Genomic DNA, 130,616 nt, shown 5'->3' with positions numbered 1-130,616 from the left:
CTCAGAAAGAAGCCCTCAGTTTTTCCATCACTGCTGTCGCCGCCACCATGGTGGTGGTGTTGTCTCCGAGCTGAGCCGGGGGGACCAGTGTGAGGCAGATGCAAAGTGTGTGTTTGTGGGGAGAGGAGGAGAAAGCGAGGCCGGGACAAAGCGACTGTGTGGGGAGCTGTCAGTCTAGCCGATGACTTATGAAGCTGAAGGTTAGGTCTGGCAATCATGGAGCTGCTGGCGGGGGTGGGGGAGAGGGGCGTTGAAAAGAGTCTTGGTCCAAACCTGCGGTCGACTCCCCCACCACCAGCAGCAGCAGCACCACAGCCCAGCTCCCTGCCTGTATGCCTGTGGTGTTTATTTACGAGCCCGTTTAACCACGGCGCGGTCCCTGTGGTGGACTGACACAAGATGACAGCAGCCTAAATGTCTTGCCCTTTAAATCCAGCCTAATGGTCGCTTAGTGCTGTGGAGACAGGCACTGGGATAGGCGCCTGGGGTCTTTTCATAGGGCCCCTCTGAGTAACACATCAGCTAACACATCTATGGGCCACCATCCAGAGCCTTATTACTACCTGCTTCTGCGGCTATGGCGCCACTGATTTAGCCATGACTGTGTGTGGAGGGACAATGCGAGCATGGGAATAGACACTATCCCCCTATTACTACTGCTCTAACAATGATGTTGGATGTGAATATCTTTTTAATATCTGTATCTGTGGCCAACGGCCGGGTGGTTATATATAAAGTTAAAAAAGCAGCGGTTTAATATAATGTTTTGCATGTCTGCACTCTGCAGGAGCTGAAGTCTTAATTCTAAAGTTAGAGCAGAGAAATCTGCAGACTTTTGTTGTTGTTGTTTGTTTCATTGCTGTCCAGACTAGAACACGAAGAGTTAATTTCTTGTGTTTTTGCCTGAAGTAACTCTGTGGTAAGTTAATAGCAGATGTGAGTGTTATTGGGCAAATTATATGCAATATGAGAGCAAACATACACTTCACATGAAAACGACCTGCGTAAACACACCATTCATAACTGCATACCATTCTGTGTGGGCTTACCAGCCAAAGCAATTAGATGCTTTCTGAGAGGAAGAAAAGATTATCATCCAAAACCTAGTGCCTTGCTCAATTCATGTGAAAAAAGAGATGTTTATTGTGAGTCAGATTCAGCCTGTCAATAATCCACAACAGATCTTAGTTAAAGTCATTCTGATCACACCTCTGGGATCTATGAGAGGAAACAGGCAGAGGGGGGAAAAAGGTGCCTACAAATCCCATGGGAATCCATTTCTGCAGAAGTGTCTCCTGAATCACCTGTTGCCCTCGCTCGCTGTTGGCACACCAACCTCAACTTGTTGCTCAATACGCACACACACACAGACACACACACACACACACACACACACACACACACACACTCACACACACAAACCCTTTGAGTTTCAAGCTGCATGCTTCGGTCCTGTGCAAACACAGATCAGACCATACTCATTGGGCCGTGTCTCTGGCACTCATCAGGCTGTTTGTACTGCAATTTCCTCCCCGCTCTTATCCATGTTTTGTCCACTGTCATTCCAGCGGGATTATGGGATGCTTTCATCATGCAGGAACATCAACTGAGGCAGTGAGGGAAATGCAAAGGAGGCATGTTGTTTTGCTCCTCTCATCAAACCTAGTGTTATCATCACATGCCATAATGAATGCTGTAGTCTGGAGTTATCCCTGCAGCTAATTATTATTTTGTAGCTGCTCTCCTGTCCATCTAAACAAATGCAGGTTTTAAAGTAAACTCACCCATTCCACTTCTTCCAACCACTGGAAAATGCTGCATGTATTTGTAAATGATTCATAGGCCCACGTGTGTCAACAAAAGCAGGTTATGTTTTGGTATTATTAGGATTACAGTATACTGTATGTGCACATTTTCTGTTGCATTCACTCACACTGTAGGCAGCAAATGAAAAAAAACAGGTATGAAAGAAAGAAATAAAGTTGCTTCTGATGTGGTAAACTACTTTTGCCATGTTGGTGTGGCACCAGTGAAGTGAAGCTCCACTTAATGTAGAGTATCTGCTAGCTTACATCACTCCACTTTCCAAATAACTTGCCAAACACTGGAATTACATCTATAACTTCTGTGGGATTCACTACAAACCTACAAACTTTGTAAGGTTCTTTAAATTATTATTTGTGATTATTCTTTCCTGTTGTATTTTTGCATTTCTCACATTCCACTAATCAGACTGAATATCTTCCTACATTCATCTGGTGAAGTATTTTTATGAATAAATGTATTGGAAATAAGAGAGTAGTAAGTTATTATGACAAGATTTGCCATTTTGGCCAACAATATCTGTTGTCAGCTGTTAAATTGAACTGTTCTTATGTTGTATATCTCAGTCTGTGTTGCTTTGCTTCACTGACTGCGTATAAAAAGAAAACACATAATGCAGCCACTTTCATTACATTAATTATCCAGCCTCATGTAGATAAATCAGTACAGTTCGAAACCATTTGACCTTGGTTGTTTGGCTCAGTTTAGAATTGATTTTACTGATCACCTTTGAGGCAAAGATTGTTCTGACACTAAACTATAATTCAGAGGTTTTGGCTCCTGAGGCATCTCTTTAATAGCTTCTCTGAAATCTGGAATAAAAACAACGCATTGTTTCTTTTTGCAATCACGGTTACAAGTCTTCGAAATTAACTGCTTGTGGAGCTCAGAACTGATTTATGCTGGTCACCATAAAACTCTGTGTGCAGTCTTACATCTGTTTTTTTCTCGGCATACTTTTGTGCAGCAATCTGAATCTTAATTGTATGGCAAACATTAGTTTTTGCTGTGAGACGTCTTTTTACTTCTATGCTCTGTATAATTTTTCTTAATCATTCAGCATGCATAAGTTGATCTTTGTATAAGCGTGTATATTTTTGTGAGCCTGTGTGCCTTTGTGTGTAACATTCTTCCTAAATTAGACCAGTGATGTCAATATACTCATCTGCAAGTTCTTAGAATAAGTCATCAGGATAGATTAAGGCTCTGTCTAGACACAATCTGTGGTTAGTTTTGTGTTTTCTCTTCATATTAGTTAAGGCTTTGGTGAGGTTAAGATTATCCTAAGTCATTGCTCCGAGGCTTCGGCCACTCGTGGTTCTAATCTGTGGGGGGACAGTTTAGTTGATTTAGTCTTTGATGAGGTGCCTTTCGTCTCCAATACTGATGAGCTGTTAGTCGTTACCACTGCCCAGCCTTTGCTGATGTGGTCTAGAACTGCCGCCTCCCTTCTATCCAAGAGCCTCATTCATCCCAAGACAAACAGACACGGTCATTACAATTAAGCGGTGCTATTAAAGGGACAGGCTACTGGCAGATTAAGAGAGGAGAAATGAAGTGGCTCTTTGTGTCACTGCAAGCAGTCGACTCAGGTTGAGCATTTGTGAAGTTTTGTTTATTGTCCATGAGTTTTTAATATACTTACTGGCTCGCATGTGGAAATTTATGCATGAAGTTACACTCCGTGAAAAACAGCTCTGTGACTGAAGAAGTTTTCTCAAGTTAAAATTGTGCCGCTTTTTTATTTTTTGCCACTCGGGCTCTCGAGAGCAAATGAAAACAGGCCAGAGGAGACACTGAGGGCTCAGACTCCGTTCTTAAGGGGCCTTGAGACTTGAAGGATTAAGATTATGGGGGAGGTTCTTTTAAATGACTGATAGTACAAAGTAAGAGAGGGAGCAAGGCAGGGCAGGGCAGGAGTCTGTGTGGCGGACCAGCACCAGCTTTACTCTTCAATCAGTGAGATGAAAATTGCCACTCGTGTCAAAGTAGAGGTGTTTACTGAAAGGAGGACAAGGGAGAAAAAGAATTAAAGAGAGACCTCTTGAGAGGGAGAGTTATGCAACCTGTATGGTCCAGGTTCCCATGGAGGCAAGATAGCCAATTTTGACCAATCAGGGCTAGAGTTTATTACCTCTCCAAGAGCATCAGCTATAAGGTTTATGCTGAATCCTAACTCCTTTAAGATATCAGTGAAAGTGAAACAGAAATCAACTCCAGAAAACTGTTAAAGGCCAGGCTGCCGACATGTAAAATGTCACTCATGACCTCAACTTTTAAACAGTTGCAGGGATTTGAGCATAAGTGATTCCCTATATGAACAGCTTGGTGTGGTTTGGTAGCATGGTGGTCTCAGTATTGATTTATGATACAGTAGGGCCTTGTGGCAGTGCTGTCCACAGTGTATTTTGTGTCTGTCTAGATTTCATCGATTGTTGTTGTGATGGAGAGCTGCAATCAGGCCCGTTTATCAAAGCAGGATGTCATTGTTAGGGCACTTCAGCAGTGATGAGGATTCCCAAAGTTTTATCACCTCTGCACCTTTTGCGATTTGTTATTTGTAAAATACATTTTTCAATGAGTTTCTCTTAGATTCAAGCTTTCTTTCAAACTGTGCCATCACGTTAAAGAACTCTGTGGCCCCCATAATTCAGAGCAATTTGATGTCACCAACAAAGGCTGCTAGATTAAATGCTTGTCCATTTAGCTTTTTAGCGAGAGCGGATCATATTTTTGTGGAGTGCATTCTGACATCTTCATAAATCAGCCTAATCATAGGGTTGTGGTACACCCGTGCCTTGTTTGTGTCTTTGTTAATGCCATGCACATGTGATCAATGATATGCCTGCATAGATGAGCGAGGGCAAGCGTGCTGTCTGAGCCGTAGAGGCGGTTAGATGTCTGTCTACCTTCAAGAGCATATTATGCGGCGAACATGCCAGACGTTGTTTGGATGTGTGGCTGTGGGCTTTGGCATAAAGCAATATCTGACATCTTGAAGCTAAGCCTCTAAAGGAGTAAATGTCTTCTTTAAATATGAAAAATGCAAGCAAATATTTTAACTCCAGCTGATCACATAACATTGCTCATTTTATTTTTCTTTGCATATAGTCTCACTACATTAATCCTGATGATCTTTTGTATGGATTTTGCCCTGTCACTTCATACAGAAAAATATATGAATCTATCCTCATAGACGCACTTTAGGAACACCTTTATTGCAGTAATATATCTTACCAGAAAAATCTTGACTTGCTTTAGGCTAAAAGCAGCTGGGCACCACATGGTTCATATCTGCGTTCCCTGAACCATTCAGAGACAAGATATTGCTCCCATCTTTGTTTCACTTCACTGACTTCTTATCTACAGTCCAGGCTGCAGGTATTTGGACATTCACACATATTTGTTTTGTTTGTTTCTTTTTCAGGCTATGTGCAATTACAATAAGGGCAACTGCATTAAAGTACTAAGAATCAGCTTTGATTAGGTTGGTTTATGTCATGTGCCCAAATTACAATTCAAAAGTTATTTAGATGCTAATTGTTTGTTGTGCAGCAATATGTAGTGTCAATGTTAGTTTGTGCACAAAAATCCTCATGTGGCTCAGAGCTGATTAAGAATTGCTATGTAGATCAAGGTGCAATTGACAGTCAGTGTGAGGAGGTGAACGTGCAAGTAAAGTAGATAATAATGAAGCTTAAAACAAAGCCAAGTCTTGTGGATGACCAAAACATTAATGAATTTGTATTGTGGAGAAAAACATCCTTATGACTTCACAGCATGAACAGAACCTCATAGGATTCACCACAAGGTACAAATCTTTGGTGGGCATAACAGTTTGCAGAAACATACAGAAGAAGAAACCAGTAGCAGAATCCTTTAAACTAATGAAATAAAAATCAGCTTCTATCAAAATGATGGGAAGAGGAAAGTGAGGAGGGAAAAAAAGGAACAGCTCATAACCCCAAGGCATCACCTCATCTGTCAAACATGGTGGCGGTTCTGTTATAACCCGGACATGTATGGCTGTCAGTGGAAGTGGCATGCTGGCATTTAGTGAAGATTTCACTGCTGATAGAAGAATGAATGCAAAGAAACATGGAAGGATTCTGTGCTCAGATTCAGCCAAATTTGTCAAATCTAATTGGATGACATTTCACCATTCAGTAGGACAATAATAACAAATGAACAGCAACCCAAGAGCTTTTCACAGTGAAGAGATGAAATGTCCTTGAGCTGCTGGGTGGGTCAGTCTTTTCACATTAGTATGTTTGAACTATATTTTACTTGCTGAAGACCAGTCGAAAGCCTTGGGCACCACTTAGTATCTTTTTCTCTGCTAGTTTAAAGATGATATGTCCAATCTCCATAAAACCTTAAACATCTAGGACTCTTTATATCCCTTTGTGGATTAGTTATATCCATCCACTGTACCAGCTTAACCCCCATACTGGCTTCAGCCCATTCCAGCTGATGTAGGGGGAAAGCCACGTACAAACACATGCTTTCACTCTCACACCTACAGCCAGTTTAGTATCACTAATTAAGGTCTGCACTTATGGGGATGAAGGCAGCAGAAATTATAGCAAACTCTAAGGTATTTAATTGATGGCACAGTCAGAGACAGGGTTAGGGTTAGATTCAAACCCAGAAGGCGATAGTGTTAACTACTGTACTGCTATGCTGCCCTTTATCCTCATTTACCCATTCACACTCTTACTCATGCAGCAGTAGCAAAAAATTTACCATGCAAAGGGTTAGCCTGCCATTGGGAGTCAAGTTGGGGTTGCCCAGGGACACTTTAGCATGTAGAACCACCAACCATACCAAATTAAATATGAGTTGGCATCCGTTATTTCATTCCAAAATGAATGTGCTGAAGAGTCGACAGAACTAAAATGTATAAATGTCCAAATACTTGCGGTCTAGACTGTATTTGTGTCTCTTATCCAAAGATTTATCTCACTCACTGTATCTACATGCTGTACCCATCATCAGACACTGCATTTAAGTTCAAGTCCTCTTTAAAGAGATCCATGCTGTCTAAAACGGAGGCAGACCTCGTTCAGATAGCAGCTGATGAAGTCTGGAATGCTTTTGGTCTTATCATGTTGTCATCAAGAGCTAGCCACAGCAGACCGAGCTCAGGATGCACGAGTGAGACACGATGTCTTCTTGAAGACTTTGCAGTATGCTGAATCAGGCTATATATCAACAAGACACTCGTGTGAGAACAGGGATGCCATATTTCATGTTTAGATTCCTGCTGTAGTATTTGATTTGCTTTTGGGGTCTGGATATTGGCTCTGTTTTGGTTTACAGTTCACCATGCACAGATAATTGAAATGTATATCTGTCATTTAAGTGCTGAAAATGTGCTGCGCTTACTGGATTTAGTCATTGCGAGGCAGTATCATTCCAATGATGTCTATTTAGGTGGTTTTTATTGTTATTTTTTCAGACTTTTTTGACCATTTTTTTGGACCGTTCTGTTGTACAAAGCCCTCTTCATTATCTCCTGGCTTGTGCTTTTTACATACCTCAGTGTTTTCCAATGGTATTTTTCATTTCAGTAGAAGCATCCAATATTTCTGATTTTATGATCATGTGCATGCATACTGTCTTTTATAAGGATTATTATTGTAATTGCTAATTCCGTAGTCGACTACGTAAAAAAAGAACACAACATTAAATCCAGTGGGTGAATACATCTGAACACTGTGGTAACCATCAGCTCAGTCGATGAAATATGGGTAGTGTTTCTTGCACACTCAGAGCTCTGGTGGCTCAGGTGACAACAGTGCGACTGGCTGTCTGTCAAAGTTTCCAGCAGTTGTTCGAAGTCTACGGTGAGCACAGATCTGGTTGTGATTACTATAACGGAGACAGTAAATCATGACGCAGCATGAGACTAATTTGTGGTGGGAAAAAAAGCCCTGGCCCTTTCTTTATGGAGTCGCAGTTAACTACAGAAGACGCATTAACATGTGCAAAAGAACATTTCAGTGGCAGCAAGACAGGGTGGAGCAGCCACGAAAGTGGGACGAGAAATATACAGCCCTGTTGGGCTCATGAAGTAGAGTATGGATGGGTGACAAATTGAGGGAACCAGCCGCATTAGCTGCCTTAGTAGAGTGTAGCTGCAAGATTAGCTTTAGTTTGCATAGATCCCACAAGTCTTTGAGCTGTGGATGAACATCACTCCTCAAAGAGATATTTTCTCATTAGGAGAGTGCTGTTTAAAGCTGGACTAATAATCACTTCAAGAGGTTAGGTCTGAGTGTCTTATTAAGCAAATGTTTAGTGCCCAATCTGGAGCAATCTTGTTACATGTCATACCCTCCTCCCTCTCACCTTTTTTTCCTGTCTTCCTCTTCATTATCAAGTGCCCAATAAAGGCAAAAGTAAGCACAAAAGAAATAGAACATACAGTATAAATATATGTTGGGACTTTAATGGCTACAGAGATTGGTTCTGCAAGTATTGTGAATAGTCAGCTTGAATTTCTTGTGTTTTCAACCTCAATCCCATGATGCTGCAAGAGATTGATGGTAGTGAAGACAACATAAGAAAGCTGAAAGTCTTTAGGGAGCTGCTTGTTTTCAGTAGTACTAGTATACTCATCTAACAAAGGCCGTTTGTGTCTTGTATGGAAACATCTGCATTTGTTATGTTTCTGCACTCGTTTATGGAGGAACGTAACACACCAGAGGTTTTTCCTTTAATTTGTGTGTCATTACAAAAAGCCCTGACTCATTATTTGACTCAATCTCCTTAACTGCATTGCAACCAACGAGAAAAATTGGAAAAATGCAGGATGAGTCATTTTTGTTGGTTAGCTCACCTGTGTTGATGTTCTGCAATTAAACAAGAGTCCTTCTGTCTCCAAATCAGATCTACCGGCATTAAAGCTAGAATTTTCCACTCTGGATGGAGACCAAGTGAGTCAGCATCAGTAAAAATTTTTAGGGTCATGATCCCCTTGGTGAGGTGAATTTTGGCTCTGCAAACAGCGGGCTGACAAACTAGGAGTGCATTGCATATTATCTTTCTAGTACAGCCTGCATGGCCTATCAGTGCACTTACTCCTGGTTTGTTTGTTTAAGAGATAAATATGTCTTTTTTTTTCTGTAAAACCACAAAATGTCAGGCCAAAAGAGCATCCTTCCAGAGAGGCTACGGGGCATGGGATAACTAATAGGTATTGTAAAGACTCCTTAATTTTTCAGGTCTCCCATACAACACAAACAATGTTTAGAGAAGTCCTCAGTCTGCCCCTTAATCTTTGCTGTTGAGATGTTTTTGTCTCTACTAGCCTACTTTTCAGTTTAACTCCTTTGAATCTACCTCTCAGGGTCAAATGATTCCCTGGCTTCACAGTAGTTCTGTGGTGGCTCCACTAATGGCGCTGTAATTTTGCATCTCTTTGAAGTTCTCCCCGACCGTTGTGTTACCTGAAGTCTGCACTTCTCTGAGGTTTTGGGATGGGGCAGGCTAGCTACCCTCTGCAGCCTAATTAAATGTAATTGCTCCATTTTGTAGTGGTGCCCGTGTGGAGAGGGGAAGCCTTGTAATAAGGGAGATTGCGTGAAGGGTCCGAGGATCACAGACGCCAAAGAGGAGCCACGAGGAGACGATCGGAGACGCTTCCCCCTCTGTCGCCTCCTCTGTCCTGAGCAGACCTAGTCATTACCCCGCACTCTTCTTGCTCTGGCTCTGTCTCTCCTTTCCTCTGTTGCTCTCTCTCTGCCTCTATTGCTCCTTCATCCTCTCTGTCATCATCACTCTTCCTTCACTCTTCCTTCCATTCACAGTCATGTATGTGCACAGCAAGAATGTTTTTGTACGATACTCCCCTCAGCTCCGTGTGCAATTACTTTGTTTTGCACCCTCATCTTAAATTCTGTCATCCAGACATGAAACAGCGGGAAGACGAATCCTGAGTGTGTACAGGAAGTGTCTGGTATGATCTCTATGGCATTCCCTCAGGTGGCGTCACAGTTGTGGGTGCAAATGCTGGAATTCTTGGAATCCTTCAGGCACCTCTGAGACTCCGTAACTGAGTCAGACACCGAAATGGGCTGTTTTGCCCCCTGACACTGACTGGTGGAGCGACAGGAGACACATTCTTTCCGGGAAAGAGGAGAGGAAAAAAAGGAAATTACAGAGCAGGAGAGAGACAACATGACACACAGAGAGAGGCAGCGCCAGCTTGACCGTGACCCTGTGGGATGACAGGCTGACAAGGGATGTGTGATGATGTGTGTGCTGTGGGTACAAAGGTGACTTAGATCCAGGGATAAGCATCGTTCTCCCTCTGTTGTCCTTTTTTGGGGAGGTGCCAGAAAACCTTCCAGTCGGGATGATGACATTCCTTCCTGCTGCATAAGCTCCACATACTCCTCCTGCGTCGGGGCGTCCGGCGATTTGCCTCCCTCATCTTCCTCCTAGTCCGCCTCCTCCACCCGTCTTCTCCACTCTGTGGTGCCAGTGCGTCTGCCACACGGCCCGTTAAGGCTAATGCGACACAGGCTCCATATCGCATTTCAGCCTCACATGAGCACCCCCACCTACTTCATCTCCTCCATCCCCGTCTTCCACCCCCCATCCCCCCATTTCCTCTTTTCGACGCTGACTGGGCTTGGCCCAGGACGTATACATTTGATCAGAGAACACAGATCAATAAAAGCTCAGCATCCCAAAGCCATCATTTGGTGTTTTATGATCCAGGAAAGTGTCCGCTAAATGATTTCTGTGCTTGTTAAAATAGTTGTGTGAAGCTGGAAATGGGTGGCAGTAGCCAAGCTTCTGCTTAGATGGAGAGGGAGTAGCGGGAATGTGTGTGTGTGTGTGTGTGTGTGTGTGTGTGTGTGTGTGTGTGTGTGTGTGTGTGTGTGTGTGTGTGTGTGTGTGTGTGTGTGTGTGTGTGTGTGTGTGTGTGTGTGTGCGCGCGCGTGTGCGTGTGCGCGTGCTTGTGCGTGTGCGTGTGCGCGTCTCTTTGTGTGTCTGCTTTCCTGACAGTGAGAGTAGGGGTCTCTCAAGGAGCAATGATAAAAGTTGAGGAGGGAAACATCAAAAGTGTGGTGGAGAATGAGTGTGGTGAGATCGCACACAGCGCCGGGCCTGCTGTCTTTCTCATGACCTCCCTGTCATGTGGCTTCCATGAGAACCGAACATCCAGCCACAGTTGTTTCCATACAAAACCAAGCTGCTTTGGTGATCCAAACGCTTTTTTCCCCCTCTTTTACTACCACAAAGCTAATCGTTTGGATGTTTCTGCACGGCTGCTTTTTTCATCTCATCATGTGTGAAAGTCTCACATGGTGGCAAACTGTGTCATACGCTGCAAAAAGCAATATGTCACAACTATTTCTTCAATGTAAACAAAATTCCTTGTTCCATGTGAGACATATTTGTCATACCTTTTCTGATAAACAGGGGTGGAAGATCCGAGGAAAAAAAATCTCCTGCAAAACATCCACATTATGTATGTGTGCTGCTGCTCCATAAATCTGCCAACCTGATCACGCTCCCGCTCTAAACAGGGGGCATAACCAATTAACGAGGCCTACACAGTAATTAGCTGTCTGCATGTTGAATAACTCCACACTCCCAGTTCCCATTAGTGGCTTAAAGGTGCAGAGGTTCATAATTATACCATGAATTGTATATGTGCTTGATTCATAATTATACCATCTATATAATTATAGATTCATGCTTCCTCTGCAACCTGTTTTGACACATATTGCATGAACTCTTGTGATCAGAGCTATTGGTGTGTAAATGTTATTGAGTCAGGGATTGCAGAAGATCTTTTGGCAAATGTGTTTGTTGTTTCCAAACACTGGGTAAAAACTGTTTTGGTATTAGAAACTGGAAACCCTTCAATCCCTCATCTCAGAAGATAGGGACTCCTGCGTCCTTGTCAGAAAAATCAAACCACTCATAAAAAGGCAAATTTCATACATTTGTATTCTATTCTTAGCAAAGATATCATGTTTTTTTCTGGGGGTTGATGGAACTAGAACTATGAAGTATTCACAACGTGAAACTGCATATTTTCTAACCACGTGTCTGCTCTGTGATTAGTGCCTTTTCACTCCACAAAGTATAGTAGGTGCCCTGGAATTAATGTAATTGTTTGAAGTGTAAAGCATCAGATGGCATTCATTTATGGGCTTATCAAATCCAGATGGAGCCATATTTTACTCAGCATGATTCAAATATCCATCTCTTTGAGTCTGCTTGCAATTAAACCATTCAGTGAACGTTCAACAGCCTGAGAAAAATCTGGTCTTTTGGAATCAGTGGGACAAAAAGCAGAGTGAGCTGTTAACACCGGGAAAGACCACCCCTGTTTTTGACTGTAAATGATATTATACGTCCGTCAGGGCTCAAGTCCTACATCAAAGCAAAGGAAACAATGCAACTGTGACTGGCTTTTGCCCTGTGTGAGAAAATCAGGAGTGTTTTGAGTGCTGAAGAGTTAATCTCCTCTTTGGATACACAACAGCGGTGACATTCCTCGGTAGGTACACTGTAAGAAACATAGTCAATCAGGTGAAAAATGGAGGTTGAGCCAGAGAAGCCAATAAAAAATGCATTATGGGAAACTCCAGATGTTTGGTTAGATCGAGAATAACAAGTCCCTGTCAGAAATTGCCCTCTGGCAACATGGGGTTGTAATTTCAACCCCATTAAGATGTATTAGTGTTAATTTGTTTAAAGACAAGGAGCTGTTGTTTTGTGAGAAGAAGGCCTATTGTGTTAAGACCGGGGTGTGGACAGCACCAATTAGATTTATCTGCAAATGTTGGCAGATGAGAACGTCACTTCTTAATGAATAGAAACTATCTCTGTGCTGGTGGTTAAAAAAGAGTAAACACACAGATACAATTAATTAAAAAATGTTTGTTTTGTGGCTATAAATACACATGAACATTTTGATATTAAACTGTAAGTGGCTGACAGAATGGGGCCTGCTTACGATACAAGTCATGTTCTATCCACATAATGAGATGGTATAAATGTGTTTGTTTGAGATGACATGGCTAATCCCAGTGACTGCAAATCTGTTGTGTATCTTTCTCATGAAGTTCAAAAGGTAAAGTTGATCAGGTGACAAGTACTTCAAAAAACCAGCATTAAAGTCTCTCCTCCTTTTTTCTCTCCACAAATACTTTATTTACTGTCCCAAAAGTAGAAATAACGTGCGGAAAATGATAAATGCATGGGAAAAGGAAGCTTGCAGTGCAGTTTAATTTTCATGGTTTTATTCATTTGATCATAATCAAAAGGAATAGGGGACCGAGGTGGACCACTGAGCACTGGATAAGCTCCACATGGGGTCAAAAGGGCGACATCTAAATGAAAATAATAAATAAATAAAACACATTTCGGCCTCTCATTAGAGTGCAGTGCACCGTGGGGACTTCCTGGGTTAATAACTGGGATGAGGTTAGCATTACTTTGTGTCTCAGCAGCAGGAGAGGAACACAACCCTTTAATACAGCAGCTTCAATTACACCACATCAGGAAAACGATGTCCCCTTAGATCCCATTAACAAAAATAATACTCAAACTCGTGTGTGTGTGTGTGTGTGTGTGTGTGTGTGTGTGTGTGTGTCTGTCTGTCTGTCTGTCTGTCTGTCTGTCTGTCTGTCTGTCTGGTGCCGTGTGTGTGTTTGTGCATGTCGGAGGAACTTTGACTATCCTTTGGCGGACTAAGTTTGGTTCCTGGACCTTAAAATCCCCCAGGATTCAGAGATTTGTCAGAATTGTCCTTTAGTCAGTGCTGGAAAAACTGATGTTTTTAAAAGCTCTAACAGTGCACCAACATCTGTTAAATTGCTGCCATTGATAATCATCACAACTACTGGCAAATTGCTGCATCTTATCATGGGCAATTAACAAAATACGGAACTTCTAAAACACCCTACGGCTGTCTTTTCTCTTCCTGAAATGCTCTCTTGCTGTCAGCTGCTCAGACATATGTGGCCTCATGTCAGGGGATGCCTCCTCTCGTGAATGGCCATTGAAGGAAGCTATTTTGCCAAATGCCAAAGCCATTGAGTTGCTTCATATCCTGTCAGATAAGCGGCCACAAAGAGCTCTCTTTTTTTTCCCACTCCCAAGCTGCTCCTAACATCTCAACATCCTCCTCTCTTCCTCCCTGCTCCCCTCCTTCTCTTCTTGTTAGTTGATAAAGAGTGTTGTAATGCCAGGAAGGACACACATTCCTCGCAACGTACTCACAGATTACTGAGGAGCAGAGGTTAGCTTCCTTCTTATGTGTGTGATGGATCAGAGAGAAGCAGCAGAAGAAGAAGAGAAGGAAATAAGAGACAGAGATGAGAGGAACAGTGATGCACAACATTTAGAAAACGGCTTAACTGAGGAATACATGTGATAAAATGAGGGGGACAGAAACTTAAACAGCAAGAGACTGTCCTCATAAAAAAACAGCGCTATATATCACATCCCAGCAACTTATAACAACCCATTAGTTTTATTGTGACAGCCCCCTCTATTGGCTGCAGTACGTATGACAGAGCAGAGGAGGAAGGTTAGGTCAGCATAGGGTGGAGGCCGGGGTGGATGGATGGGTCGACAGAGCATTGGGCCATAATGTAGGAAACAGACCACAGTTCATTTCAAACTGATTTCTTTTACTCTTCAGTGTTCCATAACTTTACAGCAAGATGAAAGTATTACAGAAGATGTTTTGTTATATTCTGTGAAAGTGCATCTTGACAGCAATCAAAAGGGAGAAATAAAAAGCATAATACCCAAGCTCTGGTTTTGCTCTTGTAAAATAATATGGTTTCCTCTTAAAATACTGAATGGGGAAATTGTTTTTGATGGAAGATTTGCACACAGAAAAAGAACATTGTCATTTAAATGGCCCAAATTCTCACAAAATTTTAAATTTTCTGTGTAATACATTGTTAAGAGGTTGTTGTTTCTCATTGTGCAGGCAATTTTGGAAATAGTAACGCACTGATAGCATAAGGGGAGGAGAAAGCCATGTGAAATGCAAGGCCAATGGCAGGCTTATACCCACGATCTACATCCAGTAAGTCAGATGAGTCCTCCAGCTATACTCAGGCAATGTTGGAGGAGTATCTTTGAAGGGAGTTGTATGTTTTTAAGATCTAGACCTAACCCTAACCCTTACTTTGGTGTTTCTTCAATCCAACATACCCTAGCTTTAAAAGCCTGCTTATCATTCCATCACAGTGAAGATCATTCAACTCAAACCCTGATCTTTCCTAAAAGCATACCAAGTTTTATCTGTAAATGTAACCGAATTGAGACAAAAATATCTGTACTATGTGTGTCCTACTACAAATAACATTACTATAGGCTGTTTTCAGAATGTAGGAGCAAATTACCTTTAAGGTTGTTCAGGTTAGAGGACTTGTTGCAAAGCAAAATTACAAATGTTATTTTCAACAGTCCTAAGAATTCTAATCTTGATAGCACTTGTCATAAAACTGCAACTCAAACTCCTTGAAACAAAAAAGAAAATAAGTCTAATTTAGCTTCATCATAAATAAGCCTCTAATTAGTTGTTTTTTTTTTTTTTTTAAATGAATCAGCTATTCTCTTATGTGGAAACCAGCAGCTCTGAGGCCTGAACTTGGCACCATTCTGACTGTAATGTCTCACAGCTTCTGCACAACATCCAAAGTGCACCAAGTGAAAAAAAAACTCAACTTTATGTGATTGCATTGCGGGAGTCAACAGTAGCAAGTTTTTGTAAGCCTGTCAACTTGATTGTAAAATACTTACCCAGCACAACAAAAACGCCTCCATATCTCAAACAAGCCAAAGTTTCAAAACCTTCCCTGAGGCAACATTTGGACGTCTTGCTAGCAGAACACTCAATAAAAAGCAGGCTTGGTTCTCGGCCTCAAACCATTAGTAGTGAGCTGAGGCACTGTACACGGTACACAGGCGTTAATTGCCTCGTTGCTTGTAACTTGGAATTCTTTTTTTTATGTTGTTTTTGTAAACAAGGTTGTTTGAAAAGGATTGTAAACACCTGTGTGCTGGGAAATATCGTCCCCGATCAGGACACTTCGATGAGTCTGTCCCGGGCTGATAACTGTAATGCTGTCCGTATGTTTGCTCACAGACTGGTGATCTGTGTTATCTCACAGAAGCTTGCGGTTCTTGATGTCCACTCGAAGATCTTTTATCACTTTATTCCCTTTAATCTTTGAGCCACGCTTTGGTTTCTTACTCATCCTGTATTCTGAACGTGAAAGTGGTCTGGAAACTCTCTCCAGATGCCCCAGTTGTTGTCACTGACAACATGAAAACAGGAGGAAACTATCCAATAAAAGTGGCAACTTTATGATGTAGTAGACTGTAAGTATCACCAATCTTGAGCTCATAGGATAATATTTAATATTTTTATTTCAAGTGGATAAAAAATAAATGAGCTTTTAAAAAAATATCTTTCCATTCCCTCACAAGAAAACTTCAGCCCTTGCTTTGAAGATGTCATAATATTTTATGGTCCATAACTGCCCTGAGAATATTTTCGTTGCATTTGCACATATTCAGTTTGTCAACATGAACTATTTCAATTTAGTTGCCCTGCTGACTCTGCAGAAAAGGCTGCTATATGTAGGACTAGCAAAAACAATGTTACAGATGAAGCCTTCCCATTTTGGCTCCTATCAAAATGGTTGAGATGCCTGTGGCTTTGTGATTAAGCTGCTGCAAACCACACAGCCCAGGGAGAGTAAACCCAACATTTAAACCAAAACCCAGATACAGGCAGCCTGGGCAACAACAGTGGCATATTAGTAATTACCCCAAGACAAAATGTCCATCATTTGTGTGTAACCCACATTCAGGCAATTCGACTTCTCAGCACATGGAATTAAGTCTGGGAGGCTTGAGGGGGTTTGGGGTAGTATTATGCAGCCATTTGACAGCCCTGAATTGTCTGGAAGAATTAAGATGACTTGTTGTAAAACTGGCTCATGTGATTAATGTTCAGATTTTCAGCTTCTCTCCGTTGCTGCAATGACTTTTTCAAGTTATTTTTTCAGTTGTTTCTCTCTCTGTCTCTCATTAATGATCAAATACAGATCACCAGGTGGTTGGACTTCAAAGCAAGCAACAATTGGATATCAACAGAACCATTACTTACCAAGTCCCTGTGAATCCCTCTTTGACCAGTGAGACCTTGTCTAGAGGGGAAAAGAACCCATCTGTCCAACAAATGCTTCCATATGGACACAAAGAGTGGGGCACATTCTTGTGGAAATGAAAGCAGGTCCTTTAATCTAAGAGACATAATCAATAAATGATAAGGCCTGTGGCCGCAGGGCAAAGCGGTAGTTTGAAGATAACTTAAGACAAGATTAGTGATGGGACAAAATGGGGTGGTGGGGTTGATGTTGAATTAAAACATTATGCATGGAGCACTGGAGTTAGTTGCTTGGTAATCATGGGTTCCTATCAGCTCTTTAGATCACTTCCTGCAAGCTTAGCTCAGTAGTATTCAAGTGATTATTGTTTTATCTGGAAGGAATGCTAATTAGAGTTGTGGAAAAGCCAGCCCTTGCCGACAGCACCAAAATACACTATGTGGTCAGTTGAAATGAGACAATAGATGCCTTTGCAACAACTATTATGCAAAGGAAGACCAATTCAAAAATGCAGTCTCCGTCTAGCAAATATTTACCAACAGCCAAAGACAAGCAAAAAAGCCTAACAGACAGCAGGCATTGGTTAATGACTGAGAAAGGCTGAAATGTACATTTCAGAAATAGGGGGTTGGACTGAGGCTTCTGCACCATTCAAGCTCTTTGGGAATGTGCTGAGTTGGACCTTTGATGCGCAAGATAACCAAAAAAGTGGGCATTTTCAATCAACATGTCAACCCGAATTTCAGTAGAGACTCAAAAATAACACCAAGGATGGAGGGAGGTTTTTAGGCTTGGCTTTGATTTCATGCTGCTATAGACTTAAGGACCAGTATTATATTTGAGTGCCAGGAGAATTTGTTCATCTCTGAAAATGTTTCTAATGATATGGAATGACCCAGACGGGTGCTATTGGTCTTAAAGTCCCCAAAAATAGAGATGCTTATTTGCAATCCCACATTTAGGCCATGCACACAGAGAGTGGCAAACTGTGACACCAGACAAGGAGTCTAATTTTCCCTCTTTTATGGTTATTGCTGAGAATTCGCTTTAACAAGCCTGGAAAAGCTTTGACATAAAAAAAATATGGAAATACATCATTTGACTTATGTGTTGCTGAAGTCAAATGATATACAACAACAGCAACAATAAGGGTTCAGAGTTTCACAGCAACCTGAAGAAACTTTCAGTTGTCCCTTTTTATGAGTATCCTTTCTCTTTCCTTCAATCCAAAAACACCCACCTATTCTTTTCTCTAACGTCAGACCTGCGGCTTCAGGAAAATGTTAAATGCAACAGTGGCTCTCGCTGACAGATGCATATGTAGTTTGTGGTTTGTAACAGTGGGGGCGTTAGTGAACAGATCCTTTCGATGTCCACAGTTTATCAAATTACGGGAAAAGATGTCATGCATGATAAACTAACTTCTTCGTCCCCGGCTGAGGCCGACAGTGGATGCTGGGGTGTGTGAATATGTGTGATTTATACCTTTCTCTTAAAGTCAGCTGTGAGAGTGACAGTAATATGATGTTTCCCACCCACAACGGAGGAACACACACACAGTCAGCAACCTCAACATGGCTGTTTGCTGTGGCTATAGGGTGTTCCCAATCATTTCCTTACCCACAACATAGACAATGAGCATGCTGTACTATTAAAGTTTGGTTCTCTGAGTGGAAGGACCAAGCAGTACATGAGGAAATAAAGCAGATTTGAGCCACGGCGTAATTAGTGGAAATTTTGATGCTTGGAATTAAGATTAAAACTTCCCAGCTTTGGACAGGTTTAAGAATAAAAACTAGGAATGAGAAATGCTGTGCTCACATCTGCAAAGAAGTGAACTTGACTACCTTAGTAATTTACATTCACTCCGTGTTTCCTTTTGTCAGCTCATTTAGGAATCCTTAGATGTTGGTGTAAGCAAATCAACATTTAGATAGCGTACTAATGTGCTGCTGAGAAGGCCCTCTGAAGATAACTACCTTTGATATGACCCCCTGCGACTCACACTGTCCTGAGCTTAGCCCCACCAGCAGGGGCAAGACAATCCAATCCATTTGCCCCCTAAAGAGATCAAAGCCCCAGCCTCCTCTCCATTCTATTACCATGGACTCCACCTTTGAAAAGTCCCTACACAAATGAGATTGTGCATCGGCCATTGTCTTTGGTGGGGTTAAAGACAGTGTTCTTGAAAAGGATGGAGAACAAGCAGGGGACATTAAAGAGTTTGGGTGTTGAAGATTGACTGGCAGAGGCATGGTGGCATGAAAGGAGGTGATGAGCGGTGAAAAGCTCTGATTAAGACCTGATGACTCTTAATGGGACAATGGATGAACCGCTGGGGCCATTACTGTGCCTTTGTCTGATAGGATGCTTCCCTGTCGGGCAAAGGTATGCCATTATGCAACAACTGTAGCTTTTGATGCTCCTACTTAAGCACAGAGATATTTGCTCATGTCTCACAGAGATACACTCATCTCCTGTTGAGGATGTTTCATGGAATGAACAGAGGGTTCGGAGACATCTATTTCCTGCCCCCCATGAGAGTAGTAGTCTGCTGTGAGCATACTGGATTAGGCATGGTCACCAGCAATACCTACTGATGGCACACACTCATACTGGGATTTGCCAATCATTGGTTAAACTGTCTCTCCTCAGTACTTTAAGTTTTTTTTCAAAGTGTAAGGTTTCTGCAGTCACCTCTATTCAATCAGCTGTGCTTATTGACTGTGACTCCATAAGCCTGCCATCCATTCAAAGTTATATAACTGCATATAACTTTATTCTATACTGAATAGCAACTCAGTCTGCGTTAGTTTTCCACCAGCTCTCTCACTGTGCAATATTTTTTTTGACTTCTTCGAAAACTTTGTAAATAATGAGTAAATTATATGTGTGAAGCAGCTTTGCGCAATGTGGTTGTGGCTGAGGCAGACTTTACATAGCAGCCAGGAGCTGAGCCAGCTCTGGCCCTGGCCCTTGTCCTAGCCCCGGGCCGCCAGCAGCAAGCTTCTGGACCAACCATAATGAAGAGTAGGCATTTTTTTTATTCCCAGCTGCAACTCTGCCCGCTTTCTTGGTGCATCTGTTCGCTCCCGACTCGTCTGTCAGGGCTGGCAGACGTTGCATATTGGGATAATATTTGTAAAAACAATGGGAAGATTATTTGTTTGCGCTGAAGTGGTCGCAGCTGTGTAAGCACTGGACATGTTGGACAAGGAGGGACTTGAGAGAGTGAGGGAATCCACCTGAAGGATACAGGTGGTGGAGGACATGAACTGCGCTCCAAAGTGGTCTTTGAGTCCTGCCGCCACTGGGTTTCCTGCATAAACCAGTTGCAAGGAGAAAATAAACATGAGTCCAGAAGGCAACAGAGCATAACGAAACACTGGGTATTGTGGTCAAGTATCTGTTTGCTTGCTTTCATGTAGTGTTACTGTAACAGGCGACTTACGCAATGTCACACAACCACTTGTTTCTGTTTTAGTCCAACACGCTTACAAATTTTAGGTCTTGAAGTCATAGCAGCCAAGTTTCCTTCATGTGGTAGTGGCCGAAAAAAATAGTATGACTTCATCAGAGAGGGACCTGAGACCACAGCAGAGATATCAGCAGCAGATGGAAGGAACACCAGGATGGATCAAACCAGTCATCTGTTTGCCTCCCCTGGTGAGTAAACCCGCTGTCACAAGCTCTGTTCGTGCGACAGCAGCAAGAAACAGGCCACATGGACGTCCCCACAGGTTTCTGATTCAGTGACAATGTTTAATAAGCCACATATTGATATGCTAAAAGAATAGTTCAAAACATGAAGGAGTACTCCCTCATTCTTGGGAAGAAGTCATTTTCCCAAACTATGCTTCTTACTGATTTTCTTTCTGTTTAGCCTAGCTGAGCATAAAGATCAGTGTCATGAATGTGCTACTGAAAAAGGACAATCAGAGATTTTAAAGGAAATTAGGTGTTGCTTTTTCTTGGCGAACAAGTGCTGCATCGCATTTGCTGTGCAGAGCATTTTGAAATCTTGTCACCACACCCAGGTTGCCAGATTTGGCCCCAAAGTGCTTTTACAAAGGCCAAAACAAACATATTACAAGCAAATTATGCTTTAGTCAGTTACACTGCACAGAAACGCATGGCAGAGGATTAACTGTTGAAATTTGTACACGTAATGCTTCATTAAATGGCACAAATTCACGTTTGGATGTGTGTCATGTAGCCAGAGCCAGACTAGTTGTCTCCTCTGCATCCATCCAGCTCACTAATACACTAAAACTGAGTGATTGAGTGTCGAGTCTCACAATCAGAACAAAGCTTATGTTCGAATTGATGCAAAGACAGACAGAGAATGGCAAAGAGGAGTGAAATACACTTAAGTGAGAGGGAACAATTGTCCCTGCTGTATTACCTGAAAAGTAATATGAAACCCAATCAAACCAACACGTCATCATCCCACTCTGTGAAAAGCCTTGTTTCCCGTGTTTTGTTGACATCACTTAGCAGTTGAATGAGTGGAGCAAACCTGTTCTCCACCTGCATAAGCACACTTGACATATTGTGTTCAGTGAGTTGTCCTTTGTTTAATTATTATTTCCCAAGGACAGGGAGATTTCCCCTTATTGCACAACGCAGGCAGATTGTCATCCCACAAAGATGAATAGTGTACATTGTGTTTCTTTTCCAAGGAGTGATCAGTGCCAGCACCCAAAAGTTTGACACCTCCCTGTGAAATTTTGTTTACATAAGTGCTCGGTTTTGATCCGAATGCTCATTCCAGAAGTATGCCATCCCTTTCATCTGACAAAATAACATGCGCTGCCTCTGTGTATTCTGCCTCGATTCTTTACCCTTTCATCTCTGACGGTTCACTCATGACTGTTAACTCAGAGATGTCTGTCAAGGATGTTTGGCAGCAGTGTAAGAATAACAATGGCAGATAGAGCAGGTACTCATGCGGATAAAAGCTTTATTGTAACTCTGAGATTATGAGGGGAGATAGCACGTTTTAACACAGTGGTAAAAACAAATAAGTTCTGGGTTTTATTGCCCATTAAGTGTTATCATAATAAAGTTCACTTCATTAGATCAGTATGTGGTTTTATGTTTGCGATATACAAATAAACTGCACATCCCAGCGAAATGAAAACTCACCGACTGTGTTTGTAAGCGTTTGCATGAGCTGCAGCCTGCATGTGTGTTGTTACGCTAAATGTTTGCTGTAGTTACACGTCTCCAGTTTTTTTTTTGAAGTGTACGGTAGCATGAAAACGCATGCCAGTAGAAGCGCTGATTCACTCTTGTGGTATGACAACACCAAAATGTTGTTGGTTAGGATGCCACTGCGTGGGCGAGTGTGCAAAACCTCTCACACCCCACGGTTCACCCTCCTGTGAGGCCGTGTGGTGTGAATGCGAGCGCGCCCACGTGTAGATGTGTTTGTGAATGCGTAAAGGCCGTTGGGTGGCATGCGGGGACACGACTGTGCGTGTCGCCTTGCCGTGCACAACGCTGTTGTCACTGCTGTTGTTTCTTTGGAGTCCACTAAATGTGCCATAGCTGCATGTGTAAAGCACATGCACACACAAAAACACACAACCTGGCCTTCCTCGAGTTAGGGCACATGCCTGTGGCCTGTGTTAGTCTGTGGTCGGTGTAATGATGACAGACTCGCACACACACACACACACACATGCAGATTCCAGGACCCCCACAAACATGACTTGGCTGAGGCTGCGTGGTATATTGTGCTGCTGACAATGCTCCCATTACTCTTAATTACTATGAAGAATGGACACTAAATTGCTTAAATGGAGTGTGTCTCTGCAAATGTCTGCCTGCCTCTTGGTCAATGCGCCTGTCCTCAGCAGCGGTGGGGCAAATATTCACATCATTTACTTCAGTAAAAATAGCAGTACCACAATGTAAAAATACTCTATCAACAGTGAAATGGAAGTGTCGTTAATGATAGTTTGAGGGATAATCAGCTAAATTTGAAAATATTATAATTTTACATAAGTAGGGTACTCATTGTTCAGGCAGAATGGCTCCTGGCAGTGTTATATTCTCATTTATTATACTGTTTCTCAAGCACCAACATGTAAATGGATGCATTTTTGGGTGGTGTAATATGTATTTTAGAGGCTGTTTAACAATCTTTTTGGAAAAGTAGAAAGTAAAGCAGCATAAAATGGCAATACATAGCAGAAGTGTCCCAGGACAGTTCTTGAGCTGTTTTCTTCACTGCTGCTCTTCTATGACGGAGTAAAAACCTCCCCATGTCTTTCTTAGACAAACTTCAAATTAATGTCTATGGATGTAAACAGATGAAGAGGTTATCTGGCTCGGTCAGATATCAAGAGTGTCTTGTGTTCCTTTTGATCTGACAAGAGAATCAGGCAAAAAGTACAGTAATTTCCTCACCATCTTCTAATCTAAACAGGTCTAATTACAGGCACCAAGGTGTATTTGACTGGATTCATAGCCTACATATTAGAGCACATCCATTGCACAACAGCCAGGAAATGGGGTGTGCTGTGCAATTGGAGAGATTGAGAACCGAGATCCTTTTTTTTTTTTGGTTGCGTCACACACAAAAAAAAGCTCTGCGGTGCACCTCATTTCATGAATCCTTGTGTAGATTGAGTAAGATGAAGTAATTAGAGGCTTTAGCTTGGATAGCTAGCTATCTGCTCTGCTGCACATGAAGGCAGGGAAGTTATAATTAGAAACTAGCCAACACCAAAGGTTTAGGTGGCAAACACTCGCCAGGACACACATGCTTTGTTATTACCTCTTTGCAGTTATCATTTGATACGGCCGCATCCTGCCCTGTTTTTAATGTTCATCTGATGACACGGCCTTGATTGACCATCCTTTGCTTCCACAGCAGGATGTGGCCTGTTGAGGCTCCCAGTAATGACTCATTAAAGATCTATGTTTGTTGTTAAGTGTGTCTGCCTGCACAAATTTCTACAGTTGTGTGTGTCGTGAGCCTGGGAAGCATATCTGGGCCAAACATTTAAACCATCCACTCATCCCCACCCACTGATTTGTGTAGACTGGGCTATGAGTTAAACACCGCAGAGTGATTGTTCAAACAACTCTTGCTTTCCAGAAGGGGACAGTTGTGACTTTGCCAGAAACATTTCTCGCCTGCACCAACCATCAAGTATTTGGACTGACTGGTTTAGATTCTATCTGCGGCAGGAAAATTCATATTCGACACATCTTGAGTGAAACCTTTTGTTTTTTGGGATTTTTTTGCAATACAGTAGATTAAAGATGAAAAATGAGGGGCAGAAAGAAGGAGTAAGGTTATCACATGTCATTTAATAAAACAAATATATTCATTTTTTTCTATAGATAACATTTTCTTTATAAAACAATATATATAACACATTTACAAAGCATGCAGCACCAAGTCTTTATAATACTGGTGTTGACAGAATTCAATAGCTCAATTAAGTGCCACCTCCAGGATAATATTTACAATACAGTAATTTACTGCAATAACCATGGCTTGAAGTTCCATAAAAAGAGAAACAAAACAGTTCTGCCATTACCGACGACATGAATCGATTTTCCCAATACTTCTGAAATGTCACTTCCTAACTTCCTCATCTGTTAATGGGGAATTGGATCAGTCCATCTTGCATTGTTGCATCCCTCTGGGTGTATCACTTTTCCAGGAATCATGTCTATCCTTCCGGGTGATGTGTTTGTGTCAGCAACTTCGGCAGGAAAGAATGTCTTAGGTGTTGGATGTCAGTGTGTGTGTGTGTGTGTGTGTCAGCATCTCTGGTGAATGCAAGGCTGAGAAGTGTTTGTCAGTGTCTGTGACTGATTGGTGGGCTTGCTAGGTGTGTGTGTGTCTGTGTCCGAGTGTGTATTTCTGTCTCTGTGTGCGTCCATGCGTTTGTGTCAGCGTCTTTGACAGGTGTGTAGGTTCCGGGCTGCAGTCCTGCTGACACTGTGATCTCGCTCTCCTTTCTCTGGTCGGCAGGCCAGGCCCTCACCACAGTCACAGCGCTGGAACAGCTCCAAGCCGTGGTTGCCTTTCCTGCGGTGGCGCGTACACACCTGGCCCTCTGTCAGCACAGGCTTACAGATGCGAGACCAGAAGTGTCTGGCGCAGCACAAACCCTCTGAGCAGTCTGCAGATCTCAGGCACGTATCCCCCTCTTGGCCTGAGGATAGAGGAAAAAGAAGAGTATGAAAAAAATGCTACATGAAACAGGGCTTACTGAAAAGTACTTATGTTGTGAGGTGAACCCAACAGATAAGACTGATGGTTCTAAACAGGATAGTCACCTTTGACAGCTTGAGGCTGATAGCCATGGGCAGTGGGAGGCTTCTTAGCTTGATGCTCCATGGTGTTGTTGTGTTTGTGCCAGCCAGTGGTTATTGTTGCATCTGTACCATCTATGTCACTTGGATGACAAACACCTGGAAAGGGCAAAAAGGCAAAAGAGAAATTCAGTCAGGGTCTGTAAGCCATTCATCAGTTAAGAATCAATACAATAGAATGTAGATAATTTGATTACAAAGCTATTCTCAGCTACTACAACATCCGCAACGACTTGGTAATCATGTGTCAGTGTTTGTTTTAAATTGAGATTTCTCTGCTCACCGTTGCTGCAGCGGTTCCCTGCACAACACATGGAGTCCCTTGCGCAACGCTTCCGGCTCTTACGGCAGGGCAGGCAGGCGCCCCGAGCGTCGTTGCAGAATTCATCACCTCCGCAGTCTTCATCATCCGTGCAAACACCTGACTGCTATAGTGTCATAAAAAAGAAAAACAGCGTGTCACAACATATATTGCTATTCGGAGAAAAAAAAAACTTACATGAACGCAACTTTTGTCGTTACGCACAGACTCGACTTTTACGCACGGGAAAAGTTAATTACCTGCACGGTGTCTACGGGTAATTTGTGCCCCACGCTGCCAGAGGGTGAAGTGCGCGGACTTGGACTGACAGTGTCGGCCACTTTACCAGGCGCAGCACCGGGCAAGTTTTTGATTGCGTTGGAGTTCATCAGAACAGCCCCCGCGTAAACGTCCCCAAGGTATCCAAACAGCGTGAGATACACAGCCAAGAAGCGGCGCGCCGAAGGCATCTGCATGACTCTCCCTTTAAATTCTGCTGCAAGCACACTGACAAAAAGAAAGAAAAAAATCCCTTCTGCTTTGCTGAAGAAAAAAAAACAAGACTGAGTGACAAAGTCCAAAAGCGGCCTTGAATCCTGAATCCCCAAAGTTTCCAGAGAGTTTCTTCACGATGCTTGGAAGTCTCCTGACTTGCAGTCCTGGGATGATCTCTTTATACATGTGGACCTGTTTGTCTTCCCGCCCCTCGCTGTGCACAACAAAGGCGGAGGGGTGGAATTTCAAACAGAGCCCCACTGTACGGAAATAGCCATCTATTCTCCGTGCACAGGACTGCGTTTCACAGTGTTTGTGTAATGATAATGACCTGCAAAGTCTGTCTGAATGCCCATCACTTAGTGACGCACAGGAGAAATAAAATGTACTCAGTCAATCCTCTAAGAATCCAACTTTCAATAAAAAATAATGATGAAATTAATGTTGCTTGTCTTTTTTCCCCTTACAAGTGACATTTTTGTCAAATTGTGTGCCTTATTTTTCCATGTTTTAACACTAACTTAGGCTCTTAGTGGGGAAAAAAGTATTTTTATGGTATGATTTAATGATTCTTTCTTACAAACCGAAACAGATAATGAGACGAGATTTTCTTGTTTTATAGATCACTTAGTTAAATGATAAGAATTAGTGACTTACCATTTGTTGATATATTTAATTACTGTCAGACAGTTATATGTGTAAGTTAAAGAAGAAATGTGGCCACAGCAGCGCATTTTATTCTTTAAATGTTTTTTTCTTTTCTTTATAGTGGCAGCAGTACTTCAACAATATTCCTCACGATGCGTTTCTTTCTTCATAACTGCTCGTCTTTGTAAAAGCTGCTCGGTTATTCCAGTTTTCTTTGACATTTAAGTAGTCTAACTGCCCTTTGGCTGTGTGAGGACTGATTGAAGTCACTTGCGTCGATTAACTACTTAATTTGATCCCTCTGATTGCAAAGGGGGCAATTATCCTCCAAAGTGCGCTTGATTACACCAGTGGCGGATATCAATGTGTAGGATATCCAGACCATTAAGGGGTGTGAAAAGTTTACCGAATTAATGGACTTCCGTGGAGAGGCCTTTTAGGATTGACTGGCACTTTTGAGATTAAAGGCGACTCTGATCTGCCCTGCTCTCTGACCCTTTGGGCTCCACCAAGAAATATCCACACTGAGGGGTTATTTATTTAGGAATTGAGTCTCAAAAATGTGGATTTGACCCAAATTTGCAAACCAAGGCCCGTTATTTCACCTTTTCCTCCCAAAAAATGTAGTTTGTTATAACATTTTCTTCAAATCTGATTACTTAAAATGCAGTGAAACAGTAATCTTATTCCTGTTTTGTTTTTTACTCCAAACCTTTTAAGTTAACTTTCTGACTCTCTAACTTAACTCTGTGTTTTTTGTTGTTGTTTTTGCAGCGTTTGCCAAAGCCAGTGCGCACCGAACAGCGCACTGAAGAGCTCACAGGTGCCGAAGTCCGTGATGGAAACGGGCCCTTTTCGTCTCTCCGTGAAAGTAACTTGGCACTTGGACGTCATCTGCTGGTCAGGTATAGTCCAGTGTGAGGATGTGTGTGTGTGTGCATGTGTGTATGAGTGTGTTTGTGTTGGAGATGCGCCATAGACACCTGACAAACACACTAGCACTTTGCGCGTTTGAATTGCTGCATATCTTTTGAAGTAGAGCTTTTATCTCCACTTTACTAAATGTCAGTGCTGGTAAGGTGAGCCCCTTTGATGCACTTTGATCGTCTTTGATCTAGCAGAAGTGTCACCCTGTTGTTATAGCTGAAGCCATTTCCCTGTCCCCCCACCTTCACCTCCACCCCACCACTGCCGCCACCAAACAAATTTGTTGTGCGAATAACACGGAGACCAGAGAAGCTGAATCATCTCCACTTACCACTAAGTGGATGACATTAACTCTTGGGCTGATTATTAGATCTCAGGGAACCTTCACCAGCAGTTCTCCGGCACTGGAGTCATGGGAGATGATTGGTTTTTTTTCTTTCTTACCAGCAGCTCCCTCGTGTGGCAGCTATAGCAAACTGTAAAACATCTCCACAGCACCAGCTCTCAATCAAATAACTGAGAGACAAACACGACTCAAAAGTATTGTTTTTTACTCTATAATTTTAAAAATCTTACACGTGGCACTCTGCAAAATGAATTTACAGCAGATTCAACAACATAACACAAGGCGAATATCAGGTAACTTTGCAGAAGGCAGTTGATTAGAAAAACTCAAAACCAGTGGTTTGGAAAGTGATGACATCCCGTAAGGCTTTGTGATAAACACAACCTTCCATTAACACAGAAAAATACTTATGGAGTATGTACAGAATAAAGATTTGTCCTAATTTTTTTTAGCTTTCCATCAAGAGATTTCTGTAATTTCGATGTATCAGTCTGCTTGACTTCATGGGGTGAAATATGACTTCAGCTTTATTTAAATCAAACCAAAAATGAGAATGTGACTCATTATGCATTGTGATTAATGCATCATACCATTTAAGATTGTCAACAGTGGTAAACAAGAGTACTGTTTTTGTGAGGTGCTCAAAACTGCAAATCATTCTTGCCGTCTCTAAATGCTCAGATTTCATGACTAGCGGTTGATGGATGGTCTAACTGAGCTGTGATTAATACTCACTGGTGTTTTATATCAGGCCAGTAGTGGTCAACTTCATCAGATCACATTAGATATGTAGAGAAAAGCTTGTCACTGCAGCCATTTCAGGTATGAGAGATCATTTTTACTCTTAATAAATGTTCCCGTGAGATAAATCAAAGGCGTAAGCAGGAAATTTATTTCATATACACTTTTGTCAGCCATCAAATGACTAGAAATTCTCTTTCTATGGTGATTAATGTATTTATTGGGTATAACAAAGGATGAAAAGCAGCCATCTAAGAGGACACATAAGTTTTTGAGGTGTATAAGTGTTCATGCAGCATTGAAAAGGTCTTGTGATGTTAATTTTGTATGCCATTGACTTAAGGCACTTACTTTCCTTTTGATTTCATGTTCTGATTTTTTTTGGATGCCAGAGGTGATGAGTTGGGTGATGGTTGAGAGATCGTGGTGCTAGTGGTCAAAGTTATGAGTTTTCACAAAATATAATCTGTTTTTCGTCCACTGTTTGCCTTTAGGAGACATTTTAACATTTCCATAAGATGTTAAGTCAGGATAGTCTTGAGATAACGTGATTGTGGTTAAATTTAACTCCAAGGAAAGCAGAATAGTGAATTTATATGAATCAACGTAACATGGCTAAACCTGTTTAAAAACCTTGAGAATACCACTTAGCACAATGTAACATGGCATCAAGTGATATCAAACAAATTGTCACTCAAGTCTACAAACTTACACAAGTCTCCCATTTTTCTAAAGAATGACGTCAAATACATTACAAAGTAATCAAGCACAAAATAAAATCACAATACAAAAACAATAACCAGTACTGTCATCTCAACATCGCTTATTATAATTTATCAACAGCACCAAAGACATTAAAACCATGTTCACAGTTATGTCAGCACTATACAAGAGCGAACAGAGGACGCCTGGTTCGGGTGAACAAGAAGAGGCATTTGGGTGATTTCAAAAACAAACTAAGGAAGAATGTAGGCAGAGAGGCATTCATGAGTGACTAAAAGCATTTTAAAGAACAAAAAAAACAGTGTGACGTCTACTGAAGCTTAAAATGAGCTATAACTGCTGATTTTCTCAGTTAATGGTCTTAAGTGCATAATGACACATTGCTTCATGGAAATACTAGCTGACATTTCATGTGTGCCGGTATGTGATTCATTAAATTTTAAGCAGGGCACTTTGAGAGTCACGTCTCTTTCCACTGAACGCACAGTGTTTGTGCTTGTCAAGGTAGATTAATCTTACATAAAGCGTACTAAGTATTTGACTTTAGCCCAGTTGTGTTCATGTGTGACGATGTAACTTGTAAATTCAAATACTATGTACCGTACATACTGTATGCCGTTTGTATGTTAAATAAGAGGAAAAACTGTGACATTCAGGTTAGTCTTGAGCACTTGATACCAGTTTACCTTGCAAACTGTAGTGTGGAGATCTCTGGAAAGGATCGCAGGCTGCAGCAAGCAGTTGCATGTTGAAAACCAGGGAGCAACTGCAGTAACATCTTACCTCCTCCCATCAAAGTCCACCAAATGTTTCACCAAATATTGTAGAGAAACAACCCTAAAAAGAAATCAATCATCAGCCTCCTCCCTTTTGCAGTAGTCCTCCACAGTTTCACACTCTTATTTATCCTGGAACCACATCTTAGACAAACTATCAAGCATCCATCCATCCATCCATCCATCCACAAAGCATCTTTCCCTGTAGCATGGGAAAACCTGGCTCCATTATCAGCCTCCGTTGTATTGTGTATGTGTGTGTGTGTGTGTGTGTATGTAGGTGTATCCCTGCACTTTCTTTGCTTTTGCCTTTAGACCTTAGCGTAAGACAACACTGAAGAAGTGCTACAGCAGTCCCATTGTAAATGCTTGATCCAGAGCCACAGTGAAATAAAGGCATATCGGTGACCCAGAGGGTTTGCCATCCATCTGCTTATCTTCTTTTCCATATCTTCTCTTTCATTTTTATCGCAGTTTTTTTTTTTTTTTTTTTTTAACAACATAGCCATGTCCTCCAAGATGGCCTCCAAGCCATCAAAAAAGCCAAAGAAAAGAAAAGTTTCTTTTGGTTTTTAGGTGAGAGGAGGACTTCAAAAATCAACATCCCAGCCAGAGTTGTCATCAGGAGGCGGGTCTTCGTTGTCCTCTGGGAAGCTGTCGAAGTTACTGGTGTCGACTGCTGATGTGACCTGTTAGAAAGACAAAAGAATAAATCAAACAGCCACAACATCGAATGGATTTTGAGGGTGTGACTGACTAAAAAAGAATAGTTGGGGGGGGAATATGTACTGACTGAAGCTGTCACCAGTGTGCACTTACATTAGGGATAATAGGAGGTGTCAGTGTCCCCTTCTTCAAACCCTCCCAGTTAAAGCCCTCAAACCATCTAAAGCAAGAACAGCATCATATTACACAATGAAGAGAAACAAATGAACTATTACATTCACTCATAAATGTCCTTACTTGTGCTTTTGAATGTCTTTGACACCGTTTTTCAAGTTTCCCAGTCTTTCAGAAGGATTATCCCTGATGCAGAAGAAGAACTCAACAAATGATTCAACACACAGAGCACTTAACTGAAATACCTTCAGCTGAACTGCTACAGGCACTTACCTGCATAGCTTTTTGATTAGGTTGGCAGCATTTTTGGTAATTTTCTTTGGAAATTCAATCATGTCGATGCCTCTCAGGATGATATTGTAGGTTTTCATGGGATCAGGGCCAGAAAATGGAGGACTAATAACAGAGGACAGGCTGTTAGTTTAGTGTGTAACTATGGACAATTTTCCTCTAACAAGAACTTAATCATGTATGATTAAAGTGTTTGCTTGTGCACAAAACAGTTACACTAGAATTTATCACCTGTTTTGGAAAGAGTTTTGTAAGGTAACATACATGCCATCACCAGGAATACCTTATAAACAAGTTCTTATGGACATGCCCAGGCTTGCGTGTACCTGCCAGTTAAGAGCTCAAACATGAGGATTCCTAGAGACCAGTAGTCGGCTGAGATGTCGTGACCCTTGTTCAGAATGATCTCTGGTGCTACATACTCCGGTGTTCCACAGAAAGTCCACGTTTTCTTCCCAAACCCGATCTTCTTGGCAAAGCCAAAGTCCACCTGAAGAGAAGGAAGGTTGTATTGGCAGATTTTTCTCAGTTGTGCAAAGTCAATTTAGAATTTTGATCCACTTCATATCAATCTGGTTCTTATTTGTATCCTATCATGTTTATTCTTATGTGTTATACTGCTGAAGACTGAAACAGTAGTATTAGTGGCTTTGGCATAATGGATAGAAAGAGCTGCCCTGCTAAAAGAGACAAACTGGCCTCTACATGAGGAGACAAGTAAATGGCAGTACGCCTCAAACTTTTATTTACAGTCCAAAATGCCAGGTTTAAAATTTGTTTGACATTTCATTTCAACATCAGAAACAGATGGCATTTCTTCTGTTTCTTGTATGTCGGTCTTTTCAAAGTCGACACAAACAGTCCAATTAAGATATTTTTGCGGCGATGGTTCCATCTTGGTTTCTTACCAGTTTGGCATAACCCCTGTGGTCCAATATAAGGTTCTCTGGTTTAAGGTCTCTGTAGATGATACCTTTGGAATGCAGATAAGCAAAAGCCTCCACCACACAGGCTGTATAAAACCTGGTGGTTGAGTCCTCAAATGACCCCCTGGAAACACAGGAGAAAAATAGAGCTGAGCTGAATAAAATGAGTAAAGATGCAGATAAGTACTGGTAGCAGACAAGCATAATAGTCCAATTATTAAACTTTTCTTAGGCCAACAATGAGGTTCAACCTGCCTAGAGCGAATGTGACAGACTTCCATTTTGTTTTTTGTTCAAATTCACCACATGATTTAATATTCTAGACACGCATGCCAGTAATATGACTAGAAAGCTATTGTTGTACTGCTTCAAACGTCTTTGTTAAGATACAAATCTTTAAATTGTGTAAAAGAATAAAATGTGTAATGACAATCCGGATACATTTTTACTTGTGTGGATACAAAGACACTAGAAAACTTAGACAAGAGCATGGCTCAAAGACCGTTTGACTACTGTTACCTGTATGACACAAATCACTGAAATCTGATCTGAAAAAATAGAGCTCACCGGTCTCGAAGAATGGTCCACAGTTCTCCTCCTAAACACGCTTCCATCAACATGTAGAGGTACTTGCTGTCCTTGAAGGTTCTATAGAGTCTGAAAACACACAGAAGTTTTTCTTTATCTTAGACAGCTGCCTTCAAGTTCTTAAATATCTAACTGTGCTGGAGACGAAACAATTCATTGATGTGGGGAGAAACAAACTTAAAAGAAACGCTGTTACATACTCTCACCCATTTGTGCACAGTACATCTAAATTCAAAATTGCAAAAGCATTATACTGTACATATTGAACTGAATGTAAGATTAAAACACTTCGGTTATCGACATCTAATACTATATAGAGATAAAGAGTAGAAATAAAGCTATTTGTTATTACTACAACTTAATACTACTTAATCTGGAAAGAGATTCTAAGAAACGTGTCTGCATCACATGTAGCCACATACTCATACTGACTAATACATTAATTTTGCACCTCATGCAGACTGTTTCCACACAGTACACAACAAAACAAAGTACAACCTCTGTGCAATGTTATAAAATGTTTTAAATACTCCAAAGGTCTTAATTGGATCATAGTCCAGGCCAAATTTTTCAAAATTTTCTTATTTTAAAACCAGTTATGTTAGAAAATATCTCCACTGCAAAGCATCTTCACACTGAGAATCATCTTTTCTTGTAGTATTTTAGAAAGCAAACTTGCATTCACAGCGCCATCTATAAATGGCAGCTTCCCCTATACCTTCTGCAGTCCCATATCAGCACATCCTCCTCCTCATGTTTCTCAGTCAGCATTATGCAGTCACTGTGGTGGTCCAGGCCAGGCCCATTCCAAGCAAGCTGGACCCAGTGTGATCCAAACAAATTTATTTTGGTTTTCGTCTCACCAAAGAATGTGCTGCCAACATTCATCCTCCTTCTTTTCCTGTTTTTTTGGCAAATTTTGATCTTGCAGTGTTGTGCCATTTTGTTAGCAATGGTTTTCTTTTTGGACACCATCCTTGGAGACTGACTTCATGCAATGTCCCTCACAGTGTCTGAGTGGTCACTGAAGCATCATTTTCCACAGGCAATCCTCGTGCCAAGTCAGAAGCACTTAATAAATAGCAAATGGAGCGTGGCGTCATTATTCGAGGATGACTAGTGAACCATCTGTTATTGGTAGCATGGCTCTACCTAAACCTTCTTAGCACTGCTGAAACTGTGATTTGGCTTATGCTCAGGAGCCTGCTGATCCTCGTGTATTTTCTCTCATCGTTATGAAGCGTCACAATCTGGTTTCCTAATTGTTCAGGCAGCTTTTTTTTTTTTTTTTTTTTTTTTTTTTTTACCACATCAAGCCATGTTACATTAGACACAAGCCGGGCTATAATTAAGAAATTTGTGGTCTTCTCATAACCATGTTCTTGCAATTAGCCTTGATTGGAAATTACATGAGTTCTGACTTTTTGTTGCAGTGGTCACAGGTAATCTGACTTTGGTTGCACTTTTTCAGTGGAGTCTAGCTAGCCTGTCTGTTTTTGCAAGATGCTGTTAACATGTTTGCTGTCTATGGAAGAAAACCTTTGTTAACAAGAGCAAATACCCACAAAGAAAAACCTAATATTTAAATCCAGATCCTTGTGGCTCTGAGGTAATAAAGTACTGGTCCTCAGGATATCCGTGGCATATTCAGTGTAATTATTTGCATGGCTTTTGAAGGAGGCTGTAAGGGGGTTGTACCTAACAATGAAGTCAGAGTGGGCTTCTTGCATGATGAGTTTCTCTGAACGAATGTGCTCCTGCTGTCTCGTGTCGACAATGTGCCGCTTTTTCAGGATCTTCATGGCAAAAGTTTTGTTCTCATCGCTCTTGAGCTGAACCTGCGGCAAGAACGACAGAAGGAAATTAAAATTCAAAAGTCAGGTTGCACATGAACTGCAAAGATGAATAAGTACGTATGTAATTTATGTTAGCGTTACAGTGCAGTGCCACATACCAGCTCAACACGTCCAAAGCCACCAACACCCAGAGTGTCGATGATGTTGAAGTCAGCTAGATTGAGATTGAAGAAAAACGCATTCTCTGCTTCATACCTGTGGTGGCAGGGGAAAAAATGAGGGGGAAAGAAAAAATCGGAAAAGGATTAGAGATGAGATGAAGGATGAAAGAACATATAATCCACTTTCAACAACCTGAGACAAAATATCCGTCTCTCCTTGAGCTCATTTGTTTGCAAATCTTAGAGGATTTAACTCATAGTAATCTATCAAGGATGTTATTGAGGATGTGGAGTGTATAAATATGAACACATGAACAGGATGTGTTGGAGTTTAGTGCTCTGGCAAACGACTCTGACCTCTCTTTGAACACAGACTAACTGTCCCCAGCCTGTCCCCATTCTTGATAGGAAAGAATAAAGATGGGATATCCATCACACAGGCCGCTCGCTGCTCAGCTGGCTCTGAAGACATGCCTTGGCTCGGCCACTGAACACCACAACATGCCATTGCTGACCTGCACATGCTGGCAGCAGAGATTGTTTCCACGTGTCCATCCCTTATCCCTAGATGCCCCGTGTCTTCTCTAGTTATTGTTTGATCCAGACAGAGTTTCATCAGCTCAGTCTCTGGATCAGTGGGCTTAGGACAGATCTGAGTGTGGACTGGCCTTTCTGGGTCACTCAGAATCGAGTATCGCTTCTACGTCAGCCCTTTTTTTTTTCTCGCAAAAATGGTGCTGCTGTATGCCAGTAGACAGGGATTTATCTAGAAGTACTTACAAGGAAGTCTTGTTTAGGTAAGTCAGCAGTTTTCCTTTATTGAGCAGCAGGGACTAAGTTTATTTACACAAAAGTAAGTTAAGGAATTGCTCACATTTGTGACCATAGTGCCATAGGAATGTGTTACTTATGCCTCACTTGATCCTTGGTTATGTGGCAGTCTCAGACATTAAAAGAGAAATTCACCTCTTTCAGATGCACCAGAGACATCAGTTAAACTGCAAGCCAGAACAATTAAACCTTTTTCCCTGAGCTACATGCCAGTAGACATTGTGGTGGCACGTGTTGGCTGGTTACCGAGCACAGTGTTTCTCAGAAACACATCAGGTTACTAGGACACTCACGGTTTATTTGTGTGTATATAGGAACTACTACTATCATGTGAGATTTACAGGTGATCCTTTCATCTTTCACTCCCCTCCCCTCCTCTGGAACCTGGCCCAGAAAACACTCTAAATCCCAAAGTGATCTCTACTTAAGAAAAGGACGGTGAGAAGTAACCAAGAGTGCATGAATTACTGTGTGTGAGGCTGGATTATTGATAAGGTCAAGGTGACCAACACTGAAGACACACACGATGAGTACTGAACATGATACGCTCTGGTCCTGTTAATCAAGGAGGTTTTGCAAATTCTGTCAAGATATAAAGGGATCAAAACTCGGGGGATAATTTTACATTGTGAAGGGCTTAGGAAGATTTATTAGTAATAGCATTATTTAGCCAGCAGATGGCAGCATAAGGAGAACTATCAGAAACAGAAGACCTGAAACTCTGTGCCACTCAAAGCTGAACCACAAAGTTATCTTTTATGTTCAGAAAAATGCACAGGCAATAGAGAAAAAACAACATGTATTCTTCTGTATACAAAAGATGAATGCCTTCTTTAAGTGAGTACAACAGGACAACCTTGAAACCAGTCATTTCACTGCAATGAAATGCACCGAGTCTATTTCAACCAAGGACACATTGGTTCTGTGGGAATCGATGAATAGTGGAGATATTTACTGAAGCAGAAAAACCAATACAGATAGAGATTTCTCAGCAGAAGACAATACTCGTCTATGTCCATAACCGAGGCGTGAGATGTCGGAAACTGGAACATGATACTGGTAGAGCAGATCCAGTGGGACTCAAACCACCTTAAATAGATGTCTAAACCATGACCTTGAATAAACACAGAGCTCAGCTGCATCCAACACTGTAATGTAATCCTGGTTAGTTACACGGTATATGCATTTCAAGGCCTCCTACATGGCACTGAAATAACACGTTACTTGTTCCTGATATCTGGCGAGCCCATTACCGGCACTGCAATACAAAGTGTTCCTATGCAGGTCAAGCAGCACCCCGGTGGGTGATAATCTGTATCACTGAACGGATGAGGTCATAAAAATGATGCAATCCCCATGTGTGTAACTGTTTGCGTGTGTGTGTGTGTGTGTGTGTGTGCACACTATTATCCTCATTTACTTTGCTCTAGTTCTTCTTGGTCTAGCCTGACTCCAGGGAGCAGTGAGAAGAGAGGAAAGCACTTCTGACCTTAAAACTGGCTCTCCTTAAATGCCACTTTTATTTACGAGCAATTTCTGCCTATTGAACTTCTACACTTGTTCAAGAGACATTTGACATGCTGAGTCATACCGGGTCATATTTTCTCATCAATCTTCAGTCATAAAAGGCTTTTTGTCATGCCGGATGGGCCTGAATTACTGCTTTACAGTAAGTGGAAGTCTAATGTGGAGATGGCAGTTTGAAAGGACAGACCAATTTCAGCACAAAAAAAGTCGAGAATGAAAGCAGGTGTTAACCGATCCGAGCACAGTGTGAATGGCTTTTTTAATTTCAGCAACGAGGAAAAATGGGTGCCTTAGGGCATTTATCCCTTAATAAGACAATCAGTGGTTGAGACGACATGCACATGCAGACCTCCAGGAAATTTAATTTGACATAATTACACCCTCGAAATATTTTTCTCTCACCTACAGGTTCGAATAAACAAAATAGCAGTTATTATGCATGTAGAAAGCGAAGTGAGATGGATGTATTTGTGCTCCTCCTGCAGAGAGAGGCACCAGGTTGATCAAAAACAGTGTGTAAAGCAGGTAGGTAGTCATTAGAGAAAAGACCTGTCAACCTCAAAGAACAGCTGTAGTTTGCCATGTAGTTACAGTACTGTTGAAATCTGCTCATCCGCTGTGACCAATTAGAGATAGTTTCCATCATCGGGGATCCTGACTGAGGCGTTTCCTCACAAAGAAACAAATGTGCCCTGCTGGGTGGGGAGCGCACACGACAGGGAAAGCTACCTTAATCAGGGTGAAAACAGCTTTGATGAGACAGGTTTGAGGGAGCAGAGGGAATGAATGTTGCTATTTCGGGGTGAAGCTCTAAAGGAGACAATAGAGTTGATGATGAGATAACAAATGATAGCCACACAGAAGTATGACTTCTTCCTCATTTACATGAAATCAAAATGCAGGTTTCTTTAGTGAGCCATAACGGGGGTGGGGAACTGGCCAGGGATGAATGCCTGAGGTAAGCCACTGCACCCCCATTAAACCCATCTTCTCTCTCTTTTCTCTCGACGCCTCTTTTCAGCTGAGTAACTGGTGTTATGTTCTGCTCTTTGCTGACTAAATGCCACTGACTTGCAAACGATGACTGGCACTCTCAGCAGTCAGCTGGAAACCCAAAGCATCGGACAGAAGTCTTGTCTGCTTTGTCACCCGTCTTGTTCTCTCACTGTCTGTCTTCACTCCGGCTATTTATCTCCATATCAGACAAGCTCTTTCGGCTCTCTCACTCCATGTAATCTGTCCAGACTGGGCTCTGGTTTCTCCTCACCTTGAATCACACCATGGCATAGAGTGAACGAGGTATCAGATTATGCTAGTAGACGACTGAATGAACCCCAAGATGCCCTGCGCCTTCTATAATGCTATTCTCTTGTTTCCATAGTTACGATAAATAGAGTACGTATTAATTCCTCCAGAAATAGAAGCGGAGGTCATGGCCTCTGCTTCCTGGGTTGCCACCCGGGTATTGTCTTGTTATGTAACACGCCTAAAGGCACTGAGAATTAACAGCTGGCCCAGAGCATGTTTCTTTATAAAACATAGCAGCGGCTGGGCAGTCACGATAAGTTTGAGGGGAGTGAAAATTGAAAGCGAAATGAACGAATTAAAATAAAAAGAACAAAACAAAAAATCAACCCGAAGCACAAAGCAATAAGAGACATTTGCATAGTGGAAATTTTAATTAACTCTGGCATAACAATAATTGGTATTTGTCTTACTTGGCTTTGGCGTCAGCATCCTCGTGACCTTTACTGGACACATCCTCCAAACCTCCAATCAGGTGTTTGAATGAACTGAAACACAGACAGCAAATGTTAAAAGCCATTTTATTCGAAAATCCGCATTCTAATCAATGTAATACACATGTACAAGTACCATATGTAATGAATGAACAGCTTATGGTTATAAGGACTAAAGCATGTTTGTACACTGCAAGTTATCCGTATAAGAAGCTGGTGCAATGTATGACCAGACTGTCATAAAAAACACTGCCAGTTACTATTAAATATTCATCAGTCTGCTTTTAGAGACAAGCCTCAAAAACTCACAGATGAGAAGATAGAGCTACCCCGAAGAGGTGTAAAACAGTGTGACAGCAGATGGTGGGCGAGACTGTGCATAATTTTTCTTACTGAATGAATTATAGAATAAAAACATACTGTGCTAAGTGATAAAGAAGTCGCTGAATATCATAAAAGTCATCATTAGAGATACAATTCCCATGACAATATCTTTTTCAGTAGTTAGCAAAGTCGTTGATTTAACTGAAACAGAACAGTGTGACAATGTTCTTTTCACGCCTTAATAGCTAAAACTGCGACAAACAATCAGAATTAATCTCTGAATTCTCATTAGTTTGACAACAGAGGGTAAGAAAGTTAAAGAAAGACTATGACGAGATGTTAACTGAGGAATAATAAGCTACATAATACACTAAATGAAATGAAATCCTCCATGCTTGCACCCGCGGGGAGATCTGCAACATGAAAAATAACACCCTTGCTGCGGCTCATTTCCGTCTGAAGTACGACTGCCTATGCAAAAGACTCCAAACATCCTGGAAAAACAACTAGCCGAGACAGTTTTCAGGCAAGGCTCATCAAGCTGTCACCCAGAAGATGCAATGCATCCGCTGTTTTCTCCTGTTGAGACCATAATGCCTCTAAGCCAGGCCTGTTTCTGAGCCGAGCATTTCTTTAAATGTTTGCCTGTATATTGGGAAGACTCCCTGCTGCTTGCTTTTTTGTATTTCCTGTCTCTTTCCCACGGCTCCTACAATTATACTCATCTTCCCTCTTAAAAGCTGCGCTGTTTCATTGCAAAGCATGCATGGGATGGACGGAAAATGAATGTATGCGCACAGAATAGCAAAGTTTTAACCAAATATCCTGCACCGAAACTAGCCTGGCCGGATGACACACACAGAGACGCATTGAAGCAGCTTCGTGGGCTGCGACAGCATTTAGCTGCTTGTATGAAAGGCAGCAATAATCACCTGTGCTGAATGACTCACTCACTATCCCCACTGCTAGCTGTGAGGATGGCCCATTTGTGCCTGCCGTGTTCCCTGAGGCCAAAGGGAGGCCCTGGGTAAGCTGATACCGTCTCCTCCCCGCGCCCAACCCGTCTGTTCTCTCTATTTTCACCACAGGACTTAATGCTAGACACAGAGATGCTCAGAGACTAACCGTTTCCTTAGATAGTAACCTGTTATGAACTTTTCTTGGAGCCACATTATTTCTTTTAAGCGGAACTTTTTGAAAAATTGGAATAACATGTCAAAACACATTACTGTAATAAAAGGGAAACGGAGAATATTTAAACAGAGATTACTGTGTAGCTGAACATTGCGCTTATGCTCTCTGATAATATCCTGATAAAGTGAAACAGCAGCCTTTCTTTAAACATTCCTGCATAAAATCTAGCATGCATTTGAATTATTTGCTAAAGCTGGATTTACAAAAAATTTTACACCTGGTTGCCTGACATCATTTAACAAAGAGGTCCAAATCTCATGAGTTTTTTTTTTTCTGCATCTGTGTATAGAAAGCATTTACATGAAAATTAGGTGAGGCCGGAGCATAGAAGAGGGATCAATCAGCAGACTCAAGGTAATGATTAAAACTCTAACTTTGTGAGCAGCTAATTAAAGCTTACAGACTATCTAACTTTGGCTGACAGATGATCAGTGTAGCCGTAAGGGACAATTTCACTTCATTAAAAATGCAACGTAACATCAGAAAAAAAGAGAAGAGTCCTAAAGTTATCAAATGTACTAAATAACATCTGATATACATTATTATCTTTCTGAAGTTACATTAGAAACCATAAACTGGTCGTACTACACTAAGAACGATTGTAGCAAGCCCACTGGTTATATACAAGCGAAGGTCATTTTGGATAAATTAGAATTTCCCACGATAACAATGATTTTTTTACTTTTTTGTCGAATTTATAAATTAAAAGCAGTGATGTATAAATGTGTTGTGTTCACCCATAAAGGTGTAAAAGTGAGTTCATGCTGTTGTCTCAATAACAGTAACACTCGCATGACACTGTCCTTGTCTGAGCATCATGAGCAAAGCAGAATTTATGGGCTAGTTTTGTCTTCATTGATCTATTCATCGACTTCTTTAACCACTGGTGACATTAATTTTTTAAAGCTAAAAAAAGAGGAAAAGATTGCCTGCCTAGAACAGTCTTTAAGTTCTTTGGGGATTCATTTTATTGATACTCACTCTCGATCGATGACTAGACAAGTAACTGCCTCTGCTGCAATGACGCTGGCTGTCCTGATGTCCTCCCTGGAAAAAACGGAAACAACATAATTAGGCGCAGCAGCAAAACTAAAACACTTCATCCAATGATCACACACTGCATGACCATTATTAAATTGCATTATTATTCATTTTAAATGCTTCATCAGAGCTGTGAGGATGGACACAGTTAAAACGTAACACTTAATCATGTCTAATTCAACTCCATCCACTCCATAAATGACAACAACACACAACAGAAACATCACTCTCCACAGGCAACACACATCATTGCAGCATTGGCATTACTCTTTATTGAATTTGACATCGAATTCATCTTCCTCTGATGATGATGCTTCTTCAGAGGAGTCGCCCCAGTCGCATGAATCCTCGGAGTCAGTATCCCAAGATTCCATCCTTCACTGTGAAAGACTTCCTGCACACAGAGTCCCACTGGAGTAAGCTTTAACTCCGAGCCAGCGCAATGCCCAGGGCAGCCCTCCAACAAAAGACACCTTGTGTAGCACTTGTATATAAATGTCCAATCCAAGTGTAGCGTCATCCGCTGGAACGCAAACTAAAATTTTACAAAAAGACAGGAAATTCTTCGGCGGGCGTCCCATAAGCTGATTATTTCATGCACTATCATTTTTAAAAAGGAGTAAAAAGCTTCAGTTTATTGAATGAGCTTAATATCCTGATGAGGCGCAAATCCAAAGCTAAAACGGGCCTTTCTGTTCTGGATTTTAAAAGAGCTGATTCAATTCAGCCGAAGCGCAGCAGTAACTGACAATCACTGCCTGTGTCTGATCTGAATAGACATATGCCAACCTATTTCAATGAACTGAGGTGACAAGTCCTCCTCATGCCGTTTCAACTGACGTGTGCCAACCCCCTCCTCATGCACGGCCTCGTGCGCACACGCAGACACACACTGCCTCACTCTTTCTGCTGACCCCTTTGAATAAAGGTCACAGCTGGTGGGGGAACAACAAATTTTGAAGGGCGAGGACCACAGAGGAGAGGATGCAGTGTTTGACAGCCACACAGGATATATTAACAGATGACTATTGTGGCCCTCTATTTAGTGTAGCACATACAGTATTTCATTCATTTCAAATAAGCTCCTCTGACCTGCATCTATGCTCTTAGCACAATACTCTGGCAAACCCCTTGTTCCAGCTGTGCCTCTGTTTGCCCACAACACTATCCAAAACCATTTACTCCGGCGTACTTAAAGTATCGTTGACCAGTTTCATGTGTGACCAAACAGTAACTGAGAATTCACGGCTTCCAAGCATCTAAACTACTTTAAATAATGTTGCTGCTAACTTTATTATCAGATTTTACATCACATTTTCTAATAGTAGATGTTTACAAGTCAACTCATGAGGCACACATATTTCACACTCGTTGATGGGCAACAACGGCAATCTGTTACATGAGTTAATTTGCCTCGTGACAGAAAGTGTGCAGTGTTTGTGGCATTCACTCGCCATGGAGATACAACAAAACAGCGTAACACTTGGGGTTATATTGAAAAAGTGGTTATGTAAGCATGAATCATCCTTAAGAGCCTTCAAGAGTTTCATATTAGAGAGAAGCTTGTTACACCTGTCCCCGACTGTAGCAGAGGAAAACAACTTAGTGTGCCATGGCAGTGATACTAGCGATGCTCTGCGTGAAACACAATCCTTAAACAATATCTGTCAGTGTGATTCATTCGCCGAGCTGAAGTCATCCGCTGAGCCAAAGATGGCTCTGCACTTGTTAATTGCTGCACAACAAGACGAAATGCATCGGAAAAGGGAACGTGCACACACACATGCACAAGCACAGACGCACTAAAAGCAGCTGCATGCTGTGTCTGGAATGCCCTTTGGATTTACACAGGAACCTGTGGTGTTGATTTCCAGTAGATGGTTGAAATGAACATGGTAATTGGACAGTGATCTGGTGTCCCAGGAAGGGGGTTATGAAAATAACGTATGCTCGGAGGCTAAGAGGGGCAGTAGCGATGGGCAGCAGGGAGCAAAGTAAAGCCGGGGTCAGGACTGGGGCAAGAACAAGGGGCAGCAGCAGGACAGAGCTAATGATCTGTGCTTTATTTCTGCGACTGAGGCGTATTCGGGTGGATTAAGGGGCTGTTTTACAGACGCAATTTGTAAGCGCTACTTACACGCAGATCACAATTGTTGCCAGCAATCAGTTTCACAAAAGATTGCTCTGCCGTCCTCTCCCATGGCCATGCAAGGCTCGCAAGTGTAATTTTCCCTTGATGAGTTAAAAGTGCCAAAATTAACATGAGAGAAGATGATCTCATGTTCAAAGTCACAGCTTCCTTGATGCAAATGTCTTGAAAACAGGCCCCTGGATAGCTGAAGTTTCAAGGGTTAATATCAAAGTACTTGAGTAAAATGGCTCCGCAAGTGTTTGTGCAGCTTATTACCATTCAGTACAAGTTGTACATTTGCCACGTTACTGCAAAGTACGAACTGCTTCCAGGGAATAGTGAACATTTTTACATTTCTGAATATATTTGCCTACTATTCTTGGCAGCCACTGATTTCAGCTAATGACAGAACAGATTTCCCTGAAACATTTCCATATTAGTGCATTCATCTACTTAAAAAAAAAATTCAGCAATAAGCTATATCATTGAAATAAGCAATCATAGACAATGTGGTCCTTTTCTAGTTATTCTAACAAAGTTAATGAATAAAGTCCTAGACGTCTGAGCTCAGGATTTGTTTTTCTCATGTAAAGAATGCATTTTTGTGGCCTGCCTTAAAATACCCCCCCCCTTTTTTTTTTTTTTTTTTTTTTTACATCATTTAAAATCTCAGCAGTAGAGAAATCAGTCCTACAAAACCTGCATTTTCCTCAGATTCTTAGTTTGTAAATTCAGGGATCCAACTGCAGTTGACTGTCAAAGCCTAACTCTGTTTTCAGCAGCTCTCAACTCCCCTTGGATTCCAACACCCAAAATAAAATTTTCAGCCTGTGGGAAATTTATCAAGCAGTCCCTCTTCATAGCTGCATTGCTATACAACAACTGCGCATACTTCCAAAACAGACTTCAGAGAAACTTCAGATCTTTGGTAGTTGATTTTAATGCTGTAGTGGCGTCTACTGAGAGCCACTAGCTGCATAAAGCAATGTATTCAACAGTATAAAAATCGAAGGTATGCTGTAAAGGAATGTAGAATATACACAGGATGCAAGCAGGAATATAAAGCGGGAATGTAAAATATACAGACTTGTAGTGAACAGCAAATGGCAGAGCTATTAAAAGGCTGCGGGTATGGCTTGGAGTGAAGGGAAAGAGATGATTCTATACAGCTGTGTTAGAACTGAGAAAGTCGGAATTGTTGATCTTGTGCAGGAAGGAAAACATCAGCAAAAAATTAAGGCCATTCTGAAAAATGTGTTGATTCTGGTTGAGCTTGCGATGCAGCCCAGTGTAATGTCAACCAGGTGTGGGCTACATGGGCCAAAAAAATATGTGCAAGTGCGAAGACCAGACAACAAGCAGCTGTGAGATGCTGCACTAAAGGCTGAGATAAACACCATCCTGACATGCTCACGATGGCAGCTTTAACATACCTATGATAAACAAACATAATGCTCATCATGGTCAGTTCTTAGTGTGTAAACAAGCTGCCATAGCATTTGCTAAATATTAGAGAATGCAAAGTTCAACCGAGGCTGATGGCAGTGCTAATTTTGCAACCAAAAAAAATATAAAAAATGCCAGTTAAAATAATGGCGCTACATGAAAAGTTGATGGATCACAAAAAGTTCAAGTAATTTACCCTGAGGGAAAAGAAAAGTGTGTTCCAGATTTCCTGGTGATTCATCCAGTGCTTGTCGAGGCATTTCACTCAGTCTCTCACATGCGATCCTTATTGTGGTACTAAAATAATGATTTTGGGAGTACAATCCATCTAGTTAAGGTTAAAATAGTTTCAGTCAGGACCAGACAGCACAAGCATGACCACCTCTGTTTTCTCATTGGACCTGTGGCAACACTAACACCAGCTCTCAAGGTGATTTATCAGGGTGCTACTGTTGGTTTGAAGGTGTTCTGCTCTGACACTGACACTAATCATATTGCTGTCACTGACAACTGAGGGTTTTTTTTTTTTTTAAAGCATCACCCCCAAGCCTCTCAACTAGAACATCCCCCCATCGAACCTACACAAAATACACTCAGAGAGGAGGCCAGGGCACACATTGTGCTAATAACAAATCTACTCCACGGCTAAAAGTTCACACTTCACCCTACCGGACAGAATTTGACATCAGATATGTTGCTGGTTACAAACAGCACATCAGTTTGGAAGTGTATCTTTTCCTGGAACATCTGCCTACTGGGAGGAGGTGCATATATGCCATAGAATTCATTCAGTTCTATACATATACAAACCCTGTGGAGAAAACGTGTAATCTGAGCCTTCTTCGGTTGCTTTAATGTGCTCACATCACACACCAGCACTCACACAAGCTCTAACAAACCATTATGGCTGGCAGGAGACTTTGATTTGTAAATATGTTGTTCTCGCAGATCAAAGGCAATGTCTTCAGATGGACAGAGTAGCCTTTGAGTAGAGGCTATTGAGTTTCATGAGCAAGGACACCCACAGTTAACTCCTAATTAGAAAGATGGTCCTGCAGAAGAGCCCTCTGATCAAAAGCCTGGCTTCGAAGATGGCCAGCACCTCCATCATTTAAATTTGCAAGACATGCTTGACCATCAAAGGTGTAGATGAATAAGCCTCTTGTGCTCAAGACACTCCAAGACGGTGTTTATGACAACGGATGATGATAATAGTGAATGGACACTGAAATAGGGAGAGCACTTTGTTGTACAAAAGATCTGGTTTCCTTGATTAAACAAAGCATGAGATGCTCTTGATGGTGCTTGAGAAGGTTTCTAAACTGGAAAATTACACTATTTCAGTATTTATTATAGAAAACACAACAAATATATAGATGTAGCCATATTTTAAGGACATGAGTGTTTATATTAAAGCTAATGCCGCATCCAGAATCATCAACATGTTTTTCCCCTTTAAGTTAATTTGCATTTACAAGAAATTACTGAATTCTTGGAAAATTTAAATAGTTCAACACATAAGACACAGAGAAGCTCAATCCATTATAAATTAGCACTTTCTGCCACACTCTCATTCATCAAACAGCACATTGTTACGCCTCATTAATGTAAAAAGATCACATTTCTTTTTGGAACATCGTACTCCTCCCACTGCCAGGAGATCAAGCTTCCTGTGCCTCGCATGTCCCACATGCATTTTAATGCTCTGTCATCTTTTATATCCTATAGTCATTAGCTTTAACATGTGGGCAAAGCCCTGCCATCTGTGCATTTCCAGCTGTTGCCTGAACATCACATCCAGCATCCAGAGTATACCTTCTGAAAATAAACATGATGCTTTTGACAGTGCATGGGATTAATTTCCCACAAGATGCTGCATTTGTTGAACTATAGTCTAATCATGCTGTAACGTGTGCTGTAAAGTGTTCAGAATTCGAGAGCTCAGTTGAGGTGGCTTTTACATGCAGCAGCCACAAGATGGCAACGTCTGCATTATTTTCACATTCACACTGTTGCCTATGTGCATGCACACATTCAAATGTGCACGTCAGTGCATTATGTCCTCTCTTTCTACCTGACCCTCACAGACATAATACACTTGAGACTATTTTCCATCTCCACACTCCTGTTTAAATAATACATTGTCCATGGAGGGGCACAGCCATGACAAGACAGTACAAACAACAGGGTAAAAATATCCCTACAGAACGAAGACTTTGATGCCAGAAGCTACATAAAATATTCTTATAACGTTGAAGTGTTCTTGAAGTGAAGTATTTCAGCACTTAGATGGCACCAAATGCCATAGCAGTGGACATGAATCATTTGATCCCTTAAATATATATGGCATGGTTACTTTAAAGTTGTCTCAGTACATCTTCGCACCTATGACGACAAGATCCTGGCACAGACTTGTATAGTACAGAGGTGTGTAATAATGGGGACTGTGTGTTCTTGCTTTATATGTGCTTATTCCATGTATGTCTCCATCAGCATAAGCTGCTGTTGGTTTGGAACCGCAATTGTGCTCACATATTTCATAACAAATGAAAGGCATACAAAAGGAAAATTCATCAGTACAGTCAAGGACAGCGTGAAGATGTCCTTGATATTGTAAGTAAGAAAAAAAAAGACAAAGGAATCTAAGAAGCACATTGATAATTTATTATCTATATCGTCTAAATGAAATGAGTCTTAGCTGCGAGCACACTGTGTGACTGTCAAATAACCTCTAGTCACAATAAATGACTTCTTCCCTGCCGTTTCTTGCCTGCGTGACATAGACGTGTGCAAAATAGAACAGACAGCTTGTCACTTGGTGTGGTTGTGAGGGATTTCCGCTGTCACTTGTACATAAACAGTTTTTTTTTCCCCTTGTTGATTTTGGAAAAAAATAGAGCTGGAGAAAACACGAGCATGTCACAGTAACTGTTTGTGCTCTTTATTTGTAGTTTCTGCAAAAAAAGAGCTAGAGGTAAAATAGCTGCATTTCCAGATAGGCGTGCTGTTTGTACAGATAGGACTGTGATTACATAACAAATCATGTCATTTCAACTGTTATCAGTAGCAACTACGGATCAAAAACTTACCCTAATATGTTTTGGAATGCAGAAAAATTGGAGTGATTAAACACACACACACACACACACACACACACACACACACACACACACACACACACACACACACACACATTTGGATGTCTGCAACAGCTTAAACTCTTTCTGATTAGCTAAAACTTAATGAATGTCCTTTGATTCAGAGAAATCATTTAAGTTTCAAATCTCCAGAATGTGCCTGAAACTGCTACAAGTTAATCATGTAATAGAACGTTTGCTCGGTTTCAAGTGATTTCAGACATTTTGCAAGTTATTATGGCCGTCAAGAAGGGTAAATGGTAGGAAAAAAGAGAGATTGATTAGAGCTGGAGGTTGATTGTTAGTGAATTAGAAGTGAAAGACGTATATTAAAAGTAAGCGGAAGGATATAACAGACAGGTTTGTGTGTGAACATTAGAAGGAACAGAGTGAAAGAATGGAAAAGAGAAGATATAAATTGAAAGAGGCAGAGTTATTAGGAACAATCTTACCCTTGCAGTGCTTTCTCTCCAAACCAGTCTCCTTTTCCGAGGCTGCGGAGGTAGACAGGCTCTCCATTGGGCAAGTCTTCCCTGGTCACATTAACCTGAGAAAAAAAAAAGAAATGCAGGTGGAGTGTTAGAGGGAAGAATAGTGCCATAGGATGAAGCTGGAACAAAGGGAAAGAGAGAAGAGGTGACATGTATCAGTGTGAGGATGTGTGGCGAATAAAGGAGAGTGACAGAAAGGTGCAATTTACACATCATTCAAAAAAAAATACCATGTAAATGATCTCTATAGAGGCAAGTGAATCGTAGGTAACTGTCACTCTGTGAAGGATCTGGGAGGCGCCGCTGACCGCTCCATTAGCCAGATGACATGTGAGTGATGGCACTCGGCTGTGCGGGTAGACTTTACGAATCAAAGTGATGGCACTTGAGTAGATTTTGGAGAGGTGAGTGGAGATGATCGTCTTGCTTAATGAAGGATCTTGTCCTCCTCCATTAGTCAGTTCTGCCATTGGTGCAGCAGTGTAACCGTCAGCGGCACACTGCCTACAACTGAGTGACGACGTATTTACTCATGATCTAATATGGTCCTGTGGGAGCAAAAATGAAGCATAGAGGTGAATTATATAGAAGGTAAAAAGTATGAGGAACTCTAGTGTGAAGGACTAGCGTATCCAAAAGATTCAAACTGATTGCTGCACACTGTCTAACTTGCAAAGATACATTTATTGATGTGACGTTTCAGTACTAGATCTTCATCCGGTAGATGCTGTTGTGTTATTTGCTTGATGATCGTCTATCACCGAAATACTGCACCAATAAATGTCTCTTTGCAAGTTAGACAGTGTGCTAAAGTCTGTGTGAATCTTGTAGGCCAAAAGGTAGACAGTGCACTTTGTCCTCTAGACAAAGTGCACTGTCTGCGATCTGGATAGAGACAAAGTGAGAGATGTGGAAATAACCTAGCAGAGAGCAGCGCGATAAGGTCAGGAGTGTGTGTGTGTGTGTGTGTGTGTGTGTGTGTGTGTGCGTGTGTGTGTGTGTCCTGTCCACGTCCACATGTGAGTGCTCTTGTGTGCAGTGTAGCTGTGCTGACCTTGTGAAGTAGATTGCAACTCTTTTGGGATCAAAGGAGAGTAAAACAAAAAGACGGGAAACACAGTGTATCTTTTACAGTGACACTTACACTGTGGACATGCGAACTGCTAGAAAATGCTGTGAATTTGTCTCAGTCGCTTGGATTTAAAGGACGATTTTTTGGGGGGGTATCAATGAAATTTGCATGTCGCTTCAATCTTTCGTGGAGTCAAGAGACTGTTGAGAGCGAGAATTCTGTTTGGTGATTAAATGATGAGGATGAAGAGGGAGTAGTGGAGGGTAGAGGACAAACATGAACAGGTGAAGCTTAAAATGGACCTGGAGCAAGTTTTGAAGAAACTACAGGAAAAAGGATGAAGAAGATAACAGGCAGAGAGAAAATGAGGAGGAATCAGGAGTAGCAGGTATCTTGGCGTCAAAACTTGAGTATGTGAAAGCTGTAAATAGTACTGAAGCAGGACAGGACAGCATTGGGTGTAAAAGCCAGCGCTGATTACTGAGAGGTGAAATCAAAGTGACTCCATTCTGTATTCTGGATACTCCCATTGCTGCTGCAGGAGATGATGAAAGAGGCAGCACTTCTGTCTTCTCCTCTATCTCGTGATGATTGATGACAGCCAACTGTCACCCAAAAATACCACCCCTTAGCTTCAAAGATAGGTGTCTTTTGCTGCGATGCCAGTGATGATTATTTTGGTGGTAGGCTGGAGGCACTGTCCTTACCTTTCCTTTACTGATGATGAAGAAGGTGTCTCCTCTGGCCCCTTGTCTGATGATGTACTCTCCATCTTCATAATGTGTCTGCCAGTAGAGAAGAGAAGACAAGAGAAAAAAGGACCACCAGATTAGAGGCTCATTGTCATTATTTTGTGTCCTTTCTCATATTAGCAGTGAGCCACTGTCACCAGAGACAAAGCATACTCTTCAGAAGTAAAGCTGAATTAGGTGCAGTGAGATAAATCTCAATTAGATTTGTTTTCTTGTTAAAACCACAGTCTGGCAAGCGATCCAGGGTGTTTTTGCTGCTCTCCACCCACAGCTTGCTTGGATATGCTCTACGACCTTGAATATGAAAAGGCAGGTGAAGAAAATGAATGAATAAATGAATGCTGCTGAATCAAATATGAGGACAAATCACAGCTCCTTCCCGAAAGCAAAATTAACACAGGATATCCATCCATCAATCCATTTTCTATACCCAGTAATCCTACTCAGGGTTGTGGTTGCTGGAATGTTTCCCAGCATGCAATGAGCAGCCTCTGCTTCAGACCGGTCATCAGTCTGACACAAGGCTGGCATACATATAGATAAAAAAAAAACACTTTCACACTCACACTCATGCCTTGTGTTGAAGACAATCTGCAGCGCTGGCTAGGAAATGTATTTTCTTCAAGGACACTGTTTCAGAGGGTAGAGTGAAGTCACACGTAAGATGTGACATAACTTAATATAATGTGAAATATGTCTTGTGCCATGGAGAAACCACAGCAAGAGAAGCACAAGAAGTCAATGACAAATTTGAAATGCTAACATGCATCATACATGCACAGAATTCTACAGCAAAGGATAGACCTTAACATTTTAAGATGATAAGTAGATTCCACCCAGTGACTGACATTTGCCATTTGATTTTAGTGTCAGATTCATCATTGACACTGTTTTACTGAAGGAGTCTTCCTTGTGCCAAATTACTTTCCTACAACCTTTTTCTTCTCCTCAGTGGAGATGTCCTTCACTGTTTCTCTGTGTAAGGCCATAGATTTTTATTATATTTTTTGCTTTAAAGTGTCAAAACCAAGTCACCTCATTGAACTGAATTGCTCCTTAAGCTGAAGTGTTTTACATAGTGCTTCTCATTCATCCATTCACACACACCAAAGGCTGTAGAGTCATGCAAGGAACCAGCCTTCCATTGAGATCAACTAAATTTTTTTCAGTCATGTTGACTAGAAGTAGAACCCCTTTCAAAATATAAACTACATTCCAGTTCCAAAGTAAATGTTATGTGAAGAAAATGTAAAAAAAAAAAAAAAAAAAAAAATATATATATATATATATATATATATATATGTAAGAAAGCTGTGGGTTGACTAATGTCATAACTTGTGATGATTTTGGATTATGAATAGTAGGATGAAATATTAGCTACATAAAGTGAACTATGTTACCAAATGACACACCGAATATGCTGCCACCTTTGCTATATTTTGGTATCTATTAAATGTAATGTTTTAAAATGTGTGCACAGATGTAGCCCGTAATAATGGTGAACAGAATACTGGGGTGCTTGCTCATAAAGTTCTTCAAATTCACCATGAAGAATCAACTTAAAACTAATATTAATTTGCTGTTTTACATGGCTAAGCAACTAAAAACTCCATGGTCAATCCATCCCTCCAGCCTTAAGATTCAACTAATGCTCCTCTTTGTCTTAAAGTTGTTTTCTATTCTCTCAGACACGGAATAACTTAAAAAGCATAAAAAGGCCATATTTTAATGTAATTTAAAATACTGAAAGCAGCAATATAAGCATCATCAAAAGTGTAAATGAGAAAGTGTTTGTATAACTAAATTATACTGGACAAAACATCAAACAATGTGGCCTGCAGATGGGTGGAAAATGCACTATTGCGACACAAAATGCAAAGAAAATAATCTCCACATCTGTGGTTAAAAGAATGAGCCCGGGCTTTTTTATGTCTTCATCTATTTGTGGCATTCATATAACAACTGCTGTCCGCTTTGCACATTATGTTGTCATGTTGTAAGTCTCTGAATGCTTTTTTCTGCCCTCCAGACAGCCATTGGTTTCCATACATTTGCATATGAAATGAAGATCAATTAGCAGACTCTTGAAACTCGTCTGAGTTTTTGAATCCATCACAGTACACATGGACTTAGGATTCATTTTTGTTATAGTTACATTATAGTTATTACATAATGCAGTACAGACATTTTAGATCAATCAACCTGCACTTAAACCGCATTACACGCATTACCGCTTGATTGTTTGGTTCATTTTGTTTGAATTACACAACCCAAGCACATAGGAGTGAGCTAATGTCCTTATCACTGGGCATAAATGGAAAGCAATGGATGCCACAAATGACAGTGTTATGAAAACATGTAAAATATTGTTCTTATATGGTATGTTTAAAGAAGAGAAAGTGCTGAAAGTGGGTTACCACACTAACATTTAAGTAAAAATGGATGCCACCCTACAACATTAAATAAAATGCATTACAATGTGCCTCAGCTAGCTTAGATTGATTGACCCCCTTTGAAAGCTGAAATGGCTTCTGGCAGCAGTGCTTTGAATTCCTGAACAGGTTTGTGAAACAAGCTGTCCCTTAGTAGTTGGACCATTTACTTCAACATCATCACACTAGGCACATACTAGAGAGCATCAACTGCACTGAAATCCTAACTGTGTACAAGGTGTTCCACTGAAGCCCTTGAAATAATCCCCAACTGCCTCAAACCAGTGCAAATTATCTGGAATGCGCCTTCATTCCCCTTCTGGCTTCCTTCTCGCACTGCAATAAAAGAAAGTGAACGTATGGAAATCTATTAAGATGTGTGGAGTATACCCCTGGCACCTCAGCTGGTGACATCTGCTACAAGGCAACAAAGCATTTACCTCCTCGAGGACATCAGCAAGCTTGCTCAGAATGTCTTCCTGTAGGCCATGGAATGTGGGAACGCTGCAGGAGAAAGAGATAGGGATTTCAGACAGAGGAGTACATAAGTGACTATATTACTGATTAAGTCTTTTGTGTTTGTCAGATTTTTAAAAAGATGTGGAAAGCAGTGTAGCTGCCAGCTTAGTATGTAATCGTGTAAAAATAATTATATCTCAGGAAAATTGTTGCCTTTTAACAACATATTTGAACAAGGAAACACTTGATCTTCTTTCAAACCGTGCCTGCACATAAAGGCGGCACACGTAACTGCCAATTAGCCTAAGAGCAGATAGCTAGGTGTAAAAAGAAGTCTGCAAGAATCCAGAAAGTTCATCAGAGGAAGTGCAAGTAACTCAGGCAACCGTTGATGTCAAAATGCATGCATCTACAATAAGAAAGAGGTCACAAAAATTTGACCTGCATGGGAGAAGTTTCAGGAAAAAGCCAAATTGTAGATTGTGAATGATCAGACAGGTTAAGAAATGCTTTGAACAATGTGTTCTGGACAGACGAATCAAAGTTAAAGCTGCTAGACCACAGCAGACAGTAGAAGTTTGATGTATCTTATGAGTAGGGTAGCTTAAGCAAGGTGGTGAAATGTTACGAGTTGGGGTTGGGCAGTGTGCAGTCATTGAATCAAAATGAATTGTGCATCATATAAAAGAGTGCTTGAAGATAATGCGATGCCATTTCTCCCAAAGCTGAAGTTGAACCTGAAGTGGACCTTTCAACAGGATAAAAATACATCAGCAAATCCACCAAAGAGTGGCTCAAAAAGAAGAAATGAAGAGTTATGAAATAACCTAGTGAAGAAAAAACAACTGATTTGAAATATTAAGTAATTTGAAATGCAAAAAACCCTGAAATGTTTCATAGCCGAATATATTTTGCACATAAGCGTGATGAAAAATTTCAGCAGCTGATGTCAGCCACTGGTGAATAATGATGCAAAACACCTACAACAACTTATTTCTGCTCAAGGCCGCAACCTTAGTTTCTGAGGCCATTTTTTTTTTACACAAAAACTCTACATGCATGAATGTTTTTGTTGAATAAATGATTTAAAATGTTAATCTTCCTTATGTTGTTCAAGTATACCACCATGGTATAAAAAAACAGAATCAAAGCAGAGTTGTGCGCCGACACCAACAACATAAATATATCATTTCAGTGGGAGTTGGCCTGTATACTGTATTGCATTATGTGAATATAAATATTTCAGCAAAAACTGGACAGCATTTGCAGTTACACAGCAGGGGCATCAAATGAAGCCGTAATGTTTGTTCTGCCGCTTCCCGACAGCCTGAATGAACGCTATCTGCCTGTAACCAAGCCTACTAAATAAAACTGGCCTAATGTTTATCAAGGAGGAGAGAAAATAGCCCGTGTTGGTGAACAAAGGGCTTATCTCCCCATATCATCTCTCTCTCTCTCTGTTTCTCCATCTCGTTCTCCCCCCCTCATTTTCCATGCTTTATTACAGTAATCTGAACCATCTCGTCCTGGCCTCCAACCCAGGCTCTGGCCGTTGTGCTGATCTTTGTGCTGCTGCTTCCTCAGCAGAGCCGCTAGTTAACCAGCTAGGCGGAGAACAGGTGACCCTATTCTACATGGAACAGATAGTTTCAGAGCCTCCAGCTGTGAAACTAAAACTCTCTTTTCTGGTAAATTTCTGAGGTTAATTGTGTCACAATGAAGTCATTACACGCAGCCAATGGCAAAGTGTGGCTCCATTAATGCAGTCTTTGTGATTATTTTAAACATTCTAATGCCATTACACTCATGGTACTGTGCAATTTTAAAACACAAGGCAATTTTTAAACTATTTTCTACGGTGATTCTGCAAACATCTAGAAAATGAGGGAAACATAAGTGCTGCTACACCTTTGTAGTGGAATATTCTACCTTGTTAACACATGCATGTGGTGTTTTTTTCTGTTCTATTCTATTCTAGTGCACCAATGACAGTCTCAGAAACAGATTCAGACTTCCAGGGTTTCATATGTCATTATTCTTCTTCAGAATCTGTTTTCCTTTTAAATGTGTATGGCTGAATTACTTCAGTATTATGATCTGGCATTGTAGTAGTTTTAAAGAGTTTCTGCAGAATCATGGGTGAGCTGGTGTGCTAAGACGCAGCGAGTAGCAAAGGGGTGTGTAGAAAAAGAATCAGATATTTTGTGGTTTAATCTAAGCCATTTTAAGGCTGGAGGTGATTGTGTTTCAGAAAAAAAACGTCTAAATATGTCACACTGATAGGCAGAGATGAGTTGTAAGGGGTTTAATTATTGACCAGAGAGGGACTTTAATGCTTTTCGAGCTCTTTCCCGATTCCCTTTTTGCAAATCAGAGGACAGATGGTTGTCTACTTTTATTACGTGCCTCATGGCTAGTCTTTTAGCCTTCTATAAAATGCCAATCCACATTAAATTGCTTGATGTAAACCTAGGTGACATTGTCAGTTAGACAGTACTCTTGCATTTATATCTGGAGTGCCATGTTTAAATGATTTAAAACACATGCTAGAAGAGATAATAAACAGTCTTTACAGCCACAATCACTTCTCACATGTAATACAAAGTGGGCTTTCTTGTCAGTGTTTCATCAGTGCTCCTCCTCCGCAACTTGTGAGAGCAAATATATGACTTCACAGCAGTTAAAAGGTGGGTAGAAGACTCACAGGGACCAGCATGTGTTTGTTCTTACACTTAAACTACAGCACTTTAATTAAATTTGCATCCAAGAAACAAAACATGAATATAATTACCTTTGCACTGCAAATTATGAGATGTTACTATAAATTTCTGCTTTCCTCCCTGGACACCCCTTTATAAACCAGACACACCGAGTGAGTCCAAGCCATGCAATACTCACATTTATTAAATATTTACTTATCTGATGGACTGTTATGCAAGACCTGCTGAGAGACAAGAGCTGCTATACTGCACAGAATATGCTCATACAGCCAGTGAACGGACTGCTATGATTTATTTCAAATACATTCCCAGAAATAGCCTCTGTCTCAGACATGAAAGATTGTCTTTTTATCCTGTTAGAAATGTTTGGGTTTTTTTGTACTGTTTGTCTCATTTCATGGTGAAAGGCTATTGTAGATTCAGCAAGAAATACTTCTGACCGAAGGGAGGGGAAAAAACAGCTTCAGTTATTATGTTCAAAAGCTTAAAACAAGTGGTGTGTATGCTTCACTGACTAGCAATGTCTTGCGGCTGTGTGAATGATAATTGTCCTCACTCAGTAACGGAGAACAGAAAGGAGTGTGACGTAGTGCTGCAAAAAGTTTTGGCCTCAGGGAAACTGTGAAAATGACTGGCTGGGTGTAAAAAGAGTGACTTTGACATTAGAAAGTGCATCCTGTCTTCTATGAAGTTAATACAAAAGACCAAGCAGGTAGTTTAAATCTCCTATATTATCTCTCTATATTTGGATGTTGCACAACAGGAAACAGGCATAGGCTTATTTTTGCAATAGTGAAATGGACTGATTCAGTAGATATTGATAAATAATTCACTTTGCACTTCTTGGAAATGTTTTCTTGTGCACTTTAACCACCCACTGCCCTTATAGCAGCTTTGTCAGGCAGTGACAGAGTGTGATCATGCTCACAGCAATTCAAGAGGTTTTATTCAGGAGATATTACTCTATAGGAAGAATATGTGCTGTTATAGTTTGGAAAATTGCATTAATGAGAGCACATATAGGACCAACTTCTCCTCAGTCAAGAGAAAAGGGAGTGTTGCATGTAATATGGGGAAGGTGTGATACATTTTTCATAATTGGCTTGATGAAGACCCAAGTGGATGACAGTGAAATAGGAAAGTTGAACAGAGATAGGGAGAAAGAGGGATTGATACTGTAATTGCATCTCATGCATTTTGATCATCACTCGCCGCTCTCCCTCTGCCGTTTGATGCATTCTTTTTTTAATCCTATACTTTATGCAGGCTCCTAAAAAAAAAAGAGTCTGCAGGCCTTTTAAGTGTTAATAGGCTTCTCAACAGAGAAGCAGTTGCAGGGCAGGGACCTCTCCAATACAGAGAAGAACCTAGAAGAACAATGCATGCAGCTACAAGGTAATTTTCCAGTAGGTTGAATGACACCTTCTCTGGCACACTGCAAATTAATTGTGAGTTATATCATTTATTAGCAAAAAGCAAGAGCAGAGAAACAGCGTACACATATTCTCCTGAATTCATTTTGTTTAATTCATTCATTGCGTTTCAGATCAAAGACCCATTCAGGTCATTTGTCTGTCGCTGTATTTGCCTCTGTTCCTCACCTTTTCAGAAACTCCATATACTCTGTGTGCTTGATGAGACCCGTCCTCATCATGATCGTCTGGAAACATTGTCGGTCAATGGCCCACAGCTTCACATTTGTTAGAGCTGGAAAGAAGAATACCCATGATCAGTGTCAGGAAAGACGGTTTCTGCCCTCAGGCAAACAGAATAAAGAAAGAGCACGGACAGTATACACGTAATACATGCCCTTTATGCTTTATGCATGCACAGTGTAAATGTAGCGAGCATCGTGTGGACTTGAAAGGGAGGAGAAACCATCATTGTGTCAGGGCATGTGTGGAATGTGTCAGTGAATGTGATCTAAAACCCCACTGAGATCACTGCTTGGAGAGCAGGGTAGAGCAGTCTGTGAATCTTTAGGCTTAGTTACTCTTAGTGGAAATAATCTTCATCCGAATGTTTTCTCTAGCCCCTGATCTGGCCTGCAGAGCAACTAAGAGCTATTCCGGACAATTACTCTTTACTCAGCAGTTGGGAGGTAATTGGTATTTTTAGAATGCCTTGCATGGATGGCTTGCTTCAAGTCATGCTACAGCATTTTTAATTGGTTTGAGGTCAGAAATCTATGCCGTTTCTTTTTCTTTTTTAGTTTGAGCCCTTGAGTTACTGATTGCTCTTTGTATTAAGGGCAATTATCAAACTGTGTGACGGAAGTTCTGTTAAATTTCAAATCACAAACAGCTACCCTTATATTCTTCTGTACAATTTCCTGGAACATTTTAAAATTAACTGTTCCCACAATGATTGCAATCTGCGTTGGCTTGAAGGCACCAATTCCAAACCATAATACTCATTACACACGGAGGTGGAGGTTAAAACGGTGGTATGCAAGACTGTTTTTGTCATTTAACTGCAGCATAATGTTTCAATCTGTTTGCAGACAAACACAGACACACAAGTTATTAGAAATATATTACAGTTAGATTTGCCCAGAGAGCTTTGTTCTACTGGTGATCTGAGACAAGTATTAAACAGGCAGAAAACAGTGATTTCCTCTGCTATATCTTTACCATAGACAATTTGGTGATTTTCTTATCGCAGATTGCAAGAGATGTCCAATATGTGTTGCTGATATGCAACAATCCTTTGACATCTCCTTGAAAAATGCACCGTTTTTTTAAAACAGTCTTTTTTGGAAAACTCAAACCCTCAAAGAGCAAAAATACTGCCAAATCTCATCCACTTTTTCCAGTTTTCATTCCTGGGTGCTGATGAATGGGAGCCTGGGTTTTTCAACATTTCTTTTATGCCATTTTCTGCACTTTAAGCCTCAACAGCGCCTTCTCTGACGTCCTCTGTAGTCATTTTTGATCAGAATATGTTTTGACTCAACAGATCTCTGTCGTGAAGAGCAGAGTCTGTTGAAAAACGGGCCGTGTGGGTTTTTATCAGAGCAATGGGCCTCTAACCCAAACCTGAATGCCATTATATTTACCAATTCAAACCCATTTCACTGGAGAAACTGGGTTGTTGAGGCAAAAACATAATAACAAAACATAAATAACATATTTCATGCAGCTGAATCACACTGTTCAACGATTCTCACATTCAAGGCTTCATTTTGTTAATAGCTTATGGTAATTATTTCAAAACTCCTGTTTCCTATGATTGCAAGCATCATTATCCTCAGCGAGAATGGCTCTCATTTGGGCTCCAGTGCTTCAATTGTGCACTTGTACAACAGACTGAGGAGTACAGAAAAAGAAATGTCCAATCTGACCCACCCAAAAATACTGGGAATCCCCAGGGAGCCCTCTGGGCACAGGGACATGTGGGGATATTAGAAAAATAAATCAGATAAGAGTGTACTCGGTATTTTGTCTGAGTGTGTATGTCTGCTGCTACAGCTCTTGATTCCTTTTCTTCATCTTTGTGTGACACTCCTTCACAGAATCCTTAAGATACAAAATCAAGTTCTGGTAATAACAGTGTGGTGTTTATTGATTGTAGAAGAGGGATTTCTTTGCTTGCTGTCCTTAACAACAGAGGAGCACCTCTGCAGCTGATTGGGAATCAGTGTGTCCCTTAATAAATGTGACACACACACATCACACCAACTTCCGTTAGGTCAACACAAGAGCGAGTATTCTTCCACCAAGATGTGATTCTATCCAGCTTTCATTTTGAAGTTTTTAGAGTGACTTTTGAGTGTGAATAAGCACAAGCCTCCACTTGCACTCCTACAGTAAGTATGCACTATACATATACACACACGTGCACTATCACAGACCCCACAAATCATTCTCCCTGCAGACTAAGAGTGTGGCAGCACTTTAAAATCGGGCCAAACAGCAGGAGAGATGCCCTCATTACAGAGCCTGACACTGTTTTTACTTGGAGACATTTTCTTGGAGCACAAACCCCAAAACACACGGCTTGACGTAGAAATGTATACAGACACAGATGTGTGGAGATATGCAGGCACTGTTCCCTCTAAGCTGCGCGCGTGGGCAATTGCGCACTGCTGAAACGGTCTCCGCGCACAGAAAATCTGCTGCGCACAAAAAAAAAATCCAACCTAAATTGTAAATAAAATAAACACGTAACAATTCATTCTGTGCTATTTTTCAATGTGAGTCAGTGAGTGACCGGTGACTGGCTGCTGCAGCCAATGATGCGATTCACATACGTATTTACCATAGACTGTATATAATGGTATTTACGCAGCTAATCAACGTCAGGCGTCCTTATGTGTAGCCACCGTTGTTGTCATAGATATGAATGAGTAGATAGGACACGCCCCTTTGAGCTGCGTGCTACAGCGAGGCTAAGCTAGTGGGGGCAAAGTTTCAGTGCATTCCGTTGATGTAGACGGCGTGAAAACGGAAACAAGTATGCCGTCTCACTGTGCTGCATACAATTACACACTGCGTCGTACGATTGAGACAAGGAAACTTGGAATGACTTTTCATAGGTAAGAATAGTTTTTGGCTCTTTTTTCATTATGAAATCTTGTTGAGAGCTTCCAGTCTATGAGCGCTAACTAGTTAGCCACTAGCAAAACACTAAGGCGAGCTAGCAGCTTGACAACCAAATACCAGACGATTAATAGTAGCTGTAGTATAGTTGTACAAGCAGTAGTAGTAATACTAAAAGTAAGAGCAGCAGCAGTAGTATAAACAGCTGTTTGAGTCGTAGAAGTAGTATCAGCATTTGTAATAGTATTACAAGTTGTAGTAGCAGTGCCAGTATCAGCAGCAGTAGTTGGGTGTAAGACCACTACTACTAGTAGTAGTCAGATTGCTATTACTACCACCAATACTACCAATAGTAGTTATAAAGCCTAACTCATATATATCCAGATTACCATCTATGCTCTTCCTCCAAACCCATTTTATGATTGGGATTACAGGCAGTTCTTTAGGACTGCTCTCAAATAATTGAAATGTTACTAAACAAGGTTATACTTATCAAATTAAATAGCTCTGGTCTCCAGTATATTGGCGAATTCGGTTCTTTGTACTTAATTTATTAGCATGATTTCTTTTTAATATGTTGTGTACAGACTTAATTACTTCTCTGTCTACTTTTCTTACTCCATGTAGGTTTCCCAGAGACTATGGGTTGAGGAGGAAGTGGAAGTTTGTCGGCTTAGACCTGGTGTCATTCCATCAGTGTTAAACTTCCCGGCTCATCTTGGAAGAGTACGTGCCAGAAAGACCACGACCAAGCAGCCTTGAGATCTTAGACAGCGTCTCCCTGAGGTGGGTGTCGACGGTGTTCACAGTCAGGTCTGTGGTAATCCCGTCAAAAAACAAAACAGAAAAAAAATCTAGATTATAAATCAACATGTAACCAAAGCACTCTGTGTATAATGCCATAGTATAGGATGTAGTTCAGAAAATGTCAAAGTATAGTATGCTTTACTCAAGAATAACATAGTATGGCCTGTAGTTCATAGTACAGCATGTTGGCAAGAAAAAAAAACAAAACATAGATTATTATGTGGTTCAAAAAGCGCAAAATGATAGGATGTTGCCTAAAATTGTCATGTATGATATGTGGTTCAAAAAATGTCATAGTGCAGTATATTGTCAAAATATTATGTAATTCAAGAAAACATCAGAGTATAATATGTCATCTAAAAAATGCCATAGAATAATAATTTCATTGCACAAGTAAAAGTATAGTAACTTTTAAAACTGTTCGAATTCTTATATGTTGCTAAAAAACCCCCAAAAATAACTAAAACAAAAAAAACGTCAAAGTAATATGTCAGTTAAAAAAGCCTATAGTATAGCGTGTCGCCCAACAAACATCATAGTATAGCATGTCACTCTAAAAACGTCACAGTATAGCCTTTAGTCCACAGCTGTCAGTAGGTGAGGAGCAACACAAAAACAGTCCAAACGCTGGTTTCCAGAGGGTTAGACAAGAATTTATTTGAAAGAGTAAGTTTACAACAACACAACATGTGAGGGGGTTAAAAACAAATGGGTGTTGGTAAAATAAAAATAAATAAACAGAACTAAAAGTGAACTTCATGTTGGCATTGATGGGCATTCCAACCAGGAACAAAGTAAAAGATAATCAGTACGAAAAAAAAACTCTTCCTGTTCACCTCTTAAAACCCCAAAACACACCGCAATAGCACCCTAAACTAAAGCTACCAATGGGTTCCCTGTTTTCCTTTCTGAACAATTCAAAGGTCTCTCTCTATCTCCCCACACATCCACCAACCACTGGAACACATCTCCAAAGTTCTGCCGGGCCAGCTCAGCTTCCCCTCAGAAGAAGTGCCGCCACCTGCCAGATGAAGGAGCCTTTTGAGAGGCAGCTGGCATCGTGATTGGACTGTACTTTGGTCTGTTCCAGTCCAGCTTCAGCTCCAGAGACGGCAGGCGGGACGAGTCAACGGAGGCCGGATGGACGAAGGCATGCAGCTGAGTACAATCCAGAAAACAACAGAAGAGGAGTGCAGCAGCCCAGGGCCAGAACAACCAGAGTAGCATCGTATGTCTCTTAGAAAACATCATAGTATAGCCTTTGGTATGAAAAAACACCATCATATACATCGTATATTGTACATATAAGAAGTCAAAGGAAAGAGACACACATTGTAGAATCGTAGTAATTGTGGGCTGACTGATTTACTGATTATCAGTATTTTATTTTTTACTGATTTACGGTAATAAATACATTTAAAAATGGTGCTACTTTGGCTCTGAACCTTTATCCACCTGTGGTCGCTCTGTCTTCTGGAGTGATTTGATTGGTTATACGTAACGGATAAAACTCCTTTAACTTAACATCTGTAAACGAAACAAAAACGTATCAACAAAGTTTTCTGTTAGAGCTTGTGTTCTTCTAAGTTTAACTCAAGATTTTAAATACTTTCATTTACTGCAAATGAATATCCAAATGAATATACTCCAAATGTCTCACTAATAATCATTATCAGCCTTAAAAACCCACAAAACACCCCTTTATACTCGACCACACTTAGTACAGTCCGGTTCCCCCTTCTATAAATCTGCTTGGAATCGTCCACTTCCTGTTTGTCAAAGTGGCCTTCTACCTGGACAGGTTTTGTTGGAGCTCATGCAACAAACATTTTGGGTAACTGCACTTTAATATGGATGGATGACACTGAATTAGAGTCTGTATTAATGAGACTGAGTTAAGATATGTAGCTCTGTCATTAAATACGAAATTATTTCTCAAAATTCACAGAGAAAAGTCTGAAATGTTTGCTAGGTTAGCGTCCCACATGTTCTTTGGCTCAGCTAAAGCTAACTCTCTGCAACTTCTGGATCTCTTGAGTTGCTTGTTGTTAAAATATCTTGCTAGATTTGCTGAAGCTCTGAAAGTCTGAGATATTTGTTAGAAAATAAGCTCATTGTCATGTCTGATCTGAACTGTCTTCTTTTGTTTTAACTTTCCCTAAACTTAGGAGTTAATGACAGAGCAGCACATCCAGACTCAGTCTCATTTATGTAGAGATTAAACTTCAGTGTCATTCATTGATGTTAAAGTGCAGTTTTTCAAATGTTTGTTGCAAATGCTTCCGACCAAACCAGTCCAGGTGGAAGACGGTGTGAAGAGAAAGCTCCAGAGCATGAATATCACACATTTACGTTCAAATCTTTGAGTACTTTGCTGATGTTTGTTTCTAAGTGTTTTTTGACACTCGGCCCCAAAGATTAAAACCTTTTACGGCTCACAAGCTGCAACAATTCACACATTATCAACTATCTTTCTGACGAACTAAGATAAAAAGTGAAAAACTGCCTGATTCCTGCATCATGAATGTAAATCTTTTTGGCTTTTATGACAGTAAACTGAATATATTTGGGTTTGGCATTTTATAAACCAAAACAAGAAATGAATTACTGGAGAAAACAATCAACAGATTAATGGTCAAAGAAAATGTGTTTTCCAACATATATGGCTGAATTACTCCAACATTACAAGATACATACAATTTTAATTCAATTTTATTTATATAACACCAGTTACAGGTCAAATTGTCTCAAGACACTCTATTTTTATATTTTTTGTCATATTTAAAATATGACAACGTAAGAAATTTAAACCTCTTGACTAATCCAATTTATTATTTGGTTTTTAAGAGACTAATCAATAATTAAAATATCTTTCTCCACTAAAACTAATAAACATGAGGTCAAATAGAAGGAACAGTTTTAAATACTGCAGTCCCACGACGACAAGAATAAAGTTTCTCAACAAAAACTAAATATGCTGGTGGATTCCATTAAACTCCTAATAAAGCATAATAAAGTGTGATACTAAAGGTTTGTGGTGCTAAAAATCTCCAAGTAAAGATATCAAGTTGAACATCTGGATGGAGGTTGATAAAAGTTGACCTCCCTTCATTTCTCTGGAGCGACTCCATGGATTTTATGGATGGTGGTTAAAGACCTGCTCTTCTAGTGGTCTTCCTTGTTGTCGCTGTAAAAAGTCACTCCATCCTGGCCGACTTCAACATCTCTTCATGACAAGTTGTTCTGCCTCTGACCTCGTGGAAACTCCAGAAACTCGGGAAAACCCGTGGAGACTCGAAGAACTCGTCGAGACTCGAAGAACTCGTGGGGCGGGGGAAGGTGTGGTGGGTGGTGGGGGAGTAGAGGGGGGAGGCCGCCACCCACCTCCCCGCCTACTCTCCGCCCTGACTCCACCCAGACTCCGCCTTGGCTCCGCCTGTGTGGTCACTTGGAAACTACGATGACAAAGGGACGACGAAATTATGTTTTTTTATCTGATCTGTAGCTCAGTGAGTTAAGGATTTGCCTATGGAGCTGCAGGTCGCTGGTTCAAGACCAGACACTTCTTAAGTTTTCTCAAAATTCTGACAAAGACAAAGAAAGAAAAAGGCCGGTGGTGGGTCTTGAACCAGCGACCTTCCAGTTGGTAGTCACTCTTCTTTTCCCCTGAGCTATTCGCTCAGATACTAAATCTTCTTTTTTTTGCGCATTTATCATCTATTTTTTGTCATTTTCAAGTTTTTTTTTTAACTCGAGTCCCGTCTCGACCGTTTTTCTCAGGAGGTTGGACTTCAGCCTTTGTGCTGGAGGGTGGAACCCTCAGTTCCAAGACTTTCGAAGCCTCCACACCTCCCGAGTCCTCAGGACCTGAGCTTTCACACAGTCTGAGGGCTGAAATTCCCTCAGTCCCACAGTAGTTCTCTGTTAGATTTAACTTTCAGACAGTCCAAGGACTGATATCTTCTAAGTTCCTGAGTAGTTCTCTGTTAGTTTGAGCTTTTCGACAGTCTGAGGACTGAAATCTTGAAAGTTCTTGAGTAGTTCTATGTTACTTTGAACCTTTAGACACTCTGAGGAGTGAAATCTTGAAAGTTCTTGAGTAGTTCTCTGTTAGTTTGAACCTTTCGACAGTCTGAGGACTGAAGTTTTAAAAGTTTCTCAGTACTTCTCTGTTACTTTGAACTTTCTGGTGAACAGAAGCCTTAAAACTTGTGACCATGAGTCTTGATTTCACATTTAGATCATCCGAGTTCTTCTCAGACCTTCACCTGTGGGTTTTTTAGAAATCCTCAACAAACTTTGATTCTTTTCACTGAACAGTAAAGTTTGTGGAGATCAGAAGGTAACATTAGTTTGATCGATGCCTTCAACTACTAGTAGACTTTATCTGGAAAGCAGTTTTCTGAAATGAGTTCTTAGTAAATCTGTCTACAATCAAACCAAGAACATAGAAAGAGGAAATGTTTGAAGAAACAACTTGATGTTTTCATTTCAGACTAGAAAACATTTTAAGGCCTTTATCTGTTTTTCCTCTTTTGATCATTTTATTGTTTCTTCTGTTTAATTTGATCTTCTAAAGTTTAACTGGTGTCTTTTCAAAGGTTTTGTCTTTAGTTTGATTCTTCTTAAATGTTTAGTTTTGCTCTTTTCTCACCTTTTATTCTGTTCTAATGTCTGATCTGATTTCGAAATGTTTTGTCTTTTTAATGTTTAATTGTTGTTTTTTTCAAACGTTTTATCGGCTTGTTTGAAAAATTTCCTTTTCTTTCCTAATGTTTAATTTTTCGATTAAATCTTTAAGGTTTTTCTTTTTAAATGTTTTACCAGCTTTTAATGTTTAATTTTCTTTTTTAATGCTTCTTTATATTTTCTGTTTAATTCCTATTTAGTTTTATTATCTTTAAGATTTAATTTTCTAATTAAACATTTAATTTTTTAATTAAATGTTTTGACTTTTAAAGGTTTAATAATCTAATTAAATGTTTTGTATATTTCTAAATGTGTAACATTCTTGTTTAATTGTATTTTTTAAATGTTTAATTATCTAAAATATTTCATCTTTAATGTTTAATATTTTTGTTTAAAATTTTTGTTTAATTTCATAATTACATGCTTCGTATCTTCTGTTTAATTATCTAATTAAATATTTTGTCTAAAATAATTGTATTTAATGTATAATTTTCTTTTTAAAAGTTTTATTATATTAAATGTTTTTTCATTTGATTTAATTGTTTTTTTACTGTAGTTTATTTCTTTAATCTTTTTTTCTGTCAAGATATTAACCCCAACCTTAAAAATGAAACAAACCCTTAAATCACCAAGAAAATACTTCTGTTGTCACAATCATGAGTTAGTCAATTATTCAGTTTATCAATTCAGCTTTATTTGTTTAGCACCTTTCACACAGATTACAAAACTAAACAAGCAAAGAGAAAAAACTATGCTAAAACTATGATTAAAACTCAAAAACAAACAAAAAAAAAAAGATTTAACATCGTAATAAAATATGTTGTGTCCAGGGGATGGAGGGAGTTTATTGAAGTCTTCTTGGGCTCACGTGGGAAATCATTTAAAATATAAACTTGATATTCAGTCTAAGGAAACTGCAGAGTGACAGAAGAACCAACAATATCTCCTGTTTTCTCCTTTAATGAGTCGACTCTTCTTGTGCTTTCAGACCAAAGAACTACAGACTCTTCACAACCTGCTCAAACTCTTGGTACAGGACCTCACCACACGGGTCAAGAAGGTTTCCGTCTCATTTCTACTCTGAAGCTCACCTTCTCCTGCTCAAACTACTGACAAATGTTTCTGCTGCTCTACAGTCTGGTCTCCAGAACTTCCTAAAAACTCTCAAAGTCTCTTCTGCTGCAGGTTGCTTTGTAGAACTGTTCCAGAAAACCTCACTAAACCACATGGAGGAGCCTCAAGATAGTCGTCCAAATGAAACCATACAAAAACCAAACTAGTACAACCTAAACACTAAAGTCTCCTGCAGCCTACCAGAGAACCTCTGAGAACAGTGAATCAGGACAGGAACTCTTACCTTCTGGACAACCAACGTTGGTTCACAAACAAGAATACAGAATGTGTCTGACCAGAAACCTCTAAAGACTCACTACAGCCAAGATAAAGACACAGCTGCACCAAATCTACTAATCACTGCACACATTAGCACCATGTGCTAACTGTGGCTGAAGAACCACATTTACCAAGACAACTATGCGGTACAAAGCCCTAAAACACACCAAGAAACACATTAAAGTCTATTTTACTGCTGGAAGCTGCAAGCCAACGCCTAAAGAACAAACTAAAGCAATGGATCCAAATCTGGTTCTGTGGTGAAGAGAAGCAGAGGAAATGTTTGGCTGCAGCTAAATAAAGCAGGAAGACACTGAGCTGCTCAGGTGTTCCTGATAACACCAAGCTGCTCAGGTGTTCCTGATAACACCAAGCAGCCACCTGGACAGCCAATAGGAACACAGCTTCCTGGAAGTCCAGAGGGCTGGGTTAGTGAAGGAAATTTAATTTAAAGTTGAAGCAGAAAGTTAACAAAGAAAGTTGAAAACCACCTTCTGATCCCTGAAATCTCTGAGTTTTCACACAAAGAACACCTGAACATGTCAAACTGGTTCCATAGTAGAACCATCATTGTAAAAACGTCATAGTATGGTGTGTTGCTCAAAAAACATTAGGACCCGGCTGTCAGGGGACAAACATGTAAGAAACATGAGAACAGAGAGAACCCAACCAGTAGGTCACAGTTTATCATCCCCCAGTCATCTCCTGAAGTCCATATGGTGAGAGACATCAGTATCTGGTTGTTCATTTACCAGAGGATGCTTATAATCATGCTGATGTGGTCTGTACTCTACAGTATTTTAGTGACTCAATAAATGCCTACGTTGTTTTTTTAAAAATGCTTTTTAGTTTTTAATAAACATTTAACATATGTGATCAATAAATGGCCTTTGCCTATCTTAAGAAAAATTCACTCAGAACTCTGATATGTTAACAGTACTAAATAAATCAATAAATACATGCATACACACAAAAATAAGTGAATACATTAACTGTGTTAAGATAAGATTTAGATTTTAAAAAAAGTTGTCTATGTTTTTGCAGAATCCAGTATTTGCTCACTGGTTGGTCATTACATTTTGTTAGTTTGATTTCACTGTTTAAAATGATGCCACGTCTTTTCAGACAGAACCTGTGATAATAAAACAATACAAAATTTTTAGTTCCGTGTTAATAAAGCACTTAAAGCTTTAAGTATGGCTAAATGTTTTTTTCAAAATTAAATATATCACTCCTTAGGTGGTAGTGGCCCCAAGTTCAGTAAAGTTGGAAAGATATTCACAGATTCGGACTTCCAGCATCAATAACTCATTAGATATAGGTTGTCAAAACATAAACGGTGCCTCTTTCCCATTGTTGCAAGGCAGACAATGTGCTACAAGCCCAGTTTTATCAAAAGTAGCTGTCTGTCAAGCTACAGGAATAACATTGGTGTCTATGGAGTGAACAGGGTCCGTCTGCAATTTGCAAAACCACTGCAACAGTAAAGAGAGACAAATATTCAATAACTTCACTCTTATACATTGTAGTGTCACTAAAATCACTGCAGCCTTCAACTGGCTCCTGTTGACAAAGTGTTTTAACAGAAATGTAAATGCTGTAATTTGATTCTTTTAATGAACCATGTAACTTGAATGGATGTGATGCTGGTGTGACCACAGTGCACATGTCTGATGTTGCTCACAGTGGTCCAAGGGACGCTCAGGGAGTTTGTGTGTTTGCTCAGACTCATGAAAAATTACAGGGAACATTGTATGCAGGCATCGTGTACGAGCACGCACAGATAACTGATACACACACAGGTTGTGCATACACACAGATACACACAAGTATGTCTTCCCATAAGTTTAAGAAAACGCATGCTGCTGTTTGCACATAAACATAAACATGCACACTAACTGTAACTGGTTCCTTGACAATGGTGTTATTTTAAAAAAGTTTAAATCATATCTTAATCTTCTTACGCCTTATCTAATCCAAAAAAAAAGGGTATTTCTGTCGGGATTACATGGCCCAATGTTGGGGATAAATTACTCCAAAGTAAACAGCAAGAATCTGATATATAGGAACAGGTCTATAAAGAAATCATTAGCGTGGCCTTCTAATTTGACCCAGGGGCAGCTAGAGTGGGAGGTTAGACGTCATTGCCCACTATGCAGTGTGCAATAGTGTTTTGACAGGAAGTGGGAGTATGGGAAATAGGATATGTAGGGAGCCCGCAGCACACTGCAGTAGGTAAACGTATTATTCTGAGCCTTGGCCAAATTGCACTGAGACTCGGGGAGCTAGTTATCCTGTACTGAGGGTGCAGATGAATGTTTTAATGCTCATGGGTTGCCAACCATTAGCTTCACAGCTTTTTGGATGTACATAGCACCCCTGGCTGTGCTGGAGCTGCGAGGATGTTGTTTGCAAATGCTTTTGAAGAATCGGCCAGTGTGTTGTTCCAGCGATCATTTGGGGATTAACCTGTAAATGCATGCAACATGAAATCCACAAGTGAATAGTGTACATAAAGGGGGAGCAAATTTACTTCAGTCTCAACAGACCTGACAATGAGCCCTACGTTAAGGAAAAATTTGTACAGAGCTTAGAGGGGACCAGCTGCTAAAGATCGCATTGAACTGTTGCTGCATCATACTGTACCAGCTGTTATCCTGCCCACTTTATGTAGTCATAGTCTGGGAAGATAATCATTAGCATTGGTCAGATTTCAGATGTATCCCTTTTAGTTTGCAGTGTATGTGGTAAGGATAAAAAAACACTGAAAAAAACGGCTTAGTTCAACACACATAGGGCGGCGTTGGGGGAGTGTTGAAGTATTTGATGTGTCTCGGGTGGCACTTGTAGCCCACAAGCTGTCATGCAGACTTACAGTTAGCCGAGACACAGTGGCTGGGATATGCCAATGTGGGGATCAAAAGTGTTTGAATTTGTGAAAAACTGCCTCCTGCCAAAGCTGCAAAAGTGACCTATTGATGTGCACTAATCTGCAATCTGCCAGTGTGTGGCTTTATAAAGGAAATATCAAGTGTACGTGCAGGTAATATATATTCATATGCAGCTAATGTGTGTTGCACTTATTTATTACATCTCACAAATCCCATTTTGATGGCTACTTCAAAGTTCTCTTTTTGTATGTGCATGCAAAGTGATGGTTTCCATATTTTACTCCTTCATTTTCAGTCTTCCTGCTAACTACTGGTATAACACTGATTTCTCTTTTGCACTGAAAGCTCCTGTAAACTGAATTTAAACCCACCTCAGAATAAAGGAGTTCTATTCATAGCCGTACTGCCCACAGCCCAGCATGTTATCATTTGGTCATGCTCCTCCTTTCCTCCTTTCTCCTTGATGCAGTGATTGTAATCCCTCACCCCTCAATTACGTGCAACAATAGATCAATAGTTTTCATTGTGGACCCTGCAACAACTAGATAACTAGATCCCTTGGCATGTTAGAAATATCTCAGACCAGAGGCTCTGTGTTTAAAAAAGGAAAACAGTGTGGGAAAATATATAGATGTCATTGACAAGATAGAATGCAAGACAAAGGACATGCACTGTAGAAGGAGTCATTCTTTCATTTGGCTCAGTCGTAATTCATTGTAACTGAATTTCAGCCTGGGGAATTATGTAAATGCTCCATGTGTGTTGTTCTTCTAATCTAATTTTTGCTCAAATTATATAAACATAGGATGAGGACATTTTTCTTCTCTCTTCTCCGGTCATGGCAATTTACATCCAGACAGTCTGGGTTGAAAACATTAAAAATTTCTGCGTTTCTGTGACTGTAATCTTGACTTTTTCTTGTGAGCATCATACGTTTTAATGGGGTTTAAAATGAGTCAAAACAGTCTACGTCTGGCCCGTGATGATTCAGCCGAAGCATAAAGCCTCTGCCATTCGGATTGCAGAAAGGCCCACATTTCTATTAACAAAAAAACAGCACAGGGCCACATGAAAGTGGTACTTAAAGATTAGACCAGAGTCTCAAGCAGTGAAGTGTGCAGGGAGCCTTATGTGCTCTGATAGCAAGAAATATTTTTGTATAAAGCACTGCTTATGTACATCTTTAAAAGTAAATGACAAAAAATAAGTGCTAAAATATGCCTTCTCTCTACACATCATCACGTTTATCACGTGCCTACTGCTATGCCTGTAAAACACGAACATGTTAAGGTCATGACAGATGAAGCTTTGCATTTTGATAAATTATTCACAAAAAAAATCTGCACATGTATATACACACACAGATTTCCGTCTTTCTCCGTTTCACAGCTATATAATGTTAGCATGCCGGTAATCAAATCATTGTCATGCAGCAAAGAAAACCTTTGAAATATTAATCAACGTGTCTTTGGTACCATTCTGGTTAATAGGACATGCTCGACTGTGGATTATCATTTTAGTACTTGCGGCTGATCAACCTGGGGTTGTAGAGCTTCCTTCTGAGAGAAGGACAGGCGTCTCCAAACTAATTAGTGAGAGCATCCACCATAAGAATTTCATTCTGGAATATTGTTACAATGTTTGGGTTTGAGGGTATTCCAATTGGTTTTCGCCGTCACTCTTAAAACTTTTTCCCGCTGCTAAATCTGTGACCCGCCTACTCGTGCAACTTAATTTCCATCCTCAACAATCTCTCCTTAACTCCCCGCTGTTTGCTTCCTTGGAAATAAGAAAATCAACCAACCTCTTCTCACTGACTGTGACACATGCAGCCACATGTTGTGAATGAATTCAGCTCCTCCAAGGCTTCCTTGTTTTTTTGGAAAGCCTTGTGAGAGTAAGGCTGTCAGGCCTGCAGGGTGGAAGAGTGTAATCTCCTTTCCCCCTAAGTCATTAATAACATCAGCCAAGTCTGATTACATCTAGATGAGCTCTTTAGAGCGTGAGAAAGCAGGACAGGTCATTTATGCCAGGCAGTACCACAGAGCCTAAAGAAAAAGAGGAATTGTCTTTATAATTATGGCTTAAAACATAATAATTATTACAAAGGTTTACCAGTGCAGGACAAACATACATACTGGGTTATGTTTGGTGGATGGATGGATGGATGGATGGATGGATGGATGGATGGATGGATGGATGGATGGATGGATGGATGGATGGATGGATGGATGGATGGATAGATAGATAGATAGATAGATAGATAGATAGATAGATAGATAGATAGATAGATAGATAGATAGATAGATAGATAGATAGATAGATAGATAGATAGATAGATAGATAGATAGATAGATAGATAGATAGATAGAGTAGGGTGGTATCATGTGCACTTATGATGGCTCTCAGTGAATCTCAATGCAGAAAAGTAGCTGCTTTAATCAGAAGCAATCTCCAGCTGCCGATTCTGCCAATAGTCTCCTCATGTGGGAGTCCATGGACTTGGAGGAGCAGCTGCTTGAGAAATATTGAGTTGAACATCATCCCACCTGCCATCCACCCACGATGCTCGCTCAGGCTATGCCATACAGCCACAGAGGATGCCACACATTTTGTTTCCAAGGATAACAGATAATAATCGCTGTTAGATCACATCAGTTTTAGCTGTGCTGTAAAAGCTGTTCATGATCTATGTCCGTGTCCATTTTTTTTTTTTTTAAGTACGCCTGACACCCAAATGTGTGGGAGTCATAATTTTTTATTTCATAAATCTAACGCTGAGCATAGACAGGATACTGCACTTACATTTTAGTCGGAAGCGCCCTGTCAGAAGCTGATTGAGGAGCATTCCTAAACGCAGGCTTTTAGCTTTCTGTCTCAAGATTAAAACATCTTTAACCACCCATCTCTGCAACAATAACAGACTTCACCTCTAACCTTTATCCATCTATTACAGCTGCTCTTGTTTGGAAGTTCATCATAAACATGTGCAAGACTTCAGTTTGGTCAGTTCAAGTAAGTTTTCCATTGCTGTGAAAGAAGACTGATCCATCTAAAGTTTGCACCGGGATTGTAGGCTTGCTCTTATTTGTACCTGCAGCCAAGCATTTTACGTTGACTATTTTCAGGTTAAAGACTTTGAACAGTTAGCCCTATAATCTTTTGGACACAAATTTAAAAATGAAATTGTGCTGTTAAACGTGAACCTCATCCTACTCTCTGATGGGATTTACTGAAGTCATTCAAGAAAGAGCTTCTCTAGATGGGTTGTGCTGTCTTTGTGGACAATTATTGTGGATGGCAGACGCTGTCACAACAAAGGTTATTTAAATGTGTTTTAAAACCCTAATTTAAAGCTCACTCTTTAGGTCCACACAGATTTTAAGCAAAGCAGACGGAAAGCAAGATGAAGACCCTCCAGCCGTTTTAAAAGTTCACAATGGCATGTTGACATGTTTATACTGTATTGTTAAGATATTGATGTAGAGCATATATAATGTTTGTTAGTTTGGCATTTCGGCATGGAAGAAATTTTCTAAATAGCACTGAACAAAGTACACATGGCTGATGGGGACGTGACTGGTTTTGCAGGTATCTGATCATAAAGCAAAGCATTAGACCAGATGATGGCACTAGATGAAAGCTGTGGGGAAAAATAACTATAGTTCATCCTCTGGGGACATGGAGGTCTGAACCACATTTAAAATAAAAATACATCCTATAGCAGTACAAATCCAATTTTTTATAATGTCAACATGTACATCCATGTATTTTTTATATGCTAGAAAATGCATTATGAGCAAACTAAGGAGTCAAGGCCATAGCTGAGCATTTCCACCTTGAAACTGCAGTGTACTAAACTGTACATGGAGTCAGACTTTCAGGTTTTCACTAATCCTGATGACTTGCAGCGTGGCGCATAATGTAGCATTAGCCTTCTTCAGAATCGGTTGCCATTTTTTACAAGTATGATAGAATTACCTCAATAGTTTAACATGCAATTGTGTAGTCTAGAGTACTTTTACAGTTTTTGAGCAAAGGTGAGCTGGTGTGCCTGAAGTGCAGCGAGTGAAGGAGGGGTGCATGAAGAGATGTGGGTGTTTTACAGATCTGTACATTCTACAGCAAGGAACAGTGTAGAGTCACATCTAAGCCATTTGTGGACAGGAAAATATTATTTTCATAGAGAAAATAATCTAAATACGTAATTCTGATCCACAGAGATGAGAGGGATTTAAAGTTTGAATGTTCACCTCAAGCAGCAACTACCACAGCTTGAACAATAAGCCATTGTCTAAGTACCTTAAAGTGCAATACCACTGAGAGTTGCTGGGTGACGGCTCCATAAAATCTCCACCAGACGCCTCATTCAAACAGCATCAACTTCTCTTATGAAATATCGAGTCACTAAATAATTAGTGTGCTGGTGGTCATTTTGAAAATAATTCAATATTTAAGTAGACTAGACAGCACTCGCTGTCAGCAGTTAAACTCTGATGCCTTCAATATGTGACGACATTCTAAGATGTTGCATTTGAAGATGTTGCCTGGCAACATGGGTGTCTTAGGCTCCACCCACAGGCAGCAAAAGGCCAGACAGAGGACCCCTGAAAAAGACCCTGAATGTGGCTACTGTTCATTCAAACAACTTAAATCTTAGCACTGCACGCCCTCGGGTCCCCAACAATACACCTGTAAAGTCTGAATAAGAATGAAAAATGAAAAATGGAACAGATATGCACACACACACAGACATTCCTTCAATTATAAGTTAGTCATGAGGCCCCAAAGATGTTTGCAGAGCAGGACTGGATTAATTGACATGCCTGGTCTGGAGTGGCCGTTTCAGCGAAGCCAGAGGTCAGTTATCACTGAACTTGAGTAGCATGTGCATCATTTTGATTCAGCTGTCATCATTTGTCTTTAGGGTAGTCAGTGAATGGTATGTTTTAATCAGTTTTTGGTTCACCAGAAGTTATGTAGTACATCCTTCATCTCTCATTGCATTTGAATATCCGTTTATTTAAGCAAGTAAATCTTGATTTGCTTACTATTTTCCAATTAGAAAATACACTCCTGATTATCTCTAGTTCATATTATAGCAATCCCTGTAATAGTTTGTGTAATATTGTGCTTTGAGTGCAAACCCCGTGGCAGTGCTGGAAGCAAAGTCAGTGAATCATCAGTAGAATTCATTTTCTGGCAACATCTGAAAGATGCCTCAAGACAATTTAATGGCAATCCTTCCAACAGTTACTTTGATATTTCGGCCTAGACCAAGCAGTGGACAAACCAACCACAACAAAGCCCAACAAATTGATGCTACCAATAGTTGGGTCATGCTGTCTTCCTTAGAGCCATACTGCCATTTTTAGCTAAAACAGCTAAAAAAAAATGTAAAAAACCTAGGCAGGTAGAAGCCGTGGCTACAATACCACACATTCTCTTGTCAAGAACTTTAAGAGCTGCATTACCTCCAGTTTGTCTGAAATCCATATTTCCAACAAAGGACTACCTGGATGGTATTTTACAGCAGCAGCAACATTTTTAGAGTACAATGGGATGAGAGCAGTCTCATGAGTCACAAATAATGTGCTGCAGTAGCACCGACAAACATCGCTGATGAAGGGTTCACATGAAGCAGGTGGAACAAACATACAATACTTTAAAAACCTCCAATGAATGGGAGAAATGGGTGACTACTATCTGTTTGTGGGTGAATATTTTAATCAGAAAATGGTAATAGCTACGCGGTGAAATACCATTCTGTAGTGCAGATTCATCAAAGTGTCACTGCTACAATTCCAATAAGATTCAAAGTAATGAATTATAATAAGGTGGGGGAAAAAAATTCAGAAATGCATTTTATCTATGACGGATTACCTGCAACAGTGTGGATGTTGGCGCTCACTTTCCATGAATACTCAACGAACATTGTTCCTTTTAAAAGCCTTTAATCGTTCCAATCAAATCGTGTCTCCTGTCTTTTGTTCGGTACATTTTACATTAAAAGGAATTCATCTCTTTTCATCATTTCATGGGGGTATGATGTAAGTCGAGCTACCTGAGCTGTTGACATCAATGCTAAGGACCACTGGCTTCATGTAAGGAGGACAAGGGAGGCATCTCTGCTCTCTCCTCCCCACAGCATACGAACAAAGATAAGAAATTACCTTTTCTCTATAAATTGCCTTCTCGTCGGTTTGCGAGATAAATTTTAATTGTTTGCTGTCCTCGTCATTACAGACAATCAACCAGAAACTATTTGCTACAGAGGAAATCAGTTTGAATAACCTGATAAATTTCAGTTTGCCCGGCTGTAGAAAATCAAATGGAGGAAATGAAGTGTGTTTGCTATTCATCACCAAGTCGAGTTATTTTTAGGTCCTGGTCCAGGTTGTAGCAGATGACACTTTTCTCTATATCACTTGTTCTGTAGACTCCACGCTGAAATATGTAGAAATATGGATTGGCTAGGCTGTAAAACCATGCAGTGTCAGCTGTATTTTAGTCATCTATATCTCAGGATTATTCCCTACTGAATGAGTTCACTACTTCAATATCTACAATAAAATTACACAACAAAGATAAGAGAGCTTCCTTTGTCAGCACTGACAGCAGCAAGGAATTACTGGCTGTGTCAGTGTTGTATTTCATAAGACCTTCTGTCAGTCAAGTCTGATGTTTTGTATCCCGCTGAGTCAAAAAAAAAAAAAAAAAACAAGTCTCTGCACCCAAAAATAACGAGCAAAGCCAGACTGATAATTCCCCCCACCATGTGACGAGTGCACGTCTGTGTCTATGTGTGAGTGACTGCCTGCCTGAACGCCAGCAAGTGTGAGCAGCACAGTCATCACTGTATATGTGTGAAGCCTTTTTTCTTTTTTTGCTTTTTATAATGATGAAACTGCAATTATTCCGACGAGCAGCCTCTTTTCTCTGCAGGACTCCTACATTCAGCTCAGTTTCTGTGAAATCCAAGACGAAACTGTTCATTATTGGGGAGGGAATGAAGAATCATGCAGACATTAGCTGAGGCAGTGAGTGGTCCAGAGATTACAAATGTCTTACTGACTAAACAATGTTTGTTCAGTTAAATTACAGCTTCAGCAGCATATGACTATATGTGTTCCTTAACATTTATCCTCTTTTGCACACTCCTGAACTGTTTGCAACCTACTGCTCAACTCCTAAGTGATATTACTATTCAGCCACAACCAGTTACAGTTTCATTGTGTTGCTAGTAGCAACCACTACTGGCACATCCGTGGCAGTGAAATCAACAATGTTACATCCAATGCTTTCACATCTCTCAGTTAAGCAAATATAGACCTTGTGACTTGCTACTTTATTTCCTATGGCTATTTTATGACAGATTTTTCTGTAGATTAGTTTTCTGCGATTGGTTTTGTACACACCAATTTATACCAGCTGTCTGATCCTAACAACAATCCAAATAAATGTTGATTAACTGTCAGTCTGAACATATTTCACTCATGGAAATTCCCCAACAGATTTAAGACAAGTTAAGAAATTATCATTTGCTGTGTCTGCCATCCTATTACAAAGAGAGGAGCTGTTATTGCTGTGGAATTGAAACCCCTAATTGTTTGAATCCCGCAGCTTTGTGCTTTTAAATGATGCATAGTTGAACGTGATTGAAAAAACAGAAAGAGTTTTCACTGAAACTCCTATTCAGGCGAATGAGTGCTAAGGGTTAACTCTTGTGTCGATGCTCATGTTTACTAGATTAATTTCTGCCTTTTATTTTCTATGGGGACTCGGTGTTGATCACTTATCAAACATCTCACTTGAGAATAATAAGCCTCAAGTGCACAACATTAAACTGATAAGCGCTTGAGCTGCAGAAAACATGTTGATTATTTAAGCAAAATTAGAAAATGAAGCCATTTTGTTGCGAAATGAAGTCTTCATGTGCTCTAATTCTTTAATCTATCCCTACGTTTCCTCCGCAAAATTCTTCACTCATCTCTCTTCTATCTCCTCTTTACTCCCCCATTTATGATGTAAATATTTTTCAAATATGCAGTTTCATATGTAAATTTCACTTTAAGGATGGAAATATTCCAGATCATATTAGGTGTTATTTTGAAACTAACGCTCAGATTCACTCTTACTTCATGAACATCGACATCTTTCCAAACACTTGATAACTGGTGGTCAGTTTTCAAATTAGAATTTTTTCTCTTCCTGCACATTAAGATTTGCATTCTCTCAGTAATTGTTGTATTTGTCTGCTGTTTTCAGTGTAAATTCAAATTCAAATCTTTCTCTGATGACTGATAATGACTTTGGCTGAGTCCAAAATTACCTGTTTTTCCCCTTCTATAACTACTCCCCTTATAATGGACACTCAGTAGCTTATTTGTGCATTTCAGACACTTACTACTCATCACCTATTTTTTTCCTGTTCAGGGGTTTCTGTCCATCATCATGCTGACAATTTCAGAGCCACTCAGCAGTAATTTTTATATGTACAAAATGTAGCACATTTCATTGTGGAATTGTTAGCAAAAGGTACGCAGGAAGCAGGGATTTTTGAGGGTACTATAAAGTAGATGCATTTTCGCAATCACAACTGAGAGACTACAACAAAATAGTGGGCGGTAAATGTGGTACACTGTGTATTTTTTCTGATTTGTAATTATTCTTGTCAAATGTTGCTTCAAAACCATTCCCTGTACTCAGCCCTAATTGGATGCACATAAAAAGGCAGGAAGAATTAAACAGTATAAATGAGAAATATGACAGTTTACTCACTACCATCCACCTCTCACGAGGCATGAAATCAGGCTTGTTTGAGGAGTTGAAGTCAGCAAATTGTGTTATTATCATACCGAACATCAGGGCCTATTCACTGCCTCATGCTGTGGTCAGCAGCATTTGGCAAGACAATTTTGACTTGAAAGCTGTGACCAAAGCCAGTGGGACAATAAATATTGTGGGCTAGACTTCAAGTACAAACTGTTGGAGCAAGCATAGCTAGTCAGATAATATTAGCAATCCACAAATGATCCAGCTACTACATCCAACGCGGTGGTGTCCTTTTCTCAGCTTGTCCTTGCTCTTACTGCTGACCATACATGCTGTAAGCTTCTGGCTTTTCTACCATCCACTTACAAAACTCCTCCTCCACTGATAGATCAACGAGGTCATAAAAACACAAAAGTTGGTAAAGTAGTCGAGAGTGTGAGTCACATTTGTTCTGAGAAGGATCAACTTTTGTGTTCATTTCCAGCAGTGGATTCAGATAAAATACAGGTGAAATACTAGACACTTTCATTTACACATAGCCATGCATATGTGTCTCTGTTAGCAGATTATGATTCAAATCTGTCATCTGGGCTGCATCCCGACTCTGTTTCAGAAGGAGGTGGTAATGCACCCAAAGAATCTGTTCACTAACTGTCTAAATGCCAAAAGACGGATTAATTCTGCATTTTAGCAGAACAGATAACAGCTAGATACCTAACAATTATCTCTCACCCACACAGATGAGATGCTAAGACAGCACGTCGGCTGCTTATTAATGGCTAAGAGCACTCAGTGTCTAAATTCTGTTAAACTTTACGTGTCGTAATGACAGAGGACAGATGCCACAGATGTTTCTTCCACAGAGCGCTCGCTGACAGTTACAGTTGTTGGACAGATGGACGCATTTGCATACTTTCAACATCTGTCGTCTGTCTTTAATTGAAGCTTCAAGGATGCACTTGGAAACTTTTTAAAAATGCAATAGCTCTCTGATCTGCATGCGAGGTGCAAAAGATTCCACACAAAAAGCAGCTACTGCCACTGTAAAATAACTTTTACTGGAAAGCAGAAAGCAGTGCAAATGTGCTCTTGTGTACCGCAGGTGGAAAGACAGCTAAATGCAGAGAGACTGTTCTCATTTACTCAGTATTCCCTGCAAGCAAAACGCATGTTCATATTATTAGCCAGTGTGTATATTTACACATGCCTTGCAGCATAAAAAATGTCCAAGAAAGCTGTTGAAGGCTCCACCTGAGCTGCTGCTTTTCTACCAACTAACTGTATATTGCTGCTTGTCTGACGTCGCCTCTCTGGGTGCTTTAACCTTTCGAGCTGTATAGAGCCCCAGAAGAGCATCTAGCTCCGGGCTCACACCTGCGCTCCAACAGAGAATCAGCACAACAACAGCAGCAGGGGCCCACAGTCCAAACGCACACAGCTACACACTCAGGCGACAACCGTTAACACGTGCATTTATGCACAAAAGCACGTCAAAATTCTGATGCAGCCGAAATAAGTCACATTGTCGAGTTTTGGGCGCAGACAACAGCGACTTCAAACAGCTGGGTAGGGGGCTGCCCTGCCACCCTCACCATTTATCCACCACAATTCTTACTGCATGCTGGTAACAGTGTTACCATGGCAGCCATGGAAACAGAGGAGATTTTTTTTTTCTTTCCCCATTCAGTCCCACTGGAATTCTATCTACCGAAGCCATTCTCTCCATTTTCTTCTCCCTGTCCTTTTTTCTCCTTATTCTTCAGTTATCCGATGAAGTCCTTTATCACATGGTATTGTAGCTCTCTGGAACCTCTGAATACATCAGCAAGAGGTGAGAAAAAGAGAGCCCTAACTTTTACAAATGCATTTCTGGACATAATTATGAACGCGTCAGTCATAACAAACGAGACTCAAATTAGTTTCAACAATCATTAATAATTCCCGTTGCTTTTGTGGACCACTTTCACTTACTTGTGTTATCTCTATTTCCCTGTGTGACTAATTTCTTGTTTGCCTGCCTACATAAACTGTACAGTCCATTTTCCATTTCTCTTGTTTTTGCATTTGCATGTTTATCTTTTAATGCATTTGCACGTTGTCCTCATCAGCCTATCACTTCCCAGCTCTTGGTCTCCACTTCTAATTATCATCAGTATCCTACGATTGGAAAAGCCACAGCAGCACAATAGACGGTGCCTCTATGTTCCTTGCTAGGAGAGCACTCGCTTGCTTTCCTGGTTCTGAGGGCCCTTCTCACCAACCCTTAACAGCTTGGCCCTGCGTTGGTTCCCTCGGCGCACAACAATGACTCTAATACGTTGTTTCTCTCATTAGCTTCGGCTGTTTTAAATCTCCATATCATGCATTTTACATGTGTGCGAATAAACACGACTCCTATCTAACTGCACATTCTTACATCTACTTCCCTGAGGTCATGTTTGCACTCAGCACAGCATGTAGCTTAGCCTCTTAAGCAAATATGCCTCTTGGCTTCTTCCTATTTCAAATCCTAAAAAGTGAAATAACTTGCCACTGGAGCTGTACTACAGTTTAAATTCCTTATATTTTTCTTTTCGTAGCTTGAGTTAAAGGAATATTGCATTGCTTTTCACCCTCATCCGCATGATTTATTAGAAAGAAGCCATGGAAAAAAGCAAGCCACCAGCAAGATAAATTAAAGTAATAAAAAGCTGCAAGTGTTCTTCAGGTTTTTCTTAATTTGGCATTTATTCTTAGGCAGGCTTATGTCTGTGACTGGAAAATATCCAGACATTTAAAATGATGACTTCATGAGAGGCTTCTGTCCCGTCACCCACTTAGTTTAATCTTTATGGTGTCTTTATACAGGTAACTAGAATAAAGCTGTTTCCAAGCCAACAGCCTGCTGCATCAGGACAGCTCCACAGATGAGAACATTTATAGTTTGTTCTGCTAGAAAACCTCTCCAGCTGACTAAAGAGAACAGAGAAGTGCTTGCATCCAGCTTATAAACATTCTGCAGAAGCGGGAACAAGTGTGTGTGTGAGATAATGTCTGTGCTTCCATTATATCATTCGCTTTCAAACCTATTTGCTTGGAGGCTAAATGATGCAAACTGAACTGTTAACAGTCGCAAATTATCAGTATTAATGTGAAGCACAGCTCGCGCCAACACATTTCCTAGCATGCAAAATGTTTGACTAGCACATTGCGCATTCAGTGTCTTCACATTCAGCTGAATTTATAGCCATGTTTGAGGTGCAAATTGAAAGCAAACTCATTGTCACAAAAGTAATTACTTTTGTTTGGAGGGTGCTTTTACATCTTCAGCATAAAATGCTGTTGTTTTTCAGGACAAATATCTGGTCCGTGGTATTCTGTGCAGAATCTCACTGCTAGGTCAAAGAAATGCCGGACGTGAACTCACTGTTTATTATCATGTTGTCTGTGAAAAATGCGAAACTGCGGCGATAATGTTTTTGCAGGTACCTCACATTTCTCTGCGGTGCACAGGTTAGCAGAAATGTCATGCACAAGAAGGAGAACAAAGGAAATAATTACAGAAGAGATCATAAATGTGTACTGTACACGCACGGCGGACCCGGGAGAAAAAGACGTAGAGGGAACATTGACAGTCAAAGCAACGTGTTTTATTGCTTAAACACAACAGCAAAAAGCCGCCGTTCTCTGCCTTCCGCACCGGTTGTAATGTTTAACTTGGGGCCTGGTTTTCGAGGAGTCAGACCTGTAACTTATCTCTCTCTGCCAAAACAAGATTCGCTCGCTGTAGACAGGGTGATTCCTGACATTGTGCAGACGGACTCTTCTGCACACACACACACACACACACACACACACACACACACTCACATGCACATTTTCCTCTCCGAGACTGATTAGGAAGGCAACTGTTTGCTCGCTCTGAACGGAAGGAGGAATCATCGTACAGCTGAGATATCACTTTGTTAAAAGGGCCGTTCTCTGAAGTCTCCAGAACAATGCTGTTGCTGGATATCCTTTCTGTAATGCGTTGATAAAATATGCTGTTTTTTTTTTGCTGTTCATTCACCCTCTGCTACCTGCTTCATCAACGGAACCTGCAGACGAATTGGCCTCTAAAGCTGCACCTGTCAAAATACAGAGCGCATACGTCGGAAAGTATATCATTATGCACATCTGTGGTGTCTATGTGGATTTAAAGGGTGTTTCAGACATTCATTAGCAGAACCTCAGAGGGCTCAATTCCACCCCAAGTCATGGAAAAACAACAGTAACAAGGAGAAGTAAACAGCCGTCAAAAGTCTTGGCAGGAAGGTATTTAGAGCTCAATATTCATGAGCCAGTGGTGCATGGTGCACAGTTCCACTAACCAACATGCACACTAGTTAAAATAGAAACATTAATCTTAAAGGACAGACGCCGTCATAGCTTGGTTGGCTGCCATTCGCGAGAAATAATAATCTTCCATCATACTAAGTAGGATATGGATTTTCATTTTTTATCTCAAGTCCGTGTTGGTACAGGCATGGTGGAAAGTGTAAATGTCAAACCATGGAGATCACGAGGAGAAAGGAAATGTTAATTTGAGATGAATATCTGATGCCCAGCTTATTAGAATGTAAATGTATAGACTTGTTGGCATGAATATGCATCTAATGTATTTATGCATTAGCTCCATACATCACCTCAGTGGTTTGGAATATTCTGCTGTAACCTCACAGCCACGTTATGAACCCAAATAACTCCTTATCAGCATCATCATGGATAATAAACAGGATGCTATTTAAAACTATCGATTAAATAAAAGTGGATACAATATTTTTTTTTCATACAAAGCATAAATATCCTTCATTAGAATTTGCACAACTGTGGCTTGGATTGGCAGGAGCTGGATGATTCAGAGATCTATTTCTCTGTAGATTTTCCCTATATACACACAAATCTGGATGTATCTTCTGAGTAAATAATACTTGCCAAATAAATAAGCTACTCCACAGCATTTCCAAGTACCCTCTGGCAAACTGTAAAGTATCCACTAGAGTCTACATACCCCTGACTGGAGACTGCTGCTGTACTGTCAAAAAATAGGACAAGGAAATCTGAGTCCTGATTCTTGTACTGCCTGGAACATTTCCAAAGATAAGTTGCTTGAAACTCTGAAAAAAAGACAGCAATTATAATCTTGACCAAATTATGCATCTATGGAGTGACCTCCAGGATGAAAATAACAAAACTATGACCTACAAATTGGGCTTTTAGCTATGACCATTACTCCAATCAGCCCAAAGCAAGCGATAACTAATTCTTCTTTGACCTGCCATGCAACAGCTGTCAGTTTTCTTTTTTAATTTAATGCTACCACGTTTTTTCCAGTATCTGCAGAGAACACTCCCTTAACCAGCTGAAAGCCGAAATGTGCACGGAAGCGTGAAAGAGAAAGTGTACTAGTGTAAAAAATGGCAACACAGTGTCTGACAGTGCTCATCATAAATCAAAATTTTAGAAAAAAGCTGACTTTATACGAATTTCACTCTCTGAATGAGTGTAAAAAGGTGAATAATGCAGGCTGGGAGATGTGTGTGAAATTTATGTTTGTGCACGTGTGTCCACAGCTGGTTAACACAGCTGATTTTCAAATGACTGTCCCACGTGTCCCATGGATCTCCTTTTAAATGCACTGTGCAGCCTGTTTTTTCTCAGACTGAATTATGACAAAGTTATCATTCAAAAAGTATTATAATCTCGTCATGTGCATTAGCCATGGCCCGAATCGAGAGCACAGCTGAGTTCCTGCCGTAATGTCTCAGACGGCGTTTTCCACCACTATCATCAAGATGAAATATGTAGATAATCAGTCTGACTGATTGTGTTAGTAGTGACTGGCAGTGACCTCACTGTCTTAGAGATGACTGGTCTGAAACAGTGTCAGCATTCTTCACAGTCACTTAGAGCCACTAAGACCACACACAGTGCTTATTTTTCAATCATACATTTGTTAGAGACATGATTTTTTATTTTGCTTGCTAATAACAAAAAGATCTACTTTTGAACGTCAAAATCCACCCTTGACTTTGGAAAACAGTACAAAAATAAAAGAGCCCTAACTATGCACATTTACAGGTTTCTAATTTTCTTTTGGGAGTCTACTAGATTATATTTACATGCCTTAATGTTCAAAAAACACATTATTTTTCTCATACTGCACATTGTTGCAACACTTCTTCTCACCTTCTGTGAAATGCTCCATTTTAACTCCTGTTTCTTTAATTTGCTTAAAGTTTGCTCTGATTGGTCACCTGGTCCAACAAAACTAATACAATAGGCTTGTTAAAGATGAGGCAAACCTGCGCAGATTTGATCACCGGTGATTGACGCAGAATATATGCCAGATAGATTTCTGTCCGACTTAATTCCCACTTGCTCTGAAAACGCAGGCAAGGCTAACATTTTGAGGTAGAGAGGGCGGCAGTTTTTAGAGCCAGGTGCCGCAGTTGTTCTCAGGGCATGATGGGAAACATGTGGCTCTCAGTGTTTTTAGTTTATTTATGTGGTTTTAGAGGAACAGGTTTGGTCACCTCATGATTTACATGAAAGTTCATGTAAAATGGAGATTAAACCACGAACAGAGATCAAAGATCACCAGATTATCCCTTTACAGACTGCCGTGCCATAACTAGAACTATTGGTGACTGTTTGCAAACTCATATATTCATCAAAGAGCATTTTAGTAAATCAGTTTGTTTCTGTAAGTTCCGTACATTTTCCGGAGGCTGCTGGAAACCGAAACGTGCCTGATGTTGTTTGCTTACAGTAACTCCAGATCAATGCTAGGCAGTGACTAAAAGCCCTAACAGAAGTGGCTCTATAACCAGGAAATATTCATGAACCAGAAGAAAGCCCCTCATTCTCTGTTTGAGGAAGTGCCAAACAACCCGCTTCACTGGTTTTAAAGAAATGTGTTATAATGGTGACATCGATAAGAAAGCTATGTGACACACTATAGGAAAGGGAAAACCCAAGAAGCATCATATGGGTTCATTTCCTAAATAAGGGCATGTGTCCAAAAAAGTTTTTTTGGCAGGAATCTAGGGAATATTTCATCCCAGAACTTCATCAAAAAAAAGCTCCCACGCTGTTTGAGGATTTGGTTTCTATGACACTGTGACAACATATCACCACTGTAATGGACATCATCTCTCGTGCTAGTTTCTGCCTGAGTTATCATACTATCTGGGATAAAAATACAAGGCAAGAGTAAGCTTCTCCTCCATGTTCTTAGTTGCCGAGGGTGACAAGTTCCACTCATGTGATTGGTTGCCTGAAAAGGCGCATAAGTGACAACCGCAGCGGCTTTCTGAAAAGTTGAGATTTTCAGCTAGAAGCAGGTGCAGGCACAGCCAAAAAAAGAGCAACGTTCTAAAAAAAGACACTGGTAGAAGCGCTTTTTGTGCACAAGGCTGCCATACATTCTCCTCGTTGGGAACAACTGAAAAAAAGATGCAGGCACTTAGGAAAAAAACTCTATGTAAACACTCAATCTAACGTATTAAGTCATTAAGTCAAGCAAAGATGTAAAACAGACTATCTATTTACACAAATTCCAATGTGAGAATTTGTTGCTGTTTCTGTTTTATGTCACTGTAAAATGAATATTTGAGATTTGGACTGTTAGTCAGAGACAAAAGGAAATCTGAAAATGTCATCCTCGACTGTGAATTGATTTGGTGAGACAGTAACTGCCAGATCAATCAATCCTGACCATAATTGTTAGTTGCAGTCTTATTATCACATTAACCTTCCAGCATAACTTGCAACTGTATGTTTGGATTTCATGGCTCAAGCTGGCATTTTCAGCAGACAGTCACAGCAACAATATTGTTATAAAATCAGTTTTTTCCTGTCGTTGTCGTGCCGTGCAATGAAATGTACAAATGTCAACTGCCGCGAAGCTTTATAACGCACCATGCTGAATTGTGTCCTGTTATTCTGTCCAAGTCTTCGAGAACCACTGACATTTTTATGCTATAAAAATATTTTTTTTTTTTTTTTTTTTTTTTTTTTAGCAGAAGGCTATTGTCCCGCTCTTGTCTGCAGACAAAAAGATACCAATTTTGCCTTGCTTCCCTTGAGGTGGATTCCTCATTTTGCTGTCACCGCTGTCCTGTATTTATCACCTCGCTTTTTCTTCTCTCACTCTCACCCTTTTCTTCTTCTCTCATCTTTGGCCAGCATCGTCCCAATTGTTGTCATGTGAAAATGATGTGATATGGATTTGATGGCGAGGGGATTTTTTTTTGTTTTTTTTGCAAAGTACAGTCTCTGGCAACATTTTGCTCTCAGGCTGCATATAAAATCCCACCTCATTTCTCAAGACTGGCAGAGCCAAACCCCAAATGTAACTATAGCTCTACACTTAAATGCCAGTATCCTGAGACTAAACATAACATATTGATTGGCGGAGCTTGTTGAGGGAACCACACAACCTGGGAGGAAGTGCTGCTAAAATTGCTTATGTAACTCACTTTAGAGGATCCATTTCTTTTGGGAGACTGCAAGCAATCGCTCACACATGAAATCATCTACAGGATGAAAAAGGGACTGATGGAAATATCTTTGTCAGCCCTCCAGGAATTTGTAATCATGCAAACCAAGAATTAGTACAAATCCAACCAATCCTTGAAATATTTAGGGCTGCTTCCAATTTTGTGTAATCCCTGCAATACATCCACATAATTGTGTATAATTACACAAATGGTTCCACATTTTGCCAATCAACCTCCTTCATAAAATCGTCGAATATAGTTGACTTTTCATACCAGTTTGGGAATGAAATGTGTATTTCTGATTTAGTGCATTATTTATTTGTTTTACCGAGCCTTCTGTTTGTGTATTAATATGAATATAGCAGTAATTTCACATATTTTCAACGTTTCACAATAAATCACAGATGCAGCTCATTCCGCTGCTGCCAATTATTTTCCAAATTGTGTTTTTCCCAATTTCCAGACGGCCACTGGTTCGATGAATACTGGTGTCGTTTGACAAACAGCCTGCAAAGATTCAAAAATCGGTGTGTGCTAGATCACAGCGAGCATTATGTATGTTTCATTGTTGCCAGAGTCGTATTATTCCTTTGTTGTAAGACAGCAATAAGTCCAGATTGATTTGGAGAGCTAGCAAGCGTAATGATCCCTATGATGAGCTGCCAAAATCGTGCCAGTTTCGAATCTGTGATTTTCAGAGTGTTTTGGAATGAATAGAAGCCAAATGATGCCTGAAATATCACAAAGGCAAACAGAAAAATCTGAAACTCTGCAGTATGCTTATGCAAAATAAAAGTTAAAGTCAACAGCATAAAAATTGCAACATCAAGTGAATAATGTCAATTTAGAATCAGTGAATAATATTAGAAAGCATTAAACTGCAAAATTTCAACCTTGTTTACACTTGCTGGAACAGAATGGCCTAAAACTTGCTCTTTTTTAATGCTGACTTAGTTGGAATTCAAGTAAAATTTAAAATATTCATGCAAGTTTCCCTGCAAAGTAACGAAACATTGCACACTGTGCCACAAGGAAACAAAGAAACAATGGAAATTTCATCTTTTTCTCAGGTTGTTCCTAACTAGTCAAACTGTGTTGAAAGAACTGTCACATCTGGATATGTTTTCTGTAAATACATCATGGCTCTAGACTGTTTCTCTGAGGGTTCTTTTTTAAAATAAGTGACAGACTCTCCACATTATCACAGTTGGCAATAATGCAATTATGTTGTGGGTTACCTGTGCCTTCAAAGAATGGAGGACCGTTCGCAGTTTACGGATGAGCTCCCCTGAGTTCACATTAAAAGGTTCATCATCTAAATTCTGCCTGGATGTAATTACTTATGCATATGACTTAGGGGACCATGCAATGTAAATCGAAATTACTCTGAGGAGATATCCTCTTACAGGGTTCCACACTCAGATCAAATTAAATTGGTTGATTGGGAGCTGAACCGCCATGCACCCTCACTGTTGCGTGTTTGCCTTTGGAAACCGTCACCTCAAATCGGACTACGTGGCAGCTGAATTCCTCGGCACATTCATGGGTAGCGACATACATTAAAACAAAGACCACCATCCTAAGAGACAGTGCCAGTGACCCTGTTAGGCTCTAAACACACTCCTTCCCATGTAGACAATGACATCACTTGTTCCATGCTTGAGTTTTTATTAAGCAGCGCTGACACACACACGTCTGAAGATCGTGGCAGGAAGTACAGGCCGGTGGGCTGGCGGCAGGCAAAATAATATACAAAAGATAGACAGACACTCTGTCGCCGGTGGGAGGGGAATATGTTATCCCATAAGAGTTGGTTCATCTCCCTGTGGGCAGTTGTTGCTATAGCAACAGGAGCTGGGAGTTCCAACAGGTTGTCTGGTTGGAGGAAGAGGGGTTCATAGGACATGAAAGGGGTCGGAACATCGTCAACCCTGTTTCCTCCATACTTTAACTAGGGCGAGCTGAACCCAAGGGATCCCCTGCTCTTCGTGCATTCATTCATACGTGGGTCAAAGATAGATTTTCATCCCAAGCTGGCAAACACCAGCCAGCTCATACTGTATGGAATTATTTACGCGATCAGCGGTAAATACTGAATTCTTATGAGTGTGTTCTTTAGTGCCAACTGGAGTGTTCACTCAGACCCTGACCTACTTTTGTTTCAATTTGAACTGCATTTATGTGCGTATAAACACTTTCGCACGCCATCATCTCATTTCACCTTTTGTCTATTTATCATCCTAACCAAGCACACATTTCAAGCAATTTCCCATTTCTCGCCTCACCTTAACGCACATTTTTCATCTTGACACGCTATCTCATAATACATTAGTTTCTCAAATGTGTGCAGTCTACTAGCAGTCCTGTGCTTTCTAAGTCTGTCCTCCTCACTCTATCGGGTGAGTATTCAAACTGTCAGTCTGACGGACCGCCTATTCACCCCCCTGCGCATCCTTCATAGCTGAGAGCTTTGACACATGAAAGATCAGAGTCAGTAAACCTTGACATTCAGCTCACTGGGGGTCTCGCAAGACACTTAACTGGAGTGTTGTGAAAATACAGACTGGTGATGGGCAGTGTTTCGTCATGAATGCGGAGCAACGTTATCGCTGTGATGCCCGTGCACGCTCATACGGTGACGGTGTGATGCCGCTCACTGTGCCGACACGGGGCTGATGACTTAAAAGCAGAAAGACCCCTAATCCTCTGCAACGAAGCCACAGCTTTGAGTGTGTGGGTGTGCGAACAGGAGACATTATCTGTCACCTGGGAAACACGCGGACATTGAGCACAGACTCGTGTAAGCACTTTGGATGTTTTTCCACATGTCTGTGGAGACTCACTCTTGACAGTGGCGGTCCTGGTGCAGTTGTAGAGAATAGCCAGCTCTCCAAACACCTTCCCCGGGCCCATGGTGCAGAGCTTCAGGCTCTCCTTTGTCACTTCCACCTTCCCGTCTGAAACATGGACAGAAATGCAGGTAAGCCATTAGTCGTATTGCTGTTCAGATTTCACATTCATTTTCCGGCCTGATTAGATGAGTACGTTCAGTGTGTGCAGCAAACAAAGTTGAAGGGATGAAATGGAGTGGATGATAGTGTCTGAGGGCTTTTGCTTCATTTTTGGGGGCATCCAGCCAGAGTGCTCTTGACTCACTGGGCTAGAAAAAATATAAGATTATTTTGCAGTGCGGGGTCTCCAAGGGATTCTGGTCTCTTACTGACGCCTGTACATGGGGGAAAAAAAATGCTTAAAGGAAAACACCATCACTCACATACACTGTATGGTATGCCTTGAAGTAAATCAATACACTAAATGTGAAAATGTGTATATTTGAACAGGACTGAGGCAATCACATAACATTATTATTTCAGGATGTTTAGATTCACATAGGCACCCTCTAAATCTGCTTCCAAGGCAAACATATAAGTATATTTTTGCACTGAAAAAACATTAGCAACCATTCTGACATTTTTAACTGCTAACATAATCCAGTAATAACAAGTTTTTCCAGCAATACCCCAAACCATTAAAGCTGGAATTGCACTCCTGCCGAAATGCACGTAAACATCTTTGCTGATCTATGCAGATAAGCGTGTTATGGGCAGCCATAGGCCACACAGGAGCCGAGGTGCACAAAGACGTCTCTGTTTTTTTCTTTCAGAGTTTGGGCATGTGTTTCAGCTTAGTACTGCTGCAATTGATCTTCTAACGCAGCACGGAAAACAAAATTTGCCCTCAACAAATATTTATGCCCACCTGCTTACTGTCGCCTCCGTTTACGTCGATAAATGGAGATTCATCCAAGTTTGTGTCACAGATGTGGTGGCTTGTTTGCACCGTCACTGAGGTGAAATTGATTTCAGTGTAATTTCTTCTCTGTTTCTTTACTTTGTGTATTGCTAAATAGAGGGCATTGTGTCCTAGTGCATAAATCCATTTAGGTTTTCACATATATTGCATAATAATTGTTGATTTAAACAGTGCACCTGGAATGCATGCCAGTATTTGATAACTACTTAAGAAAGTAAAAGACATTGTTGAATAATACAATAATCATACACGTACGATTCAGATTCTCCACACAAACAGATGTGCCTTGGATAATCCTACTTTTCTCGGTAGAGTATCCATGTTGTTTGAAGTTTTTTGACTTCATATGACCGAACAATGGTCAACACTGTCTCTCACATCCAAATCAAACATTAACACCATGTCCAGTACTGTAGGAGAGCCAACTTCAAGCTGAACTGCTGATTTTCAGGTTGGCATAGCAGCCAAAAAGTTCAATTTTTCCAAAAATAATTTTTCAAAATTAATCCATTTTAAATTGAAATCCACAGATTTACTGGCTTTAAAAGTATTGAACTGAGCTGCACAGTGGTGGTTCAGCACACCTTGTTGTGATCCTGCTGCTGTAAACTTTTGCTATTACATTCAGTCCTGTCTTCCTGCATGACTGACTGCCAAACCTCTACCTCATATAGCACCAGCCACTTCTGTGAATAAAGCACAAACTTGAATGTATCTAGACAGCATCTGTGTACATTCACCCACGTGCTGCCAGAAGAAGCGTATCTCCAGCTTAAAGCTAGTAAATCCATATTTTTCTTTCACACTGTATGAGACTCTTTGCTTCTGTCACTGGGAAAGATTGCCGCTGCCAGTGTGTTTAGATAAGCCTCGTCAAGCATGTACACTTTCCTGGAAAGTCAGCGTTCCAGCAGGACCGTAAATCTGACTCACAGAGCAAAATCCCAAAGAAAACAGTTAAAGTCTGCTGTAGGCAACTGATGAAATACAGCGAGATGAGAGTAGGCGAGCCATCCATAAAGAAGTGTTATCTCATTAAAGTGCCATAACCCCTGTTGACACAAAGCCTCCAAAAAATGTTTCAGTACTCCTTCTTTTCTCCGCCGTCTTGTTATTTCCACCTTAATGGAACTATAGTGCACATTTTTCACCATGGACAACAATGCATAATCTATTAACACCCAGCATGAAAGTGAACATGGAGAGAAAATCTTCAGTGCTTAAAGTGTGTCACCATCTTAGTGTGCTCCTTTGCTGTTTTTACTGTCCATGCTCAACAGTTCTTTCTGCCAGAGCCCCCCTGCAACGCTCTGCTTGTTTTTTCTATTCGAATGAAGAAACAGCTGGAGGTTTAAAACAAAAAAACAAAGTGACGTCTCTCTATAAAAAGCTTTTTAACAGCACGCTGCTCCTTCAGCATTATCAGCTTAAGAATTCATAGGAGGCTTCTTAGACTGATTGAAAAACATATGCACAATAAATCTGTCTTTCAAATGTGTCTTTCAACTCCTGTAATTACACGACCTAATTAATAGACTGCTTACTTTTCAAAACTCTTAAGTCTGAATCTAATTAGGTCGGCGAAAGGAACAGTCTGTTATGTAGACTGCCTGATCTTAGAAATAATGGTCTGAACGTTAAGCATAACATAGTGTTATTCAATTAAGTAATAATGTTTGTCTTTATTGTGATGAGCACCTTTAAATCTTTAACACATATATAAAGAATACTGAAAGCACTCATTGTAGATTGTAGTCTCCTGTAATTCTTCTATTGTGTGCTCCTTACAAATACGCTTTTGTTGAGGCTTTCATATGCAGAAAATAGATCAGTTCTGTGCACCTCAAGATCTCTCCCAGGAAAAAAGGAAACTTGCTGCTTGCTTAAAAGAGCTGTAACATATTACATGAACTGCCTGCAGCTGAAATAAGTGTTGCAGTGTCAATCCCAGCCTTGCAAAGTCTATAAAGACTACAATTAGTGTGCTCAATTAAGTACAAGATTTAAGTCTTGAGTAAAGCCGCTGAAAATCGATTGAGCCCAACAAAAATGTGCCAGAACGAATCAGCGAACTGTGTTGAGATTATGATGCGACTCGTCAGCACTCAGAACTCCTAAGCCTTTGTTACAAACTATTAAACGTGGGTGTCATACACACGAGAATGGATGATGAATAGTGTAGGAGAAAATTGCCAGTGATTTCATGACGGCTGCTGTGATTTTCTAGTTTTAAAATTTGTAAGCAAAGACCAAAGACGACACCGTGTGCTTGTTGCCTCTATCTAATCAGGTGTAAAAGGAAAAAATGTTAATCTCTGAGTGAAGGAGGCAACTGTCTATCCTCAGCTGTGCACGCTATTTGAAGCACCTATTGAGCCCTGCAATATCACAATAAACGAAGCAGGACGTGGTTGGCTGTTGCTGGGAGGCTTTGATCCATCAGAATAGTCACACGGATTTCTGTGCTGGAGTGGAAACAAAGAAAGCGTCTGCAGTGGTGTATGGATAGAAACAGATACAATATACATCTGCGTCAATCAAAGACAGTCAATCAAAGTATGCAAGACTCAGAATTTCATTAAGGAAAATCAAGGACAGTCACTGATTTAAGTGTTTTGTGGATGGGATCATACAAGGACAAAGACAAGCGCGCAACAGTTAGTAAAAAAAACTTTCAGCCTGACTATGGACAAAGTTAATAATTTCCTGTGGAGGTCCATGTAATTAATTCCTGAGCAAGTGGAGCATAGTGCTTCCTTTGGACAGCTCCCTCACAGCCTGCAGTCAGGCTGTGAATTGCTCGGAAATTAAGTAATTCAATTAGTCATTTATTGGAATTCCACAAATGATCTCTTTTGCGAGACTGTTATCTACAAGTTCACACGCATCCCTCCAGACATGCACACACAAACACACAGTCCGGGTCATTTCCTGTTTTTCTGTCTAATAAGAACTGCTGTGCTATCACAATGCTTTGTTGCAGTGGCTCCAAATGTAAATACTCTCATTCGGGTGCATTTACATTCACCGAGCCATTTAACAACTGCATACATTCTGATGCATAAAAGTGCATTAAAAAATAAGATAAGTAAATTAATATAACTGTGTATAGTGTTAACAGCTATTAAGGTTTTCACTATCGATACATCACATCATTCCCCTGAGGCTGTGTAGCTGTCTTAATGGGGATCATTTGAATGCACACAGTCGTGCGTTCCACATAGCAGGGCATCAGGACAGACCTCGGAGCAGACTCCCCCTGGCTCAAGATCAGATGTGTGATTCTGGTTGCATTCCAAATTAAAAAGCTGCCATCTTTTGGACCGACTTTATCTCACTGCTGCTGAAGACTTCACAGATAAAAGTCAACGTGAATGTGTTCCTACTGGCCCTCTAAACAGCAGTGATTTCAATTGTCTGCTGTGATCTACAAAGGATATCAGACTGAATTATCAACCATTTCTATTAAGAAATCTGTCTTTTAGACACAATCTGATGGCTGCAGATGGATGCTCTTTTTTGCAATTAATGAAGTTGTTTGTACATCTGACTGTTCTGTTACACTCCAAAAATAACCTGGAGAGAAGTACATCTGTTGAAGACCCAGTACAGTGAAAATCAAGGTTTTTTTTAAGCCATTTTAAGGCAGGGAGACTTCTACATATGCAATATTGGTACACAGAGATGAGTTTTTAGGGTTTGAATCAATGACCAGAGAGGCGTTCACACTGAGGCCATTAGGCCATGTCTATAAATAAAGCTAAGTTATTCAGGCACAGGATACTGTTTGTTTCTTCCTCTTCTTCTTCTTCTTCCATTGATAGTTTTTGTGTTTTCAAACAGCACAAAGTGTACATCAACAGACAGGATGTGGGGGAGTTCATATCCCGCAGAGAATAACATACAACCACCATCCCATCCTGATGGGCTTTGTCCTTCCGGCACTGTCCAAGGGTCAGATTACCCAATGCTTCCTCTATTCTCCATTAGAGCAATGGAGGAACATTCAGACTAGATCAAGCGGAGAGTTTGTTTCATCCTCCTCCCACTGGCCAAAAATAATTAGATCATTACCACTGAAAGTTTTAGGTGGTGCAACGCTCAAGTCGATACTTCTGACTTCAGGTCAGCAATGATAAATCTGCAAGCAAAAGTGGCCACATTCTGTCTGACAGTTTGAACGGTCCAGTGGAGGAAAAGCCATGGGAGAAAGAGGACTTAAGCTGAAAACTCCTTTGGTCGAGCGTGGGATGTATTCAACAGGGACTGAAATGGGTTCAGAAAATTCCAGGGTTTAAAAAAAAAATCACCATCTGCTCTTTATTTGAAAAAAAAAAACCAGAAGATGTGGTTCATAAATTGCAGTTTACTGAAAAGGCCTGAAATTGTAGCCTTTGATAGCACATCAGCTCTGAGCAGTTATTTGTGTTTTCACCTTGTTATTTTATAGAACACAATGTGACCCCTGAAAACACTTTCAGCATAAAAAATATAGCTGCTGTGTTATAAAAAAATGAGACACATAAATCAACTCAGGGAGGAGACATTCAAAAATGGAAAATCAAATAAATAGATCACAAGGCAAATGCTGTGCTCCACTTTGAGACTAATTATTAGTGAAGGTTATAAAATTCATTAACATCTGTTTTCTTAAAAATTGCTAATTTATCCTGAGCACAGAACTGTGACCATATTCAGAAATAGGGTTGAGCTGTTTTGCAGCAGTCGTGTCAACTCATGCGCTATTTTTCTCCCCAGTCAAAAACAAAACAAACCCACGAGTTTAAGAAAATATGGATGTAAACTGGAGCCAACAGCAAGAACAAGCACAAACACAGAGCCGGCGAGAAAGAGAGCAAGAGTAGTGTTAAACAGAATGGATGGCTCAGAATGGGAAAGACTTCTTTTAAGTTCAAAGCACCTTGGCACTGGAAATAATAAACATATCAGGCGTTGTTTCTGCAAATCCGTTTTGTACAACTGCGGGGTGAAAGAGCGGCAGGATGTGGTATGGCTGGTAAATGCTTAAGCAGGGACAGTGGGTAACAGAGTTTGACAGAAAAATGTGTTGTCTTTGAACTGTGGAGGGCAAATATTAAGATATTTTCAGCAGAGATATTAAAAGTGATACATTAACTCTGCACCTGTCATATGGTGATGTCGCAGTGATGTATTTTAAAAAGGCATGAACAGACTGCAACTTTAAGACCCTACAAACATTCTTAATGAACCAAACTCTATGCACTTACTCTTATATCATCATGTAGCTAAATAAAGCAGGTTGTAGCTAAAGATATTGTGAATAGTTAGCAATATATGATCAGTAACATGCTGTAAATCCATTCATTCCTTTTCTTTTGCTTATCTTAGGTCAGGTAATAGTACAAGCAGGCTAAGTAGGGCTTTCCAGGGGTCTGCCTCCCCAGCAACGTTTTCCAGCTCCTCCTATGACTTCCAAAGGCGTTCCCAAGCCAGATGAGATATATAATACCTCCAGCAAGTTGTAACTCCTCTCCAGAGTCTTCCCTTAATTGTAGGTGCCTCAAAGGTGTCTAAAGAAAGGTGCCCAGGAGGTGTCCAAATCTGAACTGCCTTCTGCCCTCTCTGTTGTTGCTGCTACAACCAACTGTTGTATGAGCACAGCCCTGTATTACATCAAAAAAAAGATGCTTGTTGATATCAGCTTTCTGGCAACAAATTTGTGCAGCAGTCTGCAGCACAGGGAGGAAGGAGATAACAATTTGTTCACAGTGCTGCAGAAATCCACTAATGCTGATGTTGTCAGAGGAACTGCCGCCAAAATCAACCCTGAAACTGGGCACTTGGGAAATCACATGATTCGTTGTTGTGGTCCTGTCAGCTGTTCTTCCCTCTCTTGAGACAAGTGATGCAAGATTGACAAGAAAGTTGAATTGAACATCTGCTGACTAGTGTAGCACAACTTTCAGCTATATATGGCTGGAGTGTGCTCACATCACCTTCATTTGTTGTGTCTTGTCAAAAAAACACTGCTGTTACCATTTCTTTTAAAACGACAAGAGCTGACAGCTTTGTTTATGCACCGTTCTGCGGATCGGATGTGAAGGCAAGCTGACGTTAAGCAGTCTTCATAAGCGCACGCCGCTTTTTTGCTACAGGAGCAACAAACAGTAAAATTGCAGGGGGAATGGTGGGAGGAGTGAGGTGAGAAATGGAAGCAGGCAGACATGAAGAGAGGATAAGAACAAAAAAGGGACAGCAGGGGAGAAAGACGAGGAGGGACACCTGATGCTATGGTATAATTTGAGATGAGAGCGCTTCACATCTTTTTCAGGTCAACTGAAGCATCGTCTTGTAGGACTCCCTGCCATTGCATGATGGAAAATTGCACTGCAGTTTCATACGAGTGGCTTGGGAGATGTAAAGACACTAAACAGCGTGTTGTCAACGGGATACGAAGGACAGCTGGTTTCATCCTTTTTACATCATTTTACCTCGGAGACGGGATTGGGCAAGAACATACTGCAGTGCCATATGTCTAGTCTGAAGAGTCCTTCAGCCTCACACAAGAAGTTACTTTTATTTAGAGTTAGTGTGACATGCGAGGTGAGATATGATGGTTAAATCCACTCGTCTGGAGCCCCTTTTTCTATCTGTGTTTTCATTAAGACATTATAATAGGCCTTGTTCCATCCCTGCCACTCTACCACTCATCATACTCTGATTATGGCTGCTGTGTTGACAAGCTGATTGATAGCCTGAGCATAGGGCAGTGAAAATGATCATTTTGTATTCATACACCAAATCACAGCCTCGCAGTTAGCGTCCCCGCCATGTGCGCATACTGTAGCATTTCTCTTATGCAGACCAGACTTAATTAGACAGCTTCCACATCAGAATACAGATTAATATGGCATCTAAAGTACTGCAATAATGGGACATTCTCATTTCCCCAGCCTGCTGCTTCATTCCAGTAGCTTGCTGTATCACCACAACATGAGACAGCATTTACAGGGAAATGGAGTCACTGTCACTTCATCTGACTGTTGGTGACGCAAACGGCAAATGTAAATATATGGTACAGGACATACAGAAAGTATATTATTTGCCATTCTCACAATCTTAGTTATTTGTATTAGCATGAAAAGATTTGTTAGTTAACACTAAACACACAGTACAGGTCAGGTTGATGATAAATAAATTGGCTTTTCAGCTGTTGGGCAACTTCACGTTATGTTTTTTCCCAGTTTTATGGCAATCCATTTAATAGTTGTCAATGATACTGATCAAAAGTAGTGTGCTGGTAGCTCAAGAGGAAAATTCAGGGATCATTTTGTTTAGGGTTCATCCTCTAGGGACCGTAAATGTCTGTAGTTTTTGAGATAACACAGTCTGGACCAACAGACTGCAACTCTAATCCACAGAGCCATGTTCTACACTATAATTACACACTGAAAATCTCTTATCTGTAACTTTTTTCTGTATCTCAAGCATTATTTTTCTGGCTGTTAAAAGATTACATGCTGTTTGATGAGCTGAGAACTGTTTAATCTCCTCAGCTGAGGAAATCTTTTCAGAATCCCTTAGATAATGTCCAAAAAGGCTTTGTTGACAAGCTTAAAGGAAGCCTCTTTTGCTTAGTTTTGGAAAAGTTAAGAAGATACAATAATGACATGCTCCAATTGTATGCTGCATCAAAAATATACACGCAAACAGTATACACACAAAGTTGCTTTAAAACAGTAATTTGTACTTTGCACAAAAAAAAAAAACTATTGAGAATCCCCATGGTAGGACAGAGTGTATTTGGAAGAGGCAATCAAAGTTCAAAGGGAGATGAAAGAGATGGATTTTAACTCAGGAGACTCAATAAAAAAAAAGTCTTCAGCAAGAGAATATAAATTTAAAATAAGCCCTTATTGCACAGTCCTGCAGACCTTGACTCCAGTGACACTGATTGATGAAAGTGGCCTCTCCAAGCTCCCTCTATTGAGGCTTCTTCATGTACGTGAAGAAGATGGTAGGTTAGTTTACAATACGGAACGAGAACATTTTGATCAAACCTCAAGGCTAGAAATCACTAGATTATCTTCAGGTCACAATGCTGTTTACAGCCACTGGAAAAAAGGTTTCCTGTATTTCTGCAGCGATTGCACATACACAGCTATTTATGAGGTAGTGGTCTGCATTATATTGACAAAGGTCCTAGTATTTTTTGGAATGCATTAGATTTCACAAGTGTACTTAATAAAGTGGCTGGTGAGTGTATACGTGCATGAGCTCCGTGAATGTGCCACTCTAGGGGTGAAGGGAAGGATTTGCCTGTCACTGTAGCAGAGCAGATTACTTGTGCTCTATCTTGTATCCTCAGTCTGAACCTCAGCAAACACAGCTTATCCAGTCACAGCAGGCTCTCAGCATCACTCCCACCAGTGTCCACCACTTCCCCAATACACTCACTCACACGTTCACAGCAGCAAGCATCCAATACAGTACCTTTCACAGCCGCTGTAAAGAACCGACTTCCAAACATTTGCATAATATTCAGCTCATATGATGCTTCTGAGCTTGCTTTTTCTGTGTCTGCCTTCCTCCTCCACCTCCTCCACCTCCTCCTCCGCTGCTCTTATGTCACACACACACCTTGCCTTCATCGTCTTTCCACATGAGAAACTCTCTGAAGCGGGGTTAGCCACAAAGGGGATAAAGGCTCAGGGATCATTCACAAATTACTCATTAATTCATGCTACGAGGTGTATTCATCGGCCTCTGTGGAGCGAAAGTGGGGATCAATTCTTATTCTGGGTCTCGTGGAAAAGAGAAACAAAGCCCACACACTAATCAGAGAGAGGGAAAAAAACGTGAATGGAAAGAAGAAAAAAGAGAACAGAAAGTGAAAGGCAGATTGAAAACGAGGCGAAGATGGACAGATTGGTGAACAGTAACAAAGAGGAATAAGACAGTAAGGGAAGAGGGATAGTGACAAGAGGACAGATTGGGGTCAAAGTTGGTAAAATGTGAGGGGGAGTGATAGTGGGAAGTGTGCATGTCTCCGGTCTCATGTTTGGGCATTTTGAATTGATATCTTGCAGCACGTCTCTGTGTGAGAAAGTGCGAGAATGACAGAGAGAGAAAGCGACAAAGGGAACTACTTAGAGGCGGCGAGGGCAAATGAGAAAAGACACTTGCCAGAGAAAGAGTGTTTTCACTTGGTGTTCGGGGCAGATGGTGCTTCGAACAGCGTAGGTGACATTATTAGTCTGCAACACACGCATACACACCATTTGCACATAAATGGCACATTAGCTGAAGTTATAGTCTGCTTGATAGTAGTATTTCAGATATTAGGCTATTGTATGTGTTTGTAAACGCAGGTAGATGTTTGCACGCCTTCCTGAAAATCAACCTGAATTTGGTGCAGCTTATATAAATGTCCTGTTTTGGGATTTTTTTTTTCTGCTCACACTTTTCTCTCTTTTCACTGCTTCTCATGAATAAAAAGTATGTAGCTGTAGACCTATGGAGGTTTTGCATCTGATTATTTCTGCGACTTTAAATTGGGAATCAAAAATGCCAGATGCATGGAAGTAAAAATACTCTCTGCAAGCTCTTTTGCAACATTTCATTTTCCATGCCTCAATATTGCATCAACAATGCCGTCAGTCAGGTGAATAAAAAGAATAAGGCACACATATGGCTACAGGTACATTCAATTCTAAAGGATTAAATATATATATATATATATATATATATATATATATATATATATATATATATATATATATATATGTAAAGATATCTTTGACATTTGAGACAACAGCATAGAAGAATGTCATTACACATGTATTTCATTTAATAGGCAGCAACTAGCTTCTCCACGCTTGCTTCTATTTCATTATCCAGCTGATTTCTGTATCCCGACCACATTTAAGTAGACAGATAGAGGCCACCCACCTGATCCTGCTGGCGCTTTTTGACATGTGTGTCATTCCAATTACAGACCCCTCACCGTTTCCCCAGATGACACCTTAATAAACCTCCACTGAGAGCCTCATTAAAGTAATCAGGAGGGCCAATGTGCAGCATACGTGGCTCAGTCTCATGCCAGTGACGGCACTGCGAGCCACGTTACTAAAGTAAGCACGCATATACAAACACAAACACTCACAGTCGCTCTTCCATTCTATTTTACAAGCTGCTGAAACTGGGCTCCCTCAGACGTCTTTTCAGTAGAGCGGGTGAATGTCTGAGCCTCAGCAGTGAGTTATGGTTCATTATTAACCGGCGATTGGCTGCTGTACAGTTATTGTATTGAATGCCGGCTTCATGCTGTGGTCTCGGGGGCAAATCAAACCAAAATCTGTGAGCCTCAACATTATGCTGTGCTGAGTCTTTTTTCCCAAGATGCTACTTTAACGGCAACAGCAGCAACAATTTGAAGTCCGCATTAGTTAAGTTGCCAGGCAACAATACAGAGCAATGGGCTTGAGCACTCACGTTTCTATAACCCAGTGCATACTCTATTATCAGATCGCCTTATTAATATGCAAATATATCACAATGATTACAAAGCCCAGCTGATGGTTTAACGGTGGTACTTTCTGTAGTTGTAGCAGGTACAACTTAAGGTATGAGTTGTGCTAAAAGAGGCTGTGCATAGTGCTGCTAATTTGCTTTACAAATTGTGTCCTTTCACACCGATGACAGTGAGTCACACTCAGGTGGCCCTGGTGATTACATCTCTAAGCTCTGCTCAAGATGAGCGAGGAGCCCGTCTGCCTTTACTCTGCCTCATTGACCAGTGGGCACAGGAAGCCTCTCTCTCTGAAGACTCCAGCCGATCGCACAGCAAGACGATGAGTCCTTTAAACCGGAACAGCTGTCAGAGTCTCAGACAGAGACATTAATTCATTTACCTTCTGTTCTTTAGGGAAATTGTCTGGTTTTGTCAGATGGCAGACTGGTTTGATTTCTTGATTGTGATCAGGTAGTTAATTTGTTGTTTTTTATTTGCAGAGCTAATGCATTATATACTGAGATTCAATTTAAGTGTAAAAACAGATAAAACAGGAGGTCTGATTATGTGTTTTCGAGTAATGTTTTCATAAGACAGCCTGTGAGGTAGAGCGCAAGGTGACAGCGAGGTGATAAGTTGCCACTAGAAGCTATAAACGGGATTATCGCAGAATAAAATATGCCATGAAATTAAATGTAAACAGACACCTGTGCCTCTCTCTCACCCAGTGCTGTTTACATTTGATTAGTGGCACGTGCAAACAGATCAGTGTCTGGTGAACACACAATCGTGTCACCCAAGCATCATGTGATAAGGAGTCACAACCCACAGAGAAACTTGTATGTAGCCACGGTCGGTAAACACTGCTGTTCATTGTTATTCTGAGGTATATCTCAGTAAAAGCAGCAGGAAAAGAAAATGACTGTCAGGAGTGGTTCAGCATGAGCCTCAAAGCACCACATTGTTCCTTTCTGTCATATTCACACGTTGAAAAAATGCTTTTAAAGCCTCACCTAAACTTTAAACACGTTTTCTTGATGAAATCTGTCAAGAGGTTGTATTTGCGTTGCCTAAAAGCAGGTCAAATAAAATAATTGGGACTCCAATTTGTGTGGAGAAAATGCCAGATCCTGGATGTACCCTTAAATCCCCTGAACACCTCCACCTGAATAAAATTGCCGACAGTGCATCAATGGTTGAATTGAATATGGTAGCCTGTCAAAGAAGCTGTCAATGTACTGCGAGCAGGGGTTTGGGGCTGACTCACACTGTAACATTAGCTCTCTTCTCACTTTCCTCACTTCTCTTTCTGCCCTCCATGTACTTTTAGTAAAAGTATTGAACTACACAGTGAGGACATTCAGCTAGTTTTGCCTGAAAGTTAACAAACAGGAAAAAATACATAATTCAGAATCAGTATCAGGTTTGCATGCTCCTTCCTGGATAGGATTTTTCTACTTGCAATGTGTTAGTACCTCACACAGGGTGAAAAATGCAAGGTGCGGAAGGAATGCTTGGTAATATTCAAATAAAAATGCAAAGTTGGCAGCATGGAAACAGGGAAGAAGAGACAATAATACATCCTGTTGTCACGATGAAGTTGTCAAACAGAAGAGACGTGCTCAGTTTTTTCATTCTTTTTCCAAATGGGGACTGGCACAAGAGAACAACTGTGACTTTTACTGTGTAATTAAAAGCATCAAGCCGTGAGCAGAAATGTGAAGTAGAGCTGAAATTATTTGTCAAATGCTTAATTAGTTGATCATTGGAGCAGCTTTTTTGTACAAATACACAACAGCCCTTAGTTTCAGCTTATCAAGTGGGAGTTTTGGTTGATTTCTTTGTCTTCTATGAATCTAGATTAGTGATTGTATTTGTGGTTCTGGACCACTGATGGGAAGAACTGTGAAGATCGCTCACCGTTTTCTTACCTTTTGTAGATCAAGTGACAAATTGATTAACTGTGAAAACAAGTGACAGATGAGTCAATAATGACAAGAAAACATTTCTAATCTCAAACCTAAAGGTCATTTTTCATAACTCGCGTGAAATCGTTAAACCTGGGTTTATTCTGGGTAACAACACAAACCCATTTATTGACTAATTTTTAAAAACTTTCCTGCTGACGGGCAGATTAATCAAGATTTATAGATTAAACTGCTCATGTCCTCTTCCAGATTTGCTTTTTGTCCAAGTCTGGGTGTTCAGTGCCATTTAAAACCAATAATCAAATCTCTATTCTCAAGGCTGAGTTTTATGCTTTGCTACACTTCTAACAAGCTTTAACCCTCCATCTCTTCCTGCAACATTCTCCTAGAGGACAGGTAGAACCAGCGCCACCTATTCAAATTAGCAAACAGTGTTTCATTACACTGAGATGACTGACGGCTGCTGTGAAAGAAATCGATGGGGTTTCACTGTCGGGAAAATACTTGATAATAATTGAATGTGATTATATGAGTTATTATCATCATTAGCCACCTGTACGGTTCTTTGCGAATAACCAATCAAAAACTCATCCCATCTCCATGGAAACGTGAGCTTTAGTCTCTGTTGCAATCAGTATTTTAAAGAGGACCGACGTCAGTTGCAGCTCGGTGGAAGCGACCGAAATACAACAAACACTCATTACACCAGCGGCAGCCAAGCAAGCAGCCTCATCAAAGCAGCGATCCCATGCCAGGATCCATTCTGTTTCTGCACCTCTTGTTGTGTCTGATCTCCACTTATCAGGTGCATCAGAAACAAAACTATACCGAGGTAGTTAAAACAGGGGGGCTTGGAACCTCTCTGAAAAATCAATCTAGCGTTAACAACCAGCCCGCCAGGTCCTGGTAAAAAAATGACACAACCACCTGAGCAGTGAATACTTCATTTGCTGGGAAAATGATGTACAATGTTGAGCCGACACAGCTGTGTGTTTGACATGGCATGGCACAGTCAGACATCCTGTCAACATGGATTAAAAAGTCACAGAGCGTGATGGGCTCCCGCAGACATTGGTACAAAGTCGTCCCCCTTTGGGCTTATGCTTTTAACATTTGTTTTTATGCAAAGCAAGTCAAGGCCAGGGACAGTTAGGGTGAAAACTGTTGGCAAGGGACACACTAGGACACGAGAGAGAGGAACAAGAAGGAGAGCAGAGGCAGTTAGGGGCAGCCAGAGAGAGCTGATAATGTTCATTGAAGATAAATATGTTAAGTCGGCCCTAAGGATTTGAAAATGGAAAATAATTAACCAAACATTTGATATTAGTGTCATATGACCGCAATTGAATTGAGGCCCAATTTCCAATTATGTTGCAGTTCTTTCCTCTATCATTGTCAGAGAGGAAACCACAAAGCCCCTCGACAATTATTTCTCTTGCAGATTCCCATCTTCCGTGTTTCTCTTTTTTGTCTCGCTCAAGAGCAATCTATTCATCATGTCAGTGTCACACTTGCTCATTTGTGACCTAGCATGGCGAGTCACCTCTGGTGCAATCATCGACTTGGAGCCTCTGTCACCAGGAGAGATTGAAATATTTCTGCCTGTATAATGGTTGACCAGTGTTCAATAAAAAGATTTTTAGGCTCACTGTCTGGAGATTCAGACTGTTTTTGTCCACGACTTGCATTCTACTAGGCCAGTGCTGGAATTATCACAGATGAAATGTCTCCTTTTTTAAAAAATTACTTGTGAGTTGTGTAAAAATACAATACCTGATTTTGTTGCAGTGCCAAATACTTCCACTAATGCTGACATTTCGTCTCATGTTAATGGCGGCCAGTTCACAGTTGTGTTTTGCATTTGATTTGCATTATACCAGTTAAACTCTTTACATATCTGACTTCTCTACAGTGTACAGATAAGGGCTACAAGTGATGTCCTTGTTGCAACGGGAATGTAAATAGAAGAAGCACTCAGGTCATTTACTTAAGTAAATGTAACAGCATCTCAATGTAAAACAAGCCTTGAATTTCCATTCTACTCCAGTACAATGGTATTAAAGCAAAAACGCACTCACATCTGCAGAAAAATTGCTCCTGTCACTACAATACAATTATATTAATGTAAGTAGTGTTTCACTGCAGAGCCCAGAGAAATGTGTACTTAAACACTCAGGTGGAATCACAAAGTACAGCTGTGGGACGTCTGTGCACAGTTTTGTCGTAACACAAATCCAACGTGCCCATGTTTGAACAGATCCAAGTGCAAAGTATGTTTTTATAGAATTACACATTTGCGACGGGACTGAACCAAATGCCGTTTATCCTATTTTAGCCCTACCTTGCCACAAATCTATTCTTAACGATGTTTGGCAGAGTGGGGCATCCAGGAAATGTCTTGCCAACCCAATAATAGAAGAAGGTGGCTGACAAAAGAGGAAACAATCAATTTTCTTGATTCATTCATCCTAGTAAAATATTAACCTTTAAATGCCACAGTCTCTGCAGATTCTTCATTCCCTTTCACTCTCTCGTTCAGGTTTTGAGGAAAGTATTTCCTTATAACCAATTGGAATTACCGCCTCGTGCATATATACCTAAACCAACCAGTCAAGTTGCAGTTCATATCCACATCCTTCCAGACTTATAATATATGTATTGAAGACCTCAAAGGAATTTAATAGAAAATTGTTGAGTGTATTTTGTGGTGAGAGCTATCACAATATTGGCACGTATAGTTCCAGTAAATAATTTCCAATGAGAAACCTGCTATTGCCACTTACTATAGATGTTGCTGCAAAGAGTAATTCTAAAATGTGGATGCTTCTTCACCCTGGCCACGCAGAAGATCAATACAATCACCACAGATTCAAGGTGGGCAACTAAGATTAGTGTTGCCAGTTCAATATCAGACCAAATGTGAGACACCATCTAAAACTCCCCCTTCTGTTCCTGAGTTATGGCATTGAATAATGGCCAGAAAATGTTTGTTACAGGTCATTAAGCGAAATTATGTAATAATTAGTGTATGAATTCCTGATCCCCAAGAAAACCTTTTAATGGGTACTCATTGAAATACTTTGAAATTCCAAATTTCAATCCTAAAAAGTGTTATTGGAGGACGAAAGACTTTCTTTTTTTTGTGACATTTTTCAAAATGTTTAATTTTCATGTTGAAATTAAAGGTCAATGAAGTTACCGTATATGGTTCCTTGACTGTTAGTGGTAAAAAAAAAAAACATTCCAAGAAATGTATATATCATCACATAGCACAACTACTCAACCATAAAATGTGTGAGTTTTGTCAACTAACCAAAGTTAGTTTTGACATTTCGACCACAAATATGAAAGAGGACCGAGCCGCAAGTCTGTCTTTTACCAACTTGGGAGCAAAGAGAAAGTTCGATACGTTCCAGGCCTCTGCTGATTGGTCAAATGCCACGATATAGTGTGCTGTAACGTAAAGTGATCTTCTCTTATTAGCTGGGTGAAAACCACATGCTTCTCCCACTCGCTGAGAGGCTGGAGCAATGCCATATTTAATGTGTGCCGAAGTTACCAAATATGATCACTTGCTCTATGTAACTCAAGATCTTGTTCATGAGCAACAGAAAAATAGAGCATGAGATGGACAGACGGATTAGAGCAGTGTTAACAGTTACTGTATCAGAATGTTGCAGTGAAGATGGAGCTGATTTACCGATTTACTGATCTCGATTTACCATTTACTTGATTTATTTCAGTTTTTATTTCAACCCTCATTGCTCTGGGTAGTTACGGAAAGAATGAGACAGTAGCTGAAATCTATTTCCTCCATGGGTGGCTTGGATTAGCCTTAGAGATGGGGTGTGGAGTTTGGACATTCAGAGCAGAGTCGCTGCTCCTTCGCTTTGAAAGGAGCCAGCTGAGTTTGTTCAGGATGCCTCCTGGGCGACTTCCTTTGAAGAACTTCTGGGCACATCCAAGTAGAAGGAGACCCCTGGGTAGACCAGAACTCACTGGAAGGATTGCATATCTCATCTGCCTTGGGCTGGAAAGTGTTGCTGTGTAGAGGAAAGTCTGGAGTATCTTGCTTTACTTGCTGTCACTGGGACCAAACCAGAATAAGTCAAAGAAAATGGATGGATTGATTCTTGAATTATGGCCAAAAATGTGATTTGCCACTGTGACCTTTGACCTTTGGCCTTTGACAACCAAATTCTAATTAGTTCATCCTTGAGTCTAATTGACTGTTTGAGCCGAATTTCCCTCAAAGTGTTTCTGAGATATTGTCCTCAACAGAAAGAGACTACAAACATACAATCTGAAAATGTAATTAAACTGTCTAATCCCTACTATAGGTTAATTACACTTCTAATGAAACTGCATGTCAGAGCCAAATGTAAGTTATAAAGTTTCAGGAATGAGTCGAGGAGTGATAATAATTTATATGTTCTATATTTAGTTGGCATAACATCTGTGAATGTCACCTGGATATCAAGATCAGTTGCATCGTGTATACATTGACTGAGGCCACTTTGTCCAAGGTCAACTCTGTTGCCATTGACAATGGCTCTCTGATCATTTTACTGCAGTATCGCTTGTCACAAATAGCAAAAATTCCACTTTCACAAATCCCATTAGTGTCAAAGTGGATATTTTGCTGTCGTCCCTGTCATCAGAGTTTTCACACTCATTCCATAAACAAAAAAAGCTGAAAAGAAAAGAAGCCACATGCTGAAACAATATAGCTAAAAAGGAATGAAACATAAAGGACTCAACAGGCACGCAGCATCATACAAAATAAAATCAATGTGACGTGAGTGAATCAAACAGCATCACAAAGTGTTATAGTTTTCAGTTATAGTTCATCACGCTGCAGAAAGCCATCAATAATGCCTTTTCATTTCTTTGTCCCCTGATTGCCAGGATGAGGCTTTCAAAGTCAGACGTGCCAAACGATTCAATAACATCTTTTTAGAACGAGAAGTTAGACGCTTTAGAGTCATTGTGCTCCTTCTACCTGTGGTTTTCAGTTGAATGGATTTGTGCATCTTTAAGAGTTTAAGTCCGTGCATGTGTGCTTTTACCTTCCATGACGTAGACCAGCGAGCCCACATCGCCCTCCTTAATGATGCAGCTGTCCTTTCCATACTCCACAGGGTACATGCAGTCCACGATCTCCTGGATCTGTGACAGCTCCAGGTTCTTCATGAAGTCATTGTCCAAGATGGCCTCCTTGATCAAATCTTTGGACCTGGAACAAAATGAGCCCATCATTGTACAAGCAGTGACTTGCACAAACACAAATTCACATGACATTGGTGTCTCTCTCTTGTAGAAACACACACAGAGATAGAATAATAAGTGGTATCACACACACACCTGGAGCAAAACCGTAGATCAAAATATTCTCTGAGCTCCTGTGAAGGATGACGACCTTTTCAGTATGTTGCTTATTTCTAAGGCAGTTACAGTCTGTCTCTAACAGCACAGCAGCTTTGCAAAAAACATATCCTCATTGCAAAGACATCAAGGTGAAACCTTTTTATTCCCACCAAATGCTGGAACAAGTCAATAAATAGTTAAATCCATGCCTAATGGAAACAGATTGTTTCCATTCAGGGCTGCTCTCCTGAAAGCCAGCTCAGCCTTCAGACTGCAGAGTCATTAGGGCATTCCATAGGTAAGTATTTTCTGCAATGACTATGCAAGGAAAGAAGAAAATGTAATTAACTGTATGGCTAATGTGCAGTTGTCAAGGTGCAGAAGCTCTCTGCGAGGCGGGCGAAAAGGAAGAGCAGGGGAAATGAACAGGTTGACAATATTACAAACGAGGACATGTCAAATTAGCTTTTTAAATCCAGGAGCTCATGTTGGACGCAGCTGGTGTACCAGAGGAGAGGTATTTGTACATAGAAAGGCGTCCATGTGTTGACAACAGGTCAGCGCAGGCCAGGTGCAGTGAAGTTTGAAACGTCAAAGCGAGCGTCAGCCCGATCCACTCGCACAGAAAGAAGTGTCGAGAGACGGGAGGGAAGTCAGAGGCGGAGCGGACCCTGAACAGTGAGTCAAGATCACTCATTCATTGAAGCATGGCATCACTGCAATCTGAGCTGCTCGACTCTGTGCCGGTTGTAACGGAGTGTCAGTTAAATGAACGAGGTTAACAATATGTATAAGGGTTAATCCAGCAAGGAGACACCTCCCACTGAGAAGGGAAGCCTTTATAGCCTAATACATAAAAACAGAAAGCAACAGCTATCCCCTGCTAAGAGGATTCAGAGCCACTGCTGAACTGCCTACTGCCTTTTTTTGTGCTTGGTGCCCTTTCCGGCGAACTGATTTCTTGGTGCATTGTTGACGCAGATCACCTGAAGAGCTTATAGATAAAAGGGCAAATAACCTGGAAGGCATTCATGAAGTAGTACTCCCAGTACACACAGGCTTGTCTGCCCTGCTGCCAGCCAGCAGCAAAGTCCTTCACGAACCACACAACTGCATAAACAAAACTTCAAGCTACAATACCACCAGTGCCCAGGCTTTTTTTTCTTTTTCTTCCTAAGATTTATATGCTGAACACTGTGTCTGTGTTTTCAAAAAAAGCACAACAAACTCCTCCATATGAGGTAACGTTTTATAGCCGGCGTCTTACCTATCTTCACACTGAACTTTTAAGGTCACGAACGCTTCTCCAATAAACCGTGGGACGCACTATCAAATCTCAGAGAGAAGCAATGTCGCTGTTTCAGATGAGAAAACTCCCCAAACTGTGAGATGAGAGATGCCAATCTCCGCTGGGAATCAGCTAAATCCAAAAAAATCTAACCTTCACCGGCAACTACAGATTTCAAGTGCATCGTTTTTGCATTGCAATCTTGTTTTGAGTTTCAAACGCTGAAATATCAAGATGGTGGCTCTTATAATTTGTGTTTTGCATTCCACATTCATGAATTTTCAATTAAGGTTCCAAGGTCTACGGATCCCTGCTTCTGACACTTGAATTTAAAACTGAGAAACTAAATTATCGAAGACCGGCATTAGTTGGTTGTCACATTTTACTGGAAAACCCAAGGAATGAGAATTAATTTTTGCTTAAAAGCCCCTGTAAATGCCCTACTTTAGCAGTCTCATTATCCTAGAACACCCTGTCATTTCATGTCCTCTCATTTGAGAGGGACAAACCAGACTGTGAATAAATAGCATCCATGCTTTCAGGATTTTATTTTACTTTTATTGTGCCATCGCTACTCCAACAAAGCTACCTGGATAACCCAAAAGTTCCTGGATAGATATTTGTTTCCTGCCCTTGAGAGTCAAAAAATACAGCAGCTTGAAATTTTAAAATAGATGATTGATGTGTTGCACCTATTTTTAAATTACCCAGCAATCCATGTTCAAGCCTTCTTAGTTTTTCAGCAGAAGGAGAAGATAATTAGGATTTAATGTTGACAGCTCTCATTACGTTTTGTGTAGTCAACCTCAATAAAGGTGGGAAGTGCTGCTGATGACACTTAAAAATAGGCTTCATTTTATGCAGAAGCAGCAGACACTGCACATAATTGACTAAACTAACAGGAAAGCTGGAAATACAATATTTTCCTACAGCTGACCTCCAGTCCTCTGGAAATGTGCCTCGTTGACCCTGTTTCTCTTACATTTACACCCAGGAGATTTCCAGCCGTTTCAGTCCCTGATAGCAGCCATCGCTGAGCAACATCTTCCAACCAGACCCTTATAAAAACATCTGCCTCCCTCTCCTTTGTGAGGATGATATATTTGCTTTCATCCAGTAGTGAAGTTTGGGCTGAGCAAGTTCAGCCTTCCTTAAAAGGAGAAAATATGCTCTTTTAGGAGGAAAAAAGAAGAGGGGTGGCAGAAAAGTGGGAGAGGCTAACAGAAATAAGAGGCAGACGGATAGATAGCTTATGTGTAAAGAATGTCTATGGGTCTCGTAAAGATGATAAAGTGGGTGAGAATGAAAGAAAAATATAAACATTCGGCCATTTCCAACAGGCACTATGGCTACACTTTAGTAACCAAAACAATGAAACTGTAATGGAGCTCTTTTAGCCCACGATGGCACTTGCATATTTCATTACAATAGGGAAAAAAACAAATTTATTTATTCTCAATTGAGAAATAACAAAATTAAGCTTTGAAGAGTCACACAACAAAAACTAAATTAATCGGATTTAAATTAATTGCTTTACATCATTAAAAAAGCATTAAATTTTGTAACTAGCTCAAGGAAAAATGCCCAAACAAATTGAATAATGATAATAATACAGTGAAACAACAAGAGAACAGTTCCCAAACGCACTCGAGTCATTTGCCTTCAACAGTCTGCCTGTTTTTAAATCTTATTTTTTTCATGTATACGCTTATTAGAAGCGAGATATTACACAAAATGACATTTTTTCTGCTATGTGAATGGTGTGAAAAGATGCAGCTCCTTAGACAGCTGCTGCTGAAAGGCTTGATGGATGTTCAAACAACCTCTTAGTAAGAATAAGTACATTTTCAGAAGCTCTGAGTTTTCACATGTGGATTACAATTGAAAATCAGTCACCTTTTCTTCTGAGCTAAAGTCTGACAGATGTCAAACTCATTCTTTCCCATCGACTTTGATATCTGACTGCATTCAAACTCATCAGCGGTCAAGACATCAAAAAAAAAGTCAGAATGCAGGACAATCCCGCAGTTTTCTAAAGGATTGACTGGATAAAACAGGTAAAGTTAATGGATTGGTGCATGGATATTTCACATATACTGTTATCTTCAAGTCAAGGTCTGGCTAAGAGTCTCTGGGAAATCTCTTAATGGAAATGGCACACACAATAAAAGGCCAAGGATGATTATCATAATGAAATGGTCACTCTAGAGTGTTTTCTGAATCTGCCATTTCAAGCTAGTCTCTATGATCTCCCATTTATTTGCAAAAGTATGACCAAAAAAAACACAAGAAAAGAGTCTGCTTTCTGTTTTTCCTCCAACACACGTGGCTGACAGGTATAACAAAGACTAATGGCCTTTTGCAGCTCAAATAAAGAAACCCCCCCTCGTTTTTGAATCTGCTTTGATGAAATCCTTGGAGCTTTGTTTGTTTGTGTGTCAGCAGAATAATGACATTCATATCTTACACATCTGATCTCACTGCCAAATCTGAAGGGTTTCCTTGCCTCTTAGGCTCAAAACGCCAGCATGAGAGTAGAAACTGGTCCCTTAAGGCTATATTTAAGTAGATAATACCCCGGCAATTTAAATTTAAACACTCTATTTTTTGCTCATGTTAAGTGGCTTGAGTGTCCCACTAAGCCAGATTTGAAAATGTACTACCCACATTCAGTGTATCCACTTTTCAATGCGCTGGAATGAATGGAATTAATGTTCCTGCCAATGTTGAATCAACATAATTCAGCCTTTAAGTTCAAACCAGCTGGATTATTTCACAAAACAAGGTTATTTTAGTGCCAGTCATAGTCTGAGATGCTCTTGTAGACCAAGTTGAGCAGGAGTGTTTGCTTGAGTTTGCAAAGAGAGGAAAGCGAGAGAGAGAGACTGGGTCTAGACCAGTCATAAGGTAAACATGCACAGAGTCTGTAAAGACTGTCACAGAACCACAGCTTGTATAAAATAGGCACTGCTACATTACACAGATCTGCCACCATCAGCTCTCTAAACCTATAATTCCCTGTCACTGGATGGGATTTCATTTCTCTCACGTAAGCCATTGATCAGGCTTATTGATATACAGCCCTTGATCACTGTGGCAACTGATAATCCTATTGATGACTGCCACTGGTGACAGCTTCTTTATTTTCTCTCGGATTTCTCATAGCTGAGGATATCGTGTCACATTTCATTCACTCTGAGTGCGTGTGCGTGTGCGTGTGTGTGTGAGAGAGAGCATTTCCTCCTCATCCCTGTGCGCTACAGGTGAAGTACCTGCTGTGCCACATGCATCATTACGCACAGGAATTAGAGAGGTGACAAAGGGTGATTGAGCTCAGTCTGGAGCAACAGCTAATGCAAAACGATCGATATCAAAAGCAAATATGAATCTTGACCTACTGTGGGCTTTTGGGGTAGAAAGGTAGGGTGACATGGCTAAGATCCTGGATGTCGAAGGCAGTGGGTTCGGCCGAGATTGCCTGCCTCTTCGTCCGCTGCTGCTCATGCAGCTCGTTCTGCTTGTGGACCTGCTGGGTTGCCGGTTTGATCACGGATCGGTATTTGTCCAGCTCGTTCTGTAACCTCTGTATAAGCTCATCCTTCTGGTCGAGCTCCAGTTCCAGTTCGTCGATGAGCGCGTCCCTCTGGCGCAGCTCCTCGATCTTCTCCTGGAGCGCGTACTGGAGGTCGCGCAAGGTTCCCATGTTTATTGGCGGCGACGAGCGACTTCCCAATAAAGTTTATCGAAAGGTGTGCAGTCGAATCTTTGTCCTCTCTCCTCTACCACGCCGCTCACAAACTTTATCCGGCATGAACAGCTCCGGAGGATGCAGCCCCTTTCTCTCCTGAGGGGGGATTCTCCGCCGCCACGAGGGGGGACGTTGGAGATTTTAGGAGAAGGTATGTTGAAGCGACTGCCAAGGTGAGCTCATAAAGCGTCTCAGCCACAATCACGCAAAGTTTACACTGTCTCTGTCGCTCTCTCGCTCTCTCTCACCCTCTCTACCTCCCTCCCTCGGCGGAGTGACAGCGGAGGACCGTCCTCCCCGAGTGCGTCAGGCTGCGACCCGGAGAGAGCGCATTGCGAGAAGGGCGCCTACAGGAATCTGTGGCACAGTGCAGTCTGCCACTCCACAGAGAGCCGCGCTCGTCTCACATGAATAATGGAGTCAGTGAGAAAGCCACTGCTCGGAGAGTCATGTCATTATACCTCAGTAACTCGCCCCGAGGCTGCTGAGTTACAAATAGATGAGCACCGGAGCCTTAATGGAAGTTGAAGGTGATGGAAAACTTAATGAACCTTCATGCAAAAATAAACAAAGCAGTTTCCTGTTATGGAAGAGGGGTCATTTGCGCATATAATGTTGGATTGCTTGTGAGTTTTGTCAACATGGAAAAAAGTGCAAATATTAGAAAATATTGTCTCCAATGTTGTATTTGAACCCTACTAAACCTTTAGGGCACATAATGTATGATACACTGGAGGCAAATATTTCAACATTTCACCAGTCCATGTCTGACAGCTATTAATTTTGTGACAGATTCCAAACTGGAGCAAGTAAAAAAGGTGCCAAAGGCAAAGCATTATTATCTGAAAGAGTGCCAAACAGCAGCAGTAGCAGCAGACATGAAAATGGCAAAGATAGCGAGGCTCACGACTCGCCACAGCAGCTCCACATTCCCCACCTAATCTGGTACTGTGTGCACTCTCAGGACCGCTGGTGTCTGTCCACATTATCCCAATGAGTCATCTGAAGCTCAGCGAACAGCATTTGGCCTCATGTGCTCTGGATGCATTCAGAGGAGCACCAACTGCCAAGGACAGTCTGATAAAATGAGCAGCTACTGGGGCTAAAACTGCAATTACTGTGCCAAGAAGGCAGGACAGTAAGGACCAAACAGAAACGGTTCCCTGGCCTGTGAGGATGGGTGTTTTTGGTGTGGTGGTATGACATCTTCTTCCTGTCAAGAGGCATGCAAAAAATACGCCTGGATGGAGAAAGATGATCTAATAAAAGATCACAGCTGCCCTCTTGTGGTGGGTGAAAGGATCAACTCTCAGGGAAGCAACAAGAAGGTGGCATGAAGGCAAAAAAAAAAAAAAAAAAAGATTAATGACATTAAATGATCTTGCACTGGCGTTGGTAATATTGCATTAGTGGATCATCAGAGCAACCTCATTAAGAAACAGGCTGTTTTTGATGTATGTAGTTAATTAGGTGCGTTAGAATATCAGTGTAAGTAAAAACACTTAGGTCTGTGGTGAAACAAGGTTGGAGACGGAGGTTTCCACAGATCAAATGTGAGAATCTGCAAAAACAAACGCAAATCAGCCTCAAAGCACAGTGTCAAACCTGCTTCCAGACATCACAGAAGCAAACACTGTGGCTAGATGTCAGTTGTGAAACTTTAAATGAGAGAAAACAACTGTGAGGAACATCTGTTCAACAATCAGCAGAGCTAACTGTCTGTTTCAGTCATTAAAATGAACGCCTCATATATTTTTCCCATTAGATTTGTCTTCTTGTGCTCTTCTCTAAATACAAACAGCCATTTTTTTTAATGATGCCAAATCAGCCTTCTCCTCCTCTGAGCTAATTAAAAGCAAATTTGCTTTTATCTCTTTCTGGGGAAAGGTGGCAGGGGCACGGAGCTTGGGCAGCAGCAAAGTTTACTTCATATCAGGAAACTGCAGGTGCCTGGAGATGTCACGCTGCATCCCTGCATCCTCCCCATCATCAAAAAGGCCCTCCCACTGTCCTTCAAAGCACCTCTGCGCTTTAAATTTCACCTCTCTAGCCATCCAGCTCAGCCCTTTTCCTATGCAGATCAATAGAAACAGGATCCGTTGCTCCATGCTGCGGTAATCCGAGGAGCGGGGTGGGCCGCCGCCTGGTGCCACGTCCTGACTCTAACAGGGGGTCACATCGTCTCCGACCCCGCGGCGGCCCAGCGGGCACGGCGGCTCAGGTGGACGCCCTGCCCTCCAGGCACCGGTGGCAATCATCTCACCGGTGCTCTGCACAAATGCAAAGAGGTTTACTTCCATTTTACTGCCCAGAGCATGTTCACTGTCCACTGAATCCCCATTCAGACACTCTCTGTGCACCATTTTCAGGGTAAAACCTGCTTCTATAGAGAGCTTGACACTATGATCAGTCTGCTTGATTATTTTCATCTTCAATATAAGATTGTTTGTGATTATTTCTCAATGAAACAGGCCCATTCATGACTTCCATAGCCCTCAGTATATTTTTTTCTATTGATTCTTGCCTCTTGGACTCTTTGTGTTCATCTAAAGGTGCACAGTGAGCATCAGCTAATGATCCCAAATGAGGACTTTCCCTGTCTGCCACATATTAATGCAAAGGAAGATTGGAAACTGTCTCGCCATCTTAATAAAATTAACCCCATTGTCTGTTGCACTGAGTCAACAGAGTGATGACTGCTTATGTGTGTGACATGAGTAGAACGAGTCATTTATCTTGGTGGGACTTTGGTAATGGAGACGGACAGGGGAATAAATTAAAAGATACAGAGAGTTTGTCTAACTTTTTTTTTCTTGTGTGTAAACACAACAAACCGAACAGTGGTAACTATTCAAGTACAGGCCTCTCATGAAACCCATAAAAATAAGGACAGCTACACTGTGAACCCAAACAAGAGCAACGAAAGGTGATGAAGGAAGCATATGGTCAAACAAAGCGTTTTCTAATGGAGTATTAAATATCCTCAGACATGCACTTCGGGTCCTCAGCGTCCAGCTACTAAAAGCCAATAATGCATCGCACTTCCTCCTTTCTGTGTCCTGTGGGACTGCCATGATGGATCTGATCAATTAGGAGCTCTTTTCTGGAGCTCGCCTTGGAGCTGCGTCATCGGCCCCCAAGAATGAAAGTGCTCGTCCATTCATGGCAAAAACCTCTCAATGTTTCATTTAGAGGGGAAAACACGGGGAAAAGATGGAAAAATATGCTACATAGAGAGGGGGCACTGAAGAGCCACGAGTTTGCATCACATACACATTCATTTTTATATTCCTCTAGAAAAAAAACAAACAAGAGTTGTGCGTCTTAATAACCGAAATGTTCATGGAAACATCTTCTCATCCTGCCAGTAAAAAAAGAAAAACACTCAGAACAACAGACACATGGGCGTAGTAGAGGAATAAAGTACAACCGCCTGCTCAAAGTGTCTTACCAGTCGGACTTGGCATATTTCCGAAACGACTGCCTTGACAGGTCCTGGTGCGTCTGGGGCTCCGCGGAAATGCCCTGCGCCCTGCGGGTCCTAGGTCCAATAAGTTGAGCGCTGGGCAGAACAGACTGACATTTGTGCAATTTTCTCTTCAGTTCTTGGATCTCGTCTTCTCGGTCCGCAAGCCGCCTCTCCAAGTCCCGTATCCTCTCCTCCTTTAGCAGCAGGATCTTGGCAAAGTCGTCCTCCAGGTCACTCATGTTGAAATCTTGCGTTTAAACTTTGCTGCGATTACCTCCTCGACGTGTGTTTGTTTTCTTTCTTTTTCTGTTCTTTTATTTTTTTTTTTACACTCCCAAACCGCGGTCACAAACAATTTCCTCTGTTCCCCCCACCTCTGCTTCACACTTCTCTGAAATACGCGCAGGGTGATGATGCTCCGTGAGTCCCCTTCACTGCCCTCTTGTTTATTTCAGTAGCCGGCGTTTAGGAGCCGATGAGCGGACGGTCTGGTGGAGCAGCGCCGCGCTACAGTCCGCCGAGCCTCCGGGGAGCCGCTGATGATCCTTCATTGAGAAACCAATTACAGCAGCTCTTCCTCTCACAGGCCATCAAAACTGGGCGCTGAAGAGCCGAGACAACTCCTGCAGTTCACCGCCTCTCACGCTGCAAAACACACCACAGAGGAAGCCCACAGAACTGCTGCTGCTGCTGCCGCTGTCAAATATTTGTTTACCATCTATCTGCTCAACCCCGACCACCCTCTGAGCGACAAAAGCGCACACATCACCTCCCTGACCTAACCTATTGCACACAAAAAGTCAATTGTCCCGCACTAGCTTCATGGATCAGTGGATTACAGCTCGTTTGCAATGGTCAGATTTTTTAATGAAGTGAAATCAACCCCCTCCATCAGGCACTTATACTCCCTTATAGCTTCTGTGATTGCACTTGAGCATCATTGTGGAGATGTGTTTTCTTTATATCCATGTTTCTGTGAATGTTTTTTTGTTTTTACCAAGTTTATGTACCAAAAGAAGGACAAAAAAAGTAATCATAAACTGGATTTCTCTCTGAAAGTGCCAGCAAAATTGATGCTCCACTGTCGCAGAAGATAACAAAGAGGCAGTCATTGTTTGCATCCAACATAAAGTAAAGTTAATTACAAAATAGACTCCGAGTGCTATCTTACTGATTAGAGTAATCAGTAATTACACTCTGTGGCAACAGTGCTCATCACTTTCATCCTCAGCGTTGCTGTGCGCAGGCTGAGCAGAGTTCAGCAATGGATCATCACTTGTCTCACGCTAATATTAATCATTCAACGCAGACAGTCATTTCCATGCACCATTTTTCATTTTACTGCCTAGATCTGTTTCAACTGAATGAATTCATTGAGAAAAAAAAAGGAAGGGAAAAAACCAGCTAGCTCATGGGCGCTAGGGGGATGTTTCATTAAGATTCCGAGTTAAAAATAGAGTGAGCAGATCTTCACTTTGCTGGTGTAGTTCAACATATCTCACCCTTGTCTACTGCTCGCCTTCTTATTATTCCAACCACCTCTTACTGGGTTTAGAGACGAGTGCTTGTTGCTGGAAAGAGTGTCAATATAGATCTATTTGCAGAGGTTTATTACACATTATTTGACATTTCCTTCCAGCTCCTTAAACCTGCAGCTTTCTTAATGCAGAATATTCCCACGATAGCTGGTTATAAACTCTCCTCTCCAATGTGAGACTTGTGATAACTCCTCGTACGTCCAGGCTTGATAATTGCACTGAGAGTTATCAGGTGTAGATTGCTGCGGTTCTCACCAAAAAACACACACGATCCGCTTATTTAATGCTGTTTCTTAGTGTCTCTGTGGACACACTGATTATGTGAACTGAATGCAACCAGCACTCGAAGGCAAGCTGAGATTCAGGGTCGTGCCGTTACCAATGTGGAAAACAGTGATAGATTAATTATGTATGCAGCAGACACTGTGTCCATTATGACAGTGGTAAATTAAGTATCACCTTCAGTGACCCTATCCATATCAGCAGAGAATATGCCTGCCCTGAAAGAGCACTACGGACATCTTATCGAAGGATGGAGCATTCATGCATTTGGAGAAAAGATGTAGAATATTCTCAATCAGTTTTTCATTAGAATGGCTTGATCTTCTTCCACTGCCACACCTTGAGTACCTGTGTCTGGTGACCATATCAGCATCATCAGCCTTAAACGTGTGTGTCAATTCCCTCCACAGCCGACTATCCTCATGTTTACACAGAGTGAGTAATGCTGCATTACCAGTTTCAGCTTGTGTTGTCTGAGCACTACATGGGTCATCTGTCTTGGATGCCGTGGGTTAGGTAATGGACGCCCATTTTGACCTTACGACACCCGGAGGTAGATGCACGCAAGAGAAGCCGCGCACGGGCGTCACCGGGTTCATGATTGCTGAGTGAGCCTGCAGTAATAAAGGCTTCATGATGCTGCCTTTGCAACGTCTCTAAAGTGTCTCTGAGCAGAGAAAATCCGGTGCCCTCTTGTTCGCCTCAGGGACAGATCAGCTTACGGAAGAGAAGAGGGCAGACATTAGTCACTGTTTTCCTGTAATACACTCACACACACACACACACACACACACACGCAGTAGAAGAAAGAGAGAGCGGTATCTTGGGTATACCCAGACATATGCTTGCACATCATTATCACCCACACACACACACATACAAAGATTTATGTAACCATTCACAAAGCTGAAATCCCCACAGGCACTCAGACGTGATCATGCCAGAAGCCTGCATGGAAACCTTAGAAGTGATTACTGTAAGTGCAATGATAGGAGCAGGGTGTTGTTACATTTCTGGAGATTATTCCCCCTTGAGGCCCCCTGATGGTGCCTCTGCTGCCGGTCCCAGCGAGACACCACCAGCTGGCCGCCTGCCTGGACCTGCCGTCCCCAGAGAGGTGACATGAGCTCCGGGGGAAGGTGAAAGGCATCACGGCGTGAGGACTGGAGAGATGCTTTAGCCCTGGAGCGCTCTACTTCTTGGCCTCTCCACAGCAAATCCGGCACTTTCGCAGCAATTTTGCACGGCAAGTTCACATTGCATTCATGCAGTCTCACACTGTAACACGATATCATATCCAGAGCTGCCGATTGATCGCTCGGCTCACACTGGAGATGGATAGACAGGGTTCAGGAAATTGACTTAGCACACGCAGTAATGATACTTCCTTCCTGCCTTCCTGCATTAGTACTGTCAAAATCAGATAGGTGAGGAGAACGTGTCTTTCTTGTGTATTTTTTGTACTAAAGCTACGTCTGCAGCTGATGATTATATTCATTATTGATTAATCTACCAATAAATTGTCAGTCAGTGTAATGGATTATTGGATAAGAGACTAATCATGTTTAAATGAGCTGCAATCAATAGATTTCAACAGTGGACCACAGGACTACTTGTTGGTGAATGAGGAGCGTTTTAGTCTCTGTTACTGTTGTGGTTCACTCGCACACCAACGAGGGGAGCAGGAATCTGTTTTCACCTGACAATAAAAGCTCACTGTCACTGTTAACACCTGCCCAACTGCAGAGATGTCCAGACAGATATTTCTTCCAGAGCTACAAGAGACTAAATGCTGAATGGCATGTACAAAAAAAAAACATGTCAGCAAGTGAATGGTAAAGTTGCACCATATCTGCTCATTTATAGTTAGTTTGCAAGCAAATATGCCTTATCAGCTTTAAAAGTGTTAATAACCTACATTTGTGTTGTGTTCACAGGTTATTTTTACTCCCAATGACCAGAAAAAAGAATCACTTGTTTAGAAAGTTTAGTTTGACTCAACGTTTCTGGCTATCGATGAATCAGTAGATTGTTTAATCAATTAAAGTCTATGTAGGTTCCTCAGGAGCTCAGTATGCATCTTTAAATAGTTTTGACCAACAGAAAGTTCAAAGATATTTCATTTAAAGAAGATAAATGCAGAAAAGAAGTCTTCTAATCTTCACATTGGAGATGGTGGAATTAGCAAATGTTGTGCATTATTTGACTTTACACATATCAACACTACTGTGATTGAAGTCTGACTGAAAGAAAAAACTGTGCTGTGAACAATGTTGGAGAGTAACAGAATAATGGAGTTGCACATTTAGGTCAGTCTGTGTAAATTCAGACAGAATTCAGGAAATATGTTGCTGCAATATTTATTTCAAGTAGAACGGGATGGGAATAGAAACATTCGGTAGCGTGAAATCAACTTCATATGTTGTTAAATTTCAACACAAAAACAAGATCCAAGGAATTTGTAACTTTGCACATATAGTGACATTATATGGACTCCTATGCACACCAGTGTTTGTGGCCTTACGAATAAGTCCATGATACTATTTTGACATGTCAAAAACAAAAATTTTGGCTTGCTCTTCTTGCCCCACATCAAACTGTACCAATGTTAAAGGCCTCAAAAGATGGTGAAATGTAGACCAAAGACTGTATATCTGGTAGGAAATATAGATATATCCATATATATATATATACTTACAGGAATTTTCTAGGATCCCAATACCATCCTTGTTTTAAAGTGTTGCACATTTTTTTCCATTTTCAAGAGCCAGTAATTAAAAATTTTGCCTATGCTGGAGCCATCCAACCATTTGGATCTACTGGGAACAGATCTGTCTGGGTCCTCACCAAATTTCCTGGCTGCGGGATTTATATTTTTGGAGATACTAAATCTTTAAAATGATTTCCAAATTTAGACATATTTGGGAGTGCCAAAATACAAAAGTTTTCAGGTCTGAAAACATGAAATTCTTAAAATCCAGCCAAGGTATACAAAATATAGTTTTGGGTCCGAAATAAACAAGTAAACTCTGACCAAAGTCTGAGAAGATGCAGCAACACCACTGTCTTAATTTCCTCAGTCTGACAGATTTAAATTACAAAATATGAATGTCTATATTATGTTGCAGTCTAAATGAGAAGAAATCAGTTATATTATTAAAATCCATCGTTATATAATTATTATAGAATATAGTCTTTAAAGTCAGCATTGTTCACTTGAAAATTTAAAAGTAGCCGTAGTTTAGATGACCATTTACATTAGCTAAACACTTTGTGAGCTATAGCTACTTAGCTGAATTGCTAGCTGACTGCTTGCCCAGTTTAACACATGCATGATGAGCACCATTCTTTAAGCTACCTAAATGTTTGGAAACTTTAAAATAACTACAGCCTTTTGCTACAAGAGCCGTGCAGCCTTCCAGATTTACGTTTCTGTTATTTATATCTTTGTCACCTATTACATGCTATGAAAAAAGCCAAGGTAAAAAGGGTAATTTTTTATTGTGAGAGGTTTATTGCAGCTTGGCCAACAAAGCGAAATGGTCTCTGGAACTGTAAACTCCTATGATTTTATTTTCATCTTTTTTACTGGTTTTCATTCGAACTTGAGGCTTTAGAAAATAAAAGGTCGGGGAAAAATTGGCTCATCATCCTGTTTCCCAGAAAAAGAAAAACATCACTATCAGAGCGACTCTTGGGTTCAGTCTACTTTTAGTAGAAGCGCTGCATTCATTCACAGTGAAACATGCAGTAAGAATGGCAGATAATGTTGAAACAATGCAAAGTATCCCAAAAGTAACACTCCCAACGGTGGCTGTGAAAAGAGAGAACTGTGGCGTGATGTGAAGACAACAGGACAGTGAGTGAGAGAGCTGGTACCTCGTCTGGTCTGAAGAGAGAAGAAATGTGTCTGGGAGGTGAGCAGGAGGTCAGGGGTCGCTGGTTGGAATGCTGAGTTCCCGTCATCTTCCAGGTGTGCTGGATGAATAATATTGTTAAGACTTCAGTCACATGTACAGTGGTCCTGAGAGCTCAAATCACTGCTACACATGAAGGAAACATCTTCCCTCAGTTTGGAAATGCAACAAGTAGCATTTTAGGGGGGTAATAAAAAATCATTGCAAATGAAAAAAAGCATAAATCACAATGACATGACAAAATCCAGCAAAAATAGAAACACATTAAGAAAACACAACAAATACAAAATCTTACGAGGTTGAAATGCTTAAATGAACAGCCCATTAATACTTTTGAAAACAGACAACTGATTTAAATTTATACTATACTGACTATACTATACCTTCTGACGTACAGTTCCTATATTATCCCACACATTTGCTAGCGTTAGCTTTAGCAGCCTCCATGGACCAAAAATAAATTGAAATTACAATTAATATTCATGTTACAAAGCTCTCTGTTTGTAGTAACTATGACAGAAGTAAAGAGTGAAAATCATGACATTGTAGAACAGAAAAGAATTGAATCGTAAAATAAAATTGCACTGTGTACCACATGAATAAGATAAAAATTGAACTGTGTAGGAAAAATAATCAATTACAGATCGACAAAATCAGCCAGGGGCTGTCGGGACGGGTCAACAACATGGTGGAATTTATGGACTATTTAGTGCCAGCCAGTAGTAATAGTAAGATGTTTGTTGTCAAAGCTTGACCACGATTGACCATCTCTCCGTTCATTAGCTATCATAGCTTCATCCTGTTGAGAGTCTCAGGGGACTGGAGATGTGGTCTCCATGGACACGAAAAGAAGCAGACAACCATGCACACTCACATCACCATTTAAGCTACCACATGCATGTGTTTGGATATGGAGGGAAGCTAAAGAAGACATGGAAGCTCCACACAGAAGCCAACCAGCTGAGGGGCAGGTTTGAAACCAGAACCTTCTTGCTGTAAGACAACAGCGGATTGCATCACTGAGAAGGCTGGAATATACTTTCCGCACGAACGAGCCGCGCGGAAATCAGCCGCACGGAAATCCGTGCGAGAGAACGTGTGTGCATTTATACTCCGTGCGCGTCTGCTCCCAAACTGCAGGGGGCAGTGTATCGCAAACACACGTCTACGTGGTCTACTCTAGTAATAAACTAGAAAAGAAGAAGTTTGCCAGGGTTTACGGCACTTACAACACGGCATTTTAATGAATAAAAGCATTTCAGCAGTTAGTTTTATTTCACACCATGAATACTTCATAACCCGGTTACCACGGTGATCTCTGTGTGATGAATCATATAAGTGCACGTATTTCTAGACTTCAGCTACGAGTAGGTCCTGGCCCTCCGCCATGTTTTTCCGCGAGGCTCCGTCCGCGTTGGTTAGAAAAATGTGGAGCCGCACGGACCTCGCGGACGCGGTAAGCATAAAACAAGCTTGACACCTCACGGTTGTTCGCTATATATTCGTTATTGCAGACACAACAGTTAAGATCCCCTAAACTTAACAAGATGCTTAATTCAACCCAAACTGTGATATTTCACAAACACAAAACCTTAATTTTAGAGCTGTGAGTTATTTTTAACAATGATTTGTTGAGGTTTAGTGCAATAGAGGAGTCATAAGTCATGGACAAACAAAGTTATCAATAAGATAACACATATAGAGTCTAACAACAAAGCTGCATTGTGTCAATTCACTCTCTTTGCTGTGTTGAGGCTCAGAGCCAGAGCACTCTGATAGGAATCTCAGTCTACTGACACAGGAGCTTTGCCCTTGAATTGCATCTTTTGTCAACAAAATGTCAACTGACAATAATGTTGAAAGAGCAGTTTTTGCACACAAAAGATATTTCATATCTACATCAACAATAAAAAATGACGCACAAAGACCTTTTGTCAACATTTAGCTGGAAAAAGACTTATTTTTATGTTGGTCACAGTCTCATTGGTCTGCTGATGTTTTCTAGTCATGATAAATGAATGCATCTGAAAGTGTTTGCTTCATGGATAAACAGAGTGGGCATATGGTAACAGGAGGAGGCACGCAAACAGACAGGCAGCCATCGTCACGGGTCCTTTTCCACAGCCTGTCATTCCACCAAGTCCACTTGAGATGACTCCGATGTCAGCTCCTTCTTCGGGAGAAAATGGGAGGCTGTGCTCTCCGGCTGGCTTGTTTGAGGCAGGATTATTTTCTGCTCCTCCAGTAATACTCAGACGTCTCTTCACGCCTTTCCCGAGCCGTCTGACAATGTACCATAGAGGAGCGGTGACAAAACAGTTATGATGTTGCCATGACAGAAAAAAAAAAAACTGACTGTTTACTTTTGCGTTTCCTGCATGTGTCAGACATGTGGAGGTGTAGTGAGGCCGGCAGGCACACAGGTTGCGTCCATGTGTCTAATTTTGTGGGATAAATATAACAATTTATTCATTTTAGTCAGGGCCATCTGGGTCGTCAGAGCTTGTTTTTCTCATTTTGTATCAAATCTGTTGCCACATCTATAAAGAAAATAAAAAAAGATTGAATCCCCGCACTCATCACATTATAAATACTCAACCCCGGGTATTGGACAAAGCTCTGGCTGTAGTGAGTGAAAGAGACATGTTATGTAAGCTGTGGAGAATCCCTCTCATATCTGAGGCTGTAAGACAATAAATGACCCCCTTTTCACACCAGCTGGCTGTGCAGCCGCTGCACTAAAGCAACAAACTAACATAATGGTAGAGGTGAGATATAATTGATGGCTCCACGCAAGATGAAATGACCCCATTGACGTCCTTCGCTGAGCTCACAAATATGAACAATGTCTCACTCTCTCCGTCTCTGCCTACATGTCCTCCTGAGTGTTTGTGTAAGTCGAAGCATGTTTGAAAAGGTCGTCACCCGTGACACATTTCGGGTGAATGACTACCTGAGAGGATGAGTTGCTATGACTTTTTCCTGGAGCTCAAAGCGAGGTAGTTCGTCTCTGGAGAAGCCTATTTGCTTGTGTGATAAGCTGTAAACACACCTGAGTGATGAGTCACATCACCGGAGAGCCGGGACCTCGTAGCGTGCTGTTATCAGGCTGTTTGCAAGGAATGCGCTTAATGGAAACTAGTTGGAGAGAGAGCACGTTCCTCCCTGGTTGTAAATCATACCATATGGTGGCTGTATGTCAGGCTGCGGGCCAAAGCATTTCAGGCTTCTTCTTCTGTGAGGGTGCAGGGAGAAATTTACACACAATAAGCTGATTCTGTTGTGAAGCATCTCAGATTTAGGATGCTGTCTCGGCCCCTGAATGGTCTTCTCTCTTATAGCACGCTGTGTTGACTGTGATATCTTGTTGAAAAATTAGGTACATTTTACTTGACCTGACGGATCATCTTAAGCCAAGAAAAGCACCACAGTTACCAAAATGAGCTGTTTTCTGGCCGCTTTGCCCCAGGAAGTCAGCAGCAGAAAAATCCCTCTTAGCATGTTTGTAGTGACCTTTTTTCATTAACTACTAATATTTCAGTGATTCAGTTTAGTTGAAGGCGAGACACTGCAGGCAAAAGCATCCCTAACGCTAACCAACAGTTTCGAGATTCTGGGATATTTTGCTTCTGTGCCTTATTTCAGACTGTTAGGAAGAAAACATCCAAAATACATATTCAGGGTATTTTACTACATTGTGTCTATGGACATTTATGCAAACTGGCACACATTTAATTGCATATTTAAACATGAAGTTTCATTAAACTTGTAAATGTCTTCCTGTAAACAGTCAATAATGGAAATTTCATGGTGATATCTATTTGTTGAGATTTTTTACACAGAAAGTGATTTCCAAAAAAAAAAAAACATTTTGGATGACATACTAAGCTATGACATTTTGGTCAAATTTTGAAAGACATACTAAACTATGGCGTTTTTGTCATATTTTGGACGACATACTAAACTACGAGATTTTTGTGACATTTTGGACCACATACTAAACTATGACATTTTTGTCATATTTTGGACGACATACTAAACCATGACGTTTTTGTCATATTTTGGACCACATACTAAACTATGATATTTTGGTCAAATTTTGGACCACATACTATGACGTTTTTGTCACATTTTAAACTTCATGATTTTTTTTTTTTCAAAGAAAACCTTTCTGGAGTGTTTTTCACAGCCTCCTTTATTTCATCATATCGCACGTTTTTACATGTTGAAAAATCACATTTTTTTTTCGACATAGTATACTATGGCGTTTTTTTGCGCCAAAATTCATGATGATTTTTTTTTTCAAAGAAAACCTTTCTGGAGTGTTTTTCACGGCCTCCTTTACATTATTTCATCATATGGCACGTTTTTACAACATGTTGAAAAATCGCGTTTTTTTTTCGACATAGTATACTATGGCGTTTTTTTGCGCCAAAATTCATGATGATTTTTTTTTCAAAGAAAACCTTTCTGGAGTGTTTTTCACGGCCTCCTTTACATTATTTCATCATATGGCACGTTTTTACAACATGTTGAAAAAATCGCATTTTTTTCGACATAGTATACTATGGCGTTTTTTTTGCGCCAAAATTCATGATGATTTTTTTTTTCAAAGAAAACCTTTCTGGAGTGTTTTTCACGGCCTCCTTTACATTATTTCATCATATGGCACATTTTTACAACATGTTTGAAAAATCCCATTTTTTTTCAACATGAGGCGTTTTTTTGTCGCCAAAATTCATGATGATTTTTTTTTCAAAGAAAACCTTTCTGGAGTGTTTTTCACAGCCTCCTTTACATTATTTCATCATATGGCACATTTTTACAACATGTTTGAAAAATTGCATTTTTTTTCGACATAGTATAGTAAGGCGTTTTTTTTGCGCCAAAATTCATGATGATTTTTTTTTCAAAGAAAACCTTTCTGGAGTGTTTTTCATGGCCTACTTTACATTATTTCATCATTTGGCATGTTTTTACAACATGTTGAAAAATTGCATTTTTTTCCCGACAGTATACTATGGCGTTTTTTTGCGCCAAAATTCCTGATTTTTTTTTTTTTTTGTTAACAAAACTTTTCTGGAGTGTTTTTCACAGCCTCCTATACATTATTTCATGATATGGCATGTTTTCACAACATGTTGAAAAATGACATTTTTTGGCATAGTATGGCGTTTTTTTTTTGCGCCAAAATTCATGATGATTTGTTTTTCAAAGAAAACCTTTCTGGAGTGTTTTTCACGGCCTCCTTTACATTATTTCATCATATGGCGCGTTTTTACAACATGTAAAAAAATCTCATTTTTTTTCGACATAGTATACTATGGCGTTTTTTTGCGCCAAAATTCATGCTGATTTTTTTTTTTCAAAGAAAAACTTACCATGGTGTTTTTCACGGCCTCCTTTACATTATTTCATCATATGGCACGTTTTTACAACATGTTTGAAAAATCCCATTTTTTTTCGACATAGTATAGTAAGGCGTTTTTTTGCGCCAAAATTCATGATGATTTTTTTTTCAAAGAAAACCTTTCTGGAGTGTTTTTCACGGCCTCCTTTACATTATTTCATCATATGGCACGTTTTTTACAACATGTTAAAAAAATCCCATTTTTTTTCGACATAGTATAGTAAGGCGTTTTTTTGCGCCAAAATTCATGATGATTTTTTTTTCAAAGAAAACCTTTCTGGAGTGTTTTTCACGGCCTCCTTTACATTATTTCATCATATGGCACATTTTTACAACATGTTGAAAAATCGAATTTTTTCGACATAGTATACTATGGCGTTTTTTTGCGCCAAAATTCATGATGATTTTTTTTTTCAAAGAAAAACTTTCTGGAGTGTTTTTCACGGCCTCCTTTACATTATTTCATCATATGGCACGTTTTTACAACATGTTGAAAAATCGCGGTTTTTTTTCGACATAGTATACTATGGCGTTTTTTTGCGCCAAAATTCATGATGATTTTTTTTTCAAAGAAAACCTTTCTGGAGTGTTTTTCATGGCCTCCTTTACATTATTTCATCATATGGCACGTTTTTACACATGTTGAAAATTCGCATTTTTCTTCGACAAGTATACTCTATGGCGTTTACTTTTTTGCGCCAAATTCCTGATGATTTTTTATTTTTTTGTTCAACAGAAACCGTTTTGGAGTGGTTTTTCACAGGCCTCCTATACATTATTTTTCATGATATGGCATGTTTTCACAAACATGTTGAAAAATGACATTTTTCGGCATAGTTCATGGCGTTTTTTTTTTGCGCCAACAATTCATGATGTCTTTGTTTTCAAAGAAAACCTTTCTGGAGTGTTTTTCACGGGCCTCCTTACACATTATTTCATCATATGGCGCAGTTTTTACAACATGTTAGAAACAAATCCTCATTTTTTTTTCGACAATAGTATAGTAAGGCGTTTTTTTTGTCGCACAATACATGCACGATTTTTTTTTTTCAAACACACACACACACACACACACACACACACACACACACACACACACACACACACACACATGCAGTAGAAGAAAGAGAGAGCGGTATCTTGGGTATACCCAGACATATGCTTGCACATCATTATCACCCACACACACACACATACAAAGATTTATGTAACCATTCACAAAGCTGAAATCCCCACAGGCACTCAGACGTGATCATGCCAGAAGCCTGCATGGAAACCTTAGAAGTGATTACTGTAAGTGCAATGATAGGAGCAGGGTGTTGTTACATTTCTGGAGATTATTCCCCCTTGAGGCCCCCTGATGGTGCCTCTGCTGCCGGTCCCAGCGAGACACCACCAGCTGGCCGCCTGCCTGGACCTGCCGTCCCCAGAGAGGTGACATGAGCTCCGGGGGAAGGTGAAAGGCATCACGGCGTGAGGACTGGAGAGATGCTTTAGCCCTGGAGCGCTCTACTTCTTGGCCTCTCCACAGCAAATCCGGCACTTTCGCAGC

At 40.6% G+C, this 130,616-nt stretch overlaps 2 protein-coding genes and 1 long non-coding RNA gene across 5 annotated transcripts; 1 reads left to right on the top strand and 2 right to left on the bottom strand.

Moving 5' to 3' along the window:
* Nucleotides 1-24,300: 24,300 nt before the first annotated feature.
* LOC111575547 (dickkopf-related protein 1-like) lies at nt 24,301-26,291 on the bottom strand. The gene is made up of 4 exons (XM_023280747.3): nt 25,899-26,291; nt 25,621-25,765; nt 25,302-25,436; nt 24,301-25,177 (listed from the first exon to the last, which is right to left on the bottom strand). The coding sequence occupies exons 1-4, from the start codon at nt 26,112-26,114 to the stop codon at nt 24,912-24,914; spliced, it is 762 nt and encodes a 253-aa protein (XP_023136515.1). The 5' UTR covers nt 26,115-26,291; the 3' UTR covers nt 24,301-24,911.
* A 1,951-nt stretch (nt 26,292-28,242) lies between these two features.
* Nucleotides 28,243-118,659, bottom strand: LOC111575530 (protein kinase cGMP-dependent 1). Of its 3 annotated transcripts, none has more exons than XM_023280723.3 (18): nt 117,900-118,659; nt 109,115-109,281; nt 90,653-90,766; nt 57,794-57,899; nt 53,454-53,517; nt 50,537-50,614; nt 48,719-48,813; nt 41,493-41,558; nt 38,973-39,047; nt 34,894-34,990; nt 34,638-34,777; nt 32,919-33,008; nt 32,334-32,475; nt 31,752-31,915; nt 31,408-31,530; nt 31,258-31,320; nt 31,114-31,180; nt 28,243-30,983 (listed from the first exon to the last, which is right to left on the bottom strand). In XM_023280723.3, the coding sequence occupies exons 1-18, from the start codon at nt 118,154-118,156 to the stop codon at nt 30,885-30,887; spliced, it is 2,007 nt and encodes a 668-aa protein (XP_023136491.1). In that variant the 5' UTR covers nt 118,157-118,659; the 3' UTR covers nt 28,243-30,884. The 3 variants fall into 3 exon arrangements, with proteins under 3 accessions (XP_023136491.1, XP_023136490.1, XP_035808924.1); XM_023280722.3 differs by lacking the exon at nt 117,900-118,659 and adding an exon at nt 114,099-114,774; XM_035953031.2 differs by lacking the exons at nt 48,719-48,813; nt 50,537-50,614; nt 53,454-53,517; ... (2 more) ...; nt 109,115-109,281; nt 117,900-118,659 and adding an exon at nt 41,820-44,197.
* Nucleotides 61,154-62,968, top strand: LOC129350838 (uncharacterized). Its single transcript, XR_008604398.1, has 2 exons — nt 61,154-61,519; nt 62,464-62,968. It is a non-coding gene; the product is annotated as an uncharacterized LOC129350838 (long non-coding RNA).
* Nucleotides 118,660-130,616: the final 11,957 nt, after the last annotated feature.

Source organism: Amphiprion ocellaris, chromosome 16 (genome assembly GCF_022539595.1).
Source record: "Amphiprion ocellaris isolate individual 3 ecotype Okinawa chromosome 16, ASM2253959v1, whole genome shotgun sequence".
Classification (NCBI taxonomy): Eukaryota; Metazoa; Chordata; class Actinopteri; family Pomacentridae; genus Amphiprion; species Amphiprion ocellaris.
The sequence above is the reverse complement of the archived record's forward strand: the minus strand, read 5'-3'. Positions and strand labels throughout refer to the sequence as shown.

Bases quoted from the DNA above. Each gene is read 5' to 3' on its own strand.
- LOC111575530 (XM_023280722.3), bottom strand. From the start codon at position 114,403: ATGGGAACCTTGCGCGACCTCCAGTACGCGCTCCAGGAGAAGATCGAG. The intron at 34,991-38,972 runs GTAAGACAAATA...CTGCCACCACAG, and splicing joins GATGCTGACGCCAAAGCCAA to GTATGAAGCAGAGAATGCGT. The intron at 31,531-31,751 runs GTACACGCAAGC...CTCTGTTATTAG, and splicing joins TTTGAGCTCTTAACTGGCAG to TCCTCCATTTTCTGGCCCTG.
- LOC111575547 (XM_023280747.3), bottom strand. From the start codon at position 26,114: ATGCAGATGCCTTCGGCGCGCCGCTTCTTGGCTGTGTATCTCACGCTG. The intron at 25,437-25,620 runs GTGAGCAGAGAA...TGCCCTTTCCAG, and splicing joins AGGGAACCGCTGCAGCAACG to GTGTTTGTCATCCAAGTGAC. The intron at 25,178-25,301 runs GTGACTATCCTG...CTCTATCCTCAG, and splicing joins TCAGCCTCAAGCTGTCAAAG to GCCAAGAGGGGGATACGTGC.